General features: G+C 49.3%; 1 protein-coding gene across 2 annotated transcripts; it reads left to right on the top strand.

Moving 5' to 3' along the window:
* Positions 1-18,111: 18,111 nt before the first annotated feature.
* Positions 18,112-126,588, top strand: LOC140191656 (calcium-binding and coiled-coil domain-containing protein 1-A-like). 2 transcript variants are annotated; one of them, XM_072249256.1, is made up of 17 exons: positions 18,112-18,212; positions 25,744-25,987; positions 72,858-72,980; positions 74,053-74,229; positions 87,805-87,956; positions 88,878-88,977; positions 90,157-90,347; positions 92,505-92,663; positions 98,574-98,722; positions 98,944-99,034; positions 102,049-102,147; positions 102,355-102,468; positions 105,881-105,976; positions 111,472-111,562; positions 112,508-112,647; positions 121,498-121,592; positions 125,654-126,588. In XM_072249256.1, the coding sequence occupies exons 3-17, from the start codon at positions 72,938-72,940 to the stop codon at positions 125,835-125,837; spliced, it is 1,881 nt and encodes a 626-aa protein (XP_072105357.1). In that variant the 5' UTR covers positions 18,112-18,212; positions 25,744-25,987; positions 72,858-72,937; the 3' UTR covers positions 125,838-126,588. The 2 variants fall into 2 exon arrangements, with proteins under 2 accessions (XP_072105357.1, XP_072105356.1); XM_072249255.1 differs by having other exon boundaries at positions 125,651-126,588.
* The last annotated feature ends 9,926 nt before the right edge of the window (positions 126,589-136,514 follow it).

The raw sequence follows: 136,514 nt of genomic DNA, 5'->3' as shown, positions 1-136,514 counted from the left end.
CATTCAATAGTTCGTGTGAGCTTGTCCCCATTACCACTCCCGGTTGTGAGAAGCTTACGGAACCCAATGTTATTGACTCCAATAACATTTGCAAAAATAAAATTATTATATACCGTAGATTTATATATAATTTAATATTGACTAGTGTCACATGGCTTTACAAAATACGGTTACATTATGATACTGTGAAGAACAATATATCATTGCTAAACATTTATAATAGTAGTGTGTACACAATATGACATTATTCAATAGTCCTGGCCTCATGATCTTACACATTATTGTCTGCCTGCACTGCGATTTCGCTATAACTGTTAAACTCCATTGTTTAACTGTTATCGTTTTCCCAAGTACTCCCACAAAGCGCTGCTATGAATTTTTCTCTATGGTTTTTCACTGTACCTCGGTACGTGTGACAATAAACTAATTTACCAATTTATCAGTTGATATTGCTGGACAAGAAATAAGACAATATAAACTTATAAATAATGTGAGATTTCCAAGAGTCCACTAGAGGTGTTATATTTTATGCATCGCCAAGTATAAAATGAAAATTTTAGTTGAGTTTACTATATAACATGACACAATATATCATACCTCGTACAATACAAAAATAATAAAAACAATATATTTATACAACGTACATTATTTTGAATGATGTTATTCAATGCGAAATACAAATCAAGGAAATGTAATTTTATGTACAAAGTTGTACATAATAATAAAACATTGCTAAATGTAACATCAACAATATAATTTTATAGGCGACCTTACATGCTATAAAACGAATGTAACGACAACAAATACGGGATAGTATTCCATAAACAATATGAAATATTATTTATTTATTTGCTTGTTTGTTTATGTATGTATGTATGTATTTATTTATTTATTTACTTATCGAGATACTTGGGTGGTAGGATGGAGATACTTCTCCATCAAAGGAGGTGTAAGGAGCTCCTTTCCTCCACTAGCCTGCAGGTCACCCTTGCGCAAGGTGCAGCATCTGCTTAGCACCCCCCCCCACCACACCCCACCCTCGATCAGAGCCACGTGAAGCCATGGGAGCATGTGGTGGATGGTGGTATGAGGATCGAGTGTTGATCACAAGTCCTGGTTATGCTACCACTGACGCCAGGCAGACAATCTCTGAAAAGTATTGATAATAACTGTGGTCACCCGTCTTGTAAAGAAACTGGTAGGAAGAAGGCAATGACAAACCACGTCCGAAGAAAAAAATTGCCAAGAACAATCATGACCAAAGACCATTATCGCTCACGTCATACGATGTGTGTGTGTGTGTGACAGAGAGAGAGAGAGAGACAGAGAGAGAGAGAGGAGGTGGTAGAGAGAGAGAGATACGGGACGGAGCTAATCCATGTGCATGTTCAATTATATTGTGAATGGCTTGGATTTGCATGAGGACTGCTGGGTGCTCCCTTGAATTCCCTTTCCTTCTGAGAGCAATTTGGACGGTGCAGGGTAGATACGTCCCAAAGAAGATGAAGTATTCTAAAGGCAGTGTGATGCAACTGTGGCTGACAAGGGACGTCAAAGCTAACATAAAAGCAAAATAGAGCAAGATTAGTGAGAAGTTAGAAGCTTGGGAAGCTTTTAAAAACCAACAGAAGGCAACTAAAAGAGCCACAAGGAGCGAAAAGATTAAATATGAAGGAAAGCTAGCCAATAATATCAAAGAGTATACCAAAAGTTTTTTTCAGAGTAAGCGGCTTTTGAGAAGATGCCACACCTGAGGCTACTTAGCAAGCTAAGAGTCCATTGTACTGCAGGAAAGATACTATCATCGAGAGAATTGGCTGATTGGTAGGAGGCAAAGAGTGGGAATAAAAGGAGACTTTCTGATTGGCTGCCGATGACTAGTGGTGTTCCACAGGGGTCGGTATTGGGGCCATTTCTTCTTACACTGTAAGTCAACGATTTGGATGACAGAATTGATGGCTTTGTGGCCAAGTCTGCGGACGAAATGCCGATAGGTGGAGGGGCACATAGTGTTGAGGAAGCAGGGCGGCTGCGGAAGGACTTAGACAGATTAGAATGGACAAAGAAGTGGCAGATGAAATAAATTCTCGGGAAATGTACGGTCATGCACTTTGGTAGAAGAAATGAAAGCATAGAATATTATCTAAACGAGGATTTTTTTTTAAAAACTGAGTTGCAAAGGGGAATTGGGAGATCTAAAAGTTACCTAAAAGTTCATTTGCAGCTTAAGTCGGTGGTGAGGAAGGCAAAAGCAATGTTGGCATTCACTTAGTGAGGACTAGAATATAAAAGCAATGATGTAATACTGAGATTTTATAAGGCACGGGTGAGGCCCCACTTGAAGTATTTGAGTAGTTTCGGAGCCCTTATCTAAAAAAGGATGTGCTGACATTGGAAAGGGTTCAAAGGAGGTTCACAGAAACGATTCCAGGATTGAAAGGCTTTATCATATGAGAAGTGTTTGATGCCTCTGCGCCTGTACTTGCTGGAATTTAGAAGAATGAGGGATGACCTTATTGAAACCTAACGAATATCGAAAGGACTCAATAAAGTGGATGTGAAGGGGATGTTTCCAACAGTGGGGGAGTCTTGGACGAGAGGGCACAACTTCAGAATGGAGGGACATTCATTTAGAACGGAGATGAGAAGGACTGTTTTTAGCCAGAGGGTGGTGAATCTGTGGAATTCGTTGCCACGGGCGACTGTGGAGGTCAGGTCACTGGGTGTATTTAAAGTGGAGAGATTCTTGGTAAGTCAGGACATGATAGGTTACAGGGAGAAAGCAGGAGAATGGGGTTGAGAGGGAAATGGATCAGCTGTGGTCAGTTGGCGGAGCAGACTCGATGGGCCGAATGACCTAATTCTGCTCCAATGTTTCGTGGTCTTATGGTCGAATGGTAGTACCAGGCTGAAAACACACTGTAATCAGACTCTTGAACAGACCTCGTACGATAAGATGGCCTTAGAATCTACCTCGTTACGGTCTTGCACTTTATTCTTCACCTGCACTGCACTTCCTATGTAGCTATTAGACATTTTTCCTAGCATTATTATTGATTTACTTATTCTAGCTCAATGTATTGTGTAATGATTTGATTTGTATAAACATTTTGCAAGACAATTTTTTCACTGCAGATATGACAATAATAAACCAATAACCAATAACCCAATAGCGAGTACATATTTGAATATCTGTGTTGATTCTGATGTACATAGCAAAGCCGCGGTGTCTTTACTCTTTTGGTTACGAGCCCGTGATGCTTTCAAAACGTCGCTTCCTTGACCTTTCCCACAACCACACTTTATACTTACGGATTTCAACGTCTGGTTTTAATTCCATCGCCGGGTAAATTGTTGGAAAAACTTTGGCACAGATTTGAAACTTTCTGCAGGAACGACAAGCTCGCTCAATGTGGATTTGCGGGATTTTGCCGTCACATGCACGGACGTTAATTAAACAAAAAGAGAATTGTTTTCGGGGAAGCGGGATGAGGAATTAACCCTTGTTTAAAACTGTTGTTGCAGTTAGAGTGAAAGTGAATCGTTGATACCGCCCGCCAATCTTACAAAGCCTCTCTAAAAGTTAAACCAAATGCAATTGTCGCACTTTATGGACGTACAATCAATCTACATACATAAGTTATCTTACGTATTTATATTCATTGTGCTTTTTTGATTATTGTGTTCTTTATTTTATTGTGTGTGAGAGAGAGAGAGAGAACAGAGAGAGACTGCAAGTGAGAGATAAAGAGAACGAATAGAAGAAAGGTTGGAAGAGTAACAGATTACTAATTTACAAATTACTAATACATATTAATGTTTACTAATCTATCCTGCTCTGTACCTCTCTATCAGTCTTTGTGTTTCTCTCTCTCTCTCTCTCTCTCTCTCTCTCTCTCTCTCTCTCTCTCTCTCTCTCTCTCTCTCTCTCTCTCTCTCTCTCTCTCTCTATCTCTCTCTATCTATCTATCTATCTATCTATCCATACCTACTAACAAATCTCTACTCTATCTACAAACCGGGTTAATGGAGAATTATCGACCTGAATCGTCTCAATCCATTTGTCTTATCACAGATGCCGCCTGACGTGCGGAATATTACCAGCAGGTTCTAATGTTATTGTTCTTTTTATTTTAGATTTCGAATAATCGCAGTTTTTAAAAATTCATTTCAGGTACAAGAATTGCCCACCTTTCTGGGTATGACTAAGGTAAAGAGATAAAGAGAAGGGTGAAAGAGTAACATATCCAAATACCTGTCTAAACGTTGTATTGTAAATCATTAACGGAAATCCCCAGCCTCTGCAGACACAGAGACGCAGATGTACCAGTGTCCTTACTTTCTTAAGAGGTTAAGCAGGTTCGGCTTGTCTCTAACACTAACAAACTTCCACAGATGTACTGTTGGAGGTGTTCTGTCTGTCACAGCCACGGATTCGGCAATTGCGCTTGTGAATTTGCATGTGTCATCTAATTATTATTTAATCGTGATAGTATTTAACTCCATACTTGTCGTCGTAGTGCTTGTCGAGACTTAGACAGAACACAGCAACCTTTGCTGCCTGTTTGCTTTCGACCTTCCCCTGAGAAATTTCAAGTCAACTGACTCTGAAGACTGGCGGTATTCGTTTAATGTTTAGATGTTCTTTTCAGCCACAGTGTAGGCTTCATTTTCCATTTAACACTGTTTGTATTAAAGTCTGTGAACTATCGACCTGCTTCAATGTCTTTCACTCCGCACTGGGGCCATATCCGAACCTGGTAACACTGTCTGGTTGCATCACGGTCTGACAAGGCGATTCAAAAGTGCAGGAACGTAAGAAGCTGCAGAGTCGTGGACTCTGCCCAATAAATTATGGGCGCATCCCTCTCTCCCCACCATCGGTAGTATCTACAGGAGGTGCTGTCTCAGGAAGGCAACGTCCATCATCAGAGATCCCCACCATCTGGGCCATCCTATCTTCTCACAGCTCCCATCGGGCAGGAGGTACAGAAACCTGAAGTCCCACATCACCAGGTTCAGGAACAGCTACTTCCCTTCAAACATTCGGTTCCTGAACCAACCAGCACAACCCTGATCACCACCTCAATACAGCAACACTGTGACCACTCTGCACTAAAATGGACTTTGTTTTTGTTTTAATTATGTTTCTTTTTCTTATAAATATCGAGTCTATTTTTTGTTTCATTTATGTTCAGAATCAGGTTTATTATCACCGACATGTGATGTGTATTTTGTTAACTTAGCAGCAACAGTTCAAAACAATATATAACCTAGCAGATAAAATAATAATAACAATAAATAAACAAGTAAATCAATTACATATATTGAATAGATTTTCAAAACGTGCAAAAACAGAAATACTGTATATTAAAAAAGTGAGGTAGTGTCCAAAGATTCAAAGTCTATTTAGGAATCGGATGACAGGGGGAAGAAGCTGTTCCTGAATCGCTGAGTGTGTGCCTTCAGGCTTCTGTACCTCCTACCTGATGGTAACAGTGAGAAAAGTGCATGCCCTGGGTGCTGGAGATCCTTAATAATGGACACTGCCTTTCTGAGACACCGCTCCCTGAAGATGTCCTGGGTACTTTATAGGCTAGTACCCAAAATGGAGCTGACTAGATTTACAACCTTCTGCAGCTTCTTTCGGTCCTGTGCAGAAGCCCCCTCATACCAGACAGTGATGCAGCCTGTCAGAATGCTCTCCACGGCACAACTATAGGAGGTTTTGAGTGTATTTGTTGACATGCCAAATCTCTTCAAACTCCTAATAAAGTATAGCTGCTGTCTTGCCTTCTTTATAACTACATCAATGTGTTGGGACCAGGTTAGATCCTCAGAGATCTTGACACCCAGGAACTTGAAGCTGCTCACTCTCTCCACTTCTGATCCCTCTTTGAGGATTGGTATGTGTTCCTTCATCTTACCCTTCCTGAAGTCCACAATCAGCTCTTTCGTCTTACTGATGTTGAGTGCCAGGTTGTTGCTGCGGCACCACTCCACTAGTTGGCATATCTCACCCCTGTACGCCCTTGTGAATATTGTGTTTCTGATGCTCTGTGCCTGTGATGCTGCTACAAGTAAGTTTTTCACTGTACCTGTGCACACATGGACTTATGTATGTGACAGTAAACTCTATTTTTGGCGTATAGATATATTGTTTCGACTACTTATGGCTGAAAAAATGTGTATTTATTGTTTTTTAAAAAAGCTCAACAACATATCTCCACACACAGATCAACATTTACGGCATGCATATACGTGAAGTTTCAAATGTAAATGTTGTAGAGCTAGTTGATAATCGAACTATTGTTTCCCCAATAGTGACTGAAGACTCCTGCGTGTGTTCTCAAACACACTCATTCTACACCTAAGTGAGACTTTGTCTGTCTGTCTTTCTCTCTCGTTCACTCTCTATCTCTTCTCCCCTCTTTCGCTGCCTCTTCCCCCAACCCCCTCCCTCAATAAACTGGGTTAGTAAATCCTCGCTCGATGTGTCTTGCATTAAAAGCTTTTCCTGTCCTTAATCTCTCTCCGTTATTCCCTCCTCACCCATCTCCTTCCTCCCGCTTGGAACTAGAGGGAAGATCTTTTTTTTTACCCATCCCGTTCCCCCTTCCCCCACCTCTCCCTGAATGCGTTCTCTGTTTTCGTGGATGTTTGCGAAGAAAAAGCATTTCAGGATGTATATTGTATACATTTCTCCAACATTAAACTGAAGCCTCTGACTGTCCACACGATCAATGTCTCTCATCATCTTTTCCACATCTATCAGGTCACTTCTCATCCTCCGTCGCTCCAAGGAGGAAAGGCCAAGTTCACTCAACCTATTCTCATAGGGCATGCACCCCAATTAAGGCAACATTCTTGTAAAACTCCTCTGCACCCTTTCTATAGTTTCCACATCCTTCCTGTAGTGAAGCGACCAGAACTGAGCACAGTATCCAAGTGGGGTCTGACCAGGGTCCTATGGAGCTGTAACATTATCTCGCGGCTCTTAAACTCAATCCCACGATTGATGAAGGCCAATGCATCGTATGCCTTCTTAACCTCAGAGTCAACCTGTGCAGCAGCTTTGAGTGTCCTATGGACTCGGACCCCAAGCTCCCTCTGATTCTCCACACTGCCAAGAGTCTTGCCATTAATACTATATTCTGCCATCACATTTGACCTACCAAAATGAACCACCTCACACTTATCTGGGTTGAACTCCATCTCCTACTTCTCAGCCCAGTTTTATATCCTATCGATGTCCCGCTGTAACCTCTGACAGCCGACCACACTATCCACAACACCCCCAACCTTTGTGTCATCAGCAAATTTACTAACCCATCCCTCCACTTCCTCATCCAGGTCATTTATAAAAATCACAACGAGAAGGGGTCCCAGAACAGATCCCTGAGGCACACCACTGGTCACCGACCTCCACGCAGAATATGACCCGTCTACAACCACTCTTTGCCTTCTGCGGGCAAGCCAGTTCTGGATCCACAAAACAAGGTCCCCCTGGATCCCATGCCTCCTTACTTTCTCAATAAGCCTTGCATGGGGTACCTTATCAAATGCCTTGCTGAAATTCATATACAGTACATCTACTGCTTTACCTTCATCAATGTTTTTAGTCACATCCTCAAAAAATTCAATCAGGTTCGTAAGGCACAACCTGCTTTTGACAAAGCTATGCTGACTATTCCTAATCATATTATGCCTCTCGAAATATTCATAAATCCTGCCTCTCAGGATCTTCTCCATCAACTTACCAATCACTAAAGTAAGACTCACTGGTCTATAATTTCCTGGGCTAACTCTACTCCCTTTCTTGAATAAGGGAACAACATCTGCAACCCTCCAATCCTTCGGAACCTCTCCCGTCCCCATTGATGATGCAAAGATCATTGCCAGAGGCTCAGCAATCTCCTCCCTCACTTCCCACAGTAGCCTGGGGTATACCTCGTTCGTTCCCGGTGACTTATTCAATTTGATGCTTTCCAAAAGCTCCAGCACATCCCTTTCCTTAATATCTATATGCTCCAGGTTTTCAGTCCACTGTAAGTCATCCCTACAATGGCCAAGGTCCTTTTCCGTAGTGTATACTGGAGTAAAGTATTCATTAAGTATCTCTGATATTTCCTCCGGTTCCATACACACTTTTCCACTCTCACACTTGATTGGTCCTGTTCTCTCACGTCTTATCCCGTCTGGGCGCTAGAGCAGGAATCCAATCACAGGCCAAGTACTGTGCGCACTGTGATATTTATCGAGTAACAAATCCAGAGGGGCAACAAAGTCAGGATCAAAGTTCAGGCAGAGATCAAAAAGCGAGAGAAATCCAGAAATCAGAATCAGGAAACAGGCAGAGTCAAAAACCAGAACAATCAAGATGAACAGGCGAAATCAGGGTCCGCAACACCGGCAGAATTGATACTCAGAAGGGTAGAGTTTAGATATGAATGCTGAAAAGGCTCAGGAAAACTCACTAGCACAATCTGGCAACAGACAGGTGAAAACACAGGACTGAAATACACTGAGCAATAAACAGAGAGGCAGATGATAGGTGGAGCACAATGAGACACAGGTGGCAGCAAAACAGGTAATAATGAGAAGCAGATGAGTGGCGGAATAATCAGTGATACAGGGGCCGGAGTAGAGCAGAGGCAGGGATAGGAGCACATGGGGCTGCAAAAACACAGAATGACGGCCAGAATGAAACACACAAAAAGACAGAGTTCAACTGGAGGCACTGACATACTCTCTTGTGCTTCACATACTTGTAGAATGCCTTGGGTTTTCCCTTAATCCTGCTCGCTAAGGCCTTCTCATGGCCCCTTCTGGCTCTCCTAATTTCATTCTTAAGCTCCTTCCTGCTAGCCTAGTAATCCTCTAGATCGCTATCCTTACCTAGTTTTTTGAACCTTTCGTAAGCTTCTCTTTTCTTCTTGACTAGATTTTCAACAGCCTTTGTACGCCACGGCTCCTGTACCCTACCATCCTTTCCCTGTCTCTCCAGAACGCCACGCAAATATCCCTTGAACATATGCCACAATTCTGCCGTATATTTCCCTGAGAACATCTATTCCCAATTTATGCTTCCAATTTCTTGCCTGATAGCCTCATATTTCCCCTTACTCCAATTAAACACTTTTCTAACTTGTCTGTTCCTATCGCTCTCCAATGCTATGGTAAAGGAGATAGAATTGTGATCACTATCTCCAAAATGCTCTCCCACTGAGAGATCTGACACCTGACCAGGTTCATTTCCCAATACCAGATCAAGTACAGCCTCTCCTCTTGTAGGCTTATCTACATATTGTGTCAAGAAACCTTCCTGAACACACCTAACAAACTCCACCCCATCGAAACCCCTTGCTCTAGGGAGATGCCAATCGATATTTGGGAAACTAAAATCTCCCACCACGACAAACCTGTTATTATTACACCTTTCCAGAATCTGTCTCCCTATCTGCTCCTCGATGTCCCTGTTACTATTGGGTGGTCTATGAAAACGCATTAAAATAGACACATCTCAAACCATAGGTCTGAGCGCGTCCCTTCTCTATCACCTGCCTATCCTCCCTCTCGCACTGTCTACAAGCTTTTTCTATTTGTGAGCCAACTGCCCCTTCCTCCGTCTCTTCAGTTCGGGTCCCACCCCCCAGCAATTCTAGTTTAAACGCTCCCCAATAGCCTTGGCAATCCTCCCTGACGGGATATTGGTCTCCCTGGGATTCAAGTGCAACCCGTCCATTTTCCACAGGTCACTCCTGCCCCAAAAGAGGTCCCAATGATCCAGAAATCTGAATCCCTGCTCCAGGCTCCAATCCCTCAGCCATGAATTTATCCTCCACCTCACTTTATTCCCATACTCATTGTCGCGTGGCACAGGCAGTAAACCCGAGATTACTACCTTTGAGGTCCTGCTTCTCAACTTCCTTCCTAACTCCCTGTAGTCTGTTTTCAGGAGCTCCTCCCTTTTCCCTCATTGGTACCAATATATACCACGACCTCTGGCTGTTCACCTTCCCACTTCAGGATATCGTGGACGCGATCAGAAACATCCCGGACCCTGGCACCTGGGAGGCAAACTACCATCTGAGTTTCTTTCCTGCGTCCACAGAATCGCCTGTCTGACCCCCTAACTATAGAGTCCCCTATCACTACAGCCATCCTCTTCCTTTCCCTACCCTTCTGAGCCACAGGGCCAGACTCTGTGCCACTGTTGCCTCCCCCAGGTAGGCCACCCCCCCCCCCCAAACTGTACTCAAACAGGAGTACTTATTGTTAAGGGGAACAGCCACAGGGGTACTCTCTAGTATCTGACCCTTGCTCTTCCCTCTCTTGACTGTTACCCACTTGTCTGTCTCCCGCGGCCCCGGAGTGACTACCTGCCTATAGCTCCTCTCTATCACCTCCTCACTTTCCCTGACCAGACAAAGGTCATCGAGCTGCATCTCCAGTTCCCTAACCCAGTCCCTAAGGAGTTGCAACTCGACGCACCTGGCGCATATGTGGCCGTCCCACATCCCACATCCGACACCCAGTACAAAACACCGGCCTCACATTCGGGTGTTTCTGTTTCTGTTTCTATTCTCCACAGATAACCTACCCGGCCTCGACCCGTTAGCCTCGAAGCCCCGTTGGACCAAAGCCCTCCTAGTCTGTCGCCCGCTCGGTAAACAAAGGAACGATAATTTTTGGATCAAATGCCCGAGTTTGGAAAGAAAAGGTGGATAGAGGGAGCAAGAGAGTTAAGGAAAATGAGGGGATGGGATAACGAGAGAAAGGGAGAAAGAGGGAGGGGTGGAAAGATTAGTAGGGAGGGGAGGGTAGAGAACGAGGGTAGAAAAGAGAGGAGGGAAGGCAGGAGGAGAAAAGGGCGAAGAGAAACAATGACGAGGACGATAACAGAGAAAGGCAGAGGGAGGAAGGTGAGAGGGAAAGACAGAAAGGAGGAAGAGGAAGGGGGAGATGGAAGGGATGATGGGCAAAGAGAAGCAAAAGGGAGGGGGAAAGAAGGGCCAAACTGAGGGAGAGGCAAAGGGGAAAAGGGGATGGAGAAAAAGAGGGGAAGGGGGAAAACGAAGGAAAACGACAGAAAGTGGCAGATGGAAAGAGAAGAAAAGTGAAAAAGGAGAGAGGGAGAGGTCAAGAGAGAAAGAAAGAGAGAGAGTGCAAACGATAAATTGAGAGGGGGTGTGGGGGAAGTGGGTAGGGAGAGGCTAAGAGGAAGAACAAAGAGAGTCAGAGCAAAAGGAGAGAAGGGAAGAGGGGAGGATGAGAAAGAGGATCAAAGAGGGAAAGACAAAGAGGAGGGGAACAGAGAGGGAGACAGAAAACAGAGGATAGAAGGAGAGTAGAGACAGAGAGAAATGGAGATTGAGAGGGAGGAGATGGGGTTACAAACACTCTATGTGCATATATTTATGTCTGTCTCTATGTGTGCGTGTGTATGTGTGTGCGTGTGTGTGTGTGTGTGTGTGTGTGTATGTGTGTGTTCGTTTACAAGAAGTAGGACCTGGCAAAATCGGCGGAGAAATGGGATGCATATCAAATAGAAATTTAAGATTATTTTGAGATATTAGAGAACTGGTGTTGCAAATAGCCTACATTCGCCAGAATGAAAAGTTTATTTGGAAACTTGTTCAGCTTAGTTCTAAATTGATTACAGATGTGAAGTTTCTGAAGTAATTGCAAGTTTAGAATTTGGAAATGATCCTGGCTTAAAGGATTTATTAAAGGGTTAATGGTTTCGAGCTGAGTGGTTCCCTCCCCGGGGAAAGCGAGGCCTAAAATTTTAAAAGGATGGGTGAGAGATCCGATATTGTCTCGTAATCTCTCATTTACACAGACACAGTTTCACTAATACACACATACACAGACACACACACAGACACACACACACACACACACACACACACAAACACTGATAGAGACACACATATACACACCATACACACACATAGACATGCATACACACACAGAAATACACTCAGACACATACACACATGCACAACGTACACACACATGCACATGCACACACTTACACCCACACATACACATAGACACATACATGCAGACAAATATTCACACACATACACACACGTGCACATACACAAACATACACACACGTGCACATATACATACACAATATATGCACACTCACGTACGCACAAGCATACACACACATACATACACGTATACGCACATACACACTCACATACATATGCACACATACAGAGAGAGACACACACAACAGATAAGCATTTTCTATCTCACACATTCTCTCATACACGCACAAGCTGTTTCTTCTCGCTGTATCGCTACCCACACATGTACACAGTTTCTTTTTCTCTACCTTTTTCTGTCTCTCTGACTCAGTTCTTCTTCCTCTGTGGCTTCTCCCATCTCCTCTCGGTCTCTCTCTCTGTCACAGACACATATGTTCCATTCGTCCCTGTCTCTGCATCTTTCTCTAAGTCTTTCCATCTATCTCTCGTAGTCTCTTTCTGTCACATTCTATTTATCTGAATCTCTCATTATTCCCTCTCCCTTCACTTTCGCCCCCCCAACTGCTAATAGCTCACCAAATTTCTCTATTTTTCCTCACCCGCCCTCATTCACTCCTTCGTCTCCGCTGCCTCCTCTGTTCCCATAATCCCCGTTCACTCAGCCCTCTGGCTCCTCCACGTCTCTCAGTTTGTGTGCTGTCACGTCCTGGTCAGCACAGGCGTGATGGGCGATTAGCGTATGCTGTGCCCTGCTTTGTGTGTGTCTCTGCCGGGAATTCTGTCCGACCCGTCCCCCGCACAGTGTCCTCCACCCTTCTTTCCATTCCTCCAATTTAGGGAGAGGAAGGGGTCGAGGGGTAGATTGAGACAGAAGGAATCGTCTCAGGACTCATATGCCAAACTCTTAACGACACTCCCGGTTTGAATCGACCAGAATCAGGTTAATTATCACTGACATACGAAGTTAAAGTTGCAGTTTTGAGGCAGCAGTGCAGTGCAAAGACATAAAATAGGTATAAATTACAAAACAAAAGAATGGTGCAAAACGAAGGAAAAGAAGTGTGTGTGTGTGAGTGTGTCAGTATGTGCCTGTATTATGTGTGTATCTGTGTAGGTTTGTGTATGAGTGCTGGGCTTGTGTGTGCTTGTGCATGAGTGTGTGTGAATATATTTATGTGTGAGTATGCGTGTGTCTGTGTAAGTCCTCTGCTAACGCGGATTCCCTTGACGTCACAGAGATGTGAGCAGGTCCCGGCCGGGTAGTCAGTGAACTTCCAAACTCCAGCTCCCAGCATCTTATGGATTTCAATCTCGTTGAGCACCCAGTGTGTGAATCATTCATGTAAACTCGCCTACCTGCAGGAGAAATATCAATAAGTTTGAAATAATGCAGAGAAAAGTTACAAGGATTTAAAATGTGACATATGTGACGTGTATGGCTAGCACGAGAGGACATAGTTCTAAGGTGCTTGGAAATAGGTACAGGTGAGATATCAGGGGTAAGTTTTTTTACACAGAGAGTAGTGAGTGCGTGGAATGGGCTGCCGGCGGCGGTGGTGGAGACAGAAACAATAGCGTCTTTTAAGAGACTCCTGGATGGATACATGGAGCTTAGAAAAATAGACGGCCATGGATAAAGCCTAGGTAGTTCTAAGGTGAGGACAAGTTCGGCACAGCTTTGTGGGCCGAAGGGCCTGTATTGTGCTGTAGGTTTTCTATACAGCATATGAATAAACAGCCAAACATTGCCTGCAGTTCCCTGTAAACACACACACACAAGAATCTCTGCAAATGAAGGTAGATGGCAGCGCATATAGGTGAAAGAGAGGCACAGTGGGTAGTCCTGCTGCTAGCCAGCTCCAGCCATTTACGTTCGAACCCCACCCCCGGGGCTTTCTGGATGGAATTTGCATGTTCTTTCCTTGTGACCTCCGAAAGGTTTTTCTCTGCCCTGGGTTCCTCAGACATTGCAACGACGTGTAAGGTGGGTGGATTCATCCTGGCCCCCACCCTCCCAGATTCTATCCCTCACCCACACACTGGGGTCACTGGTAGTGGGGGAATGGAATGGAATCTCTGCAAATGGGTGGTTAGTGGTCAGCACGGACTAGAGGGGATAAGGGGCTTGCTGTATCCCACTGTGACTATATTCCTGTAGAAATTTCTGGGTGGTGGGGGGGGAGCGGTGGTGGGGTGGAGAGGGAGGGGTGGGTAGACTATTGACAACATTGCACCTCATGTTGAAAACAGGAAGGAATTCCACACCGAGGGAGGGGCAGCGAGGAGGCAGGGACAGTGAAGAGGGAGAAGGCAATGAGGAGGGAGGGGTGGTCAGGGGGCAGAGCTTCACAAGCAAGGAAATACAGATATATATACACACAGGGACGCAGAGAGACAGGCACAATTATAGACAGACACAGAAATGCAGGCACACATACAGAGAAATACAACACACAGGTACAAACAGACAGACCACACACACACACACACACACACACAGAAATACAGACAGATGCATGCAGAGAGATGCGCAGAGACGCAGAGACAGAGAAATACATGCGCACTGTGAGGCTGAAGAAATTCGGAAACAAAAAAAGGAGCAGAAGTGTGAACTCCACATGCAACGCTCACATATTCCACTAGAGGTCACTGGAGGTACAATTCTGCAAGCCCCTGCCCAGTGAGAAGCCGCACGCAGATATACGACAAACAAGAGAAAATCTGCAGATGCTGGAAATCCAAGCAACATACACAAAATGCGGGAGGAACTTAGCAAGGCAGGCAGCATCTAACAAATGAGTATAGTCGACATTTCTGAACCCGTCCTGCCGAAAGGTTTCGGCCCGAAACCTCGACTATACTCTTTTCCTAGATGCTGCCTGTCCTGCTGAGGTCCTCCCGCAGAAATACGAGATTGCAGCAACTCCGCACAAAGCCCCAAATTTTAAAGTGATTATTTCTGTACCCCCTGCCTTCCCTACACCCCTCCCTTTCTCAGTGACATCCTTCCCCTCTGTGATCCCCCACCCTCCCCGACACCCCTCCCTGTTTCTGTGACCCCCTCGCTCACCTCCACCCGCCCCTGTGACCCCGCTCACTCCCCTACACCACACCCCGTCTCTGTGACCTTTCTCACTCCCCTGCGCCCCCTATCTCTGTGACTCCCCTCACTACCCTATACCGCTCCTCATCTCTGTGAACCCATCGCCCACCAACAACCCTCCCTCCCCTACACCCTCTCCCCATCTCCGTGACGCCCTCCCTCCCCTGTATCCCTCCCCATCTCTGTGACTCCCCCTTACCTACACAATCCTCTACACCTCTCCCGTCTCTGTGACCCTCTCACTCCCACACACACCTCCCCGACTCTGTGACCCCGACCCTCCGCTACACCACTCCACGTTTCTGAGACCACCAGTCTCCCTTGCACCCTTCCTCTCTGTGACCCCTATCTCTCGCCCACACCCTTCCTGTGTCTGTGACCCCTCCCCTCCCCTACACCACTCACTGTCTCTGTGACCCCCTAACCTCTCGATTCCGTACCCCTCCCTGCATTTCTCCCTCTCTCTCTCTCCTAGTCGCTCTCTGCCATTAATAATGCTTCCTAATGGCGATATCCCTATCTCTCTGTGTTGTGCAGTAGCGGATTGTTGACTGTACCCGGCGTAGAGGAGCAGAGCGACCTGCGGCCGGGAGTGATGTGGAGGAGGGGGAACGGGGAAGGTCAGGGTGATTCATGAGGCAAGGAGGCGCCGGGAGCTGCCGCAATTGAAGCAGGGACGATCCGTGTTTAATATTCATCTCCAGCGGATTCCGCAGTCGACAGCGTGCGGAATGTTAAGCAGATTCCTGCAGTGACAAAGTGTGCGGCGCGGCAGCCCGAGTAAATCACCCTGGCATTTTACTGCCTTCACCGCAGCATCTTTTCCCCGTCACAGGAGATTTATCTCCACGCCAGCAGCAGCCGGTGTGTGTGAGGGATCTTAGCAGCAGGGATTACACACACACACACACACACACACACACACAAAGAAACACACAGACACACAGACACAAAGAAACACACATATACAAGCGCGCACACATACAGACACAGACACACAGAGACACATATACACATGCAGACATACACACAAAGACAGGCATACATACACGCACAGACACACACACAAAGACATACACACACGGAGAAACACACACACATTCAAAATTCAAGATTGTTTAATGTCATTCCAGTACACAAGTGTAAAGAACAAAATAATTATCACTCTGGATCTGATGCAGCAGAAAAAAGAACAGAATATTTTTTTAAAAAAACAATAAATAATACATAAGATAGCTTATACACACAGATTGATTGCATGTCCATAAAGAGACTGGAGGCACAGGAGTGTCTGTATATAAAGAGACTGACAGGAAATGATAAAGTAGTGGTGGTTGGGGGTTGTGGAGGGGTGGGTTAGTGGGTAGAGGTGTTGATCAGACTCACTGCTTGGGGAAAGTAACTGTTTTTGAGTCTGGTGGTCCTGTCGTGGATGCTATGTAGCCTTCTCCTTGATGGGAGTGGGACAAACAGTCCATGAGCAGAGTGGGTGAGATGTTACTGGCCCTTCTCCGGCACCTTTCTATATATCTGCTCGATGGTGCCGGTGACACTTGGGCAGTTTTGTCTACCCGTTGTAGAGCTGCCTTGCCCACCGTAGTGTAGTTTCTGTACTGTGCAGTGATACAGCTTGTTAGGATGCTCTCGACTGCACATCTGTAGAATGAGGTGAGTATGGGTGTGTATGACCATCCAGTTCTGTACAGACTCTTCAGAAAGTAGATGAACTTTCCTGACTGTGCTCCAGGACGTTGAGAGGTTGTGTAAGATGTGCACTCTCAGGAGTTTGAACCTGCTGACAATTTCCCTGGCTGTGCCACTGATGTAAAGAGGGGTGTGAGTGAGTTCTCCCAAAATCAATAACCATCTCCTTTGTCTTGTTGACATTGCCTGACACCAGGCCTCGAGCTCTTCCACCTCCTCTCTGTAGGCCATCTCATCGTTGTTGGTGATGAGCCCCCCTGAGCCTTGCCCCTGTCCTTTTCTTCTCCTTTCTTTGAACCCTCTCTCTCCTCCACTCACCATCTCTCTCCCTCAGCCTTACTATCTCCATTTATACTGCTCCTTCCACCTCTCCCGTCCTCCTTCTGCATTTCCCATCTCTTGTCTCCTCTTTCTCTCTCTCCCCTGCCCCCCTTAAACACTCTCACCCTCTCCTCTTCCCACCAGCCTCCCTCCCTACTTCTCTCACCGACTCTCTGCCCCATCTCTACCTTTCTGTTTCTTCACTCCCTCCTTTCTCCCTTCAGCTCTCCTACCTTCTACCCCTTTACTGCCATCCTTTCTCCTCTCTCCTTCCTTCCCTTCCCTTCTATCTGCCTCCCCCTCTCTTTCTCACCCATACAACCCCTTCTAGCCCCTCCACCCTCATCTCGCTCCTTCCTCTTCCCTCTCTCTCCTTCTCACCATCTCCTCTCCCTCACCCACTCCATCCCCTGCTACCTCTCCCCCTCACTCCCTTCCCTCTCCTCCTCCCCTCTCCCTCCATCCCACAATTTTCCACTCACCCTTATCTCCCCAACCCTATCCCTCCTGCCCTTCCTTTCCTCTCCTCTCCCTTCTCTTCCCTCTCCATCCTGTTCCTCCCCACCCACTCCTTTCTCCCTCAACTCTCCTTCCTCCCCTTTACTGCTATCTCCCTCCCACACCCTCAAGCCTTCCCCCCCTTTCCCTCCATCTCCCTCATACTTTCTTCACCCCCATCAACCTTCATAACCCATACTTCATCCTCCTCCATTTCCCCCTCCCTCCTCTCCTATTTCCCCCCACCTCCCTCTCCATTCCCCGTCCCTGATCCTCCCCCTCTCTGTTCCCTTACTCCTTCCTATCCCTCTCCCTCCCCCTCCCCATTTCTTCCCTCTCTCCACACCCCTTCTGCATCCATTCCCTTCTTCGTCTCCCCTTTCCTCCGTCCCACAGGTACAGAGCGCTGAGGCCTCCGCCTCTCGGTTCGCTCTTCCTGCTGCTGAGCTGTTGTCTGACCCGCCCACCTCCCTCACCTCCGGCCCCTCTAGTGAGCCCGTCGCCCCGCCGGCAGCCGCTGCAAGGGCGGTGGGAGCGGCGCCGGCAGCCCCGGGCTCCGATATCCGTGGTAGGGGCGTGGGGTAAGTCGCAGCGGAGAGGGGTGTCCGTTCCGGCTCCCATTGTCCCCTGCTCTAAACACCGTCCCAGGGACAGAGACAGGGAGAAGAGAGGTGAAGGAAAGAGGGGGGAGAGGAGAGGGTAGAAGGTAACGGGAACGGGGGAAAGAGAGCGGGGGAAGGGATGGGAACTGGAGGGGAGGGTGGGGGCGAGGGGAGGGGTGGTGGTTGACAGAGGGGAGGAAGGCTGGGGGAATGGGAGGGGAGAAGGGAGGGAGAGGGAAGAGAGGAGAGAGAGGGAGAGGGGAGAGATGAGAGAGAGGGTGGAAGGGGAGGAAGTGAGAGTGGGAAGGGTGAGAGAAGGGGAGAGAGGTGATGGAGGGACAGAAGTAGGGAAGACAGAGAGGAGGGGATGGGAGACAGGAGAAAGTGAGAGATTGGATGGTGTGGGGGGTGGTCATAGGGCAAGGAAGAAGGAGAGAGGAAGAGAGGGAGGAAGGGATAGAGGTAGAGAGAGGAGTGAGGGAGGATTGGATAGAATGAAAGAGAGAGCAGTAGGGAGAGGGGAGTTTCTTTGAGACATTCCCTCCCTCAATCCCACTTTCTTCCTGTCCTTTTGACTCTCTTTTGTCACTTCAAATGTGGCAAGATCAAAGTTTTATACAGCACTAGGGCACTCCCTCAGAGGGAGAGTATTGGGGAAGAGACAGAAGGACAGGAAGAGAGTGGGACTGAGGGAGGGAATGTCCTCAAAGAAACTCCCCTCTCCCTGCTGCTCTCTCTTTCAATCTATCCAATCCTCCCTCACTCTTCCCTCTACCTTTCCCTCTATCCCTTCCTCCCTCCCTTCCCTCTCCCCCTCTCCCTTGCCCATCTCTCCTCACCCACACCATCCCCTCCTCTCTGTCTCCTCCCTACTTCTGACCCTCCATCACCCCTCTTCCCTTCTCTCACCCTTCCCACTCTCGCTCTCTCCCTCCCCTTCCACCCTCTCTCTCTCATCTCTCACCTCCCCTCTCTCCCTCTCCCCTCTCTCTCCCCCTCTTCCCTCCCCTTCCTTCTCTCCTCCCATTCACCCAGCTTTCCTCCCCTCTCTCACCCACCCTCCCTCTCCTTGACCTCCACCTTCCCCTCCTGTTCCTACCCCCATCCCCCACCCTCTCACCCCCTCCCCCATTCTCCTTCCTCTGCTCCCCACTCCCCTGACCACCTACCTTCTCCTCTCCCTCTGAGAGAATGCCCTGCAACTGTATAAAACTTTGATCTGGCCACATTTGAAGTATTTTGTGCAGTTTTGGTCTACCCTCCCCCATTACAGGAAGGGTGTGGAGACTTTGGAGAGGGTGCAAAGGAAGTCTACAGGATGCTGCCTGGATTAAAGTTGTAAACAGAGGTTGGATGAATTTAGGTTGTTTCTCTGGAGCGGCGGAGGCTGAGGGGAGATCAGATAGACCTTCTATTCTGAGGCTGTGCCATCTGGCCCTGGACTCTTCCACTATTGCAAACATCCTCTCCATGTCCACTCCATCTAGGCCTTGCAGTATTCAGTATGTTTCAATGAGATTCCTCATCAAACATTCTTCATACATTAACCATTTTGTCCAGAGGATCATTCTCGTGAAGCTCTGTTAGACCCTCTCTAATGGCAGCACATTCTTCCTCAGATATGGGGCCCAAAACTGCTCACAATATTCCAAGTGAGGCCTCACCAGTGCTATATAAAGCCTCAACATTTCATTATATTCTAGTCCTCTTGTACAAAAATGTTAATATTACACTTGCCTTCCTTATCACCAACTCAACCTGCAAATTAATCTTTCGGGAATCCTGCCCCATGACTCCCAAGTTCCTTTGCACTTCCAGTTTTTGAAATTTCTCCTTGTTTAGAAAATAGTCTACGTCCTTATTCCTACTAACAAAATGCATGACCACACACTTCCCAAGACTGTATTGCATCTGCCACTTCTTTGCCCATTCTCCCAATCTGTCTAAGTCCTTCTGCAGACTTGTTGCTTCCTCAACATGACCTACCCGTCCATCTATCTTTGTATCGTCCACAAATTTGGGCCACAAATCCATCAATTCGATCATCCAAATCATTGGCATACAATGTGAAAAGAAGGGGCCCCAAAACTAACCTCTGTGGAACACCTCAAGTCATTGACAGCCAACCAGAAAAGGCTCCCTTTATTCCCACTCTTTGCCTTCTGCCAATCAGCCACTGCTTTATCCATGCTAGAATCTTTCCTGTAATACCACGGGCTCTTAACTTGTTAAGCAGCCTTACGTGCAACACCTTGTCAAAGGTCTTCTGAAAATTCAGGTAAATTGGATGCCAAAATGGGCAAGAAGTGGAGATTGTTCAGGACTGGCCTGTACAAGAACTTCACCCAGAAGATTGGGATCCATGGTTACTTGGCCAATTGGATTCAGAATCAGTTTCTCCCTGGAAAACAGAAGGTGGTGTTACTTTGGCTGGAGGTCTGTGACTAGTGGGATCTCTGCTGTTTGAAATACTGTAAATGGAAATGACTTGGATGAAAACTTGGATGATACCCAAGAGATTCTGCAGATGTTGAAAGTCTTGAGTAACACACACAAAATGCTGTAGGGACTTGGCAGGTCAATTCCTCCAGCATTTTGTGTGTGTGTTGTTCCAGATGAAAACTTAAATAGATGGGTTAGTAAGTTTGGAGATGCTGCGAAGTTTGGTGATGTGGATGGTGTAGAAGGCTGCCAAAGGATGCAGCTGGATATAGACCAGTTACAGGTGGGGCAGAGGAATGGCAGATGGAGTTTAATTAGGGTAAGTGTGAGGTATTGCACTTTGGGAGGTCAAATGTAAGGAGACAGGACACAGTTGATGTACAGATGGATCTAGAGGTTCATGTCCCTAGATTTAAATTTATTTATTATTAATCACATGTACATCCAAACATACAGTGAAATGTGTCCTTTGCATTGACACAATCTGAGGACGTGCTGGGGGTAGCCCACAAGTGTCGCCACACCTTCCCCCTGGAAGTGGCTGTACAAGTTGACAGGGTGGTAAAGAAGGAAAATGGCATGCTTTTCTTTAATAGTTGAGGCACTGAGTTCTAGAACACAAGAAATTCTGCAGATGCAGGAGATCCAAAGCAATACACACAAAATTCTGGAGGAACTCAGCAGGTCAGGCAGCATCTATGGAGGGGAATAAACAGCTTAGGTTTCGGGCTGAGGCCCTTCTTCAGGACTGGAAAAGAATGGACAAGATGCCAGAATAAAAAGCTGCGGAGGAGAAGAATGATAGCTAGAAGGTGATAGGTGAAGCCAAGTGGGTGGGGAAAGTAAAGGGCTGGAGAGGAAGGAATCCATTCAGAGAGGAGAGTGGACTATGGAAGAAAGGAAAGGAGGGGCACCAGGGGGAGGTGATAGGCAGGTGAGAAGAGATGAGAGGCCAGAGTGGGGAATAGAGGAAGAGGGGAGGGGGAGGAATTTTTTTTAACTGTAAGTTCGAGAAATTAATGTTCATACCACCAGGTTGGAGGCTACCCAGACGGAACATGAGGTGTTGTTCCTCCACTCTGAGGGTGGCTTCCTCTTGCCATGGACCAACATGTTAGATCGGGAATGGGAATCGAGAGTCAGGAGACTTTTGCCCAGATTAAACTCCCATCTACCATTTCTCTGTCCATAACTGTATCTGGATTATATCCCGCTGTATCCTTTGCAGCTTTATAAAACTTTGTTCAGGCTGCATTTGGAGTATTGCATTCAGTTCTATTTGCCCCATTACAGGAAAGAAATGAAGGTGCAGGAGAGGTTCACCAGGATTCAAGATTCTAGATTGTTTAATGTCATTTCTAGTACACTAGTGAAAAGGAGAATGAAATAATTGTTATTCTGAATCTGATGCAGCACAAACAGAACACACACACACAAAAGATAAAGAAGAGAATAATAAAGGAGACAATAAATATAAACACATAAGATAGTTTATATACACAGGTTGATTATATGTCCATAAAGAGACTGGAGGCACAGGAGTGTCTGTATATCAAGAGACTCTGACAGGAAATGATAAAGTAGTGGTGGTTGGGGGTTGTGGAGAGGTGAGTTAGTGGGTGGAGGTGTTGATCAGACTCACTGCTTGGGGAAAGTAACTGTTTTTGAGTCTGGTGGTCCTGGCGTGGATGCTATGTAGCCTTCTCCTTGATGGGGAGTGAAACAAGCAGTCCATGAGCAGGGTGGGTGAGATCCTTCATGGTCCTGGTGTGGATGCTACATAGCCTTCCCCTTGATGGGAGTGGGACAAACAGTCCGTGAGCAGAGTGGGTGAGATGTTACTGGCCCTTCTCCGGCACCTTTCTATATATCTGCTCTATGGTGCCGGTGACACTTGGGCAGTTTTGTCTACCCGTTGTAGAGCTGCCTTGCCCACCGTAGTGTAGTTTCTGTACCGTTGGAGACTGGTGCGAGAGAGTGAAAGAGAAAGAGACAGACATACAGAGACAGAGAGAGAGGGCAGACAGAGAGAGAGTGAGTGAGTGAAAGAGACAGACACGTGGAGAGTGGCAGAGATGAGAGAGAAAGTAGAATGTGGGGGCAAGGGAAGAGCGAGGGTGATGAGAGGTGCAGAGAGAGAGAAAGAGAGAGGCAAACAGTAAACTGGTAAACTGTTTTATTATTGTCACATGTACAAGATACAGTGAAAACCTTTGTTTTATATGCCACCCACACAGATCATTTCATCACATCAGTGCATTGAGGTAGAACAAGAGAAAAGCAATAACAAAATGCAGAATAAAGTGTCACAGTTACAGAGAAAGTGCAGTGTAGGCAGATGGTAAAGTGCTAAGGTCACAATGACATAGGTTGTGATTGAGAGGGAGAGAGGGTGAAAAGAGAGATACAGACAGACAGAGTGGGTATTAGAGTGTGAGGGGAAAGGGAAAGAAGCAGCAGGAGAGATAGAAGGGATAAGAGGGCGAGGCGTAGAGAAAAGAAAGCAGAGAGAGACACACACAGAAAGAGAGTGAGTGTGAGAGTGGAAGAAAGAGAGAGGTGCACAGAAGGGGTGAAACTGAGAGAGAAAGAACTGAAGAGAGGAGAGAGACATGGAATAGAAAGAATGATAGGGAGAGTGAAGGGGGCAGAGAGAAAGGGCGTGGCTGTGCAAAGATACAGGAAGAGAGAGAGAGTAGCAGAGAGAAGTGAGGGGGAAGGGAAAGATAACTGGATTGGGATAACACAGAAATATATCTGAGTGGGAATGAGAGAGAGAGAGAGAGAAGGGCTAATGAGGAGGTTTGCAGGGGAATGAGGGAGTGAAGAGAGATTGAGACAGAGAGATAAAGAGAGATGTGAGAGGGTGAGAGGGAAAGGGTGGGGAGAGTGAAAAGGACAGTGAGAGCTGGGATCGGGAAAGAGAAAAAGAAAAAAATGGATAGAGAATGAGAGATGGGAGACAGGGTGCAGAGAGAAAGGAGGAAGAGAGAAGGGGGACAGAGAGGAAAGAGGGTCAGAGAAGGTCGGGGGGCACAAGAGATTCTGCTGATGCTGGAAATCTTGAACAATGCACACAAAATGCCGGGAGAAGTCAACAGGCTGGGCAGCATCGAAGGAAGGGCATCGGGTCCGATGAACGATCTTAGCTGAAATGTCAACTGTTTATTCTCTCCATAGATGTTGTTGAGTTCTCTCCTGAGTTCCCACAGCATTCTGTGTGTGTTACAGAGAAGGTGGACACAGACAAAGTGGGAGAAAGTATGAAGCAGAGATGGATAGATAGATAGACAGAAGGAGAGAGACAGAGCACGAGAGAGGGAGAATAAGTGAGAGAGAAAAGAAAGGCAGTGAGAGAATGAGAGAGACAGAGAAAGACACACACACAGAAAGTGAGACAGAGAAAGACAGAGACAGAGAGATAGGAGAGAGATACAGAGAGTAACGGATGGACAGAGAGAAGAGAGAGTAAAAGTGATATAGTGAGGGATAATATAGAGAGAGATGGAGAGAGATAGATTGAGGGTGATAGAGAGAAATAGAGAGAGCAAGAGATGGAGAGATAGGGAGAGATAGAAACATAGAAAACCTACAGCACAATACAGGCCCTTCAGCCCACAAAGCTGTACTAAACATGTCCTTACCTTAGAAATTACCTCTATTAGCCCTCTATTTTTCTAAGCTTCTTGTACCTGTCCAGGAGTCTCTTCAAAGACCCTATTGTATCTGCCTCCACCACTGTCGCTGGCAGCCTATTCCATGCACTCATCACTCTCTGCATAGAAAAACTCACCCCTGACATCTCCTCTGTACCTGCTTCCAAGCACCCTAAAACTCTGCCCTCTCGTGCTAGCCATTTCAGCCCTGGGAAAAAGCCTCTGACTATCCACACGATCAATGCCTCTCATCATCTTATACACCTCTATCAGGTCACCTCTCATCCTCCATCGCTCCAAGGAGAAAAGGCCAAGTTCACTCAACCTATTCTCATAAGGCATGCTCCCCAATCCAGGGAACATCCTTGTAAATCTCCTCTGCACCTTTTCTGTGGTTTCCACATCCTTCCTGTAGTGAGGTGACCAGAACTGAGCACAGTACTCCAAGTGGGGTCTGACCAGGGTCCTATATAGCTGCAACATTACCTCTCAGCTCCTAAACTCAATCCCACGATTGATGAAGGCCAATGCACCGTATGCCTTCTTAACCACAGAGTCAACCTGCGTAGCAGCCTTGAGTGTCCTGTGGACTCGGACCCCAAGATCCCTCTGATCCTCCACACTGCCAAGAGTCTTACCATTAATACTATATTCTGCCGTCATATTTGAACCACTTTATACTTACCTGGGTTGAACTCCATCTGCCACTTCTCAGCCCAGTTTTGCATCCTATCAATGTCCTGCTGTAACCTCTGACAGCTCTCCACACTATCCACAACACCTCCAACTTTTGTGTCATCAGCAAACTTACTAACACTGGAGAGATAGAGAGAGACAGAAATAGAAAAAGAGATAGACACATGAAAAGAAAGATAGAGAGAGAAAGAATGTGTGTGCGTGTGAGAGAGAGAGAAGTCTGCTATATTATGGTACAGAAACCATTTTGTCTTTGACTACCTGACCTGGAGACAGGGAGAGAGAGGGAAAGTCCACTCAGGAAGAGTTGAGTGCCTGCAGGCGTTTGAGAATTTGCAGGAATTTGCAGTGTAGGGCTCCCTCACCATCCCTCCCAAATCGCAGCGGTCGCTGCAGACTGTCCGTCCCACAGCGTGGCGCTCCCTCTTCACGGCATCTCCCCCAACCCCCAGTGCGACACTATTCCTCTTGCACCTCCCTCTAATTTTGCAAGCTTGTCACAAGGTTAACAGTGAGGGGGATGGGAGAACATAAGGGTGGGACATAGGAGATGCTCCGGTCCTTCAGGGGAAGGGAGGTTTTTGGGAGGGATGGTGAGCAGGGAGCCCGCGCTGCAGCACGTTACCGACTGACGGAAAGATTGACGCTGACCTAGAGAGCGCAAAGGCAAACAAAATTTCAATCCCATCGACTGCATTATGTCTGCTTTTAAACAGGGAGGTTGACGCTTGCTAGTCTCATCAGCTATGTGCAGTGAAACAACTCTCCAGTGATAAATCGCAAAGTGCAAGCCTGCCTTGTTATCCTGTGATCCCACCCTCAGCGCCACAGCCGAACCTTTAATCCAATGGAGGATATCGAATGTCAGCTCTGAAAACTGACTCAAACAGATCACCTCCAGTGGTGTACCTGGCAGCATGACACGTATTCAGGACAGGGGCAGGAAGCGGCGCTAGAGAGGCAAGTAGACATTGCCCAAATCAGTGTCTTGCACGGACAGAAAGACCAACCACGCAGACGATAGCAAAAGCTCCTCAGTGTGACACTGCAATACAGACCGTGAATGGGCCACTCGGTTTACGACACGTTGCAGCTCCAAAGACCCAAAACCCCTCAGTGTGATACTGACACACACAACACCCCTCAGTGTAACACTGACACACACAACACCCCTCAGTGTAACACTAACACACAGAGCACCCCTCACTGTAACACTGACACACAGAGCACCACCACTGTAACACCGACACACACAGAGCACCACCACTGTAAAACTGACACACACAGCGCCCCTCACTGTAACACTGACACACACACCACCCCCATTGTAACACTGACACACACAGCACCCCCACTGTAACACTGACACACACAGCGCCCCTCACTGTAACACTGACACAGACAGCGCCCCTCACTGTCACACTGATACAAACACCACCCCCATTGTAACACTGACACACACAGCACCCCCACTGTAACACTGACACACACAGCACCCCCACTGTAACACTGACACACACAACACCCCTCAGTGTAACACTGACACACACAACACCCCTCACTGTCACACTGACACACACAGCGCCCCTCACTGTAACACTGACACACAGAGCACCCCTCACTGTAACACTGACACACACAGAGCACCCCCACTGTAACACCGACACACACAGAGCACCACCACTGTAACACTGACACACACAGCGCCCCTCACTGTAACACTGACACACACAGAGCACCCCCAGTGTAACACTGACACACACAGCACCCCTCACTGTAACACTGACACACACACCACCCCCATTGTAACACTGACACACACAGCACCCTCACTGTAACACTGATACACACACAGCACCCCTCACTGTAACACTGACACACACAGCACCCCTCACTGTAACACTGACACACACACCACCCCCATTGTAACACTGACACACACACCACCCCCATTGTAACACTGACACACACAGCGCCCCTCACTGTAACACTGACACACACAGCGCCCCTCACTGTCACACTGATACACACACCACCCCCATTGTAACACTGACACACACAGCACCCCCACTGTAACACTGACACACACAGCACCCCCACTGTAACACTGACACACACAACACCCCTCAGTGTAACACTGACACACACAACACCCCTCACTGTCACACTGACACACACAGCGCCCCTCACTGTAACACTGACACACACAGCACCCCTCACTGTAACACTGACACACACAGAGCACCCCCACTGTAACACCGACACACACAGAGCACCACCACTGTAACACTGACGCAAACAGCGCCCCTCACTGTAACACTGACACACACAGAGCACCCCCAGTGTAACACTGACACACACAGCACCCCTCACTGTAACACTGACACACACACCACCCCCATTGTAACACTGACACACACAGCACCCTCAATGTAACACTGATACACACAGAGCACCCCTCACTGTAACACTGACACACACAGCACCCCTCACTGTAACACTGACACACACACCACCCCCATTGTAACACTGACACACACAGCACCCCCACTGTAACACTGACACACACAGCACCCCTCACTGTAACACTGACGCACACAGCACCCCTCACTGTCACACTGATACACACACCGCCCCCACTGTAACACTGACACACACAGCACCCCCACTGTAACACTGACACACACAACACCCCTCAGTGTAACACTGACACACACAACACCCCTCACTGTCACACTGACACACACAGCGCCTCTCACTGTAACACTGACACACAGAGCACCCCTCACTGTAACACTGACACACAGAGCACCACCACTGTAACACTGACACACACAGCGCCCCTCACTGTAACACTGACACACACAGCACCCCTCACTGTAACACTGACACACACACCACCCCCACTGTAACACTGACACACACAGCACCCCCACTGTAACACTGACACACACAGCACCCCTCACTGTAACACTGACACACACAGCGCCCCTCACTGTCACACTGATACACACACCGCCCCCATTGTAACACTGACACACACAGCACCCCCACTGTAACACTGACACACACAGCACCCCCACTGTAACACTGACACACACAACACCCCTCAGTGTAACACTGACACACACAACACCCCTCACTGTCACACTGACACACACAGCGCCCCTCACTGTAACACTGACACACAGAGCACCCCTCACTGTAACACTGACACACACAGTGCCCCTCACTGTAACACTGACACACACAGAGCACCCCCATTGTAACACTGACACACACAGCACCCTCACTGTAACACTGATACACACAGCACCCCTCACTGTAACACTGACACACACAGCACCCCTCACTGTAACACTGACACACACACCACCCCCATTGTAACACTGACACACACAGCACCCCCACTGTAACACTGACACACACAGCACCCCTCACTGTAACACTGACGCACACAGCACCACTCACTGTCACACTGATACACACACCACCCCCATTGTAACACTGACACACACAGCACCCCACTGTAACACTGACACACACAGCACCCCCACTGTAACACTGACACACACAACACCCCTCAGTGTAACACTGACACACACAACACCCCTCACTGTCACACTGACACACACAGAGCCTCTCACTGTAACACTGACACACAGAGCACCCCTCACTGTAACACTGACACACAGAGCACCACCACTGTAACACTGACACACACAGCGCTCCTCACTGTAACACTGACACACACACCACCCGCATTGTAACACTGACACACACAGCACCCCCACTGTAACACTGACACACAGAGCACCCCTCACTGTAACACTGACACACAGAGCACCCCCACTGTAACACTGACACACACAGAGCACCACCAGTGTAACACTGACACACCCATAGCCCCTCACTGTAACACTGACACACAAAGAGCACCCCTCACTGTAATACTGACACACACAGAGCACCCCTCACTGTAACACTGATACACACAGCACCCCCACTGTAACACTGACACACACAGAGTGCCCCTCACTGTAACACTGACACACACAGAGCACCCCTCACTGTAACACTGATACACGCAAAGCACCCCTCAGTGTAACACTGACACACACAGAGCACCACCACTGTAACACTGACACACACACAGCACCACTCAGTGTAACATTGACACACACAGAGCACCCCTCACTGTAACACTGACACACACAGAGCACCCCTCACTGCAGCACTGAGAGACACAGCACCTCTCAGTGTAACACTGACACACACAACACCCCTCACTGTAACACTGACACACACAGCACCCCTCACTGTAATACTGACACACAGAGCACCCCTCACTGTAACACTGATAAACACACGACCCCTCATTGTAACACTGACACACACAGAGCACTGCTCACTGTAACACTGACACACACAGAGCACCCCTCACTGTTACACTGACACACACAACACCACCTCAGTGTAACACTGACACACACAGAGCGCCCCCTCAGTGGTAACACCGATACACACACAACCCCTCATTGTAACACTGGCACACCACAGAGCACTGCTCACTATAACACTGACACACACAGAGCACCCCTCACTGTTACACTGACACACACAGCACCACTCAGTGTAACACTGACACACAGAGCACCCCCACTGTAACAATGACACACACAGAGCACCCCCACTGTAACACTGACACACAGAGCACCCCTCACTGTATCACTGACACAAATACAGCACCCCTCAGTGTAACACTGACACACACAGAGCACCCCCACTGTAACAATGACACACACACAGAGCACCCCTCACTGTAACACTGACACACACAGAGCACCCCCACTGTAACACTGACACACACAGAGCACCCCCACTGTAACAATGACACACACAGAGCACCCCTCACTGTATCATTGACACAAATACAGCACCCCTCAGTGTAACACTGACACACACAGAGCACCCCTCACTGCAGCGCTGACAGACACAGCACCTCTCAGTGTAACGCTGACACACACAGCGCCTTTACTGTAACACTGACCCACAGAGCACCCCCACTGTAACAATGACACACACAGAGCACCCCCACTGTAACACTGACACACACAACACCCCTCAGTGTAACACTGACACACACAACACCCCTCACTGTCACACTGACACACACAGCGCCTCTCACTGTAACACTGACACACAGAGCACCCCTCACTGTAACACTGACACACAGAGCACCACCACTGTAACACTGACACACACAGCACCCCTCACTGTAACACTGACACACACACCACCCCCATTGTAACAACTGACACACACAGCACCCCACTGTAACACTGACACACACAGCGCCCCTCACTGTAACACTGACACACAGAGCACCCCTCACTGTAACACTGACACACAGAGCACCCCCACTGTAACACTGACACACACAGAGCACCACCAGTGTAACACTGACACACCCATAGCCCCTCACTGTAACACTGACACACAAAGAGCACCCCTCAGTGTAACACTGACATACACAGAGCACTCCTCACTGTAACACTGACACACTCAGCACCCCTCAGTGTAAAACTGACACACACAGAGTGCCCCTCACTGTAACACTGACACACACAGAGCACCCCTCACTGTAACACTTGATACACACAGCACCACCACTGTAACACTGACACACACACAGCACCACTCAGTGTAACATTGACACACACAGAGCACCCCTCACTGTAACACTGACACACACAGAGCACCCCTCACTGCAGCACTGAGAGACACAGCACCTCTCAGTGTAAAACTGACACACACAACAACCCCTCACTGTAACACTGACACACACAGCACCTCTCACTGTAATACTGACACACAGAGCACCCCTCACTGTAACACTGATACACACACCACCCCTCATTGTTGTAACACTGACACACACACAGCACCCCTCACTGTAACACTAATACACGCAAAGCACCACTCAGTGTAAACACTGACACACACAGAGCACCACCACTGTAACACTGACACCACACACAGCACCACTCAGTGTAACATTGACACACACAGAGCACCCCTCACTGTAACACTGACACACACAGAGCACCCCTCACTGCAGCACTGAGAGACACAGCACCTCTCAGTGTAACACTGACACACACAACACCCCTCACTGTAACACTGACACACACAGCACCCCTCACTGTAATACTGACACACAGAGCACCCCTCACTGTAACACTGACACACAGAGCACCCCCACTGTAACACCGACACACACAGAGCACCACCACTGTAACACTGACACACACAGAGCCCCCCACTGTAACACTGACACACACAGCACCCCTCACTGTAACACTGACACACACAGCGCCCCTCACTGTCACACTGATACACACACCACCCCCACTGTAACACTGACACACACAGCACCCCCACTGTAACACTGACACACACAGCACCCCTCAGTGTAACACTGACACACACAACACCCCTCACTGTCACACTGACACACACAGCGCCCCTCACTGTAACACTGACACACACAGAGCACCACCACTGTAACACTGACACACACAGCACCCCTCACTGTAACACTGACACACACACCACCCCCATTGTAACACTGACACACACAGCACCCTCACTGTAACACTGATACACACAGCACCCCTCACTGTAACACTGACACACACAGCACCCCCATTGTAACACTGACACACACAGCACCCCCACTGTAACACTGACACACACAGCACCCCTCACTGTAACACTGACGCACACAGCACCCCTCACTGTCACACTGATACACACACCACTCCCATTGTAACACTGACACACACAGCACCCCACTGTAACACTGACACACACAGCACCCCCACTGTAACACTGACACACACAACACCCCTCACTGTCACACTGACACACACAGCGCCTCTCACTGTAACACTGACACACAGAGCACCCCTCACTGTAACACTGACACACAAAGCACCCCCACTGTAACAATGACACACACAGAGCACCCCCACTGTAACACTGACACACACAACACCCCTCACTGTAACACTGACACACACAGCACCCCTCACTGTAATACTGACACACAGAGCACCCCTCACTGTAACACTGACACACAGAGCACCCCCACTGTAACACCGACACACACAGAGCACCACCACTGTAACACTGACACACACAGCGCCCCTCACTGTAACACTGACACACACAGCACCCTTCACTGTAACACTGACACACACACCACCCCCATTGTAACACTGACACACACAGCACCCCCACTGTAACACTGACACACACAGCACCCCCACTGTAACACTGACACACACAACACCCCTCAGTGTAACACTGACACACACAACACCCCTCACTGTCACACTGACACACACAGCGCCCCTCACTGTAACATTGACACACACACCACCCCCATTGTAACACTGACACACACAGCACCCTCACTGTAACACTGACACACACAGAGCACCGCTCACTGTAACACTGATACACGCAGCACCCCTCACTGTAACACTGACACACACACCACCCCCATTGTAACACTGACAGACACAGCACCCCCACTGTAACACTGACACACACAGCACCCCTCACTGTAACACTGACGCACACAGCACCCCTCACTGTCACACTGATACACACACCACTCCCATTGTAACACTGACACACACAGCACCCCACTGTAACACTGACACACACAGCACCCCCACTGTAACACTGACACACACAACACCCCTCACTGTCACACTGACACACACAGCGCCTCTCACTGTAACACTGACACATAGAGCACCCCTCACTGTAACACTGACACACAGAGCACCACCACTGTAACACTGACACACACAGCGCCCCTCACTGTAACACTGACACACAGAGCACCCCCACTGTAACACTGACACACACAGAGCACCACCTGTGTAACACTGACACACCCATAGCCCCTCACTGTAACACTGACACACAAAGAGCACCCCTCACTGTAACACTGACACACACAGCACCCCTCACTGTAATACTGACACACACAGAGCACCCCTCACTGTAACACTGATACACACAGCACCCCCACTGTAACACTGACACACAAAGAGCACCCCTCAGTGTAACACTGACATACACAGAGCACTCCTCACTGTAACACTGACACACACAGCACCCCTCAGTGTAAAACTGACACACACAGAGTGCCCCTCACTGTAACACTGACACACACAGAGCACCCCTCACTGTAACACTGATACACACAAAGCACCCCTCAGTGTAACACTGACACACACAGAGCACCACCACTGTAACACTGACACACACACAGCACCACTCAGTGTAACATTGACACACACAGAGCACCCCTCAGTGTAACACTGACACACAAAGAGCACCCCTCACTGCAGCACTGAGAGACACAGCACCTCTCAGTGTAACACTGACACACAGAGCACCCCCACTGTAACAATGACACACACAGAGCACCCCTCACTGTAACACTGACACACACAGAGCACCCCCACTGTAACACTGACACACAGAGCACCCCTCACTGTATCACTGACACAAATACAGCACCCCTCAGTGTAACACTGACACACACAGCGCCCTTCACTGTAACACTGACACACACAGCACCCCTCACTGTAACACTGACACACCCACCACGCCCATTGTAACACTGACACACACAGCACCCCCACTGTAACACTGACACACACAGCGCCCCTCACTGTAACACTGACACACAGAGCACCCCTCACTGTAACACGGACACACAGAGCACCCCCACTGTAACACTGACACACAAAGAGCACCCCTCAGTGTAACACTGACATACACAGAGCACTCCTCACTGTAACACTGACCCACAGAGCACCCCCACTGTAACAATGACACACACAGAGCACCCCCACTGTAACACTGACACACACAACACCCCTCACTGTAACACTGATACACACAGCACCCCCACTGTAACACTGACACAGACAGCACCCCTCACTGTAACACTGACACACACAGAGCACCCCCACTGTAACACTGACAGACACAGAGCACCACCACTGTAACACTGACAGACACAGAGCCACTCACTGTAACACTGACACACACAGCGCCCCTCACTGTAACACTGACACACAAAGAGCACCCCTCAGTGTAACACTGACACACACAGAGCACAACCACTGTAACACTGACACACCCATAGCCCCTCACTGTAACACTGACACACAAAGAGCACCCCTCACTGTAACACTGACACACACAGCACCCCTCACTGTAATACTGACACACACAGAGCACCCCTCACTGTAACACTGATACACACAGCACCCCCACTGTAACACTGACACACACAGAGTGCCCCTCACTGTAACACTGACACACACAGAGCACCCCTCACTGTAACACTGATACACGCAAAGCACCCCTCAGTGTAACACTGACACACACAGAGCACCACCACTGTAACACTGACACACACACAGCACCACTCAGTGTAACATTGACACACACAGAGCACCCCTCACTGTAACACTGACACACACAGAGCACCCCTCACTGCAGCACTGAGATACACAGCACCTCTCAGTGTAACACTGACACACACAACACCCCTCACTGTAACACTGACACACACAGCACCCCTCACTGTAATACTGACACACAGAGCACCCCTCACTGTAACACTGATAAACACACGACCCCTCATTGTAACACTGACACACACAGAGCACTGCTCACTGTAACACTGACACACACAGAGCACTGCTCACTGTAACACTGACACACACAGAGCACCCCTCACTGTTACACTGACACACACAACACCACTCAGTGTAACACTGACACACACAGAGCACCCCTCAGTGTAACACCGATACACACACAACCCCTCATTGTAACACTGGCACACACAGAGCACTGCTCACTATAACACTGACACACACAGAGCACCCCTCACTGTTACACTGACACACACAGCACCACTCAGTGTAACACTGACACACAGAGCACCCCCACTGTAACAATGACACACACAGAGCACCCCCACTGTAACACTGACACACACAGCACCACTCAGTGTAACACTGACACACAGAGCACCCCCACTGTAACAATGACACACACAGAGCACCCCCACTGTAACACTGACACACTCAGCACCCCTCAGTGTAAAACTGACACACACAGAGTGCCCCTCACTGTAACACTGACACACACAGAGCACCCCTCACTGTAACACTGATACACACAGCACCACCACTGTAACACTGACACACACACAGCACCACTCAGTGTAACATTGACACACACAGAGCACCCCTCACTGTAACACTGACACACACAGAGCACCCCTCACTGCAGCACTGAGAGACACAGCACCTCTCAGTGTAAAACTGACACACACAACACCCCTCACTGTAACACTGACACACACAGCACCCCTCACTGTAATACTGACACACAGAGCACCCCTCACTGTAACACTGATACACACACCACCCCTCATTGTAACACTGACACACACACAGCACCCCTCACTGTAACACTAATACACGCAAAGCACCACTCAGTGTAACACTGACACACACAGAGCACCACCACTGTAACACTGACACACACACAGCACCACTCAGTGTAACATTGACACACACAGAGCACCCCACACTGTAACACTGACACACACAGAGCACCCCTCACTGCAGCACTGAGAGACACAGCACCTCTCAGTGTAACACTGACACACACAACACCCCTCACTGTAACACTGACACACACAGCACCCCTCACTGTAATACTGACACACAGAGCACCCCTCACTGTAACACTGACACACAGAGCACCCCCACTGTAACACCGACACACACAGAGCACCACCACTGTAACACTGACACACACAGAGCCCCCCACTGTAACACTGACACACACAGCACCCCTCACTGTAACACTGACACACACAGCGCCCCTCACTGTCACACTGATACACACACCACCCCCACTGTAACACTGACACACACAGCACCCCCACTGTAACACTGACACACACAGCACCCCTCAGTGTAACACTGACACACACAACACCCCTCACTGTCACACTGACACACACAGCGCCCCTCACTGTAACACTGACACACACAGAGCACCACCACTGTAACACTGACACACACAGCACCCCTCACTGTAACACTGACACACACACCACCCCCATTGTAACACTGACACACACAGCACCCTCACTGTAACACACACACAGCACCCCTCACTGTAACACTGACACACACAGCACCCCTCACTGTAACACTGACACACACACCACCCCCATTGTAACACTGACACACACAGCACCCCCACTGTAACACTGACACACACAGCACCCCTCACTGTAACACTGACGCACACAGCACCCCTCACTGTCACACTGATACACACACCACTCCCATTGTAACACTGACACACACAGCACCCCACTGTAACACTGACACACACAGCACCCCCACTGTAACACTGACACACACAACACCCCTCACTGTCACACTGACACACACAGCGCCTCTCACTGTAACACTGACACACAGAGCACCCCTCACTGTAACACTGACACACAAAGCACCCCCACTGTAACAATGACACACACAGAGCACCCCCACTGTAACACTGACACACACAGCACCCCCACTGTAACACTGACACACACAACACCCCTCACTGTAACACTGACACACACAGCACCCCTCACTGTAATACTGACACACAGAGCACCCCTCACTGTAACACTGACACACAGAGCACCCCCACTGTAACACCGACACACACAGAGCACCACCACTGTAACACTGACACACACAGCGCCCCTCACTGTAACACTGACACACACAGCACCCTTCACTGTAACACTGACACACACACCACCCCCATTGTAACACTGACACACACAGCACCCCCACTGTAACACTGACACACACAGCACCCCCACTGTAACACTGACACACACAACACCCCTCAGTGTAACACTGACACACACAACACCCCTCACTGTCACACTGACACACACAGCGCCCCTCACTGTAACACTGACACACACACCACCCCCATTGTAACACTGACACACACAGCACCCTCACTGTAACACTGACACACACAGAGCACCGCTCACTGTAACACTGATACACGCAGCACCCCTCACTGTAACACTGACACACACACCACCCCCATTGTAACACTGACAGACACAGCACCCCCACTGTAACACTGACACACACAGCACCCCTCACTGTAACACTGACGCACACAGCACCCCTCACTGTCACACTGATACACACACCACTCCCATTGTAACACTGACACACACAGCACCCCACTGTAACACTGACACACACAGCACCCCCACTGTAACACTGACACACACAACACCCCTCACTGTCACACTGACACACACAGCGCCTCTCACTGTAACACTGACACACAGAGCACCCCTCACTGTAACACTGACACACAGAGCACCACCACTGTAACACTAACACACACAGCGCCCCTCACTGTAACACTGACACACAGAGCACCCCCACTGTAACACTGACACACACAGAGCACCACCAGTGTAACACTGACACACCCATAGCCCCTCACTGTAACACTGACACACAAAGAGCACCCCTCACTGTAACACTGACACACACAGCACCCCTCACTGTAATACTGACACACACAGAGCACCCCTCACTGTAACACTGATACACACAGCACCCCCACTGTAACACTGACACACAAAGAGCACCCCTCAGTGTAACACTGACACACACAGAGCACCACCACTGTAACACTGACACACACACAGCACCACTCAGTGTAACATTGACACACACAGATCACCCCTCACTGTAACACTGACACACAAAGAGCACCCCTCACTGCAGCACTGAGAGACACAGCACCTCTCAGTGTAACACTGACACACAGAGCACCCCCACTGTAACAATGACACACACAGAGCACCCCTCACTGTAACACTGACACACACAGAGCACCCCCACTGTAACACTGACACACAGAGCACCCCTCACTGTATCACTGACACAAATACAGCACCCCTCAGTGTAACACTGACACACACAGCGCCCTTCACTGTAACACTGACACACACAGCACCCCTCACTGTAACACTGACACACCCACCACGCCCATTGTAACACTGACACACACAGCACCCCCACTGTAACACTGACACACACAGCGCCCCTCACTGTAACACTGACACACAAAGAGCACCCCTCAGTGTAACACTGACATACACAGAGCACTCCTCACTGTAACACTGACCCACAGAGCACCCCCACTGTAACAATGACACACACAGAGCACCCCCACTGTAACACTGACACACACAACACCCCTCAGTGTAACACTGACACACACAGCGCCTCTCACTGTAACACTGACACACAGAGCACCCCTCACTGTAACACTGACACACACAGAGCACCACCACTGTAACACTGACACACACAGCGCCCCTCACTGTAACACTGACACACACAGAGCACCGCTCACTGTAACGCTGACACACAGAGCACCCTTCACTGTAACACGGACACACAGAGCACCCCCACTGTAACACTGACACACAAAGAGCACCCCTCAGTGTAACACTGACATACACAGAGCACTCCTCACTGTAACACTGACACACACAGCACCCCTCAGTGTAAAACTGACACACACAGAGTGCCCCTCACTGTAACACTGACACACACAGAGCACCCCTCACTGCAGCACTGAGAGACACAGCACCTCTCAGTGTAACACTGACACACAGAGCACCCCCAGTGTAACAATGACACACACAGAGCACCCCTCACTGTAACACTGACACACACAGAGCACCCCCACTGTAACACTGACACACAGAGCACCCCTCACTGTATCACTGACACAAATACAGCACCCCTCAGTGTAACACTGACACACACAGAGCAACCCTCACTGCAGCGCTGACAGACACAGCACCTCTCAGTGTAACACTGACACACACAGCGCCCTTCACTGTAACACTGACACACACAGCACCCCTCACTGTAACACTGACACACCCACCACGCCCATTGTAACACTGACACACACAGCACCCCCACTGTAACACTGACACACACAGCGCCCCTCACTGTAACACTGACACACAGAGCACCCCTCACTGTAACACGGACACACAGAGCACCCCCACTGTAACACTGACACACAAAGAGCACTCCTCACTGTAACACTGACCCACAGAGCACCCCCACTGTAACAATGACACACACAGAGCACCCCCACTGTAACACTGACAAACACAACACCCCTCAGTGTAACACTGACACACACAGCGCCTCTCACTGTAACACTGACACACAGAGCACCCCTCACTGTAACACTGACACACAGAGAGCACCACCACTGTAACACTGACACACACAGCGCCCCTCACTGTAACACTGACACACAGAGCACCCTTCACTGTAACACGGACACACAGAGCACCCCCACTGTAACACTGACACACAAAGAGCACCCCTCAGTGTAACACTGACATACACAGTGCACTCCTCACTGTAACACTGACACACACAGCACCCCTCGGTGTAAAACTGACACACACAGAGTGCCCCTCACTGTAACACTGACACACACAGAGCACCCCTCACTGTAACACTGATACACACAGCACCACCACTGTAACACTGACACACACACAGCACCACTCAGTGTAACATTGACACACACAGAGCACCCCTCACTGTAACACGGACACACACAGAGCACCCCTTACTGCAGCACTGAGAGACACAGCACCTCTCAGTGTAAAACTGACACACACAACACCCCTCACTGTAACACTGACACACACAGCACCCCTCACTGTAATACTGACACACAGAGCACCCCTCACTGTAACACTGATACACACACCACCCCTCATTGTAACACTGACACACACACAGCACCCCTCACTGTAACACTGATACACACAGCACCCCCACTGTAACACTAATACACGCAAAGCACCACTCAGTGTAACACTGACACACACAGAGCACCACCACTGTAACACTGACACACACACAGCACCACTCACTGCAGCACTGAGAGACACAGCACCTCTCAGTGTAACACTGACACACACAACACCCCTCACTGTAACACTGACACACACAGCACCCCTCACTGTAATACTGACACACAGAGCACCCCTCACTGTAACACTGACACACACAGAGCACCCCCACTGTAACACTGACGCACACAGAGCACCCCTCACTGTAACACTGACACACACAGAGCACCCCTCACTGTAACACTGACACGCACACCACCCTCATTGTAACACTGACACACACAGCGCCCCTCACTGTAACACTGACACACACAGAGCACCCCCACTGTAACACTGATGCACACAGCACCCCTCAGTGTAACACTGACACACACAGAGCACCCCTCACTGTAACACTGACACACACAGAGCCCCTCACTGTAACACTGACACTGACAGCACCCCTCACTGTAACACTGACACACACAGAGCACCCCCACTGTAACACTGACACACACAACACCCCTCACTGTAACACTGACACACATAGCACCCCTCAGTGTAACACTGACACACACAGAGCACCCCTCACTGTAACACTGACACACACAGAGCACTCCCACTGTAACACTGACACACACAGCACCCCTCACTGTAACAGTGACACACACAACACCCCTCACTGTAACACTGACACACACAGCACCCCTCACTGTCACACTGACGCACACAGAGCACCCCCACTGTAACACTGACACACACAGCACCCCTCACTGTAACACTGATGCACACAGCACCCCTCACTGTAACACTGACACACACAACACCCCTCACTGTAACATTGACACACACAGAGCACCCCCACTGTATCACTGACACACACAGCACGCCTCACTGTAACACTGATACACACAGAGCACCCCCAGTGTAACACTGACACACACAGAGCACCCCCAGTGTAACACTGACACACACAGATCACCCCCACTGTAACACTGACACACACAGCACCCCTCACTGTAACACTGACACACACAGCCCCCCTCACTGTAACACTGACACACACAGAGCACCCCTCACTGTAACACTGACACACACAGTGTCCCTCAGTGTAACACTGACGCACACAGAGCACCACCACTGTGACATTGACACACACAGCGCCCCTCACTGTAACACTGACAAAGAGCACCCCTCAGTGTAACACTGACACACACAGCACCCCTCAGTGTAAAACTGACACACACACCACCCTCATTGTAACACTGACACACACAGAGCACCCCTCAGTGTAACACTGACACACAGAGCACCCCTCAGTGTAACACTGACACACACAGAGCACCCCTCACTGTAACACTGACACACACAGAGCACCCCTCACTGTAACACTGACACGCACACCACCCTCATTGTAACACTGACACACACAGCGCCCCTCACTGTAACACTGACACACACAGAGCACCCCCACTGTAACACTGACACACACAGAGCACCCCTCACTGTAACACTGACACACACAGAGCACCCCCACTGTAACACTGACACACACAGCGCCCCTCACTGTAACACTGACGCACACAGCACCCCTCAGTGTAACACTGACACACACAGAGCACCCCTCACTGTAACACTGACACACACAGAGCACCCCTCACTGTAACACTGACACACACAGAGCAACCCTCACTGTAACACTGACACGCACACCACCCTCATTGTAACACTGACACACACAGCGCCCCTCACTGTAACACTGACACACACAGAGCACCCCCACTGTAACACTGACACACACAGAGCACCCCTCACTGTAACACTGACACACACAGAGCACCCCCACTGTAACACTGATGCACACAGCGCCCCTCACTGTAACACTGACGCACACAGCACCCCTCAGTGTAACACTGACAAACACAGAGCACCCCTCACTGTAACACTGACACACACAGAGCACTCCCACTGTAACACTGACGCACACAGCACCCCTCAGTGTAACACTGACACACACAGAGCACCCCTCACTGTAACACTGACACACACAGAGCCCCTCACTGTAACACTGACACTGACAGCACCCCTCACTGTAACACTGACACACACAGAGCACCCCCACTGTAACACTGACACACACAGCACCCCTCACTGTAACACTGACACACATAGCACCCCTCAGTGTAACACTGACACACACAGAGCACCCCTCACTGTAACACTGATACACACAGCACCACCACTGTAACACTGACACACACACAGCACCACTCAGTGTAACACTGACACACACAGAGCACCCCTCACTGCAGCACTGAGAGACACATCACCTCTCAGTGTAAAACTGACACACACAACACCCCTCACTGTAACACTGACACACACAGCGCCCCTCACTGTAACACTGACACACAGAGCACCCTTCACTGTAACACGGACACACAGAGCACCCCCACTGTAACACTGACACACAAAGAGCACCCCTCAGTGTAACACTGACATACACAGTGCACTCCTCACTGTAACACTGACACACACAGCACCCCTCAGTGTAAAACTGACACACACAGAGTGCCCCTCACTGTAACACTGACACACACAGAGCACCCCTCACTGTAACACTGATACACACAGCACCACCACTGTAACACTGACACACACACAGCACCACTCAGTGTAACATTGACACACACAGAGCACCCCTCACTGTAACACGGACACACACAGAGCACCCCTTACTGCAGCACTGAGAGACACAGCACCTCTCAGTGTAAAACTGACACACACAACACCCCTCACTGTAACACTGACACACACAGCACCCCTCACTGTAATACTGACACACAGAGCACCCCTCACTGTAACACTGATACACACACCACCCCTCATTGTAACACTGACACACACACAGCACCCCTCACTGTAACACTGATACACACAGCACCCCCACTGTAACACTAATACACGCAAAGCACCACTCAGTGTAACACTGACACACACAGAGCACCACCACTGTAACACTGACACACACACAGCACCACTCACTGCAGCACTGAGAGACACAGCACCTCTCAGTGTAACACTGACACACACAACACCCCTCACTGTAACACTGACACACACAGCACCCCTCACTGTAATACTGACACACAGAGCACCCCTCACTGTAACACTGACACACACAGAGCACCCCCACTGTAACACTGACGCACACAGAGCACCCCTCACTGTAACACTGACACACACAGAGCACCCCTCACTGTAACACTGACACGCACACCACCCTCATTGTAACACTGACACACACAGCGCCCCTCACTGTAACACTGACACACACAGAGCACCCCCACTGTAACACTGACGCACACAGCACCCCTCAGTGTAACACTGACACACACAGAGCACCCCTCACTGTAACACTGACACACACAGAGCCCCTCACTGTAACACTGACACTGACAGCACCCCTCACTGTAACACTGACACACACAGAGCACCCCCACTGTAACACTGACACACACAACACCCCTCACTGTAACACTGACACACATAGCACCCCTCAGTGTAACACTGACACACACAGAGCACCCCTCACTGTAACACTGACACACACAGAGCACTCCCACTGTAACACTGACACACACAGCACCCCTCACTGTAACACTGACACACACAACACCCCTCACTGTAACACTGACACACACAGCACCCCTCACTGTCACACTGACGCACACAGAGCACCCCCACTGTAACACTGACACACACAGCACCCCTCACTGTAACACTGATGCACACAGCACCCCTCACTGTAACACTGACACACACAACACCCCTCACTGTAACATTGACACACACAGAGCACCCCCACTGTATCACTGACACACACAGCACGCCTCACTGTAACACTGATACACACAGAGCACCCCCAGTGTAACACTGACATACACAGATCACCCCCACTGTAACACTGACACACACAGCACCCCTCACTGTAACACTGACACACACAGCCCCCCTCACTGTAACACTGACACACACAGAGCACCCCTCACTGTAACACTGACACACACAGTGTCCCTCAGTGTAACACTGACGCACACAGAGCACCACCACTGTGACATTGACACACACAGCGCCCCTCACTGTAACACTGACAAAGAGCACCCCTCAGTGTAACACTGACACACACAGCACCCCTCAGTGTAAAACTGACACACACACCACCCTCATTGTAACACTGACACACACAGAGCACCCCTCAGTGTAACACTGACACACAGAGCACCCCTCAGTGTAACACTGACACACACAGAGCACCCCTCACTGTAACACTGACACACACAGAGCACCCCTCACTGTAACACTGACACGCACACCACCCTCATTGTAACACTGACACACACAGCGCCCCTCACTGTAACACTGACACACACAGAGCACCCCCACTGTAACACTGACACACACAGAGCACCCCTCACTGTAACACTGACACACACAGAGCACCCCCACTGTAACACTGACACACACAGCGCCCCTCACTGTAACACTGACGCACACAGCACCCCTCAGTGTAACACTGACACACACAGAGCACCCCTCACTGTAACACTGACACACACAGAGCACCCCCACTGTAACACTGACGCACACAGAGCACCCCTCACTGTAACACTGACACACACAGAGCAACCCTCACTGTAACACTGACACGCACACCACCCTCATTGTAACACTGACACACACAGCGCCCCTCACTGTAACACTGACACACACAGAGCACCCCCACTGTAACACTGACACACACAGAGCACCCCTCACTGTAACACTGACACACACAGAGCACCCCCACTGTAACACTGACGCACACAGCGCCCCTCACTGTAACACTGACGCACACAGCACCCCTCAGTGTAACACTGACACACACAGAGCACCCCTCACTGTAACACTGACACACACAGAGCACTCCCACTGTAACACTGACGCACACAGCACCCCTCAGTGTAACACTGACACACACAGAGCACCCCTCACTGTAACACTGACACACACAGAGCCCCTCACTGTAACACTGACACTGACAGCACCCCTCACTGTAACACTGACACACACAGAGCACCACCACTGTAACACTGACACACACAGCACCCCTCACTGTAACACTGACACACATAGCACCCCTCAGTGTAACACTGACACACACAGAGCACCCCTCACTGTAACACTGACACACACTGAGCACCCCCCACTGTAACACTGACACACACAGCACCCCTCACTCTAACACTGACACACACAGCACCCCTCACTGTAACACTGATGCACACAGCACCCCTCACTGTAACACTGACACACACAACACCCCTCACTGTAACATTGACACACACAGAGCACCCCCACTGTATCACTGACACACACAGCACGCCTCACTGTAACACTGATACACACAGAGCACCCCCAGTGTAACACTGACACACACAGATCACCCCCACTGTAACACTGACACACACAGCACCCCTCACTGTAACACTGACACACACAGCCCCCCTCACTGTAACACTGACACACACAGCACCCCTCACTGTAACATTGACACACACTGCACCCCTCACTGTAACACTGACACACACAGAGCACCCCCCACTGTAACACTGACACACACAGCACCCCTCACTGTAACACTGACACACACAGAGCACCCCCACTGTAACACAGACGCACACAGAACACCCCCATTGTAACACTGACACACACAGAGCCCCTCACTGTAACACTGACACACACAGAGCACCCCTCAGTGTAACACTGACACACACAGCACCCCTCACTGTAACACTGACACACACAGAGCACCCCCACTGTAACACTGAGATACACAGCACCCCTCACTGTAACACTGTCACACACAGAGCACCCCTACTGTAACACTGACACACACAGAGCACCCCCACTGTAACACAGACGCACACAGAACACCCCCACTGTAACACTGACACACACAGAGCCCCTCACTGTAACACTGACACACACAGAGCACCCCTCAGTGGAACACTGACACACACAGAGCACCCCCACTGTAGCACTGACACACACAGCACCCCTCACTGTAACACTGACACACACAGCACCCCTCACTGTAACACTGACACACACAGAGCACCCTCACTGTAACACAGAGATACACAGCACCCCTCACTGTAACACTGTCACACACAGAGCACCCCCACTGTAACACTGACACACACACAGCACCCCTCACTGTAACACTGACAGACACAACATCCTTGAGTGTAACACTGACACACACAGAGCACTCCTCACTGTAACACTGACACACACAGCACCCCTCAGTGTAAAACTGACACACACAGAGTGCACCTCACTGTAACACTGACACACACAGAGCGCCCCTCACTGTAACACTGACACACATAGAGCACCCCTCACTGTAACACTGACACACACAGCACCCCTCAGTGTAACACTGACACACACAGAGCACCACCACTGTAACACTGACATACACAGCACCCATCACTGTAACACTGACACACACAGAGCACCCCTCACTGTAACACTGATACACACAGCACCCCCACTGTAACACTGACACACAAAGAGCACCCCTCATTGTAACACTGACACACAAAGAGCACCCCTCACTGTAACACGGACACACACAGTGCCCCTCAGTGTAACACTGACACACAAAGAGCACCCCTCAGTGTAACACTAACACACACAGAGCACCACCACTGTAACACTGACAGACACAGAGCACCACCACTGTAACACTGACAGACACAGAGCCACTCACTGTAACACTGACACACACAGCGCCCCTCACTGTAACACTGACACACAAAGAGCACCCCTCAGTGTAACACTGACACACACAGAGCACAACCACTGTAACACTGACACACCCATAGCCCCTCACTGTAACACTGACACACAAAGAGCACCCCTCACTGTAACACTGACACACACAGCACCCGTCACTGTAACACCGGCACACACAGAGCACCCCTCACTGTAACACTGACAGACACAACATCCTTGCGTGTAACACTGACACACACAGAGCACTGCTCACTGTAACACTGACACACACAGAGCACCCCCACTGTAACACTGAGATACACAGCACCCCTCACTGTAACACTGTCACACACAGAGCACCCCCACTGTAATACTGACACACAGAGCACTCCTCACTGTAACACTGACACACACAGAGCACCCCTCAGTGTAACACTGACACACACAGAGCACCCCTCACTGTAACACTGACACACACAGCACCCCTCAGTGTAACACTGACACACAAAGCACCCCTCACTGTAACACTGACACACACAGAGCACCACTCACTGTAACACTGACACACACAGAGCACCCCTCAGTGTAACACTGACACACACAGCACCCCTCACTGTAACACTGACACACACAGAGCACCACTCACTGTAACACTGACACACACAGCACCACTCACTGTAACACTGTCACACACAGAGCACGCCCACTGTAACACTGACACACACACAGCACCCCTCACTGTAACACTGACAGACACAACATCCTTGAGTGTAACACTGACACACACAGCACCCCTCAGTGTAAAACTGACACACACAGAGTGCACCTCACTGTAACACTGACACACACAGAGCACCCCCACTGTAACACTGATACACACAGCACCCCTCACTGTAACACTGACACACACAGAGCACCACCACTGTAACACTGACACACACAGAGCACCCCTCACTGTAACACTGATACACACAGCACCCCCACTGTAACACTGACACACAAAGAGCACCCCTCACTGTAACACTGACACACATAGAGCACCCCTCACTGTAACACTGACACACACAGCACCCCTCAGTGTAACACTGACACACACAGAGCACCACCACTGTAACACTGACACACACAGCACCCGTCACTGTAACACTGACACACACAGCACCCCTCACTGTAACACTGATACACACAGCACCCCCACTGTAACACTGACACACAAAGAGCACCCCTCATTGTAACACTGACACACAAAGAGCACCCCTCACTGTAACACGGACACACACAGTGCCCCTCAGTGTAACACTGACACACAAAGAGCACCCCTCAGTGTAACACTAACACACACAGAGCACCACCACTGTAACACTGACAGACACAGAGCCACTCACTGTAACACTGACACACACAGCGCCCCTCACTGTAACACTGACACACAAAGAGCACCCCTCAGTGTAACACTGACACACACAGAGCACCCCCACTGTAACAATGACACACACACAGAGCACCCCTCACTGTAACACTGACACACAAAGAGCACCCCTCACTGTAACACTGACACACACAGCACCCGTCACTGTATCATTGACACAAATACAGCACCCCTCAGTGTAACACTGACACACACAGAGCACCCCTCACTGCAGCGCTGACAGACACAGCACCTCTCAGTGTAACACTGACACACACAGCGCCCTTTACTGTAACACTGACCCACAGAGCACCCCCACTGTAACAATGACACACACAGAGCACCCCCACTGTAACACTGACACACACAACACCCCTCAGTGTAACACTGACACACACAACACCCCTCACTGTCACACTGACACACACAGCGCCTCTCACTGTAACACTGACACACAGAGCACCCCTCACTGTAACACTGACACACAGAGCACCACCACTGTAACACTGACACACACAGCACCCCCACTGTAACACTGACACACAGAGCACCCCTCACTGTAACACTGACACACAGAGCACCCCCACTGTAACACTGACACACACAGAGCACCACCAGTGTAACACTGACACACCCATAGCCCCTCACTGTAACACTGACACACAAAGAGCACCCCTCAGTGTAACACTGACATACACAGAGCACTCCTCACTGTAACACTGACACACTCAGCACCCCTCAGTGTAAAACTGACACACACAGAGTGCCCCTCACTGTAACACTGACACACACAGAGCACCCCTCACTGTAACACTGATACACACAGCACCACCACTGTAACACTGACACACACACAGCACCACTCAGTGTAACATTGACACACACAGAGCACCCCTCACTGTAACACTGACACACACAGAGCACCCCTCACTGCAGCACTGAGAGACACAGCACCTCTCAGTGTAAAACTGACACACACAACACCCCTCACTGTAACACTGACACACACAGCACCCCTCACTGTAATACTGACACACAGAGCACCCCTCACTGTAACACTGATACACACACCACCCCTCATTGTAACACTGACACACACACAGCACCCCTCACTGTAACACTAATACACGCAAAGCACCCCTCACTGTAACACTGACACACAGAGCACCCCCACTGTAACACCGACACACACAGAGCACCACCACTGTAACACTGACACACACAGAGCCCCCCACTGTAACACTGACACACACAGCACCCCTCACTGTAACACTGACACACACAGCGCCCCTCACTGTCACACTGATACACACACCACCCCCACTGTAACACTGACACACACAGCACCCCCACTGTAACACTGACACACACAGCACCCCTCAGTGTAACACTGACACACACAACACCCCTCACTGTCACACTGACACACACAGCGCCCCTCACTGTAACACTGACACACACAGAGCACCACCACTGTAACACTGACACACACAGCACCCCTCACTGTAACACTGACACACACACCACCCCCATTGTAACACTGACACACACAGCACCCTCACTGTAACACTGATACACACAGCACCCCTCACTGTAACACTGACACACACAGCACCCCTCACTGTAACACTGACACACACACCACCCCCATTGTAACACTGACACACACAGCACCCCCACTGTAACACTGACACACACAGCACCCCTCACTGTAACACTGACGCACACAGCACCCCTCACTGTCACACTGATACACACACCACTCCCATTGTAACACTGACACACACAGCACCCCACTGTAACACTGACACACACAGCACCCCCACTGTAACACTGACACACACAACACCCCTCACTGTCACACTGACACACACAGCGCCTCTCACTGTAACACTGACACACAGAGCACCCCTCACTGTAACACTGACACACAAAGCACCCCCACTGTAACAATGACACACACAGAGCACCCCCACTGTAACACTGACACACACAGCACCCCCACTGTAACACTGACACACACAACACCCCTCACTGTAACACTGACACACACAACACCCCTCACTGTAATACTGACACACAGAGCACCCCTCACTGTAACACTGACACACAGAGCACCCCCACTGTAACACCGACACACACAGAGCACCACCACTGTAACACTGACACACACAGCGCCCCTCACTGTAACACTGACACACACAGCACCCTTCACTGTAACACTGACACACACACCACCCCCATTGTAACACTGACACACACAGCACCCCCACTGTAACACTGACACACACAGCACCCCCACTGTAACACTGACACACACAACACCCCTCAGTGTAACACTGACACACACAACACCCCTCACTGTCACACTGACACACACAGCGCCCCTCACTGTAACACTGACACACACACCACCCCCATTGTAACACTGACACACACAGCACCCTCACTGTAACACTGACACACACAGAGCACCGCTCACTGTAACACTGATACACGCAGCACCCCTCACTGTAACACTGACACACACACCACCCCCATTGTAACACTGACAGACACAGCACCCCCACTGTAACACTGACACACACAGCACCCCTCACTGTAACACTGACGCACACAGCACCCCTCACTGTCACACTGATACACACACCACTCCCATTGTAACACTGACACACACAGCACCCCACTGTAACACTGACACACACAGCACCCCCACTGTAACACTGACACACACAACACCCCTCACTGTCACACTGACACACACAGCGCCTCTCACTGTAACACTGACACACAGAGCACCCCTCACTGTAACACTGACACACAGAGCACCACCACTGTAACACTAACACACACAGCGCCCCTCACTGTAACACTGACACACAGAGCACCCCCACTGTAACACTGACACACACAGAGCACCACCAGTGTAGCACTGACACACCCATAGCCCCTCACTGTAACACTGACACACAAAGAGCACCCCTCACTGTAACACTGACACACACAGCACCCCTCACTGTAATACTGACACACACAGAGCACCCCTCACTGTAACACTGATACACACAGCACCCCCACTGTAACACTGACACACAAAGAGCACCCCTCAGTGTAACACTGACACACACAGAGCACCACCACTGTAACACTGACACACACACAGCACCACTCAGTGTAACATTGACACACACAGATCACCCCTCACTGTAACACTGACACACAAAGAGCACCCCTCACTGCAGCACTGAGAGACACAGCACCTCTCAGTGTAACACTGACACACAGAGCACCCCCACTGTAACAATGACACACACAGAGCACCCCTCACTGTTACACTGACACACACAGAGCACCCCCACTGTAACACTGACACACAGAGCACCCCTCACTGTATCACTGACACAAATACAGCACCCCTCAGTGTAACACTGACACACACAGCGCCCTTCACTGTAACAGTGACACACACAGCACCCCTCACTGTAACACTGACACACCCACCACGCCCATTGTAACACTGACACACACAGCACCCCCACTGTAACACTGACACACACAGCGCCCCTCACTGTAACACTGACACACAAAGAGCACCCCTCAGTGTAACACTGACATACACAGAGCACTCCTCACTGTAACACTGACCCACAGAGCACCCCCACTGTAACAATGACACACACAGAGCACCCCCACTGTAACACTGACACACACAACACCCCTCAGTGTAACACTGACACACACAGCGCCTCTCACTGTAACACTGACACACAGAGCACCCCTCACTGTAACACTGACACACACAGAGCACCACCACTGTAACACTGACACACACAGCGCCCCTCACTGTAACACTGACACACACAGAGCACCGCTCACTGTAACGCTGACACACAGAGCACCCTTCACTGTAACACGGACACACAGAGCACCCCCACTGTAACACTGACACACAAAGAGCACCCCTCAGTGTAACACTGACATACACAGAGCACTCCTCACTGTAACACTGACACACACAGCACCCCTCAGTGTAAAACTGACACACACAGAGTGCCCCTCACTGTAACACTGACACACACAGAGCACCCCTCACTGCAGCACTGAGAGACACAGCACCTCTCAGTGTAACACTGACACACAGAGCACCCCCAGTGTAACAATGACACACACAGAGCACCCCTCACTGTAACACTGACACACACAGAGCACCCCCACTGTAACACTGACACACAGAGCACCCCTCACTGTATCACTGACACAAATACAGCACCCCTCAGTGTAACACTGACACACACAGAGCAACCCTCACTGCAGCGCTGACAGACACAGCACCTCTCAGTGTAACACTGACACACACAGCGCCCTTCACTGTAACACTGACACACACAGCACCCCTCACTGTAACACTGACACACCCACCACGCCCATTGTAACACTGACACACACAGCACCCCCACTGTAACACTGACACACACAGCGCCCCTCACTGTAACACTGACACACAGAGCACCCCTCACTGTAACACGGACACACAGAGCACCCCCACTGTAACACTGACACACAAAGAGCACTCCTCACTGTAACACTGACCCACAGAGCACCCCCACTGTAACAATGACACACACAGAGCACCCCCACTGTAACACTGACAAACACAACACCCCTCAGTGTAACACTGACACACACAGCGCCTCTCACTGTAACACTGACACACAGAGCACCCCTCACTGTAACACTGACACACAGAGAGCACCACCACTGTAACACTGACACACACAGCGCCCCTCACTGTAACACTGACACACACAGAGCACCGCTCACTGTAACACTGACACACAGAGCACCCTTCACTGTAACACGGACACACAGAGCACCCCCACTGTAACACTGACACACAAAGAGCACCCCTCAGTGTAACACTGACATACACAGAGCACTCCTCACTGTAACACTGACACACACAGCACCCCTCAGTGTAAAACTGACACACACAGAGTGCCCCTCACTGTAACACTGACACACACAGAGCACCCCTCACTGTAACACTGATACACACAGCACCACCACTGTAACACTGACACACACACAGCACCACTCAGTGTAACATTGACACACACAGAGCACCCCTCACTGTAACACTGACACACACAGAGCACCCCTCACTGCAGCACTGAGAGACACATCACCTCTCAGTGTAAAACTGACACACACAACACCCCTCACTGTAACACTGACACACACAGCGCCCCTCACTGTAACACTGACACACAGAGCACCCTTCACTGTAACACGGACACACAGAGCACCCCCACTGTAACACTGACACACAAAGAGCACCCCTCAGTGTAACACTGACATACACAGTGCACTCCTCACTGTAACACTGACACACACAGCACCCCTCGGTGTAAAACTGACACACACAGAGTGCCCCTCACTGTAACACTGACACACACAGAGCACCCCTCACTGTAACACTGATACACACAGCACCACCACTGTAACACTGACACACACACAGCACCACTCAGTGTAACATTGACACACACAGAGCACCCCTCACTGTAACACGGACACACACAGAGCACCCCTTACTGCAGCACTGAGAGACACAGCACCTCTCAGTGTAAAACTGACACACACAACACCCCTCACTGTAACACTGACACACACAGCACCCCTCACTGTAATACTGACACACAGAGCACCCCTCACTGTAACACTGATACACACACCACCCCTCATTGTAACACTGACACACACACAGCACCCCTCACTGTAACACTGATACACACAGCACCCCCACTGTAACACTAATACACGCAAAGCACCACTCAGTGTAACACTGACACACACAGAGCACCACCACTGTAACACTGACACACACACAGCACCACTCACTGCAGCACTGAGAGACACAGCACCTCTCAGTGTAACACTGACACACACAACACCCCTCACTGTAACACTGACACACACAGCACCCCTCACTGTAATACTGACACACAGAGCACCCCTCACTGTAACACTGACACACACAGAGCACCCCCACTGTAACACTGACGCACACAGAGCACCCCTCACTGTAACACTGACACACACAGAGCACCCCTCACTGTAACACTGACACGCACACCACCCTCATTGTAACACTGACACACACAGCGCCCCTCACTGTAACACTGACACACACAGAGCACCCCCACTGTAACACTGATGCACACAGCACCCCTCAGTGTAACACTGACACACACAGAGCACCCCTCACTGTAACACTGACACACACAGAGCCCCTCACTGTAACACTGACACTGACAGCATCCCTCACTGTAACACTGACACACACAGAGCACCCCCACTGTAACACTGACACACACAACACCCCTCACTGTAACACTGACACACATAGCACCCCTCAGTGTAACACTGACACACACAGAGCACCCCTCACTGTAACACTGACACACACAGAGCACTCCCACTGTAACACTGACACACACAGCACCCCTCACTGTAACAGTGACACACACAACACCCCTCACTGTAACACTGACACACACAGCACCCCTCACTGTCACACTGACGCACACAGAGCACCCCCACTGTAACACTGACACACACAGCACCCCTCACTGTAACACTGATGCACACAGCACCCCTCACTGTAACACTGACACACACAACACCCCTCACTGTAACATTGACACACACAGAGCACCCCCACTGTATCACTGACACACACAGCACGCCTCACTGTAACACTGATACACACAGAGCACCCCCAGTGTAACACTGACACACACAGAGCACCCCCAGTGTAACACTGACACACACAGATCACCCCCACTGTAACACTGACACACACAGCACCCCTCACTGTAACACTGACACACACAGCCCCCCTCACTGTAACACTGACACACACAGAGCACCCCTCACTGTAACACTGACACACACAGTGTCCCTCAGTGTAACACTGACGCACACAGAGCACCACCACTGTGACATTGACACACACAGCGCCCCTCACTGTAACACTGACAAAGAGCACCCCTCAGTGTAACACTGACACACACAGCACCCCTCAGTGTAAAACTGACACACACACCACCCTCATTGTAACACTGACACACACAGAGCACCCCTCAGTGTAACACTGACACACAGAGCACCCCTCAGTGTAACACTGACACACACAGAGCACCCCTCACTGTAACACTGACACACACAGAGCACCCCTCACTGTAACACTGACACGCACACCACCCTCATTGTAACACTGACACACACAGCGCCCCTCACTGTAACACTGACACACACAGAGCACCCCCACTGTAACACTGACACACACAGAGCACCCCTCACTGTAACACTGACACACACAGAGCACCCCCACTGTAACACTGACACACACAGCGCCCCTCACTGTAACACTGACGCACACAGCACCCCTCAGTGTAACACTGACACACACAGAGCACCCCTCACTGTAACACTGACACACACAGAGCACCCCTCACTGTAACACTGACACACACAGAGCAACCCTCACTGTAACACTGACACGCACACCACCCTCATTGTAACACTGACACACACAGCGCCCCTCACTGTAACACTGACACACACAGAGCACCCCCACTGTAACACTGACACACACAGAGCACCCCTCACTGTAACACTGACACACACAGAGCACCCCCACTGTAACACTGATGCACACAGCGCCCCTCACTGTAACACTGACGCACACAGCACCCCTCAGTGTAACACTGACAAACACAGAGCACCCCTCACTGTAACACTGACACACACAGAGCACTCCCACTGTAACACTGACGCACACAGCACCCCTCAGTGTAACACTGACACACACAGAGCACCCCTCACTGTAACACTGACACACACAGAGCCCCTCACTGTAACACTGACACTGACAGCACCCCTCACTGTAACACTGACACACACAGAGCACCCCCACTGTAACACTGACACACACAGCACCCCTCACTGTAACACTGACACACATAGCACCCCTCAGTGTAACACTGACACACACAGAGCACCCCTCACTGTAACACTGATACACACAGCACCACCACTGTAACACTGACACACACACAGCACCACTCAGTGTAACACTGACACACACAGAGCACCCCTCACTGCAGCACTGAGAGACACATCACCTCTCAGTGTAAAACTGACACACACAACACCCCTCACTGTAACACTGACACACACAGCGCCCCTCACTGTAACACTGACACACAGAGCACCCTTCACTGTAACACGGACACACAGAGCACCCCCACTGTAACACTGACACACAAAGAGCACCCCTCAGTGTAACACTGACATACACAGTGCACTCCTCACTGTAACACTGACACACACAGCACCCCTCAGTGTAAAACTGACACACACAGAGTGCCCCTCACTGTAACACTGACACACACAGAGCACCCCTCACTGTAACACTGATACACACAGCACCACCACTGTAACACTGACACACACACAGCACCACTCAGTGTAACATTGACACACACAGAGCACCCCTCACTGTAACACGGACACACACAGAGCACCCCTTACTGCAGCACTGAGAGACACAGCACCTCTCAGTGTAAAACTGACACACACAACACCCCTCACTGTAACACTGACACACACAGCACCCCTCACTGTAATACTGACACACAGAGCACCCCTCACTGTAACACTGATACACACACCACCCCTCATTGTAACACTGACACACACACAGCACCCCTCACTGTAACACTGATACACACAGCACCCCCACTGTAACACTAATACACGCAAAGCACCACTCAGTGTAACACTGACACACACAGAGCACCACCACTGTAACACTGACACACACACAGCACCACTCACTGCAGCACTGAGAGACACAGCACCTCTCAGTGTAACACTGACACACACAACACCCCTCACTGTAACACTGACACACACAGCACCCCTCACTGTAATACTGACACACAGAGCACCCCTCACTGTAACACTGACACACACAGAGCACCCCCACTGTAACACTGACGCACACAGAGCACCCCTCACTGTAACACTGACACACACAGAGCACCCCTCACTGTAACACTGACACGCACACCACCCTCATTGTAACACTGACACACACAGCGCCCCTCACTGTAACACTGACACACACAGAGCACCCCCACTGTAACACTGACGCACACAGCACCCCTCAGTGTAACACTGACACACACAGAGCACCCCTCACTGTAACACTGACACACACAGAGCCCCTCACTGTAACACTGACACTGACAGCACCCCTCACTGTAACACTGACACACACAGAGCACCCCCACTGTAACACTGACACACACAACACCCCTCACTGTAACACTGACACACATAGCACCCCTCAGTGTAACACTGACACACACAGAGCACCCCTCACTGTAACACTGACACACACAGAGCACTCCCACTGTAACACTGACACACACAGCACCCCTCACTGTAACACTGACACACACAACACCCCTCACTGTAACACTGACACACACAGCACCCCTCACTGTCACACTGACGCACACAGAGCACCCCCACTGTAACACTGACACACACAGCACCCCTCACTGTAACACTGATGCACACAGCACCCCTCACTGTAACACTGACACACACAACACCCCTCACTGTAACATTGACACACACAGAGCACCCCCACTGTATCACTGACACACACAGCACGCCTCACTGTAACACTGATACACACAGAGCACCCCCAGTGTAACACTGACATACACAGATCACCCCCACTGTAACACTGACACACACAGCACCCCTCACTGTAACACTGACACACACAGCCCCCCTCACTGTAACACTGACACACACAGAGCACCCCTCACTGTAACACTGACACACACAGTGTCCCTCAGTGTAACACTGACGCACACAGAGCACCACCACTGTGACATTGACACACACAGCGCCCCTCACTGTAACACTGACAAAGAGCACCCCTCAGTGTAACACTGACACACACAGCACCCCTCAGTGTAAAACTGACACACACACCACCCTCATTGTAACACTGACACACACAGAGCACCCCTCAGTGTAACACTGACACACAGAGCACCCCTCAGTGTAACACTGACACACACAGAGCACCCCTCACTGTAACACTGACACACACAGAGCACCCCTCACTGTAACACTGACACGCACACCACCCTCATTGTAACACTGACACACACAGCGCCCCTCACTGTAACACTGACACACACAGAGCACCCCCACTGTAACACTGACACACACAGAGCACCCCTCACTGTAACACTGACACACACAGAGCACCCCCACTGTAACACTGACACACACAGCGCCCCTCACTGTAACACTGACGCACACAGCACCCCTCAGTGTAACACTGACACACACAGAGCACCCCTCACTATAACACTGACACACACAGAGCACCCCCACTGTAACACTGACGCACACAGAGCACCCCTCACTGTAACACTGACACACACAGAGCAACCCTCACTGTAACACTGACACGCACACCACCCTCATTGTAACACTGACACACACAGCGCCCCTCACTGTAACACTGACACACACAGAGCACCCCCACTGTAACACTGACACACACAGAGCACCCCTCACTGTAACACTGACACACACAGAGCACCCCCACTGTAACACTGACGCACACAGCGCCCCTCACTGTAACACTGACGCACACAGCACCCCTCAGTGTAACACTGACACACACAGAGCACCCCTCACTGTAACACTGACACACACAGAGCACTCCCACTGTAACACTGACGCACACAGCACCCCTCAGTGTAACACTGACACACACAGAGCACCCCTCACTGTAACACTGACACACACAGAGCCCCTCACTGTAACACTGACACTGACAGCACCCCTCACTGTAACACTGACACACACAGAGCACCACCACTGTAACACTGACACACACAGCACCCCTCACTGTAACACTGACACACATAGCACCCCTCAGTGTAACACTGACACACACAGAGCACCCCTCACTGTAACACTGACACACACTGAGCACCCCCCACTGTAACACTGACACACACAGCACCCCTCACTCTAACACTGACACACACAGCACCCCTCACTGTAACACTGATGCACACAGCACCCCTCACTGTAACACTGACACACACAACACCCCTCACTGTAACATTGACACACACAGAGCACCCCCACTGTATCACTGACACACACAGCACGCCTCACTGTAACACTGATACACACAGAGCACCCCCAGTGTAACACTGACACACACAGATCACCCCCACTGTAACACTGACACACACAGCACCCCTCACTGTAACACTGACACACACAGCCCCCCTCACTGTAACACTGACACACACAGCACCCCTCACTGTAACATTGACACACACTGCACCCCTCACTGTAACACTGACACACACAGAGCACCCCCCACTGTAACACTGACACACACAGCACCCCTCACTGTAACACTGACACACACAGAGCACCCCCACTGTAACACAGACGCACACAGAACACCCCCATTGTAACACTGACACACACAGAGCCCCTCACTGTAACACTGACACACACAGAGCACCCCTCAGTGTAACACTGACACACACAGCACCCCTCACTGTAACACTGACACACACAGAGCACCCCCACTGTAACACTGAGATACACAGCACCCCTCACTGTAACACTGTCACACACAGAGCACCCCTACTGTAACACTGACACACACAGAGCACCCCCACTGTAACACAGACGCACACAGAACACCCCCACTGTAACACTGACACACACAGAGCCCCTCACTGTAACACTGACACACACAGAGCACCCCTCAGTGGAACACTGACACACACAGAGCACCCCCACTGTAGCACTGACACACACAGCACCCCTCACTGTAACACTGACACACACAGCACCCCTCACTGTAACACTGACACACACAGAGCACCCTCACTGTAACACAGAGATACACAGCACCCCTCACTGTAACACTGTCACACACAGAGCACCCCCACTGTAACACTGACACACACACAGCACCCCTCACTGTAACACTGACAGACACAACATCCTTGAGTGTAACACTGACACACACAGAGCACTCCTCACTGTAACACTGACACACACAGCACCCCTCAGTGTAAAACTGACACACACAGAGTGCACCTCACTGTAACACTGACACACACAGAGCGCCCCTCACTGTAACACTGACACACATAGAGCACCCCTCACTGTAACACTGACACACACAGCACCCCTCAGTGTAACACTGACACACACAGAGCACCACCACTGTAACACTGACATACACAGCACCCATCACTGTAACACTGACACACACAGAGCACCCCTCACTGTAACACTGATACACACAGCACCCCCACTGTAACACTGACACACAAAGAGCACCCCTCATTGTAACACTGACACACAAAGAGCACCCCTCACTGTAACACGGACACACACAGTGCCCCTCAGTGTAACACTGACACACAAAGAGCACCCCTCAGTGTAACACTAACACACACAGAGCACCACCACTGTAACACTGACAGACACAGAGCACCACCACTGTAACACTGACAGACACAGAGCCACTCACTGTAACACTGACACACACAGCGCCCCTCACTGTAACACTGACACACAAAGAGCACCCCTCAGTGTAACACTGACACACACAGAGCACAACCACTGTAACACTGACACACCCATAGCCCCTCACTGTAACACTGACACACAAAGAGCACCCCTCACTGTAACACTGACACACACAGCACCCGTCACTGTAACACCGGCACACACAGAGCACCCCTCACTGTAACACTGACAGACACAACATCCTTGCGTGTAACACTGACACACACAGAGCACTGCTCACTGTAACACTGACACACACAGAGCACCCCCACTGTAACACTGAGATACACAGCACCCCTCACTGTAACACTGTCACACACAGAGCACCCCCACTGTAATACTGACACACAGAGCACTCCTCACTGTAACACTGACACACACAGAGCACCCCTCAGTGTAACACTGACACACACAGAGCACCCCTCACTGTAACACTGACACACACAGCACCCCTCAGTGTAACACTGACACACAAAGCACCCCTCACTGTAACACTGACACACACAGAGCACCACTCACTGTAACACTGACACACACAGAGCACCCCTCAGTGTAACACTGACACACACAGCACCCCTCACTGTAACACTGACACACACAGAGCACCACTCACTGTAACACTGACACACACAGCACCACTCACTGTAACACTGTCACACACAGAGCACCCCCACTGTAACACTGACACACACACAGCACCCCTCACTGTAACACTGACAGACACAACATCCTTGAGTGTAACACTGACACACACAGCACCCCTCAGTGTAAAACTGACACACACAGAGTGCACCTCACTGTAACACTGACACACACAGAGCACCCCCACTGTAACACTGATACACACAGCACCCCTCACTGTAACACTGACACACACAGAGCACCACCACTGTAACACTGACACACACAGAGCACCCCTCACTGTAACACTGATACACACAGCACCCCCACTGTAACACTGACACACAAAGAGCACCCCTCACTGTAACACTGACACACATAGAGCACCCCTCACTGTAACACTGACACACACAGCACCCCTCAGTGTAACACTGACACACACAGAGCACCACCACTGTAACACTGACACACACAGCACCCGTCACTGTAACACTGACACACACAGCACCCCTCACTGTAACACTGATACACACAGCACCCCCACTGTAACACTGACACACAAAGAGCACCCCTCATTGTAACACTGACACACAAAGAGCACCCCTCACTGTAACACGGACACACACAGTGCCCCTCAGTGTAACACTGACACACAAAGAGCACCCCTCAGTGTAACACTAACACACACAGAGCACCACCACTGTAACACTGACAGACACAGAGCACCACCACTGTAACACTGACAGACACAGAGCCACTCACTGTAACACTGACACACACAGCGCCCCTCACTGTAACACTGACACACAAAGAGCACCCCTCAGTGTAACACTGACACACACAGAGCACAACCACTGTAACACTGACACACCCATAGCCCCTCACTGTAACACTGACACACAAAGAGCACCCCTCACTGTAACACTGACACACACAGCACCCGTCACTGTAACACCGGCACACACAGAGCACCCCTCACTGTAACACTGACAGACACAACATCCTTGCGTGTAACACTGACACACACAGAGCACCCCCACTGTAATACTGACACACAGAGCGCTCCTCACTGTAACACTGACACACACAGAGCACCCCTCAGTGTAACACTGACACACACAGAGCACCCCTCACTGTAACACTGACACACACAGCGCCCCTCAGTGTAACACTGACACACAAAGCACCCCTCACTGTAACACTGACACACACAGAGCACCACTCACTGTAACACTGACACACACAGAGCACCCCTCAGTGTAACACTGACACACACAGCACCCCTCACTGTAACACTGACACACACAGAGCACCACTCACTGTAACACTGACACACACAGCACCACTCACTGTAACACTGTCACACACAGAGCACCCCCACTGTAACACTGACACACACACAGCACCCCTCACTGTAACACTGACAGACACAACATCCTTGAGTGTAACACTGACACACACAGCACCCCTCAGTGTAAAACTGACACACACAGAGTGCACCTCACTGTAACACTGACACACATAGAGCACCCCCACTGTAACACTGATACACACAGCACCCCTCACTGTAACACTGACACACACAGAGCACCACCACTGTAACACTGACACACACAGAGCACCCCTCACTGTAACACTGATACACACAGCACCCCCACTGTAACACTGACACACAAAGAGCACCCCTCACTGTAACACTGACACACATAGAGCACCCCTCACTGTAACACTGACACACACAGCACCCCTCAGTGTAACACTGACACACACAGAGCACCACCACTGTAACACTGACACACACAGCACCCGTCACTGTAACACTGACACACACAGCACCCCTCACTGTAACACTGATACACACAGCACCCCCACTGTAACACTGACACACAAAGAGCACCCCTCACTGTAACACGGACACACACAGCGCCCCTCAGTGTAACACTGACACACAAAGAGCACCCCTCAGTGTAACACTAACACACACAGAGCACCACCACTGTAACACTGACAGACACAGAGCACCACCACTGTAACACTGACACACAGAGCCACTCACTGTAACACTGACACACACAGCGCCCCTCACTGTAACACTGACACACAAAGAGCACCCCTCAGTGTAACACTGACACACACAGAGCACAACCACTGTAACACTGACACACCCATAGCCCCTCACTGTAACACTGACACACAAAGAGCACCCCTCACTGTAACACTGACAGACACAACATCCTTGCGTGTAACACTGACACACACAGAGCACTGCTCACTGTAACACTGACACACACAGAGCACCCCCACTGTAACACTGAGATACACAGCACCCCTCACTGTAACACTGTCACACACAGAGCACCCCCACTGTAACACTGACACACAGAGCACCCCTCACTGTAACACTGACACACACAGAGCACCCCTCAGTGTAACACTGACACACACAGAGCACCCCTCACTGTAACACTGACACACACAGCGCCCCTCAGTGTAACACTGACACACAAAGCACCCCTCACTGTAACACTGACACACACAGCACCCCTCACTGTAACACTGACACACACAGAGCACCACTCACTGTAACACTGACACACACAGCACCACTCACTGTAACACTGACACACACAGAGCACCACTCCCTGTAACACTGACACACACAGCATCACTCACTGTAACACTGACACACACAGCACCCCTCACTGTAACACTGACACACACAGAGCACCCCCACTGTAACACTGACACACACAGTGTCCCTCAGTGTAACACTGACACACAGAGCACCACTCACTGTAACACTGACACACACAGCACCACTCACTGTAACACTGTCACACACAGAGCACCCCCACTGTAACACTGACACCCACAGCACCCCTCAGTGTAACACTGACACACACAGCACCCGTCACTGTAACACTGAGACACATAGAGCACCCCTCACTGTAACACTGATACACACAGCACCCCCACTGTAACACTGACACACAAAGAGCACCCCTCACTGTAACACTGACACACACAGAGCCTCTCACTGTAACACTGATACACACAGAGCACCCCCACTGTAACACTGACACACAAAGAGCACCCCTCACTGTAATACTGACACACACAGAGCACCACCACTGTAACACTGACACACACAGAGCACCACCACTGTAACACGGACACACACAGAGCCACTCACTGTAACACTGACACACACAGCGCCCCTCACTGTAACACTGACACACAAAGAGCACCCCTCATTGTAACACTGACACACACAGAGCACAACCACTGTAACACTGACACACCCATAGCCCCTCACTGTAACACTGACACACAAAGAGCACCCCTCACTGTAACACTGACACACACAGCACCCGTCACTGTAACACCGGCACACACAGAGCACCCCTCACCGTAACACTGACAGACACAACATCCTTGCGTGTAACACTGACACACACAGAGCACTGCTCACTGTAACACTGACACACACAGAGCACCCCCACTGTAACACTGACACACAAAGAGCACCCCTCACTGTAACACTGACACACACAGAGCACCACCACTGTAACACGGACACACACAGAGCACCACCACTGTAACACGGACACACACAGAGCCACTCACTGTAACACTGACACACACAGCGCCCCTCACTGTAACACTGACACACAAAGAGCACCCCTCAGTGTAACACTGACACACACAGAGCACAACCACTGTAACACTGACACACCCATAGCCCCTCACTGTAACACTGACACACAAAGAGCACCCCTCACTGTAACACTGACACACACAGCACCCGTCACTGTAACACCGGCACACACAGAGCACCCCTCACCGTAACACTGACAGACACAACATCCTTGCGTGTAACACTGACACACACAGAGCACTGCTCACTGCTCACTGTAACACTGACACACACAGAGCACCCCCACTGTAACACTGAGATACACAGCACCCCTCACTGTAACACTGACACACACAGCACCCGTCACTGTAACACCGGCACACTCAGAGCACCCCTCACCGTAACACTGACAGACACAACATCCTTGCGTGTAACACTGACACACACAGAGCACTGCTCACTGCTCACTGTAACACTGACACACACAGAGCACCCCCACTGTAACACTGACACACAGAGCACCCCTCACTGTAACACTGACACACACAGAGCACCCCTCAGTGTAACACTGACACACACAGAGCACCCCTCACTGTAACAGTGACACACACAGCGCCCCTCAGTGTAACACTGACACACAAAGCACCCCTCACTGTAACACTGACACACACAGCACCCCTCACTGTAACACTGACACACACAGAGCACCACTCACTGTAACACTGACACACACAGCACCACTCACTGTAACACTGACACACACAGAGCACCCCTCAGTGTAACACTGACACACACAGAGCACCACCACTGTAACACTGACACACACAGCACCCGTCACTGTAACACTGACACACATAGAGCACCCCTCACTGTAACACTGACACACACAGAGCACCACTCACTGTAACACTGACACACACAGAGCACCCCCACTGTAACACTGACGCCCACAGCACCCCTCAGTGTAACACTGACACACACAGAGCACCACCACTGTAACACTGACACACACAGCACCCGTCACTGTAACACTGACACACATAGAGCACCCCTCACTGTAACACTGATACACACAGCACCCCCACTGTAACACTGACACACAAAGAGCACCCCTCACTGTAACACTGACACACACAGAGCCCCTCACTGTAACACTGATACACACAGAGCACCCCCACTGTAACACTGACACACAAAGAGCACCCCTCACTGTAATACTGACACACACAGAGCACCACCACTGTAACACGGACACACACAGAGCACCACCACTGTAACACGGACACACACAGAGCCACTCACTGTAACACTGACACACACAGCGCCCCTCACTGTAACACTGACACACAAAGAGCACCCCTCAGTGTAACACTGACACACACAGAGCACAACCACTGTAACACTGACACACCCATAGCCCCTCACTGTAACACTGACACACAAAGAGCAACCCTCACTGTAACACTGACACACACAGCACCCGTCACTGTAACACCGGCACACACAGAGCACCCCTCACCGTAACACTGACAGACACAACATCCTTGCGTGTAACACTGACACACACAGAGCACTGCTCACTGTAACACTGACACACACAGAGCACCCCCACTGTAACACTGACACACAAAGAGCACCCCTCACTGTAACACTGACACACACAGAGCACCACCACTGTAACACGGACACACACAGAGCACCACCACTGTAACACGGACACACACAGAGCCACTCACTGTAACACTGACACACACAGCGCCCCTCACTGTAACACTGACACACAAAGAGCACCCCTCAGTGTAACACTGACACACACAGAGCACAACCACTGTAACACTGACACACCCATAGCCCCTCACTGTAACACTGACACACAAAGAGCACCCCTCACTGTAACACTGACACACACAGCACCCGTCACTGTAACACCGGCACACACAGAGCACCCCTCACCGTAACACTGACAGACACAACATCCTTGCGTGTAACACTGACACACACAGAGCACTGCTCACTGCTCACTGTAACACTGACACACACAGAGCACCCCCACTGTAACACTGAGATACACAGCACCCCTCACTGTAACACTGTCACACACAGAGCACCCCCACTGTAACACTGACACACAGAGCACCCCTCACTGTAACACTGACACACACAGAGCACCCCTCAGTGTAACACTGACACACACAGAGCACCCCTCACTGTAACACTGACACACACAGCGCCCCTCAGTGTAACACTGACACACAAAGCACCCCTCACTGTAACACTGACACACACAGCACCCCTCACTGTAACACTGACACACACAGAGCACCACTCACTGTAACACTGACACACACAGCACCACTCACTGTAACACTGACACACACAGAGCACCACTCCCTGTAACACTGACACACACAGCACCACTCACTGTAACACTGACACACACAGCACCCCTCACTGTAACACTGACACACACAGAGCACCCCCACTGTAACACTGACACACACAGTGTCCCTCAGTGTAACACTGACACACACAGAGCACCACTCACTGTAACACTGACACACACAGCACCACTCACTGTAACACTGTCACACACAGAGCACCCCCACTGTAACACTGACACACACACAGCACCCCTCACTGTAACACTGACAGACACAACATCCTTGAGTGTAACACTGACACACACAGCACCCCTCAGTGTAAAACTGACACACACAGAGTGCACCTCACTGTAACACTGACACACACAGAGCACCCCCACTGTAACACTGACGCCCACAGCACCCCTCAGTGTAACACTGACACACACAGAGCACCACCACTGTAACACTGACACACACAGCACCCGTCACTGTAACACTGACACACATAGAGCACCCCTCACTGTAACACTGATACACACAGCACCCCCACTGTAACACTGACACACAAAGAGCACCCCTCACTGTAACACTGACACACACAGAGCCCCTCACTGTAACACTGATACACACAGAGCACCCCCACTGTAACACTGACACACAAAGAGCACCCCTCACTGTAACACTGACACACACAGAGCACCACCACTGTAACACGGACACACACAGAGCACCACCACTGTAACACGGACACACACAGAGCCACTCACTGTAACACTGACACACACAGCGCCCCTCACTGTAACACTGACACACAAAGAGCACCCCTCAGTGTAACACTGACACACACAGAGCACAACCACTGTAACACTGACACACCCATAGCCCCTCACTGTAACACTGACACACAAAGAGCACCCCTCACTGTAACACTGACACACACAGCACCCGTCACTGTAACACCGGCACACACAGAGCACCCCTCACCGTAACACTGACAGACACAACATCCTTGCGTGTAACACTGACACACACAGAGCACTGCTCACTGTAACACTGACACACACAGAGCACCCCCACTGTAACACTGACACACAAAGAGCACCCCTCACTGTAACACTGACACACACAGAGCACCACCACTGTAACACGGACACACACAGAGCACCACCACTGTAACACGGACACACACAGAGCCACTCACTGTAACACTGACACACACAGCGCCCCTCACTGTAACACTGACACACAAAGAGCACCCCTCAGTGTAACACTGACACACACAGAGCACAACCACTGTAACACTGACACACCCATAGCCCCTCACTGTAACACTGACACACAAAGAGCACCCCTCACTGTAACACTGACACACACAGCACCCGTCACTGTAACACCGGCACACACAGAGCACCCCTCACCGTAACACTGACAGACACAACATCCTTGCGTGTAACACTGACACACACAGAGCACTGCTCACTGCTCACTGTAACACTGACACACACAGAGCACCCCCACTGTAACACTGAGATACACAGCACCCCTCACTGTAACACTGTCACACACAGAGCACCCCCACTGTAACACTGACACACAGAGCACCCCTCACTGTAACACTGACACACAGAGCACCCCTCACTATAACACTGACACACACAGAGCACCCCTCAGTGTAACACTGACACACACAGAGCACCCCTCAGTGTAACACTGACACACACAGCACCCCTCAGTGTAACACTGACACACACAGAGCACCCCTCACTGTAACACTGACACACACAGCGCCCCTCAGTGTAACACTGACACACATAGCACCCCTCACTGTAACCCTGACACACACAGAGCACCGCTCACTGTAACACTGACACACAGAGCACCACTCACTGTAACACTGACACACACAGCACCCCTCACTGTAACACTGACACACACAGAGCACCCCTCACTGTAACACTGACACACAGAGCACCACTCACTGTAACACTGACACACACAGAGCACCACTCACTGTAACACTGACACACACAGAGCACCCCCACTGTAACACTGTCACACACAGAGCACCGCTCACTGTAACACTGACACACACAGCACCACTCACTGTAACACTGACACACACAGAGCACCCCCACTGTAACACTGTCACACACAGAGCACCACTCACTGTAACACTGACACACACAGAGCACCCCCACTGTAACACTGTCACACACAGAGCACCGCTCACTGTAACACTGACACACACAGCACCCCTCACTGTAACACTGACACACACAGCCCCCCTCAGTGTAACACTGACACACACAGAGCACCGCTCACTGTAACACTGATACACACAGCACCCCTCAGTGTAACACCGACACACACAGTGAGTTTAAGGGGAGGAAGAAATGGGTTCCCAGAGGGTTTAAATGGTGCAGGAAATTGTGAACGTTGTCTCTCAGGTTCCTATTAAATCTCCCCCCTCCCGCTTAAACCTATGCCCTCTCGTTCTTGATTCCCCAACCCTGGGAAAAGACTGTGTCTATCATGATATCATACACCTCCATTCAATCTAGCCCTGTCTCTTAGGCTCTAAGGAATACAGTCCCAACCTACCCTTCCTCACACCATAATGGGGCCCTCAAGTCCTGGCAACATTCTGGCGAGCTCTACTCTTCCCGTCTGAATGATATCTTGCCTATAATAGTGTACACAATACTCCGGAAGTGGTCTCACCAGCATCTTGTGCAGGTATACAGGGCTGGTGTAGAAGACTCTTGGCATGCTGGTCTTCATCAGTCAGGGCACTGAGAATAGAAATCGGGAGGTTATGTTGCAGTTTTTAATGAGACTGCACTCAGAGTGTTGTGTTCAGGTCTGGTCGCCCTGCTGTAGGAAGAGATGCCGTTGTGCTGGAAAGGATGCAGAGCAGATTTACGACGATGTTGCTGAGACTCAAGAGAGGTTGGGCAAGTTGGGACTTCATTCATTGGATCACAGGAGATTGAGGGGTGACCTTATAGAGGTGTACGAACCATGAGGGGCTCAGATAGAGTCAAGGCACATAGTTGTTTTCCCCCAGGGTTACATAAAACATAGAACATAGAATAGTACAGCACAGTACAGGCCCTTTGGCCCACAATGTTGTGCCGACCCTCAAACACTGCCTCCCATATAACCCCCCCCCCCACAACTTATATTCCTCCATATACCTGTCCAGTAGTCTCTTAAACTTCATGAGTGTATCTGCCTCCTCCACTGACTCAGGCAGTGCATTCCACGCTCCAACCACTCTCTGAGTAAAAAACCTTCCTCTAATATCCCCCTTGAACTTCCCACCCCTTACCTTAAAGCCATGTCCTCTTGTATTGAGCAGTGGTGCCCTGGGGAAGAGGTGCTGGCTATCCACTCTATCTATTCCTCTTATTATCTTGTACACCTCTATCATGTCTCCTCTCATCCTCCTTCTCTCCAAAGAGTAAAGCCCTAGCTCCCTTAATCTCTGATCATAATGCATACTCTCTAAACCAGGCAGCATCCTGGTAAATCTCCCCTGTACCCTTTCCAATGCTTCCACATCCTTCCTATAGTGAGGCGACCGAAAATGTACACAGTACTCCAATTGTGGCCTAACCAGAGTTTTATAGAGCTGCATCATTACATCGCAACTCTTAAAGTCTATCCCTCGACTTATGAAAGCTAACACCCCAGAAGCTTTCTTAACTACCCTATCCACCTGTGAGGCAACTTCCAGGGATCTGTGGACATGTACACCCAGATCCCTCTGCTCCTCCACACTACCAAGCATCCTGCCATTTACTTTGTTCTCTGCCTTGGAGTTTGTCCTTCCAAAGTGTACCACCTCACACTTGTCCGGGTTGAACTCCATCTGCCACTTCTCAGCCCACTTCTGCATCCTATCAATGTCTCTCTGCAATCTTTGACAATCCTCTACACTATCTACAACACCACCAACCTTTGTGTCGTCTGCAAACTTGCCAACCCCTCCTTCTACCCCAACATCCAGGTCGTTAATAAAAATCACGAAAAGTAGAGGTCCCAGAACAGATCCTTGTGGGACACCACTAGTCACAATCCTCCAATCCGAATGTACTCCCTCCACCACGACCCTCTGCCTTCTAAAGGCAAGCCAATTCTGAATCCACCTGGCCAAACTTCCCTGGATCCCATGCCTTCTGACTTTCTGAATAAGCCTACGTGTGGAACCTTGTCAAATGCCGTACTAAAATCCATATAGATCGCATCCACTGCACTACCCTCATCTTTATGCCTGGTCACCTCCTCAAAGAACTCTATCAGGCTTGTTAGACATGATCTGCCCTTCACAAAGCCATGCTGACTGTCCCTGATCAGACCATGATTCTCTAAATGCCCATAGATCCTATCTCTAAGAATCTTTTCCAACAGCTTTCCCACCACAGATGTAAGGCTCACTGGTCTATAATTACCCGGACTATCCCTACTACCTTTTTTTGAACAAGGGGACAACATTCGCCTCCCTCCAATCCTCCGGTACCATTCCCGTGAACAACGAGGACATAAAGATCCTAGCCAGAGGCTCAGCAATCTCTCCCCTCACCTCGTGGAGCAGCCTGGGGCATATTCATTGAGGACCTCACTCACTTCCACAGCCTCCAGGCACATCTTCCCACCTTTATCTCTAATCGATCCTACCTTCACTCCTGTCATCCTTTTTTTCTTCACATAATTGAAGCATGCCTTGGGGTTTTCCTTTACCCTACTCGCCAAGGCCTTCTCATGCCCCCTTCTTCCTCTTCTCAGCCTCTTTTTAAGCTCCTTTCTTGCTTCCCTGTATTCCTCAATAGACCCATCCGATCCTTGCTTCCTAAACCTCAGGTATGCTGCCTGGGGTTGGGGAATCATGAACCAGAGGGCACAGGTTGAGAGGGGAAAGATGTAATAGGGAACAGAGAGGCAACTTTTTCACCCAAAGGGTGGTCTGTATATGGAACCTGTTGCCAGGTACACGTAAAAGGCAATTGGACAGGTACAAGATTGGGGAACTTAGAGGGATATAGCCTAATGGGACTGGCTTGGATAGAAACTTGTATAGACAAATTAGGCCAAAGGGCCTGTTTCCCTGTTTTTGAGCTGGGGGTTTCTGTGAGATTAACGTGCTGCTATTTACCCGCTTGCAGACCCGCGGACTTCCAAGTGCAACACCAATTACTTCCCTTGCCAGAGTGGCCGCTGCATTCCCTCCAGCTGGGTCTGTGACATGGAGCAGGACTGCGAGAAGGGAGAAGACGAGACCCACTGCAGTAAGTGTCCACCTGCTGTCTGTTCCTGCCTCCCTCCTGGCTTCTGTACACGTCCCGGACCCTCCTTCCTCCTTGTCAGTTTGCAGAGGAAGTGGTGTGAGTGCCCAGCGGGTAGAATCTCCTTGACTCCTCAGGTCCATTGATGATTGAAGTTGTGTCAGCCCTCCCTCCACCTCTTGGGATCCCCAGATGATCTATCTGCCGTACAAGGGGCGGTTGTGGGGTCCTCAAGCAAGAACTTGGATGGATGGGAAAGGTTCATCGGGTAAATTCGTAACTTGGTTGATTACTGCCATCCATATGAGATACAGTGAAAAGCTTGTCTTACATGCTGTCCATACGGATCAGATCATTGGTATTGAAGTAGAACAAGGTAGGCAATAACAGAATGCAGAATAAAGTGTCACAGCTACAGAGAAAGTGCAGTACAGGTGGACAATAAGGTGCAAGGTCATAACAAGGTAGATTGTAAGATCAAGGGTTATTGTACCAGAGAACCGTTCAATAGTCTGATAACAGTGGGGTAGAAGCTGTCCTTGACCTTGGTGGAACGTGCTTTCAGACTTTTGTATCTTCTGCCTGATGGGAAGGGGGAGAAGAGAGAATGTCCGGTGTGGGTGGGGTCTTTGGTTATTCTGGCTGCTTCACTGAGGCAGTGAGAAGTGTAGACAGAGTCCGTGGAGGAGAGGCTGGTTTTCATGATGTTCTAAGTTGTGTCCACAACTCTCTGCCGTCACGGGCAGAGCAGTTGCTGTACCAAACTGTGATGCTTCCAAAGAGGACACATTGATAAAAATTGTTTCGGGTTGTCAAGGAGATGACAAATTTATTTTGCCTGCTGAGGGAGTAGAGGCATTGAAGAAAGAACATAATTAGAACAAAAAGAAGACAAAGTCCATTGAGATCACAGTGTTGCTTTACTGAGGTGGTGATTAGGGTTGTGTTAGTTGGTTCAGGAACTGAAGAGAAGTAACTATTCCTGAACTTGGTGGTATGGGACTTCAGGTTTCTGAACCTTGAGTCCAAAAGAAGGGTATTGGCTGAAACGTCGACTGTTTATTCATTTCCATAGAAGCTGCCTGGCCTGCTGAGTTCCTCCAGCATTTTGTGTGCGTTGCTCGGATTTTCAGAATCAGCGGAATCTCTTGTGTTTTGGCTTCTGCACCTCCTGCCCAATGGGAACTGCGAGGCGTTAGCGGGTGGCCTACGTTACCAGTACCTACCAGGAGCTCACCGGAATCAGAATCAGGTTTGACATCACCTGCACATGTTGTGAAATTTGTTGTTATGTGGTAGCAGTATGTTGCAATACATAATAATGAAAATACTGTAAATCGCAATAAGAAATATATATTTAAAGATTAAATTAAATAAGTAGTACAAAAAGAAAGCAAAAAAAAAGGGAAAAGACCAGCGAGGCAGTGTTCATGGGTTCATTCTTTGTTCAGAAGTCTGATGGCAGTGGGGAAGAAGCTTTCCTGAAATGTTGACTGTATGTCTACAGGCCCCTGTACCTCCTGCTTGGAGGCTGGAGCCAGATAGAGATGCAACCTATAGAATACTCTCCAGGGTACATCTGTAGAAATCACTGTGTAAAAAACTTTTCCTGCACGTCTCCTTTGAACTTATCCTCTCTCACTTTAAATGCATTCCCTCTGGTGTTAGACAGTTCAGCTCTGGGAGAAAGATACCAGCTGCCTACTCTATCTCAGCCTCTCATGATCATATAAACTATCGAGTGTCCCTTCAGCCTCCACCGCTCCAGAGAAAACAACCCAAGTTTGTCCAGCCTCTCCTTATAGCTCACGCTCTCTAATCCAGACAGCATCCTGGTGAATCTCCTCTGCACCCTCTCCAAAGCCCTCACACCCTTCCTGTAATGGGTGTGACCAGAACTGCACACAAAACTCCAAGTGCAGCCTGACCAGAGTTTTATACAGGTGCAATATAACTTCCTGACTCTTATACTCAGTGCCCTGACTGACGGAGGCAAGCATGCCATACAGCTTACTTATCACCCTGTGTTGTCAAGTGCATTTGGAAGTTAGAATGGCTCCATCATTCAAGATTCAAGAATCAGGGGTTTTAAGTGTCTTTTCCTGTACACAAATGTAAAGGATAACAAAATAATTGTTACTCCAGATCCGATGTAGCATTAAAAAGCACAGAAGATGAAGTACACAATAATAATAAAAAACACAACAAATATAAATACATGGATTGATTGTATATCCACAAAGTGACGCCAGGCTGCCTATAAAATGATTGACAGGAAATAATGAAGTAGTGGTGGAGTTAGTGGGTGGAGGTGTTGATCAGATTTACTCCTTGGGGAAAGTAACTGCTTTTGATTCTGGCAGTCCTGGCATGGATGCTACATTTCCCCACGCCCATCAGGGAGGGGGCTAGCAGTCCATGAGCAGGGTGGGTAGGATCCTTCATGATATTATTGGTCCTTATCCAGCACCATTCTGCATATATGTATCGTTTGTATAGCTCTGTATAATTTTCTGAATATCTCTGATTTATGGTGTATAATTTTTACATATGTACCATAGAAAATGGCCTATCTGGATGCATCACGACAACTGCTCTGCCCATGACCATAAGAAAGCGCAGAGCTGTGGACATCACAGAAACCAGCCTCGCCCCCTTGCTGCCTCGATAAAGGCGTCCATACATCTCACTGCCTTGGTAGTGCAGCCAGCATAATTAAAGACCCCACCCACCCCAGACATTCTGTCTTCTGCCCTCTCCCATCCAGCAGAACATTCAAAATCCTGAAAGCACATACCACCAGGCTCAATGACAGCTTCTATCCCATTTTCATTAGACTTTTGGATAGTCTTAGTATGACAATATGAACTCTTGACCTCACAATCTACATTGTCATGACTCTTGCACCTGACTTTCTGCCTGCACTGCACTTTCTCTGTAACTGTGACACTTTATTTTGCATTCTGTTATTGCTTTACCTTGTTCTACCTCAACATACTGATGTGGTGAAATAATCTGTATGGATGGCATGTGAAGCAAAGTTTCCCACTGTATTTTGGTACGTGTCACAATGATACACCAATTTATCTCCAGTATTTACCTTTCCGACAGAAACGTAAACAGGCAGGGTGTGTAATGGGGGCAAGTGGGATTGGTGTAGAAGGCAGAGAGCTCTGCCACTCCATGTTGAATGCAACAATTGCCACTTTACAAGACACTGGTTGGACCTCATTTGAAGCCCTGTGTGCTGTTCAGGTCTCCACTCCACTAGTGGGATGTGGATGCAGAGGAGTTTAACCAGGATGCTGCCTGAATTGGAGAACTTTTATGGGGAGACATTGGACAGGATGAGACTGTTTTCCCTAGAACCAAGGAGGCTAAGGGGTGACTTGATAGAGGTATTATTGTCAAAAGTACTAACTTGGAATATTGTGCTCAATTTTAATCACCCTGCGATAGGAAAGTTGTAATTAAACTGAAAAGGGCCCAAATACTGGATCGGAATAGGACCTCGCCCCATTCCTGTTAACTCCCCTGAGCCCCTACACCCCTCCCCAAGTCTGTGACCCATTCCAGTACCTACACCTCTCCCCATCTCAGTGATCCCTTCCACCCCCTACAGCCCACCCTCTGTTACCCTCTCAGACCCCTGCACACTTCCCTATCTCTCCTCCTTCAGCTGTCCAGATCCCTGAGTTCTGGAACTTCCTCCCTACATTTCCCTCTCTCTTTCTCTCATTCACTCACTCTCCTATCCCTCTCTATCTCATTCTCTGTCACAATCTCTCAGTCTGCCCCTCTTTCGTTGACTGGTTGCAATAATAGTAGAATTTTTTTTTAAATTCTAATTTGTTGAAGCAATTTTAGGAGCATTGCCATTAGATGAAACGGCTGGTCTGCGTTGAGTGACCATCTCTCCAATGGTCACGTAGTTGCAGTTTCCCATGGGTACCACCAGAGACGGTGAGAAGCAGGATCCCAACGCATGGAGTTGATCCCACTGATAGATTCAGTAGCTCACGGTTGTCGAGAAGCAGGTTCAATCCTCGCTGTAGGCAATGTACTGTGGGATGGGCAATGAGGAGGGAGTGCTGGAGGGGGTGGTGAGAAGGGAGCACAATATTGTAGGAGAATTAGTCAGGAGGGAAGGGTGGTGAGAAGAGTTGCAGAACGGCAGTGCTGTGGGAGGGGCAGTGAGGAGGAAGGGAAAGTGATGAGGAAAAGAGAAAGAGTACGAGGGGAGTCAGAATGGGGATGAACAAAGAGAGAAGGGGAAAGGGGAGAAATTACCTGAAGTTAGAGAAATCGATCATCCAAGAAGACTACAACCTTGTCGTAGGGTTTGGAGGTTTGCGCGCCTCAATGACCTGGAGAGTTATGATGGCTGGAGTCAGGGCTTTATGCTTTGGCTCTTGAAAGGGTCACCCATACCAAACAGGTCAAAAGATAGAGGCCAGACTAAGAGCGGTCCAGCAGTCCTCCAGGTTCAGGAGTTCAGCTGAGGGCTAACAACCTGACTGGTAAAACAAAATTTTTACAGAAACAGCAATGAAGAATCTTTCTACATCTGAGTGTGACAGTATAGACAGACAGAGATGAAGGACCTTCATTGCTGCCCTAAGAGCCAGTGGGGTAATGGTCAGTAAGTAAGCAAGTTGGAGAAATCGATGCTCATGCTATCAGGTTAGAGGGTACCCAGAAAGAATATGAGGTGTTGCTCCTCCAACCTGAGAGTGGCCTCATCATGGTTGTAGAGGAGGCCGTGGACAGACATGTTGGAGTGGGAATCAGGATTGGAATTAAAATGGCTGATCAACAGGATATCTTCCCTGTCCTGGACGGAGCGAAGGTGCTCGATGAAGCAGCATCTACACCAGCAAACCCAATCTGCATCAGTCTCACTGACGTAGGGGAGGCCACACTGGGAGCATCGGATGCAGTACATGACCCCAACAGACTTGCAGGTGAAGTGTTGCCTCACCTGGAAAGATTGTTTGAGGCCCCGAATAGTAGTGAGGGAGAAGGTGAATGGGCAGGTGTACACCTGTAGAGGCAAGTGCCACGAGGAAGATTGGTGGAGAGGGATGTATAAACAAGGGAATCACAGATATAGCGATCCCTGGGGAAAGTGGAAGTGGGGATGCAAAGATGTGCTGGTGGTAGGATCCAATTGAAGGATACGGACGTTCATCGTAAGGACATTGGGAACTTTATCCTTTTTAGGTGGTGGGAAGATGAGGTGAGTGCAGGTGTCTGGGAAATGGAGGAGATGCGGGCGAGGGCAGCGTCAACGGTGGAGGAATGGAAACATCATTCTTTGAAGCAGGAGGACATCTCACATGTTCTGAAAAAGAAAGCTTCATCCTGAGAATAGATGTGCCGGAGTTAGAGGGATTGATAAATGGTAATATGGTAATGGCATTTTTATAAGAGACAGAGTAGGAAGAACTATTGTGTCATGGTCCAGTCCGTGAAGTCCGCATTCCGGTTCACGGTCCGGTCTGTGGACTCAGGACTCCGGGTTTTCCAGCTGTCCTTCATTTTGGTTGGATTAATCAGAAGCACGTGATTCCCATCTTGGGGCTTGGAATATAAGTGGCCTTGGGGTTGAGCGTGAGCTGCTAGTTTGTCTTGTCAAGATCCCCTAGGAGCAGCCTGCTGGTGGAAGGCTGGAGTGGCTACTTGCCACCTTTAGGCCATGTTAGAGAACCATCACTTCATGGAGCCTTGCTGTCAGTAGTCGGAGCTGTCTTTGTGGTATGGATTTGGCTGTTTCCTGGGCCAGCTGAGTGGCTGTCAGCCTCTCTGAGCTAGGTAGGGATCTGGCTGTTTCCATAGCCAGCTGAGGTTGCTGGCTGTAACTGCTACTTGGAGCAACCCTGATGCAGAGATGGAACTGAATATTATTCTTCAGTGTTTGTCTCTTCTTGTCCTTGCCTCTGTGGGGTAAGTCAGGCTGTTCTGCTGTTGCCCTGTGGGGGGGTGGAACCTGTCCTGCCTTGTCTTGTATTTGTCTCTGTTGGGTAAGTCAGGCTATTCTGCTGTTATCTGACAGATGGTCCTGTCCCACCTTGGTGTGGAGATAAAGTTGAGTCCTGGCTTGTCTAAGGATAAGTCCTGGCTCTGTTGTTGTACAGTTCCTAGTCTGTCTCCAAGCTCCAGCCTCTGAGTTATCAGCCTCTGCATTCCAAGTCTCCAAGCTTGGGGCCTCCAGACCCCAGCCACATCCTGTTATGTTGTGTCCTTGCCTGGTTCTGGGGCCCAAGCCCAAGGTGAGACCTGGGTTCTGGGTCCTTGTCCAGTCTCTGGCTCGGAGCCCAAGCCCAGGCTTCTAGTGCATAGTTCCTTGTCTGGGTTCCCTGCCTTGTCCATGTCCTAGCCCAAGTCTGTGTTCCTGTCCCTGCTCCCTGTCTGTATCCAGTCATGTCCCACCTCTAGTCAAGTCCTGTTCCTTGCACTTCAGTGTCTGTGTCTTGCAATTGGGTCTGTTCCCAATGCCTCCCATTGTGACATATTGTTAAGATAGCTATGAGAGTCAGTAGGCTTAAAGAAAGATACCAGTAAATGGAGGTGGACACAGATTGAGAAAGGGGTGTGAGGTGTCAGAAATGGACCATGTGAATTTAAGGGCAGGGTGTAAGTTGAAGGTGAAGTTGATGAAGTGGCACCATTGCAGTTATCAATGCAGCACAGAGTTGGGGAGCTTTACCAGGCAAGGCTTGGAACATGGCCTGTTCTACATTGCCAGCACAAAGATGGGCATAGCTGGGACCCATGCAAGTGCCCATGGCTACCCCTTGGATATGAAAGAATTTGAGTGTGAGGACCAGTTCTGCCAGATGGAGGATGGTGGTGTTGGAGGGGAACTGGTTAGTTATGTTCTCTAGAAAGGAGTGGAGAGATTTAAGGCCATACTGATGGGGGAATGTAAGTGTGTAGGACTGGGCATCCATGGAGAAAATGGGGCAATCAGGACCAGGGAATTGAAAGTGATTGCACACTCTTGATCATTTCAAAGTGTCATGGATGTAGGTGGGAAGGGACTGAACCAGTGGGGATAGAATGGGGTCGAGGCATACAGATACCAGTTTGGTGAGATGGGGGCAGGCAGAACACTGGGCCTACCCAGACTGTCAGGGAGTCCCACAGGATGTGGCGAGGAATCAGTCAGGTTTGTTATAACTGACATAAGTTGTTAACTTTGTTTTGTAGTAGTGGTACAGCGCAGAAGAGGAATAGTGAAGTACTGTTTGTGGACCATTCAAAAATCTGATAGTAGAGGGGAAGAAGCTATTCCTGAATCATTGAGTGTGGGCCTTCAGTCTCCTGTACCTCCCCCACAATGGTAGTAATTATAAGAGGGCATGTTCTGGATCATGGCTGTATCTTGACATGTCAATCCATGGCCCCCTCTAGTGCCAAGATGAGGCCACCCTCAGGGTGGAGGAGCAACACCTTGTATTCTGTCTGGGTGGCCTCCAACCTGATGGCATGAACATCAATACTCCCCACTCCCCACTCCCCCCTTTCACCACTACTTACCAGCCTATTACTCCACCCTTTCTCCTGTGGTCCACTTTCCTCTCCTATCAGATTCTTTCTCCATCCCTTTATTTCTAACCCACCCAGCTTCACCTATCACCTTCCTGCTAGCTTCTTTCCCTTCCCCCCAACTTTTTTTATTCTGCCTTCTTCCCCCTTTCCTCCTCAATCCTGATGAAGGGTCTCAGCTGGAAAAGTTGACTGTTTAGTGTCCTCCATCGATATTGCCTGAACTGTTGAGTTGCTCCAGCATCTTGTGTGCGTGTGTTGCTCTGGATTTCTAGCATCTGCAGACTGGTCAATGAAGCCCTGCCCACAGGTCTGTGCTGAACTAATTAAGCTGGTCATTAAATGCTGACTAAACTAATCCCTTCTGCTTGGAGTGTCCATATCCCTCTATTTCCTGCACATCCACGTGTCCATATAAGAGTAGGGCAGCATGGTAGCATACTGCTTTACAGAGCCAGTGATCACTGATTGGGGCTCTATTCCCCCTGCTGTCTATAAGGGGTTTGCATATTCTCCCTATGACTGGGTGGGTTTCCACTAAGTGCTCTGACTCTCTCCCACATATTCCAAAGACATACCAGTCAGGGTTAAGAAGCAGAGCATGTTATCTTGACACTGGAGGCTTGCCAACTACTCCCAGCACAATCCTCACTGATTTGATTTGACACAAACAGCACATTTCACTATATATTGCAGTGTACGTATTACAAATAAAGCTAATCTTTAACCCCTATGTCATCTACTTCCAGCACCATGCACAGCAGTACATTTCAGCCACACCACTCTCTGTGTAAGATAAATTTACCCCACACATCTCTGTTGAACATTCCCCTCTTACCTTGCACGCCCTCTACTACAATAACTATATTTAAAGGGCACTTGGACAGGTACACAGATCAGAAAGGTTCAGAGGGATACAGCCAAGCTTGGGCAAATGGGACCAGCTGGGATGGGGCATCTTTGTTGGCAAGGACCAGTTTGGCCAAAGGACCTGTCTTGGTATTCTATGAAGCAGTGAACAAGCTGAGTGGCCTCCTCTGGTGCACTTGATCAACTGGGAAGTTCAGCATCTGGGCTTGTAGTCTCGATGCCCTGAACGCATCATGCTCAGCCGCCTATTAGGGGTGATTGATAAGTTTGTGGCCTAAGGTAGAAGGAGTCAATTTTAGAAAACCTAGCACATTTATTTTTCAACATAGTCCCCTCCTACATTTACACACTTAGTCCAGCGGTCGTGGAGCATACGGATCTTAGAGCTCCAGAAAGTGTCCACAGCAGGGGTGATTGATAAGTTCGTGGCCTAAGGTAGAAGGAGATAAGTTACTAACTTCAAACTTTCTACATTATCGCTCAGAGTTGAACTGCACATGCATGTAACAAGAGCTGTGTAACTCATCTCCTTCTACCTAAGGCCACGAACTTATCAAGCACCCCTGCTGTGGACCACTTTCCAGAGGTCCAAGATGCTGACTTCTACAAAGAAGGGATCTGTATGCTCCATGACCGCTGGACTAAGTGTGTAAATGTAGGAAAAATAAATATGCTAGGTTTTGTAAAATTGACTCCTTCTACCTTAGGCCATGAACTTATCAATCTCCCCTCATGTACCGGCCTGCAATTCCCAGCTGCCCTTTGTTATTGTGCATGCTGATTGGAGGAGCTCGGAGATGCACCAGTTTGAGTCGTCATCGTGGCTATCCCTCGATGTCAGGGACGATGATCTTCATTCTGGTGATCTACTTATGGGCTCCCAAGTGGCTTATGAGTCCAATCTTGGCTTTGAAAGTTCTTCCGCATTCAGGGCAGGTAGTTCCAGATGGCAGATCGAGCTTTGGTTGTTGCTGTCTCTCTTTCCATTTTCTTCACTTTTCTTCTAATTCTGCACATCTGTTGGCTTCAAAAGTTGTTGTTCCTTCTCAGATGATGGCTTGCCAGAGTTTCCTGTCCTTGGCATTGGTTTCCCAATTGTTGATGTCGATGTTACATTTCTTCATGTTGGCTTTTAAGATGTCTTTGAATCTCTTCTGTTGTCCGCCTCTTTTACGTTTGCCTTCTTTAAGCTGGGAGTAGAAGATTTGTTTCGGCAGACGTTCATCTTTCATCCGAACAACATGACTGCTCCATCTTAGTTGGTTCTTGATGACGTAGGCTTCAATGCTTGTTGTTTTTGCTTCATTTAGCACACTGATGTTGGTTCTTCTATCTTCCCAGCTGATACTTAAGATGTTTTGAAGACAGCGTTGATGGAACTTTTCAGGTGCCTTCAGATGTCGTCGGTATGTTGTCTAGGTTTCTGATGCATACAGGAGCGTTGGGATTACCACTGCTTTGTACACTAACATTTTGGTGTCTGTTTGGATGTCACGATCATGAAAGACTCTTGTTCGGAGACATCCAAAAGCTGTTCCAGCGCATTTAAGACGATGTTGGATCTCGTCATTAAGGTCGACATTGGAGGAGAGGTGACTTCCAAGATACGGAAAGTGGTCCACGTTTTCCAGGGTTGCTTTGCCAAGTTGAATTGATGGTTCTATCCAATTTGTCTCAGTTGGTGATGGTTGTTAGATGATCTGAGTCTTGGAATTGATGGCAAGTCCAAGTTTCGTGTATGCACAGTTGAAGGCAGTCAGAATCTCTTGTAGGTGGTTTTTTGAGAGAGCTGCAACACTGTTGTCATCTGTGTATTGGAACTCGATGAGGGAACTTGTGGATGTCTTGTTTTAGGACTTGAGACAGGCAAGATTGAAAAGTCTGCCATCTGTTCTATAGACAATTTTGATTCCTGGGGGTAGGTCATCCTTGATGTGGATGATTGTCGCAATGAAGATGGTGAACAAAGTTGGGGCAATCACACATCCCTGTTTTACTCCTGATCTAACTTGAAAAGTCTCACAGTTACTGTTGCTGACCAAGCATGCCATTGTGGAGGAGTCTCAGGATTCGAACGTACTTTTCAGGGCATCCATAGGTGGATAGGACATCCCATAGGAGTTCCCTTCATACCGAGTCAAAGGCTTTGGTGAGGTCGATGAATCCCATGTACAAAGGTTGAAGCTGTTCACGACATTTTTCTTGTGAAGATGATGTTGATTGCTCCACGTGATGGTCTAAAACTGACCTTTGTCTCCGGAAGGATCTTCTCGGCTAAAGGCTTGAGCCTGTTGTTCATGATGCGGCTGAGGATCTTTCCTGCTGTTGCTAACGGAAATTTCACGATAATTTCCACATTCGGATCGATCACCTTTCTTTTTGTAGATGTAACGATTGCTGAGTCTGTAAAGTCTGCTGGTACGTCTTCATTTCTCCAGATCTTGAGAAGTTGATGCAGTTGGTAATGAAGCGGGTTACCTCCAGTTTTGTAGGTGATGAAAGCTTTTCTCTTTTCGTCGCTGAGTTTTGGAGTAGTTTGTCGTTATCATCGAACCAATCCTGATGTTTTTTCGTCTTGAACCCAATTGTTTCTTTGCAGGAGGTGATGATAGCATTCTTCAATTGATTCCAGTGTTCTTCTACAGACGGTGGGATTTGTTGAGGCAGTTGTTCTTGAAGATTTTGTTGGAACTTCTGTACATGGTTGATGTCTTGAAGGATGTCAACAATAAATTTCTTAATAGTGTTCTGATTTTGGTGTTTCCTTTTGGGCCAAATCTTCATTCTCATGGTGGACGAGATGAGCCAGTGGTCTGTCCAGCACTCGTTGGCACCAGTAACAGCTCTTGTTATCAGTACATCTTGTTGGTCCCAAGATCGTACAATGATGTAGTCGATGAGATGCCAGTGTTTGGAGCATGGATGCTGCCAGAAGACTTTGTGCCTGTTTTTCTGGTGAAATAGGGTGTTTGTAATCACCAGGTTGTGTTCAGCACATTTGGTGAGGAGGAGTGTTCCACTGGCGTTGGCCTTGCCAACTCCTTCCTTGCTTATTATTTCTGTCCACAGCCTATAAACTTTCCTGACTCTAGCATTGAAATCTCCCAAGAGAATGATCTTCTCATTGTTGGGAACAGAGGAAAAGATGTCGTCAAGTTGGGCGTAGAAGTTCACCTTTACTTCATCTTCAGCATCCAGACTTGGAGCATAGGTGCTGATGATGGTGGTGTGTTGGTTCTTGACAAGCTGGATTCGCAGGGTCATGAGACGTTCGTTGATTTCCAGTGGTTACTCTGTCAGCTTCTGAAGTAGGCTGTTTTGGATGGCCAAACCTACTCCATGGATCCTCGATTGTTCAGGATCAAGTCCTTTCCAGAAAAAGGTGCATTGACCTTGCTCTTCCATTAGTTGCCTTTCTCCAGCTCTGCGGGTCTCATTCAGAGCAATAATGTCAAAGCTGAATTTTTGAAGTTTCTGGGCAACAAAAGCAGTTCTCCTCTCTGGTCGGTCTGAGTTTGGGTTATCCATCAGAATTCATATATTTCAGGTTCCAAGTTTCAGTTTCACTTGATTTTTAACCGCATGATGGTGATCCCTCTGGACACGGCTTTCCAGACAGGATGGGGTGAAGCAGACTATTTTTAGGGCACCTTTTCTAGCCCCTTCCCAGTTCAGGGTAAGCAGAGTGGATTCTAAATAGGGCTGCTCAGATGTGAATACTTCTGCCGAACAACTTTCCTGCTTCTGTCCAAAAGTTGAGCGACTGAATCAAGTATTCATCGCCTTCATGCCGGTTCTTGACGAGGAGCTTCCAGCCATCACATTGCCTGCTCCCATCGCCCTCCGCCAATCACCGAAAGACTTGAAGTGGCCCACAGAGTGAAGACGCCTGTGTGTGTATTTGTTTAACGTGTACTTGATGTTGCACTCCAAGAAGCACACGATACTTCACAAATCAACCAACTGATTCCAATGGCATGGAAACCATGACGATTGGAGCTGATGGATTTGTTGTAGCTTCATCCGCCTTCACAGCTGTTGAGTTCGAAGTAACTTCATCCGCCTGTTCCACCGTTGAGGTCTTGGATTGTTCTTTGTCAGGGACCTCACCCTCGACCTTACTGCCATGGGTGACCCTACCAGGAGCATAGCTCCAGACGGCATTGCTCTCGGGACCACAGGACCACACAAGCTTCTCCACCACGACAAGGTGACAATCTACTGAGAAGCAATTTGAGTAAAGGCTGATTTATACTTCTGCGTGCTCCATGCCGTAGCCTACGCAAGTGGCCTACACTGTTGTGAGCATTTATACTTCTGCATTGGTGTGTCTGCATCGCTCTACAATTCACCACCAAAACACTAGTTGGCGTTGGGGTTTCTATGCCACTGTGTTGAGTTTCTTCATGTTGAGTTTCTTTGTGTACTTCAAACAATGGTGACTGAAACTGAGTGCATCATGTTGGAGTTGGAGCTAATAAATGTTGAACAAGAGTTACTTTTATTGAAGTTACTGCAATGCAGAAAAGAGAAGACATCGGAGGAGATCGTGTGTACAACCATTGAACAGACTGAGGCAGAAGGAGGGTGAATTTTCTGTGCTTGTCTGGCCACTGAGAGACATGGATGAGGAAATGCATTTCAAATATTTTTGGGTGTCGGCAGGTAGATTTGACGATTTGACGAGAAGAAGCAACCGGAAATGCGTAGGAGGAAGTGCGACACGACCAAGCGGACCGATCACAGTTGTTGCGGTCTGCATCGCCGCAACATGTAATTATATTTTTGGGGAGGTGCGCATCAGGCTACGGCGTAGGGTACATGACTACGCTGTACCTATGGCATAGATTCGACACAAATGTACTGTATAAATTGGTCTTAAAACAATCACAAACTGTGATGTCCCAACAATTCTGAAACACTTGCCCACCGAAGGCGAGAGACTGCTGGTGAGAAGTGGGCTGTGGAAGTGGAAGGAGAAGGAAAGTAAGAATATTCACCGCACCTGTTGTGCCCACACATTTTGAAATTTGATTTGACGAAGGTTTACAAAATTGTGAGGGGTATAGGTAGGGTAAATGCAACCAGGTGTTTTCCACTGTGGTTGGACGAGACTAGAACTAGATGCCAGAGGTTACAGGTGAAATTTGAAGTATTTAAGGGACACCTCTTCACTTTGAGGGTGGTGCGAGTGGAAGTGGGTTCAGTAACATCTAAGAGAAGTTTGGATAGGAACATGAGAGATATGAAGGGTTATAGTCCAGGCGTGTGTCTATAGGACTAGGCACAGAGAAGGGATAGATATGATGTGTGGCTGGCGATCTCAAACTATTCCGAGGCGGCGGAGCAGCAAATTACATGGTAGCTGCTCCAAATTACGCTGTATCTGGCCCAGACTGCAACGTATCAGTTTCCCGTTATATTGTACCTGGGCCAAGTCATATTGTATCTGAACAGATTTGCAATTTATCCGGCAGGGTTACATTGTGTCTAGACAGGGTACAATGTATCAGCCTTGGGCACGTAGTATTGGGGCCGGGACACAATCTATATGCTTTGGTTACATTGCATCTGGGCTGGATTACGATGTATCTCTACTCAGTTACTTCGTATCTGGGATGAGATGCACGTATATACTATATACGTGACAACATATTCTCCCGGGGTTACGATGTACCTAACCCGCATATGTTATATTTGCAAACACCAGGAAATCTGCAGATGCTGGAATTTCAAGCAACACACATAAAAGTTGCTAGTGAACGTAGCAGGCCAGGCAGCATCTATAGGAAGAGGTACCTATAGATGCTGCCTGGCCTGCTGCGTTCACCAGCAACTTTCATGTGTGTTGTATGTTATATTTGCTCAGGGTTTCATAGCAGCTCGGTCGCGTTACTTTCTAGCTGGTCTAGGAGACGCAGCGGCCACCCTTGGCGGGTTGCCTGATTACTATTGTTAAGTATGTCGGTTTAAAAAGAGTTTTAAGCGGCGCCGCCATTGGCTGGAGTCGTGGATACAATTGTTACCTATTACATCGTCAGCGGCATATTAAACTGATCAATTGTGACATTGCCCATGGTCACTACGCCATTGTACGGAAGAAATTGACCCACTGGGTAAGCCGTTAAATGCCCAAACTAACCCCTATACCCTAGACGCCTATACCCGGAGCTGAATGACAGCGCACTTTCTTGAACTCTGGAAACAGAATATTTGAGCTGATAATTCTACAGTGTCACCAAAAGTCCACTTCTGATACCAAAATCCTTCATATTGTCACAATATTACACCAAGGTACAGTATTGGTGGGGACGGGTCTGTCACTGTTTAACATCGGAGTGCAGTACTGGTGGGGAAGTGTCTGTCACTTTATAACATGATCTCTTGGTCTTGTTTCGGGTTATAGTGTCTCAGATGGAAACGCTGGAACTAACCTGGGTGGAGGTCACCTTCCACAACGTCGCCTCATCCTACATCCCTGGCGTCGCTGTAGAATGCCGCTATACCCTTGTTTCACCCAGCCACTGGAATTGCAGAGATTGGATTGGCCTCTTCAAGGTTAGTATCGGATGTTGTGTCCCGTGCCCACATTAAAGATGTACCATAAGATGTAGGAGCACAAGTAGGCTATTTGGCCCATCGAGTCTGCTCTACTATTCCATCATGGCTGATTTATTATCTATCCCTCTTAACCCCATTCTCCTGCTTTCTCCTCATAACCTTGTCACCCTGACTAATCAGGAACCTATCAACTTCTGCTTTAAATATACTCAATGACTAGGCCACCACAGCCATCTGTGACAATGAATAGATTCACCACCCCGGCTAAAGAAATTCCTCCTCATCTCTGTTCTAAATGGACGTCTTTCTAATCTGAGGTTGTGCCTTCTGATCCCGGTACTATTGGGAAAATCCACTCTACATTCACTCTATCTCAGCCTTTCAATATTCGGTAGGTTTCAGTGAGATCCTCCCTCATTCTTCTAAGCTCCAGTGAGTGCGGGTCCAGAGCCATCAAATACTCTTCATAGATTAACCCTTTCATTCCCTGAATCATTTTCGTGAACCTCCTCTGGACCCTCTCCAATGCCAGCACATCCTTTTAAAGTCATGGTTTCCAAAGCTGCTGACAATACTCCAGATGTGGTCTGACCAATGCCTTATCAAGCCTCAGCATTACATCCAACTCAACCTTTCCCTTGCCAACACTCAACATGTCTTCCCTGCCCTCACGAAATATGCACCCACTCGACCTCTTCCCTTGCCTGCACTCAACGTTATTGACAAACTCACAGCTAGCTTGGTCTCTCACACCTAAGGAATATGTTTTAGATGTGTCCTATCTCTGTGACCCCCTCCCTCCCCAACACCTCTCTCTGTCTCAGTGACTCTCTCCAGCTCCGACACCTCTCCCTGTCTCTGCCACTCCATGATACTCCAGCTGTATCCTAACCGTTGTTTTAACCTTTTCCCTGCCAGATGGGGTGGATATCTCTCAATGATTATTACACCTTTCTGTGGTCACCCTCTCCCCAGCAAGATCAGGGAGAGCTAACTGCTTCATCTATCTGCTTTGAAGGTCAGTGCATAGACCAGCCTTGACGTACATATGCACACTGATACACGCAACACAAACGCATAATGGCATGCAGGAACAGACACCATGACTCACAACAGATGTGTTTGGTGGTCTGTGTAGGTGACTGTGTTATACGTTGCTCTTTTATGACGTTGTGTGTGTGTATGATGGGGGTCATGGAAAAAGGATTGGGTGGAGGGGAAGAAGGGAGTCACGGAGATGGGGAGGAGTGCAGTGGAGGGAGGGTGGGTCACCAAGTCAGGGAGTGTGCGTGCGTCAGTGAGTTGTTCTCTCAAGTCCTGCATTTCCATTTCTGATGTACATGTGCATAACTCTGTATGTTTGCCTGCACATTGTGTGTATGTGTGTCTGCATGCATGTGTGTGAGATACTGTATGTGTGTGTCTCTGCCAATTTGTACATGCATGTGTGTGTCGATGCTCATGAGTCTCTATGTTCTAAGGCAAAGGTTTCTGCAGACGGTGCAAATCTTGAACGATACACACAAAATGCAGGAGGAACTCAGCAAATCAGGCAGCATTGATGCAGACAAATAAGCAGTCAACATTTTGGGCCAAAGACACTTAAACAGGACTGTATCTACGATCCTGTGTGCGTGTCTGTGTCTTGATGTTCCTGCATGCACATATTTCTTTCAGTGTGTGTCCATGGAACTGTGTCAATACGTGTGCAAAGACAATCTGTGTGTGTATTTCTCTGTTCCCGTGTGTGTGCGCGCACGTTCTGTATCTCTGTCTCTGCATGCATCTGTTTGTCAAGTCGAGACAAGTCGCATTTTATTGTCATTTTGACCATAAACTGCTGGTACAGTACACAGTAAAAACGAACAACACACATCAAAGTTGCTGGTGAACACAGCAGGCCAAGCAGCATCTGTAGGAAAAGGTACAGTCGACGTTTCAGGCCGAGACCCTTCGTCAGGACGGTCCTGATGAAGCGTTTCGGCCTGAAACGTCAACTGCACCTCTTCCTACAGATGCTGCTTGGCCTGCTGCGTTCACCAGCAACTTTGATGTGTGTTGCTTGAATTTCCAGCATCTGCAGAATTCCTGTTGTTTACAGTAAAAACGAAACGATGTTCCTCCAGGACCATTTGTGCAAATATAAGTATGTGTTGCCCACACAAAGGATGTTTAATCTCTCTTCCAAACCCTGCAGCGAACCAACTCCCTGCTGAAACTCCCACACTCTACCAATTCTGTTACATCGACGCACAAGGCACGTGCTTGGGATCCAGCTCCCCCTTCACCTTCTGTCAGCCCAGTACCAGCAATCAGCTGCTGCTGTTGAACAGCTTAGACAGAAACATTGATTTGGTGCGTGTGATGAACAGAATGTCACAGCTGGAGGTAAGAGCAGTCAGGAGTAAGAGACCAGGGGCAGAATTCACACACACACTACCGGGTCAGACACAGAGTGAATCTCCCTCCACACTGCCCCATCACACAAGCCTAGGGTCGGACACATTGAATCTCTCTCCACACCATCCCATCAGACACTCCGAAGGTGAGAAATGGATTGAATCTCCTTCCACACCATCCCAACACACACACCCAGGGTAACATATGGAGTAAATCTCCCTCCAAACCATCCCATCACATGAGCCCAGGGTCAGACAGAGAGTGAATCTCCCTCCACACTGTCCCATCACACACTCCCAGGGTCAGAAATGGATTGAGTCTCCTTCCACACCATCCCAACACACACACCCAGGGTAACATATGGAGTAAATCTCCCTCCACACTGTCCCATCACACACTCCCAGGGTCAGACAGCAAGTGAATCTCCCTCCACACTGTCCCACCTCACACTCCCAGGGTCAGTCACAGAGTGAAGCTCCCTTCACACTGTCCCATCACACACTGCCGAGTCAGTTATTAGATTAAATCTCCCTCCACAATGTCCCATCACACAGTCCCAGGGTCAGACAGAAATTGAAGCTCCCTCCATACCATCTCATCACACACTCTCAGGTTCAAACACAGAGTGAATCTCCCTCCACACTGGCCTATCACACACTCCCAGGGTCAGACAGAGTGAAACTCCCTCCACACCGTCCCATCACAAACAAAACCCAGGGTCAGACACAGATTGAATCTCCCTCCACACCATCCGGTCACACACTCCCAGGGTCAGACACAGAGTGAATCTCACTCCACACCATCCCATCACATACATCCAGGGTCAGATGCGGAGTGAATCTCCCTCCACACCGTCCCATCACACACTCCCGGGGTCAGACACAGAGTGAATCTCCCTCCACACTGCCCCATCACACAAGCCCAGGGTCAGACACATTGAATCTCTCTCCACACCGTCTTATCACACACTCCCAGGGTCAGACACAGACTGAAGCACCCTCCACACCATCCCATCACACACTCCCAGGGTCAGACACAGAGTGAAGCTCGCTCCACAGTGTCCCATCATACACTCCCAGGGTCAGTTATGGAGTGAAGCTCCCTCCACACCATCCCATCGCACACTCCCAGGGACAGAGACAGACTGAAGCACCCCCACACCATCCCATCACACATTCCTGGGATGGGACACAGAGAGAATCTCCTTCCACACGATCCCATCACATACCCAAGGTCAGATATGGAGTGAATCTCCCTCCACACCATCCCATCACACACTCCTTCGGTCAGACACAGAGGGAATCTCACTCCACAGTGTCCCATCACACACACTCTGGGTCAGACAGAGAGAAGCTCCCTCCACACTGTCCCATTACACATTCCCCAGGTCAGACACAGAGTGAATCTCCCTCCACAATATTCCATCCCACACTCGCAGGGTCAGGAACAGAGCGAAGTTCCCTTCACACCATCCCGTCACACATTCCCGGTATGAGACACAGAGAGAATCTCCCTCCACACCGTCCCATCACACATTCCCAGGGTCAGACACAGAGTGAATCTCCCTCCACACAGTCCCATCACACACTCCCGGGGTCAGACACAGAGTGAATCTCCCTCCACACCGTCCCATCACACACTCCCGGGGTCAGACAGAGATTGAATCTCCCTCCACACTGTCCCATCACACACTCCTGGGGTCAGACACAGAGTGAATTTCCCTTCACACCATCCCGTCACACATTCCCGGTATGAGACACAGAGAGAATCTCCCTCCACACCGTCCCATCACACATTCCCAGGGTCAGACACAGAGTGAATCTCCCTCCACACCGTCCCATCACACACTCCCGGGGTCAGACAGAGATTGAATCTCCCTCCACACTGTCCCATCACACACTCCTGGGGTCAGACACAGAGTGAATTTCCCTTCACACCATCCCGTCACACATTCCCGGTATGAGACACAGAGAGAATCTCCCTCCACACCGTCCCATCACACATTCCCAGGGTCAGACACAGAGTGAATCTCCCTCCACACCGTCCCATCACACACTCCCGGGGTCAGACAGAGATTGAATCTCCCTCCATTCTGTGCCATCAGACTCTTGGTTCAAATTCCTGTTTTTTTTTTTCACTGTCTAGGTGCAGCTGGCAGAATCGGAGATCGCACGCGTGCAGCTGGCTGAGCTTCATCAGCAGCTGTGTTATGACGTGCATCTTCTGAAGATGCAACTTCAGGAGCTGGAGGTGGCAAGATTGTGCGCCCATGAAGTTCATGAGGATCTGAAAAGAGAATACGAGGTGAATTTGTCCTCCTCCAACTGAAATTCAGTGTTCCTCACATTTCTAGGAGCATCAGTGACAGGATTAAATGCTCACTTCGAACAGTAGAGCAGCAGAACCGAACACAATGTTCCAGCTGTCGTTTAGTCAGGGTGTCATACCCTGCAGCTTTACCTCACAGCTCTTGAACTTAATCCCCCAACCAATGAAGGCCAGCACACCACACACCTTCTTAACTACCTTATCAACTTGCACAGCAGCTTTGAGGGATCTGTGGATGGGGACCCCGCATCCATATTGCTCAAAATCCTGCCACAAACCCTGTATTCTGCCTTCAAATTGGACCTCTCAAGGTGAATCACTTCACAGTTTTCTGGATTAAGCTCCATCTGCCACTTCTCAGCCAAGTTCTGCATCCTGTCAATGTCCCATTGTAATATACAACAATCTTCTACACTGTCCACAACTCCATCAACCTTCCAGCCATCTGCAAACTTACTGACCCACTCTTCAAATTCCTCATCCAAATCATTTATGAAAATCACAAAGAGCAGTGATCCCAGAACAGATCCGTGTGGAATACCACTTGTTACTGACCTCCAGGCAGTATACACTCCATCTCCAACCACCCTCGGCCTTCTGTGGGCAAACCAATTCTGAATCCACACAGACAACTTTCCTTGAATCCCATGCCTCCTGACTTTCTGAATGAACCTACCATGGGGAACTTTGTCAGATGCTTCAGTAAAATCCATCTGCACCACATCCACCAGTCTACCTTCATCAATGTTGTTTGTCACACCCTCAAAGAATTAAATCAGGCTTGTGAGGCATGATCTGCCCCTTACAGAGCCATTTTAACTATCCTTAATCTGATTATGTTTCTCCAAATGCTCATTAATCCCATCTCTCAGAATCTTCTCCAATAGTTCCCTCAGTACTTGTCAATAGGTTTCAAAACCTGGGCCTATGTACCTCCCTCTGCAACAGGTTCCTTGAGTTCCTCACCAGGAACCCACAGTGTGTGTGAAATGGAAATAACATCTCCTCACTGACAATCAACACTTGTCACTTCAAGGACGTGCTTCGCCCACTGCTCTATTCTCTCTGTGCCCATGCCTGTGTAGCTAGGCACAGCTCAAACAACACCTTTAAGTTTGCCAATGATGCAACTCTTGTCAGTAGAGTCTCAGATGGTGATGAGGAGGCATACAGGTATGAGATGGTTGAGTGGTGTTGCACAATAACCTTGCAATCAATGTCAGTAAGACTGAGCAATTGATTGTCGATTTCAGTTCACAGTTCATTTATTATCAAAGTATGTATACGAGTAAACTCTTCTGATGAAGATGGCCAAGTTTGTCATCGAAATGTCAGTTATAATCGATAAATTTACCCATCTGGAAGCCCGAGAAGAGTTTATTCGTCATGTACGTTGAGAAAGCACTAGATCCTTTTTTCAAAGTATGTAAACATTATGCCACCTTGAGATCCATCTCCTCACAGGAGGCCATGAAACAAAGAAACCCAACAGGGCCCATTAAAAACAAAAGAATGTCAAACACCCAGTGTGCAGAGAGGGGGGAAAAACTAACAAATCATGCAAACGATAAAAGCAAGCAAACAGCATTCAGAACTGAATTTCGCAAAGCCAGGTATTACTGGAGCCAATCCAGAAGTCCAGCACAGTGATGAGAAAATCCTGTGGAACTGGACCATCCGTCGCCTCTGATCCCGACACCCAAACCATTTCAATCTGGCCTGGTGCTTAAATCATCCAACCCTCAGGTCATTCCTTGTTCTCTGCTACTTCAATATGCCCTCAGGTTTCGATTTGGCCAGTACCCGATCTTTCCAATTCAGCTTGGCTCTTAAATTGATGAAACCTCAGATCTTTCCTTGACTTTGCCTTGCCTCGGCTCCGCTGCGTTGAATTGCCTCCAAGCCTGGACATGTTGCAACCATCCTGCCTCTCTGAGATCCCCACCCAGGTCATACAGGTGATTCAGCTCAACTTCAACAGTGAGGCCACAGGCCACTCTTTGCAGAGATCATTAACCAGAAAAAGTGTGAATAACAAAATATTTAGTTGCTTTCTTTGTTTCATTGGCCGCCAGAAAGTAGTCACTGGACTCCAGCAGTGCCATCTTAAACCAGGAGGTGAAGTTGAGGGAATACATACCAGTTCTTATTGTGTTGTCAGCAGTGGAAAGTGTGAGCAGTTTCAAGTTCCTGGGTGTCAATATCTCTGAAGGTCTATCCTGGGCCTGTCGCCAAAGGTGCAGCAATCTCTTCCCTCTCTCCCTGTAGAGGGAATGTGGAGTATATCCCATCCTTTCCTTGGCAAAAGCCACCTACCCTGGTGACCGCACTTGGAGGAAAAATGTGGAAGGGGAGATTCAGAATTGGAATCAGGTTTATTCTGACATTGGCATGCCATAAAATTTGTTGTTACAGCAGCACAGTGCAATACATATTTAAAAAAATCAAGTTAGGCTAAAATAAGAACTACAAGAAGTTACAATAACAAATAAGTTAACAAATTTCAGGACACATGCCGGCGATAATAAACCTGATTCTGGTACTGATAAGTAGTGCAAAAAGAAAAGAAAATAGCGAGGTGGTGTTCATGGGTTCATTCAAAAATCTGAAACTGTTCTGAAAACATTGAATATGTGTCCTCTGGCTCCTGCATCTCCTTCCTGATGGTAATATTAAGAATAAGGCATGTCCCAGAGGGTTCGGAGTGATGGTTGCTGGCTTCTTGTGGCACTGCTTCTTGAAGATGTCCTTGGTGGTAGGGAGGATTGTGCGTAATGGAACTGCAGCTTTTTTTCACTCCTGTGCATTGAAGTGATGCACCAGGGAACAGAGGGACCTTAGGGTACAGGTACATGGTTCCCTGAAAGTGTTGCCTTAGGTGTTGGATTCTGACGTTTTCAAATCTCAGAGTCCTTTTGGAAGTGAAGAAAGGGACATGAAACTTATTTCTTCATGATTGTTTGTTTTATTAAGCACTAATAAAACAAAGAGAATGGAAATGGGGAATACGAGAACCTAAGAACAAAGAGGAAGGGAAGGGAAAGAATAAAGATAGCAGGGCAATGTGCTCAGCTCTTCCTATGCCCCATAGATAAGAGATGTTCCATTCAAATTTGTAGATAAGTGTTAGCCAATCAGATAGTCCCTACTCAAATAATTCGATAGTAAGAAACTTCCAGAAAGAGATACAACTGTGACCACTAGGGCACACACTGAACAACTGCACATACATACTGTGACCACTAGGACACATGCTAAACAGTTACATGTATATAGGGAATTATATAAGGCAGGCATATGTTGTGAAACTGCAGAGAAAATAACAATTATACAGTCTAGTCCAACACAGGTCAACGGGCAAGCTGGCCCTCATCAGTCAGGGCACTAAGTTACAAGAGTTGGGATGTTATGTTGCTGAGACTCAAGGAACTGAGCTATAGTGAAAGGTTGGACAGGTTGGGACAGGTTTATTCCTTGGAGCGGCAGAGACTGAGGTGTGATCTTATAGAGGTGTAAGAAACCATGAAGTATGTGGGGTGAATGCATGCAGTCTTTTTCCCAGAGCCGGGAAATCAAAAACTAAAGGGCACTGGATTAAGGCATGAGGGGAGAGATTTAACAGGAACCTGGGGGGGGGGAGGGGGGCAACATTTTCACCTGGAGGGTGATCTGTGTCTGGAACGAGCTGCCAGAGGAAGTGGTTGAGGCAGGTACATTAACAACATTTAAAACACACTTGGACAGGTACAGGGATAGGAAAGGTTTTAAGGGTTATGAGCCTAATGTGGGCAAATAGGATAGATAGGCATCATGGTTGGCATATGGATGAGTTGAGTCTGCTTCCAGTCTGTAAGACCTTGTGAGTCAAAGAGGATTCAAAACCAAAGTTGATTTTATTGTCATTGTGTGCGAGTCCCTGTGTGCACAGGTGCAGTGAAAAAAAACTTGCAACTGCAGCATAGGCACAGAGCAGCAGCGAGACAACATTCAGAATCAAAATCAGGTTTATTATCACTGACATACATTCAGCGGTCACCTCATTAATGCAAATATCTAATCGGCAAACGTGGCAGCAGCTCAGTGCATAAAAGCATGCAGACATGGTCAAGAGGTTCAGTTGTTGTTCAGACCAAACATCAGATCAGAGAGGAAGTGGGCTCTAAGTGACTTTGACTGTAGAATAATTATTGGTGCCAGGCAGGGTGGTCTGAGTACCTAAGAAAATGCTGATCTTCCGGGATTTTTGCACACAATAGTGTCCAGAGTTTACAGAAAACAGTACAAAAAACAAAAAGAAAAACATCCAGTGAGTGACAGCTCTGTGGGCAAAGGCACTTTGTTAGTGAGGCAGGTCAGAGGAGAATGGACAGACTGGTTCAAGCTGACAGGAAGGTGACAGTAACTCAAGTAACCATGCAATGCATCAGTGGTGTACAGGAGAGCATCTCTGAATGCACAACACATTGAACCTTGAAATGGATGGGCTACAGCAGCAAGAGACCATGAACATACTCTCAGTAGTTACTTTATTAGGTACAGGAAGTACATAATAAAGTTTCACTCAGGATATGTTGTGACATTTGTTGTTTTGTGGTGGTAGTAGCGCAAGACATTGGAAAAAAGCTCTATGCTACAAAATAAAATGTGCAAAAGACATGTTCACAGGGCCATGGACCATTCAGAAATCTGATGGAGGGGAAGCTGATCCTGAATCATTACAGGCTCCTGTAGCACCTCCCCGATGGCAGCAAAACATCGTAAGAAAAACATTACTTAATAACATATATAAAATTATACAAGAAAGAACACAATTAGAACAAAGAGTCCGTTGTAGTACAAAGTGGTCACAGTGTTGCTGTACTGAGGTAGTGATCAGGGTTATGTTAGCTCAGGAACAGAATGATTGTAGGGAAGTAGCTGTTCCTGAACCTGGTGGTGTGGGACTTCTGCCCGATGGGAGCTGCGAGAAGATGGGATGGCCCGGATGGTGGGGATCTCTGACGATGGACGTTGCCTTCCTGAGGCAGCACCTCCTGTAGACACTACCGATGGTGGGGAGGGAGGGATGTGTCCGTGATGTTTTGGGCACATACATCCTTAGATACAGGATTTATGAGCATTTGGAAATGGTCAGCATAGATTTGTGAGGGGCAGGTTGTGCCTCGTGAACCTGAAACATAGAAAAACTACAGCTCAATACAGGCCCTTCAGCCCAGAATGCTGTGCTGAGCATGTACTTACATTCAAATGACTTTTCAGTGACTAAGTAATTTTAAGGAGAGCAGTGGATGTGGTGTATGTAGATTTTAGTGAAGCATTTGACAATGTTCCCCCATGGAAGGCTCTTCCATAAAGTCAGGAGGCATGGGAATCCTTGGAAGCTTGTCTGCGTGGATTCAGAATTGATATTCCCACAGAAAGCAGAGGATGGTAGTAGATGGAACATATTCTGCCTGAACGTCGGTGAGCAGGGATCTCGATTGTGCTGTATTGTTCAATTTTCCTACATTCCTGCACATTCAAATTGCTGTACCAATGCAATGCAACTAGTCAGGATTCTGCTAGGAGTAAATTTATAGAAGTTTGGTAGAGTATTCCATGACAAGCTGAGCCTCCTAAAAAAAGTGAAGAAGCTGGCACTCCTTCCTTATGATTGCATCTGTGTTTGGGGCTAGATCATATAATCTGATACGTTAATGGGATTTAAAGCTGCTGACTCTGTGGACTGGCTTATCTTTGCCCCCCTTCCCCTTCCTGAAGTTAACCAACGGCTCTGTAGTATTACTGACAGTGAGCGAGAGGTGGAACTTAAGAGAGGGGGGGGGTGTTGCGGTTGGGGTGTTTGTCTGTGATTGCAGCTACTGAAGGGTGATGTCTCCTGCCCAGACCTTGCAGGAAGAGAAGGCAAAGGCTACCGCAGACTGCCTCCAGCTGAAGATGGAGCAGGAGGAGACCGAATCCAAGCTATTGGACCTGGAGGCTGATGTGAGGACACTGAGGGAGACCATGCAGGAACGTGTGGTTGCTCTGGATAGGTGAGACCTCCTCACTGTCCCTACTTCACAACTCTTTCCTCCTCGTCACCATTCCTTCGTTGTTGTCCCTACTACAGCGTAGTGCTTCCTCCCCTCAATGATTTTTCTGCCGCCCTCATGGCCATTCCCTCCTTACCACCTCGCCCATGGTGCTTCCTTCCTCGGCAGCCCTCTCTTGCTCACCGCTGGAGTGATGTTAACTTTCTTGTTTTCTCTCCCAGGGCACAGGAAAGCATTCGGGAACTGGAAGATGAGCGAGGAGAGTGGATTGAGATCATCAAAGGCAATGCAGAAGCACAGAGCACCCTGCAGGTACTCACCCACAGGAATTCAAACGTTTCCCATTAAACCTCATCACCATCCATTATAGTATTGTGTTCAGTTCTGGTCACCTCATTGTAGGAAGGATGTGGAAGCTTTAGAGAAGCTGCAGAAGAGATTTACCAGGATGCTGCCTGGATTAGAGAGCATGTCTGATGAGGAAAGTTTTTTTTTCCCAGGGTGGAAATAGCTTACATGAGGGGGCATAATGTTAAGGAGATTAGAGGAAAGTATAAGGGGTATTGCAGAGGTAACTTTTTTTTTACCCAGCGAGTGATAGGTGTGTGGAACACTTTGCCAGGAGTGGTGGTAGAGGCAGATACAATAGGGACATTTAAGAGACTCAGGCGCATGGGTGAAAGAAAAATGGAGGGTTATGTGTGAGGGAAGGGTTAGAAGGCCGGCACAGCATTGGGCCAAAGGGCCTGTACTGTGCTGTAGTGTTCTGGAACAAGAGAAAATCTGCAGATGCTGGAAATCCAAGCCAACACACACAAAATGCCAGAGGAACTTAGCAGGCCAGGCAGCGCCTACTGAAAAAAATTACATTTGATGTTTTGGGCCGAGACCCTTCGGCAGTCCTATACTGTACTTTTTTCCATGGGTACTGCCTGGTCTGCTGAGTTCCCCCACCATTTTGTCTGTACTGTTCTATGTTCTTGAGTCATGGAGCACTACAGCACAGAAACGGCCCTATCGACCCATCTGGTCCATGCCAACCTGATCTTCTATCTCGTCACATCTACCTACACCTGGACCACATCCCAACAAACTCCCCTCATACATGTACATCCCAACTTCTCTTAAGAATTACAATTGAGCCTGCACCTACCATTTCCGCTGGCAACTCACCACCCTCTGAGTGAAGAAGTTTCCCTTCAGATTCCCCTTAAACGTTTCAACTTTCATCCTACACCTCTGACCTCCAGTTCTAGTCTCACCCAACCTCACTGGAAAAAGACTTCATGCATTCGCCCTTTTTATACCCCTCATAATTTTGTATACATCTATAACATCTCCCCTTATGCTCCTGCACTGCAGAGAATGAAGTTCAAAACTATTCTGCGTTTCCTGATAACTCAGGTCCTCGAGTCCTGGCAACAACCTTGTCAATTTTCTTTGCACTCTTTCCTGTAGGCAGCATGCAAGAACTTCACACAATACTTAAAATTCAGCCTCAACAACTTCTTGTACAACTTAAACATAACATTGCAATTCCTGGGCTCAGTTCCCTGATTTATGAAAGCCAATGAGTCAAAAGCTCTCTTTATAACCCTATCTACCTGTGACACCACCTTCAAGGAATTATAGACCTGTATTCCCAGATCCCTTTGTCCACTGCACTCCTCAGTGCCCTACAGACAAACCATAGCAGACCCAGCACTGATCCCTGTGGTGCTCCACTTGTCACAGGCTTGCAGTCAGAGAGGCAACCATCTACTACCACTCGGGCCAATGTTGAATCTAATTGATTACTTCATCCTTGAGGGGTTCCTGACTGCACATGCCCGGGGAGGGGGTGGTATTCATTTATTACTGTCATATATTATTGTCACTGAGGAGAAACAGGTGGAGGTGTTTTACAGGGCATTTGTATCACTAAGGAGGAGGAATTTGCAGATTGCAGTGCATTAAGTGGTAAATCCCCAGTGCCTGTCCGAGTGAACTTTGTGGGAGGCAAGAAAATAAAATACCGAGGACCTGGGGAAATAATTGCCTCATTGTGAGCTACTGCGAAGTTCCTGAAGAAAGTGGCATGCTGGCCTTCATCAGTCAGGGTACTGAGTACATAAGTTGGGCCTACATGCACAAAATGCTGGGGGACCTCAGCAGGTCAGGCAGCATTGAAGGACAGAAATAAAATTGACGTTTCAGGCCAAGACCCTTCATCAGGATTGACCTAATGAGACTTGATAAAGGGTTTCCATCTGAAACGTTGACCGTTGATTCCCCTCCGTAGATGCTGCCCGACCTGCTGAGTTCCTCTAGCATTTTGTGAGTCTTTGCTCAAGGTGCCCAGCATCTGCAGAATCCTGTGTGTCCAGGAGTTGAAAGAACATGGTGTTGTTGTACAAGTTGTGAGTGGGACCACACTGGGAATACTATGTATAGTACTGTGCACAGTTTTGGCCACACTGTTGTAGGAAGATGTGGACATTGAAAACTTGGACACAACCTCACTTTTTTAATATACAGTATTTCTGTTTTTTTGCGTGATTTTTAATCGATTCAATATACATATACTGTAATTGATTTGTTATAATTTTTATTTTATTTTTGTTCTTCTATATTATGTATTGCATTGAACTGCTGCTGGCTAAATTAACAAATTTCACGTCACATGCCCGTGATAATAAACCTGATTCTGATTAAACTGGAAAGAGTGCAGTGAAGATTCATGAGGATGTGGCCAGAAATAGTGGGTCTGAGTTAGTCAGCTGACAGCTAATTCCAAACTTTCACCATCCTCTCTGTGAAGAAGCTGCCTCTGACGTCCCTTTTAAATCATTTGACTCTGACCTTACACCTTCCCAATCACCACCCCACTCGCTCCCCCAGCTCGCCACCCAACTCACCACTCACTCTTGCACACCCCCTCCCTCTCACGCCCCCCTCTTTTTCTCCCTGCCAACTTCCCCCTCCCTCTCAGGCCCCCTCTCTCTCCTGCCCTTTCTCTCCCACCTCCCACAATCTCTGCAGTGCCCCCTCTTCCCCGCCCCCTCTCTCTCCTGCCCCACTTTCTTCTGCCCACCCCATCTTTCGCCACATCTGTCTCTCTCACCCATTCTCTCATGCATTCTATTCTGCCCCCTTCTCTCTCCTGCCCCACCTTTCTCCTGCCACCCCCTCTCTCGGTCCCTGCTCTTTCTCTCGTACCCCACTATCTCCCCAACCCTTCTCTCTTCCACTCACTCTCTCGCCTCCCACCTTCTCCTGCCCTCCTCCCCTCTCTCACACTCTGTCTCTATACTGCCACTTCTCCTCTGGTTACCTCTTCCCTACAGGATAAGAACGAGGAAGTCCGAGAAAAGATCTGCACTGCTGAGAACAAGGTGTGGGCTCACTGGAAGATCGACAGAGAGATACAGAAACAACTGCTGGAGGTAGGCGAGGGAAGGTAGGGGGAATGCGCAAAGGTGGGGAGGGGAAGAGAGAGGTGGCAGGGATGCGTGGTCCAGAGGGTAGAGCAGTGATTTGTTGGATGCTTTCCAACTCATTTTCACTCTCCCACTCACTTGCCGCTCGCTCCATTCTCCAACATCCCTGCTCATTCATCTCATTCCCCCCACCACCCCCCCCAACCCGAGCAGGTCGAAAAGAAAAAGGCGGTAAACCTACAGCTGGAACTTCACAACTGCCAGGTGAGCGCCCAGGAAAAAGAAACAGAGCTTGTTCGGGCCCAGGAAGAGCGGAACGTTAGCCAGGTAACAACTAGATTCTCTCCCCCCCCCTCTCCCCCCCCCTCTCCCCCCCCTCTCCCCCCCTCCTCCCCCCCCTCTCTCCTCCGCCCCCTCTCTCCTCCCCCCCCCTCTCTCCTCCCCCCCCCTCTCCTCCCCCCCCCTCTCCTCCCCCCCCCCTCTCCTCCCCCCCCCCCTCTCCTCCCCCCCCCCCTCTCCTCCCCCCCCCTCTCCTCCCCCCCCCTCTCCTCCCCCCCCCTCTCCTCCCCCCCCTCTCCTCCCCCCCCTCTCTCCTCCCCCCCCTCTCTCCTCCCCCCCCTCTCCTCTCCCCCCCCTCTCTCCTCCCCCCCCTCTCTCCTCCCCCCCTCTCTCCTCCCCCCCCTCTCTCTCCCCCCCCCTCTCCTCCCCCCCCTCTCCTCCCCCCCCTCTCTCCTCCCCCCCCTCTCTCCTCCCCCCCCTCTCTCCTCCCCCCCCCTCTCTCCTCCCCCCCCCTCTCTCCTCCCCCCCCCCTCTCTCCTCCCCCCCCCTCTCTCCTCCCCCCCCCTCTCTCCTCCCCCCCCCTCTCTCCTCCCCCCCCCTCTCTCCTCCCCCCCCCTCTCTCCTCCCCCCCCCTCTCTCCTCCCCCCCCCTCTCTCCTCCCCCCCTCTCTCCTCCCCCCCCCTCTCTCCTCCCCCCCCCTCTCTCCTCCCCCCCCCTCTCTCCTCCCCCCCCTCTCCTCCCCCCCCTCTCTCCTCCCCCCCCCTCTCTCCTCCCCCCCCCTCTCTCCTCCCCCCCCCTCTCTCCTCCCCCCCCTCTCTCTCCCCCCCCTCTCTCCTCCCCCCCCCTCTCTCCTCCCCCCCCCTCTCTCCTCCCCCCCCCTCTCTCCTCCCCCCCCCTCTCTCCTCCCCCCCCCTCTCTCCTCCCCCCCCCTCTCTCCTCCCCCCCCCTCTCTCCTCCCCCCCCCTCTCTCCTCCCCCCCCCTCTCTCCTCCCCCCCCCTCTCTCCTCCCCCCCCTCTCTCCTCCCCCCCCCTCTCTCCTCCCCCCCCTCTCTCCTCCCCCCCCTCTCTCCTCCCCCCCCCTCTCCTCCCCCCCCCTCTCCTCCCCCCCCTCTCTCCTCCCCCCCCTCTCTCCTCCCCCCCCTCTCTCCTCCCCCCCCCCTCTCCTCCCCCCCCTCTCTCCTCCCCCCCCTCTCTCCTCCCCCCCCCTCTCTCCTCCCCCCCCTCTCTCCTCCCCCCCCCCTCTCCTCCCCCCCCCTCTCCTCCCCCCCCTCTCCTCCCCCCCCCTCTCCTCCCCCCCCTCTCCTCCCCCCCCTCTCCTCCCCCCCTCTCTCCTCCCCCCTCTCTCCTCCCCCCTCTCTCCTCCCCCCCTCTCCTCCCCCCCTCTCCTCCCCCCCCCCCTCCCCCCCTCCTCCCCCCCCTCTCCTCCCCCCCTCTCTCCTCCCCCCCCTCTCTCCTCCCCCCCTCTCTCCTCCCCCCCCTCTCTCCTCCCCCCCCTCTCTCCTCCCCCCCCTCTCTCCTCCCCCCCCCTCTCTCCTCCCCCCCCCTCTCTCCTCCCCCCCCCTCTCTCCTCCCCCCCCCTCTCTCCTCCCCCCCCCTCTCTCCTCCCCCCCCTCTCTCCTCCCCCCCCCTCTCTCCTCCCCCCCCCTCTCTCCTCCCCCCCCCTCTCTCCTCCCCCCCCTCTCTCCTCCCCCCCCTCTCTCCTCCCCCCTCCTCCCCCCCTCTCTCCTCCCCCCCTCTCTCCTCCCCCCCCTCTCTCCTCCTCCCCCCTCTCTCCTCCCCCCCCCTCTCTCCTCCCCCCCCCCCTCTCTCCTCCCCCCCTCTCTCCTCCCCCCCTCTCCCCTGCTCATTCCCACCTCCTCCACCCTCCTCTCCTCCCTCCCCTCTGACCTTTGTCCATCATCCCTCTCCCCCCCTCTCTCCCCCACAATCTCCCTCTTCCCCACACTCTCTCTCTCCTCCACTCTCCCTCTCTTGCCACCTCCAAACCTCTCTCCTGCCACCCCCCTTTCCCCCTCACCTCTTGCTCACCTCTCTGCCCCCTCAGCTCACAGCCCACCCTCACCTCTCAGTCCACCCTCACCTCTCAGCCCACCTCACCTCTATCCGCCCACCTCACCTCTATCCGCCCACCTCACCTCTATCCGCCCACCTCACCTCTCAGCCCCACCTCAGCTCTATCCGCCCACCTCAGCACTCCCCCTCACCTCTCCCCTCACTTCTCCCCCCAACTTTCTCCACCCCCCACCCCTCTCTCCCCCACCCCTCTCTCCCCCACCCCTCTCTCCCCCACCCCTCTCTCCCCCACCCCTCTCTCTCCCCCTCACCTCTCTGCCCTGTCTCTGACCCCTCTCACCTCACCCATTTCCCCTCTCTTCCTTTCCTCCTCTCACCCCTCTCCCCATTCCCACCCTCTGCCCCCCTGTCTCCCTCATCCCCACTCTGTCCCCCGCTCTCCCCCACTCTCACCCCTGCACTCACCCTGACTCTCTCTCTCGCCCCACTCTTTCTATTCTACCCCAATCATTCTAAGCTTTCCCTCCTATATAGCCCACCATTTTTCTCTCATCCATGTGCCTAAGATTCTCTTAATTTACCTGATGTATCAGCCTTCACCACTACCCCAGGCAGGGCAATACACCACTCTTTGTGTGCAAAAAAATAAAATAAAATAAAACTACCTCTGATATCCCCCCCTGTTCTTTCCTCCTATCACCTTAAAATTATACCCTCGCATCTTCATCACATCTGCCCTGGGAAGGGGTAGTACTGTAGCATAGCAACTTGCATGATGATTTACAATGCCACCGATTCCGGCTGCTATCTGTAAAGAGTTTGTATGCTCTCCCCGTGATCATGTGTTTTTCCAGCTGGTGCTCCTGCTTCCTCCCACAGTCCCATAGTGAAATGTGGCATTTGGGTTAACAGTGACACAGTCAATAGGTGTGCTGGGGGCAGCTCACAAGTGTCAACACAGCATACACACAACTCATTAACCCTCACACATTTGTCCGAGGAATGTAGAGGCAACCGGAGTACCGGAAACCGGGTTAGTTGGCCATTGTAAATTGCCCTGTGAAGAGGCTAATGTTAAATAGGTGGGTTGCTGGGTGGTGCAGCTTGTTGGGCCAGAAGGGGCCTGTTCCTCATTGTATCTCTCAAAAAAATAAATAAACTAATGTAATCTTTCAATATCTTTCTGGTATTGGAATTGGTTTATATTATCACATGTACTGAGATACAGTGAAAAGCTTGCACACTGTTCATATAGATCAAATCATTACACAGTGTATTGGGTCATAAGAGTCTTATAATATAGGACAGCACTTCAGTGCAACTGGTCCATGCTGACTAAGATCCCTATCAAAGGCCGCATTCGGCCACATCCCTCTAAATATCTCCTCTCCACGTAGACAAGAAGTACGACAAGACATGACCTGTCTGTGCTCTGCCCTCTTTTCAGGTCCAGCTGTTGGACGTCTTCAATAAAAACTGGGAGTTGAAATGTGAGCTCCAGGTCACCCAGAAGGAGAGGGACATCCTGCGGAAGGAAAACAAGGTACGTTTCCCAGAGAGAGACGTGAACTTGATGCGTTGTGAGGGCAGTACAGTGCAAGACATAAAAACTACTATAAATTACAAAAAATAAGTCATAAATCTGATGGCAGAGGGGAAGAAGCTGTTCCTGAATCACTGAGTGTGGGTCTTCAGACTCCTGTACCTCCTCCCTGATGGTAGTAATGAGAAGAGGGCATGTCTGGATCGTGAGGGTCCTCAGTGATGGATGCTGCCCTGAGGCACCGTCTCTTGCTGATATCCTTGGCGTTGGGGAGGTTTGTCCCTGTGATGGATCTGGCTGAGTTTACAACCATCTGCAGTCTCTTGTGATCCTCGGCATTGGAGCAGTGACACAGCCAGTCAGAATGCTCTCCACCATACATCTGTAGAAATTTGCTAGTCTTTGGTGACACACCAAATCTCCTCAAACACCAAATGAATTCTTTGCGATGTTTTGGGCCCCATATCCAAGGAAGGGTGTGCTGTCCCTGGAGAGGGTCCAAAGGAAGTTCACCAGAATAGTTTAGTGTACATCAAACATTTGATGTCTCTGGACCTGTACTCGATGAAGTTCAGAAGGATGAGGGAAGGAGGAGATCTCATTGAAACCTCCCAGATACCTAAAGACCTGGACTGAATGTTGTTATCACCGGGAGAGTCCAAGATCCGAGGTCACAGCTTCAGAATGACGGGATGCCCTTTGGAATTGGGACAAGGAGGAATCACTTCTGCCAGTGGGTGGTGAATCTGTGAAATTCATTGTTCATATAGATCGATTCATTACCATAAGACAAAGGAACTGAATTAGGCCAATCAGCCCATCAAGTCTGCTCTGCCATTCCATGATGGCTGATTTATTATCCTTCTCAACCCCATTCTCCAGCCTTCTCCCCAGAAGCTTTGACACCCTTACTAATTGAGAACTTATCAACCTCAGCTGTCAATATATCCAGTGACTTAGCCTCCACAGCCATCAGTGGCAGTGAATTCCACAGATTCATCACCCTCTGGCTAAAGAAATCCCTCCTCGTCTCTGTTCTAAATAGACATCCTTGTATTCTGAGGCTGTTCTGTTGTTTTAGACACAACAGAGCAGGAGGGATTAAAAGAGGAGGGGTAACATTTCTAGTCAGTGAAAATGCCATGGCAGTGCTTAGTCGGGACAGACTAGATAATTTGTCTAGAGAGGCTTAATGGGAGGAACTGAGGAATAAGAGAGGTATGGCCACATTAATAGGGCTATATTATAGACCACCCAACAGTTCATAGGATTTAGAGGAACAAATTTGTAGAGCGATTACAGGCTGTTGCAAGAAACATAAGGTTGTTATAGTAGGTGATTTAAACTTTCCACATATTGACAGGGACTCCCATACTGCAAAAGGACTAGATGTGTTAGAGTTTGGCAAATGTGTTCAGGAAAGTTTCCTTCATCTGTACGTAGAAGTCCCAATGAGAGTGTGAGACAGGCAGGTGACAGAAGTTTGTGTGGGGAACACTTTGCATCCAGTGACCACAATGGCATTAGTTTCAAAGTAAATATGGAAAAGGATAGGTCTGCTTCACCAGTTGTGATTCTAAATTGGAAAAGGACCTATTTTGATTGTATCAGAATGGATCTGGCAAGTGTGGATTGTGACAGGTTGCTTTCTGGCAAAGGTGTACTTGGTGAGTGGGAGGCCTTCAAAAGTGAAATTTTGAGAGTACAAAGCTTTTATGTGCCTGTCAGAATACAAGGTAAAGATAAAAGATTTAGGGAACCTTGGTTTTCAAGAGATATTGAGGCCCAGTTTAAGAAAAACATGGAAGTACATAGCAAGTATAGGCAGGTAGGAACAGATGAGATATTAACGTCAGCAGCAAAAGGGTTACAAGGGACAAAATTGGTCCTCTGGAAGATCAGAATGGTAATCTATACATGGAGCCAAAGGAGGTGGGGGAAATCTTAAATGGATTTTTTGCATCCGTATTTACTTGGGAGAGGATGTAGAATCTATAGAAGTGAGGTGAAGCAGCAGTGAGGTCATGGGCCCTATACAGATCACAGAGGAGGAGGTGTTTGCTGTCTTGAGGCAAATCAGTGTGGGTAAATCTGACAAGGCGTTCCCTCAGAGCCTGCGGGAGGCAAGTGCAGAAATCTCTGGGGCCCTTGCAGAGCCATTTAAATCATCCTTAGGAGGGGTACTGGAACATTGAGGATAGCCAACGTTGTTCCGTAGTTTTAAAAAGGCTCTAGACATAAACCAGGAAATGATGTGCTGGTGACCCTGACATCATTTGTGGGAAGGTTATTAGAAGGTATTCTAAGGCAGCGGTCCCCAACCACCGGGCCGCGAGGAAATGCTATGAGTCAGCTGCACCTTTCCTCATTCCCTGTCACACGCACTGTTGAACTTGAACGCACGCGAGGTCATTACGCACGTGAGGTCATTGCTCGCGCGTCATCTATGTCAGCGCGGGAAGGAGATCAACTCCTCGAGCTTGCAACTGACGGCGGGCTGAAAAGTATGTTTGACATAACATCTCTGCCGGCATTCTGGATCAAAGTCAAGGCTAAATATCCTGAGATAGCCACGAAAGCACTGAAAACGGTGCTTCCATTTCCAACATATCTCTGCAATGAATACAACGAAAACTAAATTGCGGAATAGACTGGACATAAGGAACGCCCTTCGAGTATCGCTGTCTCCCATCACCCCTCGATGGCACCGTCTTGTTGCAGGGAAACAAGCCCAGGGCTCCCACTAATTCAGCAATAATGGTGTATTGCAATGATTTTATATGTAATACGGGGAAAAAATGTGCTGTGTGTTTAATTTCCAAACTTTACTTAAAATGTTATGGTGTTATTGATTTATAAGTGACTTATCACAATATTCATGAGGAAAATATGCGCTGTGTTTAATATTAAATTCGTTAGATAATCTGTTTTAGAAACGAAATTGACTGTATTAGCCACTAATCACCGATATTGCGGTCGTGATGAACCCCCTCCCCCCCCGCCAAACAGAATCGCCAAAAAACGGTTTATAGAAAAAATGGGCACGAACACGCACGCGCAAGTCACGCATGTGCGCACAGGTGTCCGCGCAAGGCTTCATGGTCATGGTAGTCTTTCTCGAGGTAAACACAACGTATTTGACTGCTACTCTTGGCAACCCTGCCCCCCCCCCCCCGGTCGGCCGGTCCGAAGAATATTGTCAATATTAAACCGGTACGCGGTACAAAAAATGTTGGGGACCCCTGTTCTAAGGGACTGGATATATAAGTATTTGGATAGACATAGACTGATTAGGGACAGTCAGCATGGCAGCTTGTGTCCAACCAGTCCTATCGAGTTTTTGAGGGTTAACAGGAAAGTTGATGAAGGCAAGGCAGTGGATTTTGTCTACATGGACTTTAACAAGGCATTTGACAAGGTCCTGCATGGGAGATTGGTGAAGAGTGAGGTAGTAAATTGGCATTAGATATTGCTTTGTGTGAGAAGCCAGAGAGTGGTTGTAGATGGTTGCCTCTGACTGGAGGCCTGTGACTAGTGGAGTGTTTGTCATCTATTTCAATGATCTGGATGATAATGTGGATCAGCAAATTTGCGGATGACACCAAAATTGGGGGCGTAGTGGACAGTGAGGAAGACTATCATGGCTTGCAGCAGATCTGAACCAGCTGAAAAATGGCAGATGGAATTTAATACATACAGGTGTGAGGTGTTGCATTTTGGGAAGATAAACCAAAGTAGGTCTTGCACAGTAAATAGTAGGACACTGAGGTGTGCAGTAGAACAAAAGGATCTCGGAAAACAGGTCCACAATTAATTGAAAGTGGTGTCACAGGTAGATCGGGCTGTAAAGGAAGCTTTTGGCCCATTGGCCTTCATAAATCAAAGTATTGAGTAGAGAAGTTGGAATGTTATGCATAAGACTTTGGTGAGGCCTAATTTGAATCTTCTGTGTAGTTTTGGTCACCTACCTACAGGAAAGATGTAAAACAAAAAGGTTGAAAGAGTAAGAGAAAATTGACAAGGAGGACCTGAGTTAAAAGGAAAGATTGAATAGGTAGGACTTTATTCCTTGGAAGATAGAAGATTGAGGGAAGATTTGATAGAGGTATATAAAATTATGAAGGGTATAGATAGGGAAAATGCAAGCAGGCTTTTTCCACTGAGGTTGAGTGAGTCAGCAACTAGAGATCGTGGGTTAAGGGTGAAAGGTGAAAAGTTGAAGGGGAACAGGAGGGGAAACTTCCTCACCCAGAAGGTCGTGAGTGTGGAACAAGCTGCCAATGCAAGTGGTGTATTCGAGCTTGATTTCAATGTTTGAGAGACGTTTGGATAGGTACACATATAGCCCTCCATACCCTTACCATCCATGTACCTATCCAATGGGAGTAGGCAGTTTAAATGGTTTGGTACTGACTAGATGGACTGAAGGGCCTGTTTCTGTGCTGTACTTTTCTATGACTATCATAACAAGGTACATTGTGAGGCCAAAAGTCCCATCGTATTGTACAAGAGGGCCATTCAATAGTCTGATAACAGTGGGACAGAAACTGTCCTTGAGCCTGGTGGTGTGTGCTTTCAGGCTTTTGTATCTTCCGCTCAACGGGAGAGGGGGAGAGGGGAGAAGAGAGAATGTCGGTGTGGGTGGGGTCTTTGATGATTCTGGCTGTTTTACTGAGACAGTGAGAAGTGTAGACAGAGTCCATGGAGGGGAGGCTGGTTTCTGTGATGTGCTGAGCTGTGTCCATAACTCTCTGCAGTCTCTGGCACCCCCTTGTCTCCCTGCACTGCACCATCCCTGCTGCTGTTATGCTTTATTCTGTAATAATTTTACCTTGTTCTACCTCAATACACTGTATAATGATCTGATCTGTATGAACAGTATGCAAGATAGGTTTATCACTGTACCTCAGTACGTGTGACAACAAAAACCAATTCCAATTCCAGTTCCAAGCGTGCAAATGGGATTGGTGTAGGCAGATCCAACCTACGTGTTTAGGTGTCTGCCTGAATGCCGCTACAATGCAGTGAGGATGTCTGATTTCATCACCTCCTCTGGCAGCAACTTACAGATATTACTCACTCTCTGTCACAATGTTTCTATACTGAGGTAGTGATCAGGATTGTATGAGATGATTCAAGAACTGAATGGTTGAAGGGAAGTAGCTGTTCCTGAACCTGGTGGTGGGGACTTCAGGCTTCTGTACCTCCAGCCTGATGGGAGCTGTGAGAAGATGGGATGGCCCAGATGGTGGGGATATTTGGACACTGCCGCTTGAGGGAGTACCTCCTGTAGATACAACCAGTGGTGGGGAGGGATGTGCCTGTGATGTATTAGGCAGAGTCGACAATTCTCTGGAGCTTTTTGCGTTCCTGCACGTTCAAATTGCCGTCCCAAACTGTGATCTAACCAGTCAGGATAGTTTCAACAATACATCTGTTCTTCCCTCTGAAGATGTTCAGCACATGTGTAAGCTCTCCACTCTTCCATGTTTCAGGAACTGCTTGACCGCATCCGTTTTTTGGAGGAAAAACTTAGGAGAGAGACAGAGGTTCGGGTCAACATGGAGACCAATCTGGACCAACTAGGTACCTTCAGGGAATGTCCCATCACACACTCCCAGGGTCCAACACAAAGTGAATCTCCCTCCACACATCCCATCACACACTCCTGGGGTCAGACACAGAGTGAATCTTCCTCCATACTGTCCCATCACACACTCCGTGGTCAGACACAGAGTGAATCTTCCTCCATACTGTCCCATCACACACTCCGTGGTCAGACACAGAGCGAATCTCCCTCCGCATCACCCCATGACACACTCCCGGGGTCAGACAGAGAGTGAATCTCCCTCCACAAAATCCTATCACACACTCTCAGGGTCAGGCACAGAGTGAATCTCCCTCCACACTGTCCCATCACACACTCCCATCACACACTCCCAGGGTCAGGCACAGAGTGAATCTCCCTCCACACCGTCCCATCACACACTCCCGGGGTCAGACACAGAGTGAAGCTCCCTCCACACCGTCCCATCACACACTCCCGGGGTCAGACACGGAGTGAATCTCCCTCCACACCGTCCCATCACACACTCCCGGGGTCAGACACAGAGTGTATCTCCCTCCACACTGTCCCATCACACACTCCCAGGGTCAGACACAGAGTGAATCTCCCTCCACACTGTCCCATCACACACTCCCGGGGTCAGACACAGAATGAATCTCCCTCCACACTGTCCCATCACACACTCCCGGGGTCAGACACAGAGTGAATCTCCCTCCACACTTTCCCATCACACACTCCCGGGGTCAGACACAGAGTGAATCTCCCTCCACACTGTCCCATCACACACTCCCAGGGTGAGACACAGAGTGAATCTTCCTCCACACTGTCCCATCACACACTCCCAGCATCAGACAAAGATCCCTCCCATCATAGATGGGAGTGTCAGCGTTATGCTTGCAGCGTTTTGGAGTGGGAATGTGGGGCGCAGGTGTATTGTTTCACACCCCACTCTCTCCTACCCACAGATCCATCTGATACTCTCTTACCAAGAAGCATGGAGACAGATCCTCCAACGGCCAGCCAAACCTGGAGTGACATGGATTTGTTTGTGACTGAGCCTGATTCCAAGGGGTCACATATCCCAGAGGACGTATCCCTGGAACTGGTGAGTGTCTGTGGGACTCTGACTTACTGTGAGCAGAAGGGAGAGTGATTGAGGGAGTGCTGTGGGATGTGGGTGGTGGTGCCTGTGAGGAGGGCACACTGTGGAGGGGCAGTGGGAGCCACATTAGGGGCGGTGAGGTGAGAGCACTGTGCTGTGGAAGAGGCAGTGGCAGGGGAATGTCCACGTACCTGACCAAGTGCCTTTTAAATGTTATTAATGTACCTGCCTCAACCACTTCCTCTGGCAGTCCGTTCCATAAAGTTGCATCTCGGGTTCCTGTTAAGTCTCTTCCCTCTCACTTCCAACGTAGTTTACGATTCACTCCTATTCAGAATCGGGTTTATGATCACTGATACAAGATGTGAAATTTGTTGTTTTGCAGCTGCAGTGCAAAGATATAAAGATATGTGATAAATTGTAAAATAGATAAATAGAGCAGAAGAAAAAAATACTGACGAAGTGTTCATGGGTACAAGAACTGGTCAGAAATGATGGTGGAGGGGAAAAGCTGTTGTTAAAATGTTTTGTGAGAGTCTTCAGGCTCCTGTACCTCCTCCCTGATAGTAGTTATGAGAAGAGGGCATGTCCGGATGTTGGGGAGGGTTGTGCCTGTGATGGAGCATTCTAGCCAGATGCATCATGCTTAGTACGACAACTGCAAGAAACTGCAGAGAGTTGTGGACACAGCTCAGCACATCACAGAAACCAGCCTCCCCTCCATGGAATCTGTCTACACTTCTCACTGTCTCAGTAAAGTAGCCAGAATAATCAAAGACCCCACCCACCCCAGACATTGTCTCTTCTCCCCCTCCCATCGGGCAGAAGATACAAAAGCCTGAAAGCACGATCCACCAGGCTCAAGGACAGATTCTATCCTGCTGTTATCAGACTATTATCAGGTCTTGAATTGTTTAATAAGATAGACTGCCTAACTGGAGCATTCTAATGTAAACTCAGCCAGCTCCATCACAGGCACAAACCTCCTCACCATTGAGGACATCTTCATGAGGTCGTGCCTCAAGAAGGTAGCACCGATCATTAAATCCACACCATCCGGGTCATGCCCTCTTCTCATTGCTACCATCAGGGAAGAGGTACAGGAGCTCGAAGACTCACACTCAGTGATTCAGAGATGCTTAGTCCCCTCTGCCATCTGGTTTTTAGATGGTCCATGAACCCTTGAACATTGTGTCACTATTTTGCAAACACAAGGGATTCTGCAGATGCTGGAAATCCTGATGAAGGGTCTTGGCCTGAACCATCGACTGTTGATTTCCTTCTACATATGCTGCCTGACCTGCTGAGTTCCTCCAGCACTGTGTCGCTCTCTTTTTGTGCTTTCTTAATATGTATTTCATGTTGTAACCTATGTATTTATTTATGTCTTTCACTGCACTGCTGCCACAAAACAACATGTCAGTGATAATAGACCTGATTCTGATTCTGACAGTCTACCTCATCATGATCTTGCAGCTTATTGTCTGCCCGCACTGCATTTTCTCCGTAAATATAACACTTCATTCTGCATTTTGTTATTGTTTTACCTTGTTCTACCTCGCTGCACTGTGTAATGATCTGATTTGTATGAACAATGTACAAGAGGAGCTTTTCACTGTACCAATAATAAACGAATGCTAATACTTATAAATCTTTCCCGACCTGTCTTAAAAACCTATTGACCTTGGATGAAGATGTCCCTTCCTGTTTAAGTGCCGCCTGAACCAGTGAGTATCTCCAGTGTTTTCACAAAGCATGGGAATTTAGTCCATTGATCCCTGCTAGGCCCCATGCATGTTATGCCATCAGTTTGCTTTCCTCCTTATTTTCCTATATCACACCCCTGAAACTCAATTTATTGTTTGTCTCACATTCCCATTTGCTAACCTGCCCCTCACCAGCCCCTTTCAGATTTTACCACATACCAACAATCGAGGAGCAATGTGGGAGGTCAAACAATAGGTGGATTTATGGTGAGACAATAGGGAACGTTGTGGAGCAGGGAGGCTCAGGGCCCAAGTACCAGGTTCCTGATAGCGGCATTACAGGAAGACAAGGTGGTAAAGAAGCCATTTGGCACGCTGGTCTTCATCGGTCAGGGCTCTGAGTACAGGAGTTAGGAGGTTATGTTACAGCTGTACAAGATGTTGGTGAGACCACACATGAAGTATTGTGTTCAGTTCTGGTCGCTCAGCTTTTGGAAGCATTGGATTGAGGATGGGATGATCACAATTTTTTCCCCAGGGCTGGGGAATCAAGAACTGGAGGGGACTTGGAATATTGTGTTTAGTGGAAAGAGCACAGAAGAGATTGACAAGGATGTTGGTGGGACTCGGGAGGCTGAGCTGGGGATTGAGCAGATTGGGACGCCTTCCATTCATGTTTTAGAGACTGAGGGGGCGACCTTATAGAGGAGTATAAAACCATGAGGAGCACAGACAGGGTGAATGTGGACAGTCCCTTCCCTCCATGGTTGGGGTTGAGGGCACAGATTAAAGGTGAGAGAGGAGAGATTTAATTGGAACTTAAGGGGGTAACTTTTTCAGAGGCTGGTCCATATGTGGAATGAGCTGTCAGAAGTAGCACATTAATGACTTTTAAAAGACACAGATGGGTGCATGGTTACAAGTGATAGGGGCCAAACACAGGCAAATGGAACTAAATTAGATGGGAATATTGGTCAGCATGGACCAGTTGGACCGAAGGGTCTGTTTTGTGCCCTGTAGCTCTATATCTCTAATTAACACCCTGGGGAAACTAGGCATGGTCACAGGGAGAATGCTCAAACTCCACACAAGCATATGGACATGCACACAGATAGTGAAGAGCATGAATGACCCTTTCCTCGAGAAAATGACCCTCTTCTTCTCCTTCTCTCTCATCAAGAGCAGGAGCTTAGAGATTTTCACTCTGAGGCAGCAGAGAGTGATTCGCATTTTAAACAGGCTTCAGGGAGAGCAGGTCGACGATGGGTGAATTAGTCAACTGTGTCTGCTTGCAGCTCTCCAAACCCCAGAGGCTTCCTGAGACGATGAAGCATTTTATGTGCCACCATTTAGTACAGGAAGGTGCCCCAGAGTGGGAAACAAGAGACATAAATTCAGCTGCCCCTGGCCAAGGAGATAAGGGCAAAAATGAGCTGTTCACCTCAACCCAACACAACCAGGGTGGAAGTGTGAAGAAGAACTGCTGACTCCCAGCTTGAGAGGGAGAGGGGGTGGAGGGGGAAAGGGAGAATAAGTGATGGTCAGAGAGAGAAATGGCAAAACGGAGGGAAGAAACGGAGTGGGAGAGGGGATAAAGAGAAGGTGAGGGGGAAAGAGGTGGACAAAGGGAGAGATTGGAGAGAGAAAAAAGGTCAGAGAGAGGAAAAAGGTGTGTGTGTCTGTGCAAGTATAAGAGAAAGAAATGGAGACAGAGAGATGAGGAAGAAAGGTGGACAAAGGGAGAGATTGGAGAGAGAGAAAGGAATTGAAAGAATTAGAGAGGGGGAAAAGGTATGTGGGTCTGTATGTAGGGAATAAAACGGGAGCACAGAGAGAGAGAAAGATACTGAAATATTGAAATGGAGAAGAGGGAGGACGGATAGAAAGAGAAAGGCTGATAAGAAGCAGACAGAGAGAGAGAAATGGAAAGACAAATACGAGGATGAGGAGGAGATCTGGAGAGAAAACAATGACAGAAACAAAGAGGGAGAGAGACAGGCATGCAGAAATAGTTAGACAGACAGAAATAGGTAGAGAAAATGATGTTACTCCAGCATTTTGTGTATTGCTTTGTATTCCCAGCATCTGCAGAAGCTCTTGTGCTATAGATTCTGCCTGACCTGCTGAATTCCTCCAGCATTTTGTGTGTGGTCTGAAATGGACCATCCCTCATTTGTTAAATGGCAGTCCCTAGTTCCAGATTGTCCCCCCAGGAGTACGCATGCCCTCCCCAACAATCGCACTCTGTGAAGAGTCCTGGGGGTCTCAGTCTAAGCCCCCTCTGCTCTCCATAAACCCCAGGGTATACAAGCCCAGCCTGTTCGACCTCTCCTCATGAGACAACGCACCCCCTCACTGAGCTGCCACCAATGTATCAATGTCCTTCCCTGAATGAAGGCACAGACACTGTCCACACAATCCCTGGTATTGTCCCAGCAACTGACCCATTCCAGGGGCCGGTCTCATAAACCTTCTCCGAACTTCACGTTGCGTTGAGTCAAAGAGTTACCCAGCCCAGAAACAGGCCCTTCGGTCCAACTGCTCTGGGTTGGCCAGCAAGCTGCTACTATCTGCCCACATTTGGTCCGTAGTCCCCAACGCCCTTCCTATCCGTGTACTTATCAAGATGGTTTTTAAATATTGCTAATATGCCTGCCTCAACCACTATTTCTGGCAACTCAGTCCAAATGTGCATCACCCTCTGCATGAAGAAGCTGCCCCTGATATTCCTTTGCCCTTGAGGAGATTGATACAATTCCGGATATGGTGTCTCTAACCCACACACTCAAGGGATGGGTCCAGTAATTCTTCTTCGAACTGTTCCCAGTGCATCCACATCCTTCCTTCAAAGAGGAGACCGACCCTATCCTCCTATCCTCATCATCTTAAGTGTGGTCCTACCAACATCTCCCCCCCCCCCATTCTGTGTCCAATTCCCCTCCTCCTTGCAATAACTGATAACCTTTCCCGACGACTCGTTTTACCTGCATACTGGCCCTTTGTGAGTCACCCAGCAGGGCATGCAGAGCCCTCTGTTTCTCCATAGTCTCTCATGTTTTACTTGTCCTGCCAGAATGGCAGGTACTGGGGGGAGGGAGAAGAGAGAAAGAATGGGAGGAGGAGAGTGTGGGGGAGAGAGGAGGAAAGTGTGTGTGTGAGAGAGAGCTATAAAGAGATAAAGATGAGAAAGAGAGAGTGGGGAAAGGAGAAGAAGAGGAGAAAGTGTGGGTGAGAATGGAAAATGGGAGGGTGGGAGAAAGATGAGGGTGAGGGATAGAAAGAGGTATGAGAATGGGGAAAAGAGAGTGGGAGGGAGAGTCAGGGAAATTGGAGAGAGAATGAGATAGGGAGGGAAGAGGATGAGTAGGGGAAAGGGAGAATAAGTGATGTATGGAGAGAGGGAAGGAAGAAACAGAGGGAGTGAGAGAGGGGATAAAGAGAAGAAGTGAGGGGGAAGAATTTCTTTAGCCAGAGAGTGGTGAATCTGTGGAACTTATTGCCGCAGGCAACTGTGGAACCCTAATCATTGGTTATATTTAAAGAAGAGGTTGATTCTCGATTAGTAAAGGCATCAAAAGTTATAATGAAATTGTGGAGCAGATTTGATGGGCCAAATGACCTATATCTTATGGTCTTGTCCCTCTGTTGTTTCTGCAGTATCTCGTGTTTTAACTCATGTGCTTCTGGTTTTCCTACCAGAATGGACAGCACTGAGAGAGGGAGAAGGGAAAAAGAGCAGGAAGAGAGAGGAGGGGGAATGTGAGGGAGAGAAAGCGATGAGGGTGGGAGAGAGGCAAAGAGAGTGGAAAAAAGGGAGAGGAGAAATGGGGTGGGAAAATTGAGGGCAAGGAGAGTGAAAGAGGTGAGTATGGGAGAGAGGCTGGGGAAGGTGAGGGGGAACGAGGAGGGTACAGACAGTGTAAAAGAGAGGTGACACAACTCTCTGAACTTTACCATTGGCTTGAACAAGGATAGAAGCAGACGGTATGGGAAAGTATTTAATTAGGGGAAGGGGAATTATGATGCTAATAAGCAGGAATTTACTTACTGACCATTATGCCTTTGGTGTTTAGGACAGCAATGAAGGTCCTCCATCTCTGACTATGTTCAGAGCTTCCTTCATCATGTCAGCAGCTTCCTGTCAGTTTTCACTACTGTCAGTCATGCAAGTCCCAGGTGGAGACTCAGGACTACCATCGCACCCAGATGTAGAAGAATTATTCATTGCTGTTTTGTAGTAGTTTTGTTTTATTTGTCAGTCTTGGTAACCCTGAGCTGAGCCTCTGAACCTGGAGAATCAGTGGAACACTGACCTCTCTCCTTTGACCAAGGGCCAAAGCATAAAGCCTTGAGCCCAGCCAATATAGCTGTCTAGGTCATTGAGGCACGCAAGCCTTCAAACTATGGCAAGATTGTGTTCCTCTTGGAGGGGGCAGAAATTCCGGAGCATAAATTGGGAAGAGATGGACTCGGGGAAATGCAGAACAGAAAAGTGGAGTTGGTTTAAGGAGCATATGTATGAGGTTCTGGATAGATTTGTCCCATTGAAGCAGGGAAAGGATCATGGTTGACAAGAGATGTGGAACATCTAGTCGAGAGGACAGGACCTAAGTGGATTTGGGAGAGTTAAGAGAAGGCTTGAGAAGACCTTGGCAAGTAGAATTAAGGAAAAACCCCAAGGTGTTCTACACATATGAGAAGAATGAGAGAATAATTTGAGTGAGGATAGGACCGACCAGGGACAGAACAGGAGACGTGCCTGGAGTTGAAGAACATTGGTCCTTAATAAATACTTCGTTTCAATATTTGTTAGTGCTGGAACTTTTGGAAAAAAAACATTAGGATAGATAATTCCCAGGGGCCAGACAAGATATATCCTAGGTTACTACAGGAAGTGATGGAAGAGATTGCTGCAACTTTGGTGATGATCTTTGCGTCCTCACCAGCCACAGGAGTAGTGCCAAAAGATTGGAGGGTGGCAAATGTTATTCTTTTGCTCAAGAAAGGTAATAGGGATAATCCTGGGAAATATAGACCAGTGAGTGTTACGTCAGTGGTGGGAAAATTATTCCAGAAGGTTCTTAGAGACAGGATTTATGAGCAGGTGAAGAAGCATAGTCTGATTGGGATTAGTCAGCATGCTTCTGTGAGGGGCAGATCATGCTTCATGAGCCTAATTAAACTCTTGAGTGTGTGACAAAGCATGTTGATGAAGGGAGAGCAGTGTGTGTGGATTTTAGTGAGGCGTTTGAAAGGTTCCCCATGGTAGGATCATTCAGAAAGTCAGGTAAGGGATCCAGGGAAACTTGACATTGAGGATTCAGAATTGGCTTGTCCATAGAAGGCAGAGGGTAGTAGTAGATGGAGTGTATTCTGTCTGGAGGTTGGTGACCAGTGGTACTCCACAGGGACCCCTACTCTTTGTAATTTTTATAAATGGCTTGGATGAGGATGTGGAATGTCACAATGAAATATTGACAGGATACAGAATTGGGCTGAGAAGTGGCAGATGAAGTTGAACATGGAAAAGTGTGAAGAGATTCACTTTGGAAGGTCGAAATTGAAGGCAGAATACAGAGGGGATGTCAGAGGAAGGAATTTTACATAGAATATTAGTTGCATGAAACACACTACCTGGGGTGATGGTAGAGGCAGATATATTAGGAACATTTTTAAAACTTTTAGATTGGCACATGGATGATAAAAAAATGGAGGGCAATGAATTCCACAGATTCACCACCCTCTGGCTAAAGAAATACCTCCTCATCTCTGTTCTAAAGGGACGAGCTTATGGTCTGAGGCTGTGCCCTCTGGTCCTAGACTCTTTCACCATTGGAAACATCTTCTCCACATCCACTCTATCTTGGCTTTTCAATATTTGGTATGCTTCAATTGGGTTCTCCCTCATTTTTCAGAACTCCAGGGAATACAGGCCTAGAGCCATCAAATGCTTCTCATACATTGCCCTTACAGTAGCACAGTTCTGGACCCACCTCTATGTCCCTCACCTTTTTACATGGCCATCTCCACACCACCCAGGTCTCAACCCAAAACAACTGTGCATTTCTTTCCATAGATGCTGCTTGATCCATTGGTTCTGTAGGGAGAATAGCTCTCTCACGCCCCCTGTCTCTCTCGCCCCCTCCCTCACTCGCCCCCCTTCTCTCTGTCATGCCCCCTCTCTGTCACGCCCCCCTCGCCCCCCCTCTCACCCTTCTCTCTTTCATGCCCCCCTCCCCCTCCCCCTCCCCCTCCCCCTCCCCCTCCCACTCCCTCCCCCCCTCCCCCCCTCCCCCCCTCCCCCCCCCCCCCCCCTCCCCCCCTCCCCCCCTCCCCCCCCCCTCCCCCCCTCCCCCCCCCTCCCCCCCCTCCCCCCCCCTCCCCCCCTCCCCCCCCCTCCCCCCCCTCCCCCCCCCTCCCCACCCCCTTTGTCACCTCTCTACATTTCAGTATAGCTCCTGCAGGTAATCAGTTGTCTCTGAGAGACTCTCTTTCCTCCCCCAAGGGGCTGGACAACTGTTTCCCCACCTCCCCCAACTCCCAACGCCTTCCCACTAATCATTGTGGCAGGCAGCAGTTTCCATCCTGGGGCTGCGAGCAGTCGGCTGATTTACGGTTCAGGCAGCTCGTTAGGGCTGTGGAATCTGCCGTGTTTTACGAGCATGTTTGGTATGTACGGCACGAGCTGTGAGATGTTGCTCTCATCTCAATCTCTGTAATGGCAGTCAAGCAGGTTAATGGAGTGGAACACAGCTGGGCACGTAGCCGAGGGGGGGGGGGGCAGTGGATAGAGGGAAAGGTACTCAGAGCAACTCACCTCACCAGCATGCAAACACCACTGCGGCCACAGGGACAGGCTTGTCTGGGTGAACAATTGTCCCTTATCTCACCATCCGTACACCAGCACAGCTGTGCATGCCTGTATGTGTGGGTGTGTGAGGAAGAGAGTCTGTGCACGCCCCCCCTCCGTCCAAAGCACACTAACCCCTCCACCTCCTCTCTCAAACCGCTCTGCCACTGTCCCCAGCCCCTCCCCCCACAACCCACCTCCTGTCAGCTGCCCACACCTTCATGAATTTCCAATTTTGCATAAGCCCAGATGTTTTTGAAAGAGAAAGCTATTAGCTGAACCCCTGTTTCTCTTCAGGATCAAGTGGAAAGACAAGACCCAGAGGAAAGTGCAACCTCCAGCCAAGCGATGACAGCAGAAGCAATGGAAACAACAACTGAGACAGATATAAGGTATGTCACACAGTCACACTACAACATCGTGTCAGACACAGAGTGAATCTCCCTCCACACTGTCCCATCACACACTCCCAGGGTCACACACAGAGTGAATCTCTCTCCACACTGTTCCATCACACACTCCCAGGGTCAGACACAGAGTGAATCTCCCTCTACACTGTCCCATCACACACTCCTGGGGTCACACACACAGTGAAGCTCCCTCCACACCATCACATCACACACTCCCTGGGTCAGACACAGAGAGTGAAGCTCCCTCCAGACCGTCCCATCACACACTCCCAGGGTCAGACACAGAGTGAACCTTCATCCACACTTCCGGGGTCAGACACAGAGTGAATCTCCCTCCACGCCATCCCATCACACACTCCCAGGGTCACACACAGAGTGAATCTCTCTCCACACTGTTCCATCACACACTCCCAGGGTCAGACACAGAGTGAATCTCCCTCTACACTGTCCCATCACACACTCCTGGGGTCACACACACAGTGAAGCTCCCTCCACACCATCACATCACACACTCCCTGGGTCAGACACAGAGAGTGAAGCTCCCTCCAGACCGTCCCATCACACACTCCCAGGGTCAGACACAGAGTGAACCTTCATCCACACTTCCGGGGTCAGACACAGAGTGAATCTCCCTCCACGCCATCCCATCACACACTCTGTCTCTGACACCAGGAGTGAAGCTCCCTCCACACCATCCCATCACACACTCCCAGGGTCAGACAGAGTGAATCTCTCTCCACATCGTCCCATCACACATTCCTGGGGTCAAACACAGAGTGAAGCTCCGTTAAAACTGTCCCATCGCACACTCCGAGGATCAGACACAGAGTGAGGATCCCTCCACGCTCTCCCATCGCACAGTCCCGGGGTCAGACACAGAGTGAAGTTCCCTCCAAACCATCCCATCACACACTCCCAGGGTCAGACCCAGAGTGATGCTCCCTCCACACCATCCCATCACAGTCGCAAGGTCTGACACAGAATAAATCTCCCTCCACACCGTCCCATCACACACTCCCAGGGTCAGACACAGAGTGAACCTCCCTCCACACCATCCCATCACACAATCCGGGGGTCAGATACAGAGTGAAGCACTCTCCACACCGTCCTATCACACACTCCCAGGGTCAGAAACAGAGTGAAACTCACTCCACACTGTCCCATCACACACTACCGGGGTCAGACACAGAGTGAATCTCCCTCCACACTGTCCCATCACACACTCCCAGGGTCAGACACAGAGTGAACCTCCCTCCACACCATCCCATCACACAATCCGGGGGTCAGATACAGAGTGAAGCACTCTCCACACCGTCCTATCACACACTCCCAGGGTCAGAAACAGAGTGAAACTCACTCCACACTGTCCCATCACACACTACCGGGGTCAGACACAGAGTGAATCTCCCTCCACACTGTCCCATCACACACTCCCAGGGTCAAACAGAGTGAATCTCTCTCCACACCGTTCCATCATGCGCATCTGGGGTCAAAAACGCAGTGAAGCTTCCTCTACACTATCCCATCACACAATCCTGGGATCATACACACACTGAATCTCCCTCCACACCATCCCATCACACATTCCCGGGGTCAAACACCGAGTGAAGCTCCCTCCACACTGTCCCATCACACACTCCCGGGGTCAGACACAGAGTGAATCTCCCTCCACACTGTCCCATCACACACTCCCAGGGTCAGACACAGATTGAATCTCCCTCCACACTGTCCCATCACACACTCCCAGGGTCAGACACAGAGTGAATCTCCCTCCACACCGTCCCATCACACACTCCCAGTGTCAGACACAGAGTGAATCTCCCTCCACACTGTCCCATCACACACTCCCAGGGTCAGACACAGAGTGAATCTCCCTCCACACCGTCCCATCACACACTCCCAGGGTCAGACACAGAGTGAATCTCCCTCCACACTGTCCCATCACACACTCCCAGGGTCAGACACAGAGTGAAGCTCCCTCCACACTGTCCCATTTTGAGAATGTGAGATGAGAAGTTGAGCAGAAACGGGAAGTTTAGGGTGGGAGTATGAAAAATAGTGGGAGTGACAGAGGGAGAGAATTAAGGAACAGCCAATAAATAAATTGGGGGAAGGGAAAGACTCACAAAACAGAGAGTGAGAGAAGTTCAAATTGAGCAAATGCAGGGAATGGAGGAATATGGACAATGTTTAGGCTGAATAGAATCATTTTGTTAACTGTTTAATTCGTGATTTAATTAGTTTGGCACTACATAGTGAGCTGAAGGACCTGTTCCTCTTCTGCATTATTCTGTGCTCTATGAAAGATGTTACCTGGTCAATGTTTGAGGATAAGAGTGGGAGAAGGAGTAAGGGCCAAGAGAAATTATCAGTTTTTCTGGAAGGATAAGGACAGGAGTGGGGGAGATCGAGGAGGGAGTGAGAGAGGCAGAGGTAGAGTGAGAAAGGTCAGGAGATATGTCGAGAGAGTCAAACAGGTACAGAGAGAGAGAGAAAGAGACATTATCTGAAAGTGGGATGTCGGGGAGAGGGGTGTGGGAGAAAGAGATCGGGGATGGAATGAAAGATAGGACGCTCGAGGTGGATAGAGAAAGGGAGTGTGAGATACTTGGTGGAAGAATGTGTCAGCAAGAGTGAAAGGTATAATGTATGTGGGAGAGACAGGGAGATAGAGGGATACAGACAGAGGGACAGGTAGACAGAGACACACATTGAAAAAGAGAGACCAGGAAAATGAGAGAGAGAGATGGAGATAGTGAGAGAGGCACAGATACAGAGAGCAAAAGAGAGATAGAGATGGAGAGAGCGACACTGGAAGAAGGGGCGAGAAAGCGTGACAGAAAGATACAGAGGGACACCGACACATACAGAAGGGAGAGGGGATTGAGAGGAGGAAGACTGGGAGAAGAGGAGAGAGAATGATACAGGGTGACAGATAGAGAGAGATGGGGGGATATAAAGGGACAGAGGGAGCCTGGGAGAATGGGAAGGTGACAGGTGTAGAGAGATTCAAATGGGCAGAGAGAGACTGGCAGATGGATACAGAAAAATGAAAGTGGGGAAGGAGAGATTGACAAAGAGTGAGGGAATGTGGAGCACTCAGAGACTGAATACAGAGCAGAGAAAAATGCAGTGCACGTCCGTGTAGCTAAGAGCATTGAGAAGATATACAGCTTCAGTCAGAATTCTCCAGATGCAATTTACAGGGCCATTAGACATTGCCTTTCTGGCAGTCATTTGCGAATAAAATGTGATTGAAATGCAGTTCGATAATAAAACGGGTCTTGGGTGTGTCATCTGCGATTGTGCTGCTTGTATCTCTGTCTCACCCTCCCTCCCCTCAATCAGCCCCACCACCTCCCACCCTCCTCTTCTCCAGTAAATATTCACCTGTTGCTCTCCTTTCCCACCTTCCCTCCACCTCTTCCACCCTCCCCTTTTTTTCACAAGCTTGCAAATTTTGTATGGCATTTCTCTGGCCTATTATTTTTTTAATTATTCATTCATCCTCCCCCCTCCTCCCCCCCAATCTCTCACTCCCACAGCATCTTTTTCCTGCAAAACTCAGTCCATGTTCCTCTGGGTCTTTACATCCCCCCCTGTCTCCATCACCTTCTGTCCTTCTCACTCTGTTTCTTTCTCTCCCCTTCACCATTATCTCCTCTCCCCTTCACCATTATCTCCTCTCCACACAGACTTTGTCTCTGATCTCTCTCCCACTCTCTTTCGCTTTCCATCTTCTCCCACTCACCCCATCTCCAGCATCCCTCTGATCTCCTACTGACTCTCTCCCTTCCTTTCATTCCCCCTCTCTCCTATCTCTACCATCTCTCCCCACTCCCCTCTCTACCTCGCTCTCCCCTTCCTCATGCATTCTTTCCTCCTTAACTCTATCCTCATCACCCCACGTCCACCCTCAGCTCGTCCCCTCATCTCGCCATTCGTCTCCTCCCCATATCCCCTGTTCCCCTAGTCTCTTGCTCCGTCTGATATACTCACTCTTTCTTTCTTGCCCATCCCCTCCCCCCCACACTGCTCAGAAGTGCCGAGACAACCATTACGAAAGTGGACTTGATGAATGCGCTGGATATTCCAACCAGAGATGGCAATTATGTGTGCCCGATCTGTACTCAGCAATTCTCAATGATGTACAAGAAGGAGTTGATGATTCAACACATAGACAGTCACTTCTTCGTCGGTGCATCAGACCCCTTTGTCTTTCAGTGATGTGGCTGTGACTCACCCAAACTGTACCCTCTCCCCCTGCTCTTCTATCCCTCCCCTCCCCCACCTCTCTCCCTCCACTTCCCTCTTCACCCATTCCCCCCGACTTTGCTACCCACTCTCATCACCTCCCACTTTCTCCCACTCTCCCCTCTCTCACTGCTTCTCTCTACCCCCCACCCTTCCATCTCTCCCTTTCCACATCTTCCCCTCCCATCTTTCTCCCCACTCTTTCTCTTCTATCTCTCTCCTAAGGTGAGTTATGTCACTGGGACTGACCTCCAGTAATTGGATCTATTATTGGGGGCTCTATTGGGAAGAGTGAAGGCTCCAAATTCCCCCAGAAACTACCCTGTAAACTTCAGTCTAATTGATAACTTCAGAAATGAAACACACACAGGTTATCCCAAGAACCTCCCCCACTACCACTGAACCGTTCTGCCCCTTTCCCCTAGAACCTCGGGGAGGAAGGCCATCGAGGAAAAACTTAGCCCTCAGATGCCTTTTAAACCCCCTCCCTCTCACTTCAATACTACCATCTGTGGTTAAATAAAGATTTTGACTGACACCCCTGCTGTGAGAAAGAAAAGATTCTGATCACAATACATTCTGCAGATGGTGGAAATCTTGAGCAACACACACAAAATGCTGGAGGAGCTCAGCAGGTCGGGCGGCATCTATGGAGGGGAATAAAGTCGACATTTCAAGCCAAAACTCTTCATCAGGGACTGGAAAGGAGGGGAGCAGAAGCCAGAATAGGAAGGTGGGGGGATGGGGAGGGGGAGGAGTACAAGCATGCAGGTAATAGGTGAGACCAGGTAAAGGGGAAGATGGATGTGTGGACTGTTTTGTCAAGCACCTTCGCTCTGCCACAAAACAAGATCTCTCAGTGGCTCCCTATTTCCATACTGATCTGAGACCAAACTTCCTCCTCCTCCTCCTTCTTCAGTCCTTTACCTCTTCCACTTATCCCCTCCCAGCTTCTCACATCATCCCCCCCCTTCACCCACCCACGTTCCCCCTCACCCATCAGCTGCCAGCTTGTACTCCTTACCCTCCCCACATTCTAGCTTCTGCCCCCTTCCTTTCCAGGCCTAATGAAAGGTCCAGACCTAAAACGTCAACCCTATCTGTGCCCCTCATAATCTTATAAACCTCTATCAGGTCTCTCCTCAGCCTCGTTCACTCCAGGGAAAACAGTCCCAGCCTGTCCAGTGCCTCCCTATAACTAAAATTCTCCAAACCAGACATGGTTTTGGTGCGTATGTTTGAGAAGGTGAAGGCAAGGGGTAAGGGTAGGATCCCCAGCACAGGCCACCTCTGAGTATTCAGTCCTTGGTCTCAGACTCTTGGACTTATAGACATCAGCCTCTAATCTCCAGTCCCTGGCCCAGACTGGCAGAGATCCGGCCTCTATCTACCCCAGGATTTGCCGATCATGGGCCTTTGACCTTTGGGGCTTAATTTCCTGACTCATAAGGACCTCCGGCCCCAAAAGTCACTGACCTGGGGGAGTGGGGTGGGACATTCACTAGCCCTTGTGCCTCCTGCCTGCATGGAATTCCAACCCAGGACTCACTGGTCTCTGTCCTCAGCAACTACCAATCTAACATCCGGGACCTCTGGCCTTTGACTGCAGAGTGTTCTGACCTGATCCCTAACACACTGCACAGTACCTGAGAAGCTACTATGTCTGAGCCACCACTTCAACGGACATCACAGCTCGTTGCCATTTTGAGTAAGATGCAAGTCATCAAAGTTGACCTCTACAATTCTATCAGATCCCTCCTCACTGCCCTCTCACCTCCATCTACACGTTGTCCTGGAAAGATGCCATTCAATTGGAAAGAGTGCTGAGATTTTTCAAAGATGTCACCTGGACTCAAGGGACTGAGTTATAGACAGAGGTTGGGACTTTATTCCTCGGAGTGTAGGAGACTAAGTGGCGACCTAAAAGAAGTGTATCAAATAATGAGGGGCACAGAGAGGGTGAATTCACATTGCACAGAGTTTGGGCATCAAGAGCTGGAGGGATCGGATTTAAGGTAAGAGCAGACCTGAGGGGGGAGGGATGTGCGAGTGTGCAACACACACACAGACACAGACACGCATGCACACGGACATCAGACACACACACTCAGATACACACACGGGCAGACACACACTGACACATATATGCGCACACACACACAACAGACAGACACACACACACACAGCCACCACACAATGACACACACACACACACACACACACACACTCAGATACACAGACATACACACATTCAGATATACACACACGCACACGGACAGATAGATACACACACACGGACAGACACCACACAATGACACACTCAGATACAGACATACACACACAGACACATTCAGATTCAGACACACACACACCTACGCACACATGCAGACACACACATGCGGACAGATACGCACACAGACACACACATACACACTCAGATGCACAGACATACACACGCAAACACACACAAACACACTCAGATACACAGACACGCATACACACACGGAGAGACAGCCACACATTCAGGTACACACACACACTGACACAGATGCACACACACACTCAGATATACACACATACAGACAGACACACACAGACATGCAAACAGACACAAACACACACACAAGCTCAGATACAAAGACACAGACACGCAGACAGACACTGATACACACAGAGACACACACACAGCTATACATACGCAGACACACACATGCACACGGACAGATAGACAGACACACACACACGACCAGACACAAACTCAGATACACAGACACACACACACACACACTCACTCTCTTAGATATACATACACAGAAACACACATACACAGACACACACACACATGCACACGGACAGATAGACACACACACGCAGGCAGACACACTGACACACAGACACCACACAATGATAGACACACTCAGATGCAAAGACACACACACACAGATATACACACAGACACATGCACACGGACAGATAGACAGACACGCACAGACACATGCCGACACCACACAATGATACACACAAACTCAGATACACACGCAGACACACACTCAGATACACACACATGCAGACAGACACACAGACACTGACACACTCACACTCAAATAAAAAGACACGCAGAGACACACCCACACAGACAGACACACATGCAGACAGATAGATACACACACACGGCCAGATAGACTCTCACACTCAGATACAGACACATGCGCCGACACCACACAATGACACACACAGATACACATGCAGACAGACATACACAGAGACACACACACACACGCACGTGGACAGACACACACACATGCGTAGACAGACACGTACACAGACACAAATACACACACACTCAGATACAAAGACACACAAGTATACACACGCAGACAGGCACACACGCGTACACATCCACACAGACATACACACACGGGCAGACACACACATACACACACAGGCCCAGATATACACACACATGCACACGGACAGATAGACAGACACACTTAGAGATACACACGCAGACAGACACACACACGGACATCAGACACACACACACTCAGATACACACACACACACTGACACCCACACACACAGACACCACACAATGACACAGACACAAACATGCACACACGCTCAGATACAAAGACACACAGACACTCAGATACACAGACATACACACACAAGTATACACAGACATACACACTCAGATATACATAGACAGACACACAGATGCGCATGCGGACACACACACCGACACCACACAACTACAAACACACACACACTTAGATATACACAGACACACACATGCGCAGACACGCAATAACGCACGGACACTCAGATATACACACACACGCACAGATACAAAGACACACAGACAGACACACAATGACACACCACACATACAAAGACACAGACACACTCAGATATGCACATACATACACTGACACACACAGACACCACACAATGACACACAGACACACACACACAGTTAGAATCAACCTCTGGAGGAATCGGCTGTACACACTACACCGGACAACAAAGATTTTGCTTCCTGAATACCTTCGGGTGTATCTTATGAATTTTGGGCTACTGATCATGAAAATCACCATGAAATTTCCCTATCACGCACCATTTTTTAAAAAAAAATAAACCCTACAATGTAAGCTGGAAAGTTTCCTATCTTGTCCAGGCATGCTTGGGCATGCTTAGGTGGCGCGGCTGCTGCATGGCAGGACAGGTTTTAGTAATAATTATTGGGTTCAGGACTGTAAGGATGGAATTTGCTATCTATAGCCACAAAAATTTTTATGAAGGATTTTGATATTTGAGACAGATGCTTCCCAGAATAACTGATGCCAAGATTAAGGAAAGCATTTTTGCTGGTCCACAAATCAAACAGATCATCAATGACAGGCAATTTGAAGAATTTCTAGTGGGACTGGAGAAAATCACATGGAAGGCATTCAAGGAAGTTGTTGAAATTTTTCTCAGCATCTACAGAGCACCAAACTACATGCAGCTGGTTGAAAGCATGCTTCAAGTATATAAAACCATGAAATGCAACATGTCACTAAAAATGCATTTTCTGCATTTCCATTTAGACTCTTTCCCTGCAAAGGTGCTGTTAGCGACGAGCATGGTGAAAGGTTTCACCAGAACATTGCGGTCATGGAGAAAAGTTACCAGGGCCACTTGAATCCATCAATGCTGGCGAATTATTGTTGGCCACTTAAGCGAGAAGCCTCAGACACTGAGTACAAATGAAAATCATTAACAAAATATTTTTAACTTAGTTGGACTATTGCAAAGCGTCAGCACCATTATGCAATTAAACATGTTATATTCAATAAAAGTTAATTTGTTGTTTCTCCAAATTCCTACGTGATACAAGTAGTCTGAAATTATATTTGTGTTCATCTTCAAGCAGTCTATCATAAACAAAAAAAATTCCGAGAAGCAGCATTCTTGAAAAGAAATTGTTGCCCAGTGCTATCAGCCTCATGACTCTTTCTAGTGTTGCCTATTTCACATTTCTAGTGGTGTAATTCTTATTGCTTCTCAATGGCTCCGTCAAGTTTAAAATTCTCTGACTTGTAATTCGCTGATGTTCAAAGGTATTCCTTATCCTGCTCCCTTTGTCGCCGTAACTAGTTTGTCGTTGAATTGGTAACTTCATTCAAGTAGGGAAGTGTAGCACAGGCAGACAATGAGTCGCTAGGGTCACAACGAGGTAGATTGTGAGGCCAAAAGTGTCTTATACTAGGGAACTGTTCAATAATCGTACAACTGCGGGATTGAAGCTGTTCCCCTGAGCCTGGTGGAACGTGCTTTCAGACTATTGTATCTTCTGCCCAGTGGAGGGGTACCTGAGAAGGGAGAATGTCTAGGGTGGGTGGGGTCTTTGATGATGTTGGCTGCTTTACTGAGGCAGTGAGAAGTGTAGACAGAGTCCGTGAGGTTTCTGTAATGTGCTGAGCTCTATCCACACCCCTCTGCAGTTTCTTGCAGTCTCAGGCAGAGCCGTAACGCATCTGGTTAGGGTGCTTTCTGTGGTGCATCAAGAGCAATTGGTAAGAGTTGACGGGGACATATCAAAATTCTTTAGCCTCCTGAGGAAGTATAAGTGTTGGTGAGCTTTTTTGCCTTCGGCATCCACCATGATGCGGAACTCTTCTTCCACCGTCTCCGAGACTATTTCTTCGGCAAGGACTCTCCCACCCCCACCGATGACCCCTTCTCCCGTCTTCAACCCTCCTCTTCTTCACGAACATCCCGCTCTGGTCTTCTGCCTGCTCTGGATCTCTTTATCGCTAACTGCCGACGGGACATCAACCGTCTCAACTTCACCACACCTTGTTCCCATTCCAACCTCACTCCTTCCGAACGCTCTGCTCACCACTCCCTCCGCATTAATCCTAACCTTATTATTAAACCCACCGGTAAGGGGGGTGCTGTTGTAGTCTGGCGTACTGACCTCTACCTTGCCGAGGCACAGCGACAACTCGTGGATACCTCCTCTTATTTACCCCTCGATCATGATCCCACCAAGGAGCACCAGGCCATTGTCTCCCACACCATCACCGACTTTATCTGCTCAGGGGATCTCCCATCCACTGCTACCAACTTTATAGTTCCCACACCCCGCACTTCCCGTTTCTACCTCCTACCCAAGATCCACAAACCTGCCTGTCCTGGCCGACCTATTGTCTCAGCTTGCTCCTGCCCCACCGAACTCGTTTCTGCATACCTCGACACGGTTTTATACCCCCTTGTTCAATCCCTTCCTACCTATGTTCGTGACACTTCTCACGCTCTTAACTTTTCGATGATTTTAAGTTCCCTGGCCCCACCGCTTTATTTTCACCATGGATGTCCAGTCCTTATATACTTCCATCCCCCATCAGGAAGGTCTCAAAGCTCTCCGCTTCTTTTCGAATTCCGGACCTAACCAGTTCCCCTCTACCACCACTCTGCTCCGTCCAGCGGAATTAGTCCTTATTCTTAATAATTTCTCCTATGGCTCCTCCCACTTCCTCCAAACTAAAGGTGTAGCTATGGGCACCCGTATGGGTCCCAGCTATACCTGCCTTTTTGTTGGGTTTGTGGAACAATCTATGTTCCGTACCCATTCTGGTATCTGTTCCCCACTTTTCCTTCGCTACATCGACGACTGCATTGGCGCTGCTTCCTGCACGCATGCTGAGCTCGTTGACTTTATTAACTTTGCCTCCAACTTTCACCCTGCCCTCAAGTTTACCTGGTCCATTTCCGACATCTCCCTCCCCTTTCTAGATCTTTCTGTCTCTATCTCTGGAGACAGCTTATCTACTGATGTCTACTATAAGCCTACGGACTCTCACAGCTACCTGAACTATTCCTCTTCTCACCCTGTCTCTTGCAAAAATGCCATCCCCTTCTCGCAATTCTTTCGTCTCCGCCGCATCTGCTCTCAGGATGAGGCTTTTCATTCCAGGACGAGGGAGATGTCCTCCTTTTTTAAAGAAAGGGGCTTCCCTTCCTCCACCATCAACTCTGCTCTCAAATGCATCTCTCCCATGTCATGCTCATCTGCTCTCACCCCATCCTCCCGCCAACGCACTAGGAATAGGGTTCCCCTTGTCCTCATCTACCACCCCACCAGCCTCTGGGTCCAACATATTATTCTCCGTAACTTCCGCCACCTCCAACAGGATCCCACCACTAAGCACATCTTTACCTCCCTCCCTCTCTCTGCTTTCCGCAGGGATCGCTCCCTACGCGACTCCCTTGTCCATTCGTCCCCCCCATCCCTACCCACCGATCTCCCTCCCGGCACTTATCCTTGTAAGCGGAACAAGTGCTACACATGCCCTTACACTTCCTCCCTCACCACCATTCAGGGCCCCAGACAGTCCTTCCAGGTGAGGCGACACTTCACCTGTGAGTCGGCTAGGGTGATATACTGCGTCCGGTGCTCCCGATGTGACCTTCTATATATTGGCGAGACCCGACGCAGACTGGGAGATCGTTTTGCTGAACACCTACGCTCTGTCCGCCAGAGAAAGCAGGATCTCCCAGTGGCCACACATTTTAATTCCACATCCCATTCCCATTCTGATGCGTCTCTCCACGGCCTCCTCTACTGTAAAGATGAAGCCACACTCAGGTTGGAGGAACAACACCTTATATTCCGTCTGGGTAGCCTCCAACCTGATGGCATGAACATTGACTTCTCTAACTTCCGCTAATGTCCCACCTCCCCCTCGTACCCCATCTGTTATTTATTTATTTATTTCCCCCCTTTTTTTCCCTCTCTCTCTCTTTTCTCCCCCTGTCCCTCTCACAATAACTCCTTGCCTGCTCTCCATCTTCCTCAGGGTTCCCTCCCCCTTTTCTTTCTCCCTGGGCCTCCTGTCCCATGATCCTCTCATATCCCTTTTGCCAATCACCTGTCCAGCTCTTGGCTCCATCCCTCCCCCTCCTGTCTTCTCCTATCATTTCAGATCTCCCCCTCCCCCTCCCACTTTCAAATCTCTTACTATCTCTTCCTTCAGTTAGTCCTGACGAAGGGTCTCGGCCTGAAACGTTGACTGTACCCCTTCCTAGAGATGCTGCCTGGCCTGCTGTGTTCACCAGCAACTTTTATGTGTGTAGCTTCCTGAAATCACAGGTTGACACATGGCACCTTCTTGAGGCACCACCTCTTGAAGATATTCTTGAAGGTGAGGAGGATTGTGTCCGTGATGGTGCTGGCTGAGCCTACAACCCTCTGCAGCCTCTTGTAACCTTGCACACTTGAGCCTCCACACCAGGAACCCACTTAGAATGCTCTCCATAACTGCAGAAATTTACAAGAGCCTTTTGTGACGTGCCAATGAAGTAGAGCCACTGTCAAGCCTTCTTTGTAATTGCATCAATATGTTGGGCCCAGGATAGATCCTCAGAGATGTTACACCCAGGAACTTGAAACTGCTCACCCTTTCCACTGCTGATCTCTTGCTGAAGACCATGCTAAGGCAAAAGAGTTTTAGTTTAAATCAGTGTCGTGTTTGACACAACATTATGAGCTGAAGGGCCTGTACAGGGTTCTGTCTCTTTTCCTGAATGTCAACAAATCAAAAGAGCTAGTTATTGAATTCAGAAAGGCAGGCAGTGCACATGCTGCTGTCTACATCAGCAGTACTGAGGTTGGGAGGGTTGGGAGCTTCAATTTTCTAAGTGCGAACATCACCAATATCCTGTCCTGGTCTAACAGCCAAGAAAGCTCACCAATGCCTCTACTTTCCCAGGAGGCTAAAGAAATTCAGCATGTCCCCGTGGACCCTCACCACCTTTATCGATGCACCAGAAAAAGTAGTCTATCTGAACACATCATGGCTTTATACGGCAACTGCTCTGCTCGGAACCACAAGCAACTGCAGAGCTATGGACACAGTTCAGAACCAGCCTCCCTTCCATGGACCCTGTGTACACTTCTCGCTGCCTCAGTATAACAACCAACATAATCAAAGACCTCACCCATCCTGGACATTCATTCTTCTCTCCTCTCCCAGAAGGAAGATAAAAAAGCCTGAAAGTGCATACCATCAGGGTCAAGGACTATTGAATGACCAGTAGCGTAAGATGGACTTTTGATCTCACAATCTACCTCATTATGAACTCGCACCATGTTGGCTATCTACACTGTACTTTCTCTGTAACTGTGACACTTTATTCTGCATTCTGTTATTGTTTTACCTTGTTCTACCTCTATGCACTGTGTAATGATCTGATCTGTATGAACAGTATGGAAGACAAGCTTTTCACTGTACATGTGACAATAATAAACCAATTCCAATTCTTCCTATAGCTAGGCGACCAGAATTGAACCCAATATTCTGAGTGCAATCTCACCAATGTCTTGAACCACTATAACATGACATCCCAATTCCTGTACACCTCCCTCTCTGCCCTATCTACCTGTGTCTCTACCATCAGGACATGTACCTGCTCCCATCCAACCCTCTGTCCTGCAATACTCCCCAGGGTCACTGCCACCCTCTCTGTTAACACTATCAACTTTATACTTTATAATTTATTGTTGCCAAACAATTGATACTAGAATGTACAATCATCACAGTGATATTTGGTTCTGCGCTTCCCGCCCCCTGGATTACAAATCGATAGTAAATATTAAAAATTTAAATTATAAATCATAGATAGAAAATAGAAAAATGGAAAGTAAGGTAGTGCAAAAAAACCAAGAGGCAGGTCCGGATATTTGGAGGGTACGGCCCAGATCCGGGTCAGGATCCATTCAGCAGTCTTATCACAGTTGGAAAGAAGCTGTTCCCAAATCTGGCCGTATGAGTCTTCAAGCTCCTGAGCCTTCTCCCGGAGGGAAGGGGGACGAAAAGTGTGTAGGCTGGGTGGGTCGTGTCCTTGATTATCCTGGCAGCACTGCTCTGACAGCGTGCAGTGTAAAGTGAGTCCAAGGACGGAAGATTGGTTTGTGTGATGTGCTGCGCCGTGTTCACGATCTTCTGCAGCTTCTTCCGGTCTTGGACAGGACAACTTCCACACCAGGTTGTGATGCACCCTAGAAGAATGCTTTCTACAATGCATCTATAAAAATTAGTGAGGGTTTTAGGGGACAGGCCAAATTTCTTTAGTTTTCTCAGGAAGTAAAGGTGCTAGTGGGCCCTCTTGGCAGTGACCTCTGCTTGGTTGGACTAAGTCAGGTCATTTGTGATATTGACCCTGAGGAACTTAAAGTTTTTGACCTGTTCCACTTGCACACCACTGATGTAAATTGGGTTGTGCGGTCCGCTACTCCTTCAGAAGTCAACAACCAATTCCTTCGTCTTGCTGACGTTGAGGGATAGGTTATTGTCTTCGCACCATGCCACCAGGTTCTTAATTTCCCCTCTCTACTCAAACTCATCATTACCCGAGATACGGCCTACAATTGTTATGTCATCAGCAAACTTATATATTGAGTATGATGAAAACTTGGCTACACAATCATGGGTGTACAGTGAGTACAGCAGGGGGCTGAGTACACAGCCTTGTGGGGCACCAGTGCTCAGAGTGATTGTGGAGGAGAGCTTGTCCCCTATTTTTACAGCCTGGGTCCTGTCTGTGAGGACGTTGAAGATCCAGCTGTAGATCTGAGTGCTAAGGCCCAGGTTCTGGAGCTTAGGA

This window comes from Mobula birostris, chromosome X (genome assembly GCF_030028105.1).
Source record: "Mobula birostris isolate sMobBir1 chromosome X, sMobBir1.hap1, whole genome shotgun sequence".
Taxonomy (NCBI): Eukaryota; Metazoa; Chordata; class Chondrichthyes; order Myliobatiformes; family Myliobatidae; genus Mobula; species Mobula birostris.
Note: the sequence above shows the minus strand (reverse complement) of the source record. Positions and strands in the feature narration are given on the sequence as shown.

Bases quoted from the DNA above. Each gene is read 5' to 3' on its own strand.
- LOC140191656 (XM_072249255.1), top strand. From the start codon at position 72,938: ATGGAGCAGGACTGCGAGAAGGGAGAAGACGAGACCCACTGCA. The intron at 99,035-102,048 runs GTACTCACCCAC...TCTTCCCTACAG, and splicing joins AAGCACAGAGCACCCTGCAG to GATAAGAACGAGGAAGTCCG. The intron at 121,593-125,650 runs GTATGTCACACA...CACACTGCTCAG, and splicing joins ACAACTGAGACAGATATAAG to AAGTGCCGAGACAACCATTA.